Genomic DNA, 144179 nt, shown 5'->3' with positions numbered 1-144179 from the left:
GACCCTAACCTGCTTTCAGGAAGCATGATCCCTGTGATCAGCAATGACAAGGTAAGCTAACGTTTCTATGACTAGTTTGAATTCTTTATCAATTGCAGATTCATCTACTGGTGTCCTTGGTGCTGTGCCCCCTGTTTGCAAGCATTCCTGCTGGGATTCGAACATCATAGACAGTAGCGTTACTTACTGAGCTATCCATCCACATGTTTTGAAATGTATGCACACATGTGTGTACTGCACACGTGCCATTTATGACGAGAGTCTGTATGTAACTCAAAAGTGATACAGGAGTCATGTAACCAGGGTGTAAAATGAACATCCGCCAGGTACCAATGTCGGGTAGAAAATTAGTTTGGCATGTAAAACAAAAACACACACACCCGCTAGTGGCCGACAGAAAATTTTGAATTGCATGTGAGTTTTTGTTTTCATTCATTGGACCATTTATGGCGGATCGCTGTAAGAATGCTTAGAACCTGCAGGTTTCTGACACAGACTCAGACATGTCTGACTCTGAGGCCGATGATGTGGTGATTACCTGAGCCAGAGTCCTGCACCGGGTCGAGTACCTGACGGGTAACCCGCAAAAACATGGTGGGACAGGGAGGCCTGCGCTTGTGTGTACCTCATGCGTCCAGAGTGAAATGAGAGAGAGAGAGGTACTTACAGAGGAACACCCCCCCCCCCCCCCCCCCCGTCAACAAATTTTTCATCCCCCCTCGGTTTTACGATGTAGTCACTCACCGCAAATAGCAATAATAATAAGTAAGGAATTACTGTTAAATAGCAGTAACAAGTAATTTGTAATGTGTTACAGTTTAGAAATGACTTGCACAACACCGCAGTGGAAATGCATGTCTTCTTTTTAAGTACTGTTGAAAAGAGAGTAATCTTGTAATCTTCAGTACAATGTTATTTTGTAAGCATACACCAAGATATGATTCAAAGTTAATCTTCTTTTCTCTTCGGCTCTACTGTGTTTAACTTCAGCTGAATCTCTATGCAAACTTTTCATGCTGTTGTACCCCAATGTCATGATAAATGAGTCTGAAGAAACCTTTTTGCCTATTCCAGATTTTAATTTCATCCTTAAATGCTGTTTAAATTACACACAAAAAGAAACCAGGAGTGAGCAGACCTGAATAAAGAGCAATCAGATCTGACCTGAGCCAAACCCTCAGAAACCTTTAAAGCTTTGGAGACAGAGGAGGATAAAGGAGTGAATATGGGGCAGGATGTGACTGGGAAGAGGAAACAGCTTCGATGCCTGCAATCTCAATCTGGTCAATCTGCAATCAGAGTGCGCTGAAACACTAATGAGGGGTTTCAACACAAGATTCAGCAGCACCGCCGCTGATGCAGATGTGATATGACAGTTAAATCAACTACATGGAGAACATTCCTGTGGCCTGTGAAGAACTCTGGCTGAGTGAACCGTGGAGAAACTGGGATTTGAGGGCCTGTTTCGCAAAAAGAAAATATTCTATTCCTACAGGTATCAGTGAATGATATGAAGAAGGCAGTAGGAGTCAAAGAGCTGAGGAAAAGTGGTGATAATACACAATACAGCTGAGAGGCTTCACATGCATTATTGAAAGATTTGTTTTAATGCCCTCAGTTCAATTACCTTCATCCGCAGACAGTTAACCCATAAAGACCCAAACAGCCACTGGCATACTGGAACCATCCACTGATCTAAACATTTAATACCTGATGATCCACTAATCCTATCAATACATGTGGATAATTGACATTAAATGGAGTTGTTCAACTGTTCATGGTCATCAGATATGACCCATTTGGACGTAGTGACCATGGGGACACCGTCATCTTCTACAACACTGATTCACCAGTAAAACCCATGGAGTTGGATCAATGACAGTAGATGGAAACACTTGTTTTACATTCAGCTATTGATATATTTGCTGAAAAAGTCACTTTTTCTTCAGTTTTCCCCTGTTTTTGATATAATAACCCTCAACCTTTATCTGAGCTTTAATGAACATCTACATGATCAGTGAATTAACCCTTTCATGCATAGTGGTCACTCCAGTGGACAGCTGTTCTCTTGTATATTCATGGATTTTGTTGTTGTAGTTCCATATCAGCGAACATGGTGGACGCTCACACTGTAAAAACCTAAATCTGACCAAGTGTATTTTTCTCATTTCTAGTCCAAATATCTCATCACACTTAAAATAAGACATAATCACCTAAAGAGGAACTTTTCAGTGAGATATAAGAACTGATTTTTAGACAACAGATCTGCAAAATCTTATTTCAACAAATCTTACCAAGATAATTTTCACTTGTTCCATTGGCAGATTTTTTTTGCTTGAATTAAGCAAAAAAAAAGTTATTCTTTAGGTGATTATGTCTTTTTTAAGTGTGATGAGATATTTTGACTAGAAATGAGAAAAATACACTTGGTAAAATTTAGATTTTTGCAGTGCATGCATCATCCCATTCACTGCAATTCATACTGTTACTGTAACTTTACTGTTCTTGATAAATTTGATCTGCACTAACATGTTTGAGTGTAAATCAGTTGCTTGTTATTGTTATTAAACTGTAATTAACAGGTTTTTGTGTTTTTGTTTTTTTTTTGCATATTATCTCCATTGTGAGTAATGACTAGCATTAGTGTATGTTAAAATGTGAGAAAACATCAGATTATCTGCATTAAAAATGTTTTCATTTCATAGTTTTCACGCAGTTTATCAGTAAATACGTTTCTTTGCTTCAAAAATTTAATGCATGGTGTCCAGCTGAGTGGACAGTTTTGCCACTTCATGATAAATGGGTTCATAAAAACTGTTTCAATAGCATTGGTTTTTTTTTTTTAATTCCTCGAGGAATAAAAACACTCAGGAATAAAAATCTTGATTAAGGCTCTTATAATTCATGCATGAAAGGGTTAAATATAGGAGAATAAACAATTTTCACTAAGAAAAAAAAAAGGCAGAGAGGGGGAGAAGGGGTAAGGAGGAATACCCCTTTGCTGGTCATTGGGCTCTGTGTGCTTGGCTCCACCCCCCAGAGCCATATTAATTTAAATAATTCATATAAACTCTAATTGATATGAATTGATATAAATTATTATAAATTTTAAATTATTTAACTCATTTCTTACTGTCATTGTGGCTGCCTCCACCACTACTGCTGCCACAATAATAAGAAATAATACTATTAGTGTTGTTACTATATATTGTTGTGTTGTCGTTATTATCATTATCATAATTACCTCCACCAAGGAGGTTGTGTTTTTGCCGGTGTTGGTTTGTCTGTCTGTCTGTCTGCCTGTCTGTGCGTGTGCAAGATAACTCAAATCTTACAGATGGATTTGGATGAAAATTTCAGGAAATGTTGATACTGGCACAAGGAACAAATGATTAAATTTTGGTGGTAATCAGGGGTAGGGGAGGTGGGGGGGCCATGGGGGCCCACTCATCTGCCTTGGCGGAGGTCTGCGCTAGTTATAATAATTTTCTAGTTATAATAATTATTTGCTCTCTCTCACCCCCCCGCCCCCCCACTTTCATTTACTCTCCCTCCTTCCCTTTTCCCTGTCAGCCCTAATCAGTCCATATTGTTTAGTTGCTCTTTATGTGTATTATCTTTTTTATTGTAATATGATGTTGTCATTGTTGTCGTTTGCCATTGTTTTTTGTTTGTTTGTTTGTTAAGTTGCTTGATTTGTCATTTGTTTATTTGTTGTTTTTTTTTCTTTCCACTATGTCTCGTTAACTGCATCACAAACAACAAAAAAAATGCAAAATACAGTGGCAAATAAAATAAATGGTTAAATAAAAGATTAAATACACAGAAAAATTGATTTGAGAACTGCTGCTAAATTAACACTGGGTCTTCATGGGTTAATAGTCAGGATTTACTATACCTCATCTAACACAGACCTTTTAATACTCTGTATTTCAGCAATATGTTGTAATGTATCAGCAACCCATTATGTCGTTACTTTTAATACAATGAGCGCTTTGTTAAACCAGAGGTTATATCAAACTGTGTGATAAACCCACCAGATGAACCCCCTAGTAACTACCCAGCTGGCTACCATAACATGCCCCTGTGTATAATTGAAGCATGGTGGCATCTGTTTACTTCTGTATTCCTCACTGAGCAAGACTATATTGATGTCTGTGCTTTGGTCCGTGCTTGTGAAACAAATAAAAAGTAAGGTGAATGAACTGGAGAAAAGAAAAAGTACTGACAGAAACAGCCCAACCCTTCCTCCATGCAGACGAAAAGACCAGATAGTGTTTTAATGAAGCCGCCTATTGGGGCAGAACCACCAAGTCTGCAATGTCTGAGAGAAAAGAAAATGGTCTATGGTACCAGCCTGAGCAGTGACTCTAGTCCGAGGGCCGCCTTCACAGCCCAGCCTAATAACACGGACGGTTAAAACCCACTATTGCTCTGCAAATGATGGCATCTGTGCCCAGCAGCTGTCCTCGCTTGTGTTCTCATCTGCTCAGGTCAGATCTCCTACCATGACCTCTTTTTTCTGGCTCGGGGATGAAACATCACTAGGAATGATGCCGCTAGTTGTGTGGCTATGGAGGCAGGTGAAGCGCTCTGGCTGGTTCATCGCTCAACCTGTTTGATACCCGTCATGAGTCCCATGAGCAACAGGCAAAGTTGTGCTCAGATGATTCCAACATGAGCGGCTACATTCTTTCAGGGGTCAAACAGATGGGAACCGTGGATAGAGGCTATATATCAAATTAAGGCAATTTGTCAAACAAGATCAATTATCTTTTTTTTTTTTTTTTTTTTTTTTTGTGGAGTTTTGCCTTTTCTCATTTTAGTTTTGCATCTCAAACTGGGTCTGAATCTCAAAAAACTGTTATTTCATTTCATTCAAGCTGTGTTTCTCCACTCTCTCACTCTTCATATCAGTTGTGTATTAAAGAAAAGTCTCTTTGTGGATCATGTTTACAGTCCAGTTAACAAGGGTACATTTGATGCGAATCATCTTGGACTTATTTCAAGGCCAAGACGCCATGGAGTCTACAACTCTACAAGTGCTCTTTTATCTGTGTTTGAGGATAAACAGCTCGGCCATATTCACAAATTTTGTAATTTCATCAAGTGGTGCATCTTTTGCATAGTTTAGCAAAGTAAATCTTGTCATTTCACGAGGAAAAAGAAAATGAAAACATCCTATTATTGCAGGTTTGAAAAGAAACATGAAATGCTGATTGCCTCAACATCCATTGTGATTGTAATAGACCTTCATGTTGTAAAATTATACAATCCTTACTTTAATGTTTTTTTTTTGTTTTTTTTTTAGTTCTATCCAAAAATACCACCTTTTGATTCCCCTCCTGTGGGTTTACATTGCTTATCCTTTTTTATTGCATGTTGTGAAATGGAAACAAGACAAAATTGAAGCAGCAGTGGATGTCTCTTACAAATAATTGTGTATTATTATTATTCAGAGAAAATAGCGGTTTGAACATAGGAGGCTGCAGTTCCATTTATGATGAGATGAAGACGTCAAACTGGAGAATATTAGTATGCCAGTTCGGACCACTTTATATGCATCTGATAGGAGATGTGTTTGCATTCACATACAGCTACACGCTTAAATTCGTGTGTGAACATGTGTCTGTGATATGAAGTGAAAAGGTTGTGAATCACCAAAGCTAGTGATCATGAAACCTAATTTACTCTTTTAATGAGATATTTGTACCGAGCGACTATTGCAGCAAACCAATCCCAGTATTACACAAATGAAATGTAATTGGCTAATTGTCAAAATGCCACGCAGGCTGTTGGAGCCACATATATGCTATTATTGAGATAGCTGATGTGGTTGTGGTCGCTCTATCTTCCTCGCAGGCCTGCATTAAGAGCTGTCTGTGAGGTCTGATAAGAGACCACACATTAATGACATTTTAATTACTGAGCTATTTGGATTCTGTGCCTTTATTTTACAAAAGGAACAGTAAAATAACCTCCAGGCTGCATCCACCCATTTAACCTCACTGTGATATTCAAGTCAACATTAAAACCTGCAGTGTTGACATTTGATGTTAATATTATTAAAGGAGCTGCATGTAGTGTTTGTACTTTGAAATACAAAAAAGCTCCTGAAATTATGAACATAATGTTTTAAGTAAAGAGCAATGAAATTATGCCAAAGATGAAAACCGGTGAACTGAATGCATTCATACTGACAGTTGAACAGATTTATGTGGCCACTAGAGGGAGTAGTGAGTCACCCTGCTGGTCTCCTACAGTGAGGAAAACTAACACCATGAAACCTTCGACCAAAGACCCAGAAAGTGATTCTGAGTAAAATAACCTCCAGAATGCATCCACCCATTCAACCTCACTGTGATATTACAGTCAACATTAACCCATGAAGACCCAGTGCCATTTTTATGGTAGTTCCTAAATGAATTTTTCTCTCTATTGAACTTTTCTTAAGTGATTTATCACAATTTATTGTAATAATATTTTCTGTATTTTTCATTTTTTTCAGTAAAAATCAGGTATTTTCCTACATATAACCCATAAAGGCCCAGTGTTACGTTTGTGTCAGTTTCCAAATGATTTTTTCTCTCTATTTAATGTTTCTTAAGTGATTTATCAGCATTTATTATAATACAGGGTGTCCCAAAAAACTGACATCATTTGAGATGTCCATTCATTCATTCATTTTCTGAACCCGCTTTATCCTCACTAGGGTCACGGGGGTCGCTTGGAGCCTATCCCAGCTACATAGGGGCGAAGGCGGGTACACCCTGGACAAGTCGCCAGTTCATCGCAGGGCTGACAAATAGAGACAAACAGTCACTCTCACATTCACACCTATGGGCAATTTAGATTAACCAATTAACCTATTAGTGCATGTCTTTGGATGGTGGGAGGAAGCCAGAGTACCCGGAGAGAACCCACGCAGGCATGGGGAGAACATGCAAACTCCACACAGAAAGGTCCCACCCCCCGTCGACTGGTGTTGGAATCGAACCCAGGACCTTCTTGCTGTGAGGCACAAGTGGTAACCACTGCACCACCGTGTCACTAATAGGATTTATTTTGGACATAAAATATTTTATTCTACAAATTTCAAATGAAAAATTCTCAGCAATGGTAATTTTATAATGTTCCAAGGTTATTGCAAATGTTCAGTGTGTGCACCACTTGTGACGTGGAACACATCAAGTCAGTTGCTGAGTTCCTGCCGCACTTGCTGCAGCATGCCATATGTAACATTCTCCAGAGCCTCAGTGATTCTCCTCTTCAGGTCCTCTACATATATGGGAAGTGGTGGGATATAGACCAGTCCTTTCACGTAACCCCACACAAAAAAAAATCGTACGGTGTTAGGTCAGGTAAGTGTGGGGGCCATTTCAGTAGCACGTTGTTGCCATCATTAGCACGTCCAATCCATCTTGCTTTTTTGAGCAAAAAGAGCAAACAAATTTTAAACAAATTATTAGGTGATGAAATCATGTCAAATTTTTCGGGGCACCCTCTATTATCTAGTATTTTGCATTATTTCAGTGAAAATCATGTATTTTCAGATATTTCATTTATTGATCATGGTAATGTTCATAAAGGCTCAGATTAAAGTTGATGGTTATTACATCAAAAACAGAGAAAACTGAAGAAAAAGTTACTTTTTCTGAAAAATCTATCATTAACTGAACATAAACCCAATGTGTCTATCCACTGTCATTGATCAAACTTCATGGGTTTTACTGGTGAATCAGTGCTGTAGAAGATGGCGGTGTTTCCACGGTAACTATGCAGCCTCTGAGCATCCAAATGGATCATATCTGATGACCATGAAAAGATGATAAACTGCATTTTACACCAATTATTTACATGTTTTGATAGGATCAGTGCATCAACAGGTATCAAACAATTTTGATCAGTAGATGCTTTTATTCAATGGTAAATGTTTGGGTCTTTATGAGTTAAAAGATGCAATGTTGACATTTGATGTTAATATTATTGAAGGAGCTGCATGTAGTATTTGGACTTTGAAATACAAACAAACAAACAAACAAACAAATAAATAAATAAGCAAAACTAAAATTATCAATACAGTGCTCAGAGTAATCTCAGAAAACGATTCTGGGACTTTGGTCGAAGGTTTCATGGTGTTAGTTTTCCTCACTGTAGGAGACCAGCAGGGTGACTCACTACTCCCTCTAGTGGTCACATAAATCTGTTTGACTGTCAGTATGAATGCATTCAGTTAATCAGCTTTCATCTTTGGCATAATTTCATTGCTCTTTACTCTAAACATTGTATTCATAATTTGAGGTACTTTTTTGCATTTCAAAGTACAAATGCTACATGCAGCTCCTTTAATAATATTAACATCAAATGTCAACACCGCAGCTTTTCTACACACTTTTTTTTGTGCAATTATTTCACATGCCATTTTTTTTTTTCAAGCAGCTGTTTAAATCCTGACTTTGACACAAGTTGCAAATACTTTGCAAAGAAACAGAGTTTGATTTTTCACACTAAATTTGATTTCATCTGCATTTCACAGCACAAATCAAAAACAGGAAAGTGAAAACAAGGATGACAATGTGTATGAAGTTGCTTTCCTTTAATACCCATGATAAAAATAATATTATCGGTACTTTTTTTTTTTCATTTGTTATGAAGTTTCTCTCACTTGGCTTCACACATCATTCATCTTCACACCTTCACACTTCATCCTCATTTCAAATATACACTCCACATCATTTCTTAAATCACAGTCAACCATCACAAAGATGGAAGCCTTGTTAATTAAAGCATCAGCGGAGAAGTGTTATTTTCATGTCATTTCCTCTTTTTACTAATAAATTTCACTGTGCGATATCTGAGTCTTTATGCAGAAAGTACTCTGTGATTCCACTTGCAAAGCTTGTCTTCTGTAATCTGTGTCAGCACAAAATGGACTCTATAGCTCAAGTGCTTTTGTTTTTTTTTTCATTTTGACCCTAATACTCTGAGAATTCCTTCTTGTTTGTAACTTTAAAAGATCCATTTGCTACAACATTCAAGTTTAGAGCATGATTTTCTTTCCTGCTCATATTTTTCACTGTCCATTACTGTATGAGTACATGCAACAGTATTTTTCAAAATCTTTCTGTTTAACCCATAAAGACCCAAACTAAACGTATTCACTGATCTAAACTGCTTAATACCTGTTCATCCACTAATCCTATTAATACATGTAAATTATTGTGGTAAAATACAGTTTCTCAGCTTTAAATCATAATCAGATATGACCCATTTGGACGTTTAGAGGCTCCGTAGTGAGCGTGGAAACACCGTCATCTTCTACAACATTGATTCACCAGTAAAACCTATGGAGTTGGATCACTGACAGTGGATGGACACACTTGTTTTTTACACTCAGTTATTAATATCTTTGCTGAAAAAAAAAAAATCACTTTTTAATTTTTATCTGTTTCTGATAAAATAATCTTTGAATTTACTTTAAAAGATGAGCATTTATCACCAGGAGTTCATATTGTGACTGTGTAATCTGAGTTAGTACAATTAGTTGTACAGTTTTTCATTTTTGTGTCACTTTTGTGTGTGTTGTTTTACTTCTGACAATGACCACTACAATTACTTCTATAATTATGTCTGCAGTATAACTATATAATTTATCTATGGGTTAGAGGTTTTTTTAATTTATTTTTTATTCAACTTTTATTTAACCAGGAAAAACAGATCTCATTGAGATTAAGAACGTCTTTTTCAAGGGACTCCTGGCAAAGAGGCAGCATGAAATACAACACAGTTACAACATACAAACATTTACAGGACAAGTCAAACTATGAAAAACAGGTGCAAGTTATTGAGTTAGTCTCTAGCACTTTGAGTTTGGATTTAAAAGCATTCAAGGAGATCAATTCAGTCAGTTTCCGGTCTTTTAGCAACATATTCCATGTGCAAAAAGCAGAATAGACAAATGCGCTTTTACCCAGTTCTGTACAGGTGAACGGCACACAGAGGAACAACTGAGCATTTGATCACAGACAATAAGAATCAACACTTCTTTTTTATTTTTATTTTTTTATTAGTGATGGTTAACAAGACTATGTGGACAGAAAAAACAACAACACATAAACAAAGAGAAAATCAAACAAATAAACAAACAAACCAAAAACAACAACAACGACAGAGTATTGACAAACAACGACTACATCATATTACAATGAAAAAGATCATAAATGTAAATAGCAACTAAACAATACAGCTTGGTTAGGGGCGAAAGGGAAAAGGGGAAGAGGGGGGTGTGAATGAAAGTGAGAAAGAGAGGGGGGAGTGAGGGGGAAAATAATTATTTTTGTAATAATACAAAAATATATAATAATACCAGTAGCCTAATTTGCTAGTATTATTGTGGCGGCGGTAGCAGCGGACGCAGTCACAATACAACGAGTTAAATAATTTAATATTTGTAATAATGTATTTTTATCAGTTACTATCTGTTTTGAGTTTATATGAATCAATTTAAATTATCAACACTTCTTTTTGTCATTAACCTGCAAATATAGGAAGGCCATAGTCCAACTATTGCCATGTAAATAAAGCTGTACCAGGGTTAGGGTTATGTATTGAACGATATACTGAACGATCCCTAAATTAGGATTAGTTCCATGACGGGACCCAAACTAAACCCAATTAATAACTCCATATTCATAGTCGTCGTCTTCATCCTCTTATCTGGGTCCATGTGACGGGGGCAGCAGCCTCAGCAAAGAAGCCCAAACAGCCCTCTCCCCAGCCACTTCCACCAGCTCTTCTGGAGGAGTCCTGAGACGTTCCCAGGCCAGCCCAGAAATATAATCCCTCCAGCGTGTCCTGGGTCGGCCCCGAGGTCTCCTCTCGGATGGACATGCCTGAAACACCTCCCCAGGGAGGCGACCAGGAGGCATTATCACTACATGCCTGAACCACCTCAGCTGGATCCTCTGGACATGGAGGAGCAGCGGCTCTACTCTGAGTCCCTCCTGGATATCAAAACTCCTCACCCTATCTCTGAGGCTGAGCCTGGCCACCCTGTGGAGGAAGCTCATTTGTACCCACTTGTACCCACGAACTTGTTCTTTCAGTCATTACCCAGAGCTCATGACCATAGGTGAGGGTTGGAACGTATATCAACTGGTAAATCGAGAGCTTCGTCTTTTGGCTTTGCTCCCTCTTCACCACAATGGACCGGTTTAGCGTTCGTATCAGGGCAGACGCCGCCCCGATCTGCTTGTCGACCTCCTGCTCCAATCTACCCCAACCCTAATCCGAACCCTAACCCTCACTTGTGAATAAGATCCCGAGATACTTGAACTCCTCCACTTGAGGCAGGACTTCCTCCCATATTCCCATAATTCCATATTCATTTAACTCCATTCACTTTTCTCTCATATGTTGTAGAATGGATGAGCAATAGAAGAGTCCTACACATATTTTGTGGGATAGTCTCCTTACATATTAAACTAGAAAAGCACTTGTAGAGCGCAGACCTCCGCCAAGACAGATCAGAGCCCCCCACCCCCACCCCTGCTCAACAGCAAAATTTAATCATTTGTCCCTTGTGCTAGTATCAACATTTCCTGAAATTTTCATCCAAATTCATCCATAACTTTTTGAGTTACCTTGCACAGACAGACAGACAGACAGACAAACCAAAAACATAGTTTCCTTGGCGGAGGTAACAATAGTTGCATACTGTGTTTCTGTCTGTATGTGATGGAGGAACTAACTGAGGGACCTCTGCATGTCGTATTCTTCTGTAAATATACAACGTTGTACCTCTTGAACTGATAATTTAAGAAACAGAACATTTTTCTGACAGGAAGAAATGGCCTCATGTTGTATTTGCTATAATTCTCTCGTTGTGGTGTTACATATTTATGAGGCATCAAACTGGAAAACAGTCTCACCTCTTTCCCTTGCATCATCCAAACTACATTACCCTGAATATGTCCAGCTCTTCTCTGCATCCGAGAAGACAACACTCAGAAGCGGTGAGAAGTGTATTTGGTGATTTTCCTCTTTGTTGCCAGAGAGGGCAACGCTGCCAGCATAACAGACGTTTCATTAGGACATGAGAAAGAAGATGAGGAAAAAAAACACATTTGCATAAAAATAACATTAGTGAAATTGCAATCAGATGTTGCAGGGCCATGCTGGAAGTGTCATCCTCCTGAGACAACACCGGGGCTATATCTTTAATTGAAAAGAGGACAGGGGATAAAACCTTTCGCAGATAAGATGCACAAGCGCTTTCATCTTTTTTTCACTCGGTGTTCTCGTATTGTCTCCCATTCTTGCTGCTGTTTTTCTCTCCACTCACTTCTTCATTACTTATTTATCTCTTGTTTTTTGGCATAGCCTGTTCTGGGATTACTGTGCTGTGAATGGAATGACTATGAGCTTCTATGCAACTATCTGATGCCAAAAGAGATTTTACCAAAACGCTATAGGCTAGCATCAACATGTGAATCATAGCGGGTAGGAATTGGTTCTCACTGGACCGTAAATACACCAGTCTGCACACGGCCCTAGAAATACAATGAATTAATAATTAGATTTAGGCGTGTGATTCAGGGTGTTTGCTCTTTATCCAAATAAAAATTCCTGACTTTTTCCATACATTTTCAAAAGTCGTGTTTTTTTTCCCCAAGACCTTCTTGACTTTATGTACTTTTTATACTTGTGTACCTACTGTTTTGGTTGAGATTGGACCTGTTGTGTGGAGAAGAAAAGTTTGAAGGAATTTGAATGAATGTGTGTATGAATAAATGAATGAATAATTCCCAGTAAATTATGTTTTACTGACAAAACATATGAAAATCACAAAAGTTTCACTAGAATCATTCCAGTACCGACCAGTTAGTGAAATCATATCAAGCTTATTATGTTTTATAAGTGTTATATTTCCTCCCACTCCTTTCCAATTATGTGAATGAAGTCATATTATGTTTTCATATATATGTGTAAGCTTTTCATGTTTTCTTTCAATCTGTTTTATTTCTAAGGGCTAAAGTAGGATTACTTTGTTTTGTTGAATGTTCAAATTATACTGAAACTGAACAGCTAACTAATATGCTTTCCTCATGTATTTCTCATCTTAAAAGATTATGAGCTTTAAAGCATGCGCTAAAATTTAACTGTGAAAGAAACTTCTTTTTCCATACTTTATTAAGACTTTCACACAAAATTTCAGACTGTTTAAATCTGTGTATGACTTTTGTCACCAATTTTTCATCAACTCTGCAAAACCTGTGTCATAGCCTAAGTATGAATTTCCCTTGGGATTAATAAATATTATATATATATATATATATATATATATATATATATATATATATATATATATAATCTATCTATCTATCTATCCATCCATCCATCCATCCATCCATCCATCCATCCATCATGAGTCTTACAGCCGCACTAGCAGCAACAACAAATTTGTCAGCCAAGCGAAAGTGGGTGCGTGGAACTCCCCACAATGCACGTTGTGACGAATTTCCGAAAATGCCCGAGTGACCTATCGGATCTGTTTGTAAAGACATATAGTGTTTATGGTGGAGTACACTTTGAAATTGTTCACCGTGAGGGAAGAGATCCAGGTGTAATCACGGAAAGACTCACAGATTCATAAGACCTAGGCTATGACTCAGGTTTTACAGATTTGATGAAAAATTGTGGACAAAAGTCATACGCAGATTTAAGGTCTGGAAAACAGCATTTCAAAATTCCATACTTTTTCAGACTTTCAAGACCTGTGCAAGAACCCTGGTGATTAGAGGAGTTTAGATATGTTTTTTTTCTATATACTACATTCCAAAAAAAATGAGGACCATGTAAAGCAGATTTTGCTTTAGTGCAGGCTTTATAAAGAAGAGAATAAAACATGAACATCATCTTTGTGTGTTTTTCTGTAAATCCAATGTATGTGCATGTGTAGTTACAGCAGTTTACAATAAATACATCACTTTAGGTCTTGTGGCGTTGAAGAGCACCATTCTTCAGATTTGTAAAATTAATGTTACAGTGTGTCGGATGCCACAGAGGGCAAATATCATTCATCAGAAAAAATGAGTGGAGGGCTAACAAACTAGCCGCGGTCCGCTGCAGTATCGCGTGGGGCCACATGGTCCTGTAATACCGTAATTAGAAGGAATGGCCGAGGCATGAAGAGAAACCAAGTGCTGGGGGTGAAGGCTACTAATTCCCCTCGTCTGGAACCAGAGATAAGAGACAGATTAAGATTAACAATGTCCAGCCTGTTGAAAGACTAATTATGAGGCACTCTGCGCAGTCACCAACTTCTGTAGGTAGCACAGTACAAAGGCAGGCCGGAGTACGTCCACTTGTGGTTTGTGTTTAAGTGCGTATGTGTTTTCTTTCCCTCCCACCGGTTTTCTCTTTGGTCTTCTCTTCAGGGTCCTCCGAGTCTTAGCAAAGCTTTTCTCTTCATAGGTTTCACATGTCAGCTCTTTCCACCCTGCTTGGCTTCACACAGTAACTCAGCTCCTCTCATCCCCTTTTAGTCAGGATAGAACTGTACAGCTGACAGCCCAGTGTCATTATCACTTTATATCTATCAGCTTCCTTTGGCTTTACTTTAAATCGTCCTGGCTGTTCTTTTTTTTAAATACGGTTCTAAAATTGATGTTTACGTAGAATAAAGTTGAAGTTCATGTTAACCTTCAAAGACCCAAACAGCCACTGGCAAACAAAGTCTTCTACTGATCTAAAATACTGAATAACTTCTGAACCACTAAACCTATTAGTACATTGAAATAATTATGTTTTTTCAACTCTCTTCCCTCAAGGTTTTTTAAAATTTAGTTTATTTGTTTTTCTTTTTCTGTGCTACTTTTGTGTTCGTGGTTGCCTTTTGTGCTTGAATATCCACATACTAAATGTACATGTGCACTGTTAGGCTCTTTTTTTTTTCTTTTTCTTTCTTTGTCTTATGATTATGAATGCTACTTTGTGTGTGTACAAACATATGTATTTATGCATAATTTATGTATTTATTTCTTTTTCTTGTATTATTTCCTAGAAGTGTGGTTGGCTATGTGTACAGGCTTGTTAATATCATTATTATTATCCTTTTTTTTTTTTTTTTTTTTTTTTTACATACTTATTTAATTTACTTATATTAACTTTTTTTCTTTCTTCCTTTCAGTGAGCATTATTGCTACCTTTTTTTCCTCTCAAAAAAAATAAAATAAAAAGAGAACAGTGTGCTCTGTATTATTGATGTCCTGTATAATATCTTATGAGACTGTTCTGAATAAACATTTGAATAATAAAAAAAAAAAACTATATACAGTTTGTCGTCTTTTCATGGTCATTAGATATGACCCATCTGGACATTAAGGTGCCCCATAGTGAACATGGAAACACTGTCATCTTCTGCAGCATTGATTCACCAGTAAAACCCATGGAGTTTGATAAATGACATTGGTTATAAACACTTGTTAAAATTATCTTTGCTAACAAAAAAAAATTCAAAAAACGTTTGTTTTTCTTCAGTTTTCTCTGTTTCTGATTTTACAACCCTCAACTTTGATCTGAGCTTTTATGAACATCTACATAATCAGTAAATTAACCCTTTAACCCCTGAGACATTATTTCAGGTAAACGTTCTGCTGTGAATTTGTGTCTTGTTTCAGTGTCATAAAAGCTGCTGTGAGTATGTGCATGTGTTCCTTTTCTTCAGTGGTTTTGTTTTAATGTAAGTTTTGAGGTCAAAACAGGTGGAATAACAGAAAACGACAAAGAGAGGAACTGAGATTTGACAGGTTTTTACTAAATAAGACACTAAGAATGTACATCAATAAGAGATTTAGGAGGTTGAACATGAACTGGAACACACTGAACAACAAGGATTTGAATTTTGGCCCAGTAGTTTTTGTTTCGTGGCTCTTTTTTTTCTTTATCTTTGCCTTTTGGCACCTGGTTGAACTCCAAAAAGCAGTTACACAGTCCAAACTCTGTAAAAACACAGCAAAAAAATAAAGGAAAATCACCACAACACTGCAAACAGCGGTAAATAAATAAATAAGTAAGTAAGTAAGTAAGTAAGTAAGGAAAATGGTGTAAAAAAAAAAACAAAACAAAAAAAACCCCAAACCATCTGTTTTTTTGCAAGTTGATCTCACTCACTCTTCTGTGTTTTGCCCCCATATTCCATAGGTGGTGGAGAGTGCTCAGATGTCTATAGAAGAACAAGGTCTATTCTATCAGCACATTTTGAAATTTGAACTGTTGAGCAAACGGTTGAATTTTTATGAATATTTAACATGAATCATACGGTGACAGATCACCACAGACACATCAGGGGTTAAAGGGTTAAAAAATCTGATTTTCACTGTAAAAATGCAACCTACAGAGGATAATACTATAATAAATGATGATAAATCACTTAAAGGTTGAATAGAGAGACAAATTAATTTGGGAACTGCCACAAAAGTAGCTCTAGGTCTTTAAGGGTTAAAGGTCATCCAGGTCTTAATCATTTATCTTGGATTTATCATTTTCTGCTCTTGTGGAGTTAACTGTTAGGACTCATTGTCAACTTGCAAACATCAAGATGCATTAAAGACGGATTGACCAAATCACCCTAATTTCCATAAAATTAACTTGACACAGAGGAATGTGAAGAAAATCTCTCTGCAAATTAATCTGCATAATTAATCTTCTGTAGCTAATTGGAGACATTATCAACACCTGTACCACTGAGGATAGTTAGCACCCTACACGCAGAATCAATCACCACAACAAAGGAGGACAAACAAGAGCCTGCGAGGTGTTCTCTGTGGGACTCAGCTGGATATTCCGTGCCGCTGCTGACATCAGGTGTGTAATTTTTGATCACTGAAGCGATTTTACTGTAGCGCTCGTTGCCTCACCCAGACAGAACAACAGATGGAGAGGCCTGAGACTTTCCTTTTAAAGCTGTTCTCTGCCGTTGGGCACTAAAGTGCAACCTCAGACTGCCTTCTGAGCCTGAGGGAGGAGAGGCTGCACGACGTCGGCTGTGGTGGGGAGAGGTTGAAGGCTCTTTATACACGTGCCGAAGCTCACAGAAGCATTTTCATGCCCTATATATACAGCACGCCGTACAGAGCTGCGCATTCTCTTATGTTAATGTGTTTGAAACATTCGGCATACTTGTCTAAGTCTATTTAATAAAGTTGCACATGTAGGCAACAGTACAGTGCGCCTCCGTTCAACTGTATGTGTAACTGTGAATATCTAAGTGTTCTTTTTATATCCAACCTTTCCTTCCTTTCCCATGCATTATGCATATCTGTCACCTGTGCTCTGTCTGAGCGACTAACTCTCTGTGAATCAAAGAGTTTCCTGACCTGTAGAGGACTTCTTTTCCAAACTAGTAGTGTAGACACAAGCACACAGATATAGGCCTGAGGATGCCTGCACAATAGAGATGGTGATGACTTCAGTATAAATGTCTATCTTTATTATACATTCACTTGGTTTTCACCATTTTCAGTCTCCTCATAAATGTTCCCTTCAGGTTCCATCCTAATGGTGGACTATATCATCCATTCTTACTTGTACATCACATACAAAGATGAGCAGAATATCACACACATTTGATTACTTCTACTTTCTCAACTGTCTTTCAAACTCTTTTCATATTTTGTAGTTTTGGTCTAATTAAGCCTGTTGTGCTATTTTTACGCTATACGTTATGTTGCACAGGCACCGAGGACTTTGATGTGCTCATTATTTCCATCTTTTTCTACAATAAGGAAGAAATTGTCTCATTATAAGAATGACAGAAATAAATATCTTCATTTCGCAAATGATGTCCTTGCGAGAGAGAAGAAAAAAAATCACAACAATTATAAGAAAACGCAGAAAGTTAAGAGGAAAACTTATGAGAAATTCTCTTATAATGGAGCTGCTGGAGCTGGTTGAGATATGAATGTGAACATTTTCCTAATCGAGTCTTTGAAGTTGGTGAAGTTTTCTGACTTGATGTAGAGCTCATCCAACATCTACAGTGACTCTGGTTAGTTTATGGAATATTTACATACAATGTTGTCACTTTTTGGCAATTTGTCGTCTTGATAAAATAGACAGAATGTTGTTTGATCAAGACTGAATTTGACAAACAAAATTCTCTTGTTAAAGGTGATTTTACAACTTGTACTTGCTCTTCATTCCTGAAATATTTTGAAACAAAACTCAGCACAGATAATTTCTTTTCCCACCAGTATGTATAATTTAGTCTGTTAGAGCCACAATAAATACAAGAATCAGTGTAATAAATTGATAAATTTGAGATTATTTTAATTTATTGACTCCCTTTTTCTTCTAAAATTCATTTAAATTAAAAATTGAAATGACTAAAATATAAAAGGGCCAAGACAATATCAGATATGCCTCTACACCCTCTTGATCAGCCATAAACCAGTGTGTCTCAGTGTGTATTTGTGACACACTGAATATCTAGCACATAGTAATAATCTGTTTAATCAAACTTATTTAAGATTCATGACCTTGTGAAATATTACACCCTGTTAATCCTATTTGAAGCATTTAACAAATCACTACCAAATAACATACAAAGGTTTTTTGCACTTAGAGAGAGTACTTATAGCATAAGAGGCTTTAAAAATTTTACACTTCCTAAGGTCCGAACTACCATGAAGAGCCTTTGTCTGTCTGTATGCAGAGCGGGGCTTATTGTTAATTGCTGGGCCATTCCATCCTTGGCTCTTTCTTACCTTTGTTGGTATGCTGTGGCAGCTGCTCATCTTTCTGAGAGGGGAAGCTCACTGTCGGCTTACGTCAAAAAAAAAAGTCAAGTTATTTAAACATAAATTCAGCCCTCCATTCCTTTTTAAGAAAATGGTCAGTGACCTTATCGTACCAAGTAAACAAGAAAACGCTGAAATTATGTTAAATTGAAACAAGGAAGTACAATGAGTGTATGTTTTATTTACAGTGCAAGAAATGAACAAGTAATTTTGTAGTGGTTTCTCTCTTGATTTCACAACAGAATGCGCGACGGTATTAAACTGAACTCTGTCACATGAGTATGAGTATATCTCAAAATAGCTGTCAATCAAACAGGATTCAGCCTTTCGAGTGATCATCCAATCAGCACATGGAAGCCCAGCGTCCAGCCCAGCCGAGCTCCACCCACAGCTCCATTCACCCCCAGAGACACCGAGCGTCCAGGGGCAGGACAACATCGTGGCATTTATCCAATTACCGTCCAGTTTTGAGGCAATGAAAAAAACTGTTCCACTCAGTCCCATTGAAGTGCATGGACGCTGAGCGTCTACGAGCAAATGCATTGATCATAGATCGTATGAGAAAACAGCGCAACGGGAATGGATGAGAAGCGAGAGAGTGAACAACATCGAGTCCGTTGATTTGTGATAAAGCTGATTCTGAACTAACTCGTCTGTGAGATGAACGTGTTCTAACACATTTGCAGTCAATAAAATGTCGACACAACCGTTCATATTTAACCATTTAATTTTCATAATTTTAGGGGAAGCCAGGCTTCCCTTGCAGTGTATGAAAAGTGCTATATAAATAAAGATTATTATTATTATTATTATTATTATTATTATTATGACAAATCGCCACTGTTGATATGTGCCTGTCGTTGTTTACCTTGTTGGTATGTTCCACTTCCATTACCATTGTGGGTATGTGATTATTGTTGTGATATATTGTATTGTAAGTTATGCAGACTATCATTTAGATAGTTACTAAGTGTAATATACATCTGTTTTCTATCTATTATTTGCATTATTTGGACTCTAAACAGATGTTATGAAAATGTTAAGGAAGAAAAAATAATGTGCTATGTTGTATAAATGTGAGATGGGGTGGGATTTAATACGTTTTCTTCTCCCCACTCCTGTTTGAGCAATACATACTGAATTTATTTTGTTATTACTAGTGTACATGGCAACAGCCATTTGGTCTTGATCATATTTGTTTATTAATGTATTTACTCTCCCATTAGTTCCTTGTACGCAAAAGATGTCTGATTTTTTTCTTCTGCTCAAAACAAATGAATGAATGAATGAATGAAAGATATGAATATCCTGAATGAACTGTTGACAATTTTTTTATTATTATTATTCTAACCTTTATTTAACCAGGGGACAAAAAGCTTGAGATTAAAAACCTCTTTTTCAAGAGTGTCCTGGCCAAGACAGCAGCAACAGCAAAAGTTACACAAAATAGAAATCACAGTCATACATCCATACTAAAAACATACATAAAACACAGTTAGTCAGTTCTAAAACCATACATAAAATACTAAAATAAGATCATATATAGAAAACACCACAATCATTTTAGAATATACAACAATGTTCCTTAAAAACATCTCAAAGCAGAACCCTATTCAATCAATCAGAAAAACATCTACGTCCACATTTATCCTTTTCCCATTCATTTAAAATGACTTTGAATGTATTTAAAACTTGACAGTGAATTGTGATTCCCCATCTCTATTCATTCATTCATTCATTCATTCATTCATTCATCCACTACCACTACCTACCTGCAAACAAGAGACATGTCACTATTGTGTGACTGCTATTCTAACTGCATTTGTTTAAATACAACAGTTTAATCACTTCATTAACTCTGTGTGAAAAGTAACAGCTCTGGTTTCCTGTTCATTTCACCTCCCAATTTCCCACCCTGCAATGAGCTTTAAAAAAAAAAAAAAACAAACTCAGTTGATCGCAGTAGCCCAGCTCACGCACAAAATTAACAAATAGCATCTTTTCCACCACAGAAACTTCACCGGAAAATTTAATTTTACCTGGGATTTTGAAAAACCTCTGCACATTTCTGCCAAAATTACTCAGGAAAAAACTTTTCCTGGAATGAGTACTCAGTACTCGGGATTTTTGGGGGTGTGGGGCTGTGAGCTGAAGGATGCTGATTGGTAGAACACACTTGCAGAGGTCACATGTGTGTTTAAGCCAATGTGCAGCTGCAAACTTGTTTATTCCTTTTTCTAAAGCTACACTTCGTTTGTGTTTGGATCATTTGGAAATGGAGCAAAATATGAGAAGCTATGAGAAGTGGACGGATGATGAGGTCCATTGACAGAATATGCTTTTTTGAGTGTTTAAAGTCACTTTTTTGAGTGTTTTCAGCTCAAACCTACGAGTGCTTTGTAATGATGTGTCTGTCCTTCAGAATACACTGAAGAGTATATTCAGCAAATATCTCCAAAAGAGCATGGATCTTGTCGAGCATATTTGCCAAATACACTCAAAAGAAATTCAGCGGGGCTTCGAGTCTGTGACTGGAAATGATCAAGCATCATTTTCTAGATCTTTGAGGCGTGGTGGAAGCATAAACCACAGACATTACTACGATATTTTTACCCAGGTCAATAACTTCCTGGTAATAAAAGTGGCTTGGAATATTGTTGGAAAAGGTCAGTTTTCTCACTTCCACTCTGGCCACATCACACTCACACTCACTTATTATATTATATAAAATATTCACAATACACATCTGTTTTTCAAAGGTAATCACTGAAAAAAAAAAAAAGGTTGTTCGATGTTTTATTCTGAAGATAAACTATAATTCTAGTTAGTCACTATTAGGCACTATGCAGCTCCACCCTTTCTACATCACATTATGAATTAAAATTAGAAAATAGATTTTTGTCAAACGTAAAAAAAAAAAACAAAAAAAACCAGATTAGCATAAAGAACAAAAAGATTTTTTTTGTTATTATGTTTATTTTATATGTAGTAGATGGGATAACATTCATTCTTTTTCACAGTGAAACAGATCATTTCCCCATTTTATATCTGTGGTTTTAGCAGTATGTGGTGTGTCTCGTGTGTGCATATGGATTTCCATGGATTTCCATACACTCTGGGTGACTCAGTGACTTAAATGACTGGAAAATCCGATCCTCTTTGGTGAGTGACTGGTATAAACGCCAGTCAGTAAGAAGAATTGAGTTTCACATCATTACTGTGTATGAGAAGGAAAGAGAAAAGGTTTTGTAACCACAATCAGAAAGTCCTAAGTTAACCCATAAACACAGTCCTAGTTCAAGTCCATTGGCGTGACTTGCCTGGAACGTTCCAAAGTCGTGAGTCGTGGTTTGAAGTCGTGACTTGCAGGCTTAAAAACCTACCTGGTACGCAGCATAAATCTGGTCCCATCACAGTCATGAATGAACATATGATGCTCTCTATATTAAAGTACCTCTTGAACTCCTCAAACATCAACAAAAGATTCAGGTTTGTGTCAGTTAAAACACTGTCCTTTTACTTTTTGGTCAGTTCTGCAGCTTCACTATAGAGTCTAACAACCCACATTAAATTATAGAAAACAACAGCACTGCAGCCAGAGACATTGTCGGTGCTGTACGTCACTGTGAAATGGAGCCGAGTCAGACATCATTAATATGATTTGGTGGTTTTATAGAACACACTGCTCACTGATTCCCTGCTAACAACAATGCTCGCTGCACTGCAGAAGTTCCTTTTCCAGTCTTAGTTGAGGAACCAGACATTGGTATTAGATCCCAGTCAAACAGCGCTGCTATTGCACACATGGATAATTGGTAAATTCTCCCAGCCTCTGCCCATGCATTCTGTATGTCAACAAATGAGACTCTGAAGACACTGCCTTATCATCGCTTTCACAAACTGCGGCTGTACAAACTCGCTACACATCAAACTCTGTTATTATATGGTTTCAGCTTAGGGGTTTTTTCCATTAAGTCTTATCCAAAGCTTGAAACCTAAAGTTCAGAATTTTACGCTTTAACGCTGTTCAGTTGTTTTCATCGCTCTCTTTGCCAACTTCCTAATTCATCTGTCAAACACTGGAAATACTTTAAATTGAATGATTTCTTTAAACAATGAGAAAATCTGCGGTAGACTCATGGTGTGTGGGAGTCATAAGACTGTGATGAGAGGCTGGAAGATTTTCATTAATATTATTATTATTATTTTAAATAATATATTTATTGACATTTTCTCTTATAAACCCACATAAACTTGTAAATATACGCACAATTATATCAAGTGTGTAGACCTGTGCCTCACTAACAAAGGCACCTGCAGTATTACAAGTGTTGTAAACACATTAAAAAAAACAAAAAATACTGTGGCACCCTTAGAGTGGACCAGTGCAGGTGAGGCACCCACATCTACTAGGTTCAGCAGAGGAGATGATAGGTTGGAATGAATTGCCAAGATTTAAGAAAAATGAATGATGGTGATTTATTACTCCACCACAAGAGAAATACTTTTGAGTACAATGTTATGAAAATAAATATACAACAATAAAACCTCAAAATAAAATAGAGCTCTTTCCCCAAAAAAAGTATTATTTGAATTCAGTTTGGTTGATGAAGTGTCTTTAGTTGTAACCGTTGCTACCCGGGTAGTGTATTATACTGCTGTTGTGTCTTACCTGGATCCAATGGAAATAGTTCAAGTTGAAGTTCTTCTGCGGCAGAGGATTCAGGCTGTCCACACTGTTAACACCCCTCGCAGTCACTATGGGCTGGACTCGCCATCAGATTTCGAAGCTCACTATAAACCAACCTACACAAAGCGTGCAGAAAGTAAACATTTGGTTCTGGCTTTTATAATTATGTTTCTGTCAGAAGTGCATTAAAATTTAACATTCAAATGTCACAATGACAGTTGTATCCAAATGAATGAATCTACATCTCAGTACTCTGGTACTTTAGCTTAGTCAGCTTCCAAGGTTATGATGATTTACCATGTAGTTATAGTAGTAACAGACATTGTGGTATCGAAACAACAATATAATTCCTATTTGTAACAAATAAAACACTGATTAACATGAAATTGTAAATTAACCACATTTCCTTACTCAGAATAAACTATTTATCATTCATTTTAACCTTGTTGGCTTTTAACTGTATTTAACAATAACAATAAAATTAAATTTAACAGTATTAACACAATTTTCATGATTTTACAACCACAACCATCTTCCAAGCGAATGGCTGTATATTTTATCATAAAACTTATTTACAATGCAAAGAGCACGTGCTTCCACGATATAGTAATGCTAATTCAGGCCTAGATGAGAGCATGGACCACGTTAGCGATTAGCATCAGCAGCTAGCGCTAGTGCATTAGCTTATTCTAATCATTACATACAATTTGCAGTGATACAAAATGCACCAGAGCAGGTAAAACATTGGGTAAAACCTTATGACAAGGTCATGTAACTCCCAATTGTTTTTTTTAGAATGATATCTGGTAAGAATGTCAAGTTCATAGCATAACATTAGCTTCCGGCTAATAGCGAACATGTTGTACACTCACCGGGATTTTCACATGTAATTTCTCAAACAGTAGTCACTTCTCACAGCTCAGAGGCATTTGCCAAGGTGTAAAGTCTGTTTACAACAGATTATTAGTACCCATACACCAGTATATTTGATGTTACTTAAGGATTTTCTTACTTACTCACTCTGGTTAGCTCAAGACAACCGTACGGAACGTGCTTTGAAGTGAAATGACTGAACGCACGTGGAGGTTTAGGTTATTCAAAGCGCAACTGCGCCTCCTACTGGACAGTGTGGGTTTTGCACTTAGATGACATACACAACCTTAGTGGGCCACTGTCTCATATGGGTTACAATACAAATAAAAAATATATAAAAACATCAACAACTAAACACTTGTGCTCAATTTAATGCCCTGTTAAAATTACGAGTATTAACCCTGTTGTAAATACAGTCAGCACCGATGTCACAGTCAGGGGCGGGGGAACCCAAGGGCGTCCACTATAATGTAAAAACACGGAGTTACAGCTTGTTTTGCTAATACTAACAAATTGTCATGACATACTTTGAGTTGCTATTGCCTTCTGACTAGGATCAATATATTAAACAAGAAAAGCACTCGGAGAGCATGGACCTCCGCCAAGAGAGATCTGCCCCCCCCCCCATCGCCACCAAAATTCCTCGTGCCGGTATCAACATTTCCTGAAAATTTCATGAAAATCACATTCATCTCACAGATGAGTTCGTTCAGAATCAGCTTTATCACAAATCAACAGACGCGATGTTGTTCACTTCTCATACATTCCCGTTGTGCTGTTTTCTCATACATCTCTGCTCAGTGCATTTGCTCGTAGATGCCGGGCGTCTCTGAGCTTCAATGGGACTGAGTGGAACAGTTTTTGTCATTGCCTCAAAACTGGACGGTAATTGGATAAATGCCACAATGTTGTCCCGCCCCCGGACGCCAGGCGTCTCTGGGGGTGAATGGAGCTGTGGGCGGAGCTCGGCCGGGCAGGACGCCAGAATCCCATGTGCTGATTGGAGGATCAGTCGAAAGGCTGAATCCCGTTTGATTGACAGCTATTTTCAGATCTGCTCCTTCACTGACACAGTTCAGATTAATACCGTCGCACATTCTGCTGTGAATCAAGAGAGAAACCACTACGAAATTACTTGTTCATTTCTTGCACTGTAAATAAAACCCACTCATTGTACTTCCTTGTTTCAATTTAACATAATTTCAGTGTTTTCTTGTTTCGGTTACATAATTTAATCATTTCTTGTTCGAGTTGAATATCGTTTTGTAGATAGTTAAATCAATCAAACTGTCGGCTAGGTCGGAGTGAAAGGAGCATCTGTTGTTTAAAAAGTCTGAAGTCTTACACCCACAACACAATGGGCCAAGGCTGTCTAAGCAGCCCAGCTCTGCTGGACATTGAGAGGACACTGGTCCAGTCCCTGGAAAAGACACCTACTTGGTGCGATGAGGTCACTGAGCATTTTCTTTAAAAGGAACGGAGGGCCGAATGTATGTTTAAATAACTTGACAATTGTTATTTGTTTTTTTTTTTGATGTAAGCCGACAATGAGCTTCCCCTGTCTGAAAGACAAGCAGCCGCCACTGGACTGTTCTATAGGGTCAGCTTCCCCCCTGCTGTTGTCATGTTAATGGTACAGCCCAACAGGTGGTAGGAAGTGTTGCTGTTGTTCTGCAGCCGCTTCTCAATACAGCATATATGACAGACTTGATTCACCTCTGCTGTCCTTTTATTATACACCAACAACTACATCACTTTAGCTATAGATATGATTCATTTCATTTATTTGTTTTGAGCATAAGAAAAAAAGTAATAAATTTTGTACGAGGAACTAATATCAGAGCAAATACATTAATAAATAAAGATGATCAAGACAAAATGGCAACTGCCATGTACACTAGTAATAACAAAATAACTGACTGATTGCTCCGCCTTGGCGGAGGTCTGCGCTCTCCAAGTGCTTTTCTAGTTTGTTTGTTTGTCTGTTAGAAAGATCATTCAAAAAGTTATGGATGAATTTGGATTAAATTTTCAGGAAATGTTGATACTGGCACAAGGAACAAATGATAAAATTTTGGTGGTGATGGGGGGGGTTATCTGCCTTGGCGGAGGTTTGCGCTCACAGAGTGCTTTTCTAGTTGTTGTTAATATTATTATTATTATTATTATTATTATTATTATTATTAATTATAATAATAATAATAATTATATATATACATACATATATACATATATATATATATATATATATATATATATATATATATATATTTTTTTTTTTTTTTTTTTTTTTTTTTTTTTTAATATATTTTTTTTTTTACGTGTGTTTGCTTTTTACTTGGTTTTCACCTCTGCTCTCATCATTTACTTGGTAAATGCAGATGCAGACCAGGCTGTGTATCAGAATAGCTCTCAAAAATAGAGTCAAAGTGAACACATGGATGCTGTTAAAACACCTGGAGGATAGAAACGGGAAAATGAAAAACATAATCCTTACTTCAACTCCAGCTGGTCTTCCACTCACACAGAACAGCTCAGTCAGTGCTGCCACTATCATCGCATGCAGAAATACACCCGCTCACTTATCACACCCACTTTCCAGCTCAGTGTCTCCCAGTATACCACACTAAACCCCTCATCATCTAGTGCATTGGTGTGTGGCAGTGATTGGATAATGACTCATATGTAAATACTTGAAAACTTAGGCAGTTTTTCCATCTCTTTATTGCAGAAGTTAGTTCACTGTCTTCTGCTTTGGCTAAAGTTTCTAAAACAATTTAACACAACGTGACCCATTTTTGTGTCTGTTCTTGAATACAGGCCAGTGGTCCAAGATCTGCAGATGGTAAGGGTTTTTTTCCCAGTTATTTCATGAATGATGCACAGTTCTAAGTAATCTGTTGTGTTGGGGTTTTCATTTGCATTAGTTTGAATCCAAACATTCACTTGACAGAACATAAAACATAGCAAAATATAATGATAATTCTGAAGGGGAAAGGCAAGAAAAGATAACCAAAACAAAAATTCTTTTAGACTGGGAGGAAAATCTAAATCTTACCAAGTGTATTTTTTTTCTCATTTCTTGTCAAAATATCTCTTCACATTAAAAATAAGACATAATCAAGTGAAGAGTAACTTTTCTTTTTGATATAAGAACGTATTTTTAGACAATAGACATTTAAATAAACAAGCAATTAAAAAAAATTTAAAGTCACTATTCAGGCTTTCTTCTTTTTATTTTTGGGAATTCTTTCTATCTCTTTCTTCTTCTCTTTTCTTTTTCACTGTAACTGGATCTGTGTATTGTGATTGCATCCTGAAATTTTTTTTTTTTTTTTTAAGACGACCCCAGAAAGACTAGCCTGGCGTTTGTGCATTGACTAATGGGGATCCTCAATAAAGAATAAACAAAGACCTTGAAAATATTATTAAATCAAAGAGTCTTGAAAACATCTTGTTTTGAGTCATATCTCAAAACCAGGCTTTGTTGCCATGTCATCAGGTTTTTAAGCTGCTTTGCTATTTGTAAAAGATGAATCATATTGTTTCAAGCAATACACTTAGCTTGAATTATAATACATTTTCTTTACTGAAAACTTCATATTAAGAACATGCCATTTTACTATAAATACAGTACAGTGTGGCCATTCTTCCACTTCTATCAAACCAAATCCACGTGATTTACAGAAAAAAGACAGAGGCAAGAGCTGGAAATGTTTCCTTCTCTGTTGTTTTGTACTCTGGACAAACCACACCAATTCATATCAAAAATTTGATGTAAAACTGTCATCAATGACAGTGTTTGCCAATACCTAAAAGTATTCAGCCCAAATATCCACTTTCACTACAGATAACATACTGTTTGTTTTGTGACAACAATCTCTGCTTCAGCTGGTTGTAACAGTTCTTTGAAGGTTTTATCCTGCAAATGGGTGGAAGCAATTTCACTGAGAGGGTCCACAAACTGATTAAATAACCCTATTGCATCACTCTGTGAATGAAGGAAGGTTATAGCCTTTGTTCAGTTTGTCTTCAAGCCTAAATAACAGAACAGGTCCAGTCTCTCCCATATGTCCGAGTACGCACATAACATTTGTGGACATAAAACCCTGGTGATTGCATTAAAAATAATACATATTAATTGTGTTTTTGCAGATTCTCAGCTTTTCAGCAGCGTCAGGTTTTACCCATTTGGACGATCAGAGGCTCTGTAGTGAACATGGAAACGCCATCATCTTTTGCAACATTAATTCCCCAATAAAACCCATATAGTTTGATAAATGACTGGCTTGTTTTTACATTTAGTAAATGCTGAAAAAGCTGTTTTTTCTTAGTTTTATTTTTATCTTTCTGTTTGGATATAATAATCCTCAAACTCATTCTGAGCCGTAATGAATATCCACATGATCAGTTAATAAAATATAAGGAAAAGACCTGCTTTTCACTGAAAAATGCAAAATGCAGAGGCTCATTTACTGTTGCCCATTAATTTTGTTTTCAGGCACATTAATCTTTTTATTCAGTAATCACCTTTGACCAGGTTCAGTTGACTGATTGATTGATTGATTGATTGATTGAAATATTTATTTTGAATATGAATGCAAAAAAAAAGACAAATAAATAAACATGCAAAACATTTAAACATAAAACATAAAATACATGTTCGAAAAGGAGTGAGAACTATAACTTATAAACTCCCAACCCGTTCTCCTTAAATAACTGATAACAATAATAAGCTTCCTAGTTTAAACATATCTATACTCTAACGACTGATACTTATTTTTAAATATTTTTGTGTCTGACTTTATATTATTGCAAAAAAATATAAATATAATTTACATATACCCATAATACAATCAGTGATTACATACTGTGTCTCAGTTACACTTTATCTATCAAGAATGAGTCACAATCATTTCACAAGAAGAGGTAACAAATATTTTACTCTAACTTTATAATGAATGGTGTAATACAATAAATGGTATTAAATAACCTGGGAAAAGTTAATTGTTTAAAAAAATATATTTGGAAGTTGCCACAAAAATAGTAAATAGGTCTTTAAGGGTTAAGGTTAGAGAAGAAGTGTTAGGAAAGTTAGAAAAGTTAGAGAAAAAACTTTTATACATGCACTACCTCATCAAACTGCTAGAGGTCACCAAATGACAGCAAGAGGTAGCGTGTGAAAACGCCCCATTATAAGCCCCCTGACAAATAATATGATGATGTTTTCCTGATGACTTCAGGGCAGTTTTTTTTTTTTGTTTTGTTTTTGTTTTTTTTAATATTGAGACCCCCATACCTCTAAGAGAAGCTGAGTCTCTTAAAACCTGTTCATGTACTTACAAAAAAATAAATAAATAAAGTGGCTTCAAATCCTCAGCAGCAAAATCAATAACAGATTTTTTCCCTTTCCTCTTCTTGTAACACCACTTTAAGGACCAAAATCTTTTTTGATTGTGTTTTATTATGGTCTTATTTACTCACACTCTTACCGCAGAAAAAACATCTTGTGGTCTTGGACCCTGGGATGGAAACCATGGTCATAAAGCTCCTTTATTGGGTTTTATTCTATATTTCTGGCCTTTTTTCCTTTGGAGTGATAAAATTCTGCCCATGTACTGTAAGTCTGTGACCCAGAGTAGGTCAAGCGATTAACTGCTGTGGCAATTCTTGTGATCCTTCTACCAGTGGTTCTTTAGGTACTGGCATCACAACCGAGTGGAAAGTCATGCTCTGGAGAGAACGACTGATGAAGAAAAGAACAGAGAGAAATTAGGCATCTGGAAAGCTACAGTATGACATTAGATGACCTGAGTAGTGGAGATACTGCAGAGCTCTGCCCCTTGCAGGATATTGGATGGTTTGCTCACTCATGTGAAAAAGTGTAGGAGTGCCTCTGGGGTTTAGGAAGAAGGCATTATGACGGTATTAGTAGCTCTTGTCGGTTTATAGTTTAGCTTGGCAGCAGTAACTCGATAGAGCAGGTATGTCTTCTTGAGGGCAAGTGTTGCTGACTCAAAATATCTGACAAGAACATCTATAGAACTGCACGATCTCATGTTTCTTTCATCATCAGAGCCTGTAAAAACAACAGCAACAACAAAAATTGCATTAGGTCTTTAATCTGAGTGTGTTACCTTGCAATTCGTTTTTCCATTAACTCTTGTTGATGGGGATTAGGGCCCCTGAACTCAACATCAATGATGTTTAAAGGCAAACAGGATTGATTCAAATGGTAATGTGTTGCATGTCTCAGAGCAGTCCTGACCCTCATTTAAATACAGCTTGTCCACTACAACTGATCCTGATTCTGTGACTCTGACCTGGTGTGTTGCCTCGTGTCCGTGCTGCAGCGTGTTCAATAATGCAGGGCTACGAGGCAGCAGCGGTGGGGAATGAGCTAAGAGTATTCTTCAATACTGCTTCAGCAAAGAGAGCAAGAGGTGAAGAGATCAGGCAGGAAAGGGAGAGCTTAACAAAAAGACAACATGAGTGCAGATGTTTGGATGCACAAAGATGTGGACAGTATAAAATAAAAAAGAAGAAGAGTATAAAAGTTGACTTAAATGACTAAAAGTGCGTGTTCCTGTGTGTGTGTTTACTCTACAGTTCACCGGAGAGAGTCTGAAAGGGTGGCTTTAAAATCAAACCGACCATGTGCGTTTAATATCATGAAGGAAAAAAAAGTAATTTCCTTTTACCAGACCATCTGAGGTTTAGCTGGAGCTCACTGACCTTGCAACTGGAGTGAGCAGTTCAGGGGAAAAGGGTGAACGCTGAGCATAGCCCACTGCCTCCCAAACCAACTAAAGACCCAGCGGACCTCATCAGTACCATTAAGTGAGATTTTCACAGCAGAAGATCCTCTAATGGAATTTATAATCACCTGGTTGAGATGCCACAGACACAGCTGTTGTTTGGGATAGATTTAACTTTATAATGGGCAAGTGACTATTTTTGATCATTTCTGCATATATTACAAGACAGTCACTGGGTTTCCATCACCCTTAGAAATGCAAAAAATGTAAACTGTGCAATCGAAAACTGATAATGGAAGCAAAAACGCAAAAAAGTTTTTACGCTCTCATGAAACTGTTTTTGAGACATTTCGATATGGAAGTTTTCCGTGAAAGTGTAATGGAAACACATTTTCACTAGTCACTGGCCCGACAAGTCTGGTGCCACAAGAGGTTCAATAACATAACAGCGAGAACTACTACACATTGCGAGACAGGTAGATGGGACTTTACTAGAATCAATGGAAACACCTACAAGTAGCAACTATACTTTGTCGAAATTGTGGAAATATTGTTTTTTTGTTGTTGTTTTTTTTTTTTTGCAGAAAACTGTAATGGAAACCCAGCTATTGACAGCGACAGTTACAGTGAGGACAATGAGACAACAATCTCAGGTCTAATGTGGTCTGCAGGGTCTGTAAGGTCCTCCTCTGCATGAACAGTGAGTGTACCTGCTTTGTTAGGTACCATGAAGTAATGGTACTAATGTAAGGAATGATGATTAAAAGGATAATGTGGATGTGGACAGGGGTCTGGATCAGCACTTATGTTGGTCTAATGTTCTAAAATACATGTTCCTTGTACCTTACATGTGTTTTTCGTGTATGTTTTATATATATACTTCTTGGATATTTTTTTTCCTGCTACTTTTGGGCAAGGAATCAAATATGGTAACGTCACTCACCTTGATTTTCTACATGACAATAAACTATTTAGACAAATTTCACAAAAGTATAAAGTCTTGTCATGTCCTCCAATAACACACTAATGTTCTGAATTTCTGAGTATTTATGTGAGCGCCCTATAAAGGGTTATATCAGATTTGTGCGGTTTATTATCAAGTTTGTTTGGATCCGATTGTTTTGTTTCAGTTTTCCATACATCAGAATCAATGTGTGTCGATGTGGGAGGAAAAAGTGACGCTTCAACCAAAACTCTCAGCAATAACCCCAAGTGAATGCTCAAATCCAGTTTTTCATTCTGTCCAGGATTCAGCCTTTAAGCAACACAGATGATTTTTACTTTTAAATACAGAGAGCTTCTATCCAAAGTCTCTATTCATACTGCTTCGCCTATTCATCCGGTTGCTATTATAAATCCATTTCCATTAAACATATTTTTCCTTTTCAAATAAACTCATTAACTGTATCTTTTGTTGTGTGGTCTTCAGTGAGAGGACATAAAAGCATGGATATAGTTCCAGACAGAAGCGGAGAACATTCAGGACTGCAGAGTGACGCAAAAAATATTTCACTCACCGTTGTGTCACAGAGGCTCTCCAATGAATATCCAAAAATGATCAAACGCAAGAATAAAAAAGCAAACTCAACAGTCAGAGTTCACTACTCCTCATCTGAAAAGACAGAAAAAATACTCGCATATCTGCTGAATGACAGTTAGAAACACCTCCATGCATTCAGTTAAGAGGCATTCCTGTATGATCTATTTATCAACTCTATGACATTTAAAGAGAGAAAAATAGATGAAGACCAAGAGATGTGAAGTCTTATTTATTTTAAAGATTTGATATTTGGATTAAAGAGACTGTATGTGGTATTTCTACTGTCAAATACTAAAAGTGTTTATATTAATGAAATCTGAAGTTCTGCCAAAAGATGCTAATGTATTAGAGAGATAGAAACTGAATATATTTACACTGATGGACCAACAGATTTGCGTGGCCACTAGAGGGAGTAGCGAGTCAGTCTGTCTGTCAGTATCCCATGTTGAGGACAATTAAAGCCACGGGACCTTAGACCAAAGAGTCCGAAAATTACGAAATGTGGCAAGAGCCACTAGTTTCTAATATCTGTCCTGTTTGTGTCCCATCTGTACGGTCTAACTTTTTGAAGTTTCATCTCTTTTGTAAATATGTAGATAGTCTGTATAGTTATTTTTAATTATTATTATTTTTTATTTTCAGCTAAAATTTACTTAGGGGGTCAAATGAGTGGCCATTTTTGTCAAAAAAAAAAAAGTTGTAAGAAATGCATAGAACTGTGTTGAAATAATGCTAATACATTTGTGCACAGATTACTGATATTATTTGACAGTGGAAGCTATATTTTCAGAAATTTTGGATTTGGAATAGCACGTGTATGTGAAAACTTTTGCTGGTGGACGGACGTGACATTACCCATGATGATCTGGTCAGTACCAGTACTTTATTAGTAATAAACTTATATACTAACTATTGCTAATTCTCCTCTTATTCATAAATGTTTGTATTGTGGATCTAAAACAATAACAGCTGACACAAAAACACAAAATGTGGCAGTGGACGGATGTGACATGGTTGTTACAGATCCCATCATACTGATGCTCAGCAGCCATGTCACCGTTTCCACAAATGATCCCTGTGCAAAAACTAGTATCATAATTATTTATAGTATAGTTTATCATCATACTAAAGAGTAAATAACAATATAGAATTGTTATTTCTTTATAAAAATGCTTATTATTAGAAAACTGTTGATTTAAAAAGTGACGTGTAACATTCTTAATGTATGTATTGGTGTAACATAAGCAGGATGGATCAGCACCATACTCCATATTGCAACCTTTAAAAATAAACATGTGATATGTAGGATAGAATCTTGGAAGAAAAACTGGGGAATCTAAAAGAATAGAATATTTGTTTTTCAGGTAAATTCAGGTAAAATATAACTTGGCCATTTGTGACATGAAAATATAGCATTAATTGTGATGAAACTGGACATTTTTGAGCTGAAAACATAGTTCATATGACCATCAACATGTTGCAACAGAACTGAAATCCTGTAAATTTGCATAACTTGCATTTACCAACACAAAGTTCCTTTGGGGATTCACTTATATTGATTTCTTATGCACAAAGACATGAATAAGACCTCTAAGCAAATTTTAGCTGTTTTATATTGTTTGTTTTTTGCACTATCTTTATGCATGTGCACTTTTTTTTCTTGTACTTTATTCTGTTGCCTCCTTGACTGTTGAATTTCCTCATTGTGGGATCCATAAAGTCTAATCGAATGTAATCTAATGTAAGCTAATCTAATCTAATCTAATCTAATCTAATCTAATGGAACAACAAAAGAGACGGAGTGATAAAAGCTAGAAGTAGTTTTTTTGTTTTTTGTTTTACTACTGGACACAACTCTAAATGAAAAGAATGGAGTTTGGTGCTGAAATCACAGTGTTTCTTTTCCACAGGTGAGTTTGATTATGAGGCACTGCTAGCAATTGTGGGCCCCCTGAAAGGTAAACATTGTGGGCTCCTGCTACAACAAAGTATCTGTCTGGGGGTGGGGGTGGGGGTGGGGTAACCGGTTTAAACCGAAAGTGAAACTTAACACGCTTTGGCTGATATACAAACCATGTAAACTCTTTATTTATGTGGATAACGCCTCATGTCTGACTATTAAATGATCTGAGAATATTGGAATGTGCTGACTACAATAGGACTCAGGAACAGGAAATGAATCATCTTTCGGTAGATAGGCAAATATTTAAAAATATGTTTGTAGTTATTTAGAGCAGTGGTTCTCAAATGGGGGATTGGCTTAAAAAATATTTCACAGGGGGTAGATGTACTGAAAAAAGGTTGAGAACCACTGATTTAGAGCATTTAAATTTATTAAAGGGTATAATGTGAATTGTGTCTCTTATCACATGTTTAAGAGCCCCCATTTATAAGCTGAGGACTGCTTCTGGGGTGTCCTATTACGAAATGTATCTTGTAAATGAATTGTTGATCTTAACTGTTTGTAATAATTTTGTAATAAATTGATTGATTGATTGATTGACATTAGACCTCTGGCTTTGATGCCTCTGTTGTACACTGGAGCTTACACAAAATTTTCACAACTTCTAACCTACATCCGCTAATATTTGAACCCTCCGACCCTCCCCTCATAACGTTATTGCTTTGTGTCTGGTCTTGGTCTTGGTTTAGATGGTCTTGCAATACACACCAAGGGCAATACCGCAGTAGTTCAAACTGTATACAGGCTGATATGGTCTTATGTGACCAAACCAGTTAATTTTCTTGCCATAACACTGAAATAAAAGGTAGTGAAACTGGTAAAACTGGTAGATTTATATACACACTGACTGAGTGAACACAGTGTTAGACAACAACAGTTTACTGCCACACTAGTGTTAGACTTGGCAAAACATTACATAGGCCTGTCCAATCTGTAAAAATGTAATTTAGGAACAACAATTTGTCTCCACAAGCCCTGAATTACACACTCTCTCTCAAGGTAAAACTGCAGCAGCTACATCCTTCAGTCTAAGATAGTTACTTTGTGTATATAGTAAATCAAAGCAATTGAAACTATATAAATAGCTATATATATATAACTATCACTATAAAGAGCTGGTTAGTATGTATTGTCGGTATTCAGAAAATGTCTTTGGCTGCAGGGTGAGATGATTTTCTTCACCAGCTAGTGGGAAGGATGAAGTCTGTGCCAAATGAAGAACTGGCAAAAAAAAGTTTTGCACCATTTTTTTTTTTTTTTTTTTTTTTTTTCTTGTCCAGATCACAGTAATGATGTCAACAAATAAATCAGACACTGCTTGGACAATTTAGTGATATTCCTGCAGTCATGGTCTTGGCCAGTGTTGAATCAAAACAAGACTATAAGCACCAAACAACCAAACCAAGACTATAAGCACTTTAATAATATTTATATAGTAAAACATTTTCAGTCTGGTATTGTGTTCCTTGATTATATTTTGTATTTTAAATCATAATTTGCCGAATAACTAGAGAAACATGACTGAAAAAAATATATAATTCAGTAAAAATTATAATCATTTTGACTAGAACTTCAGTGTGTAATCATGTTTGTAAACCCTGTACTTTCCATCACTGGAAAATAGTGTGTTTGTGTGAGAAAAGCACAAAAACAAAATCTGCATTCCTGAGTTTTATTATTCAAGAGCCTGTGCCTCAGCTGAACTCATACAATACAACAAACAAAAATCTGAAGATCTGTTGGAGTGCTTCTTCAGCGTATGCCATCACATTTTAACTTTGTTGCAGCACTGTTACAGCACACATGTGTTTATGTAATGAGTCACCCCGGTGTAACATTATGCAATGCTCCATGTTTTTCTGTACACTGCCTAAGATTAGTATACATCCCCCTCCTCACCCAACACTCTCCTGGGCTTACACTTCTTTGATGTACTGTACATCGCATTCATATGAGAACAGACATGAACTATAGGTATCAAAGGAGCTGTTCGTTATACACATATTTTGTTCAGTGCAACGACAAAATGAGAATTCTAAACAGAAAATGTGTTGTTAAGGTATTAAAGGTCAGGTGAAGCACTGCTGTGCATGTATATACAGAAAGCGGTGATTGCATCCACCTACCCCTTTCAACCCACCTCCTTACCCAAGCTCATTTGTTAAAAAAAAGAAAAGAAAAAAAAAAGGAAAACACTGGAAGCTGAGAATGAAATGTGCAATGGTGCTATCTGCTGTTCACTGTGTCACACTGCACTTAACTATATTGCATTTAGATGAAAAATACCTCTGAGAAAGGAAGGTTGGAAACTATCAGTGAAAAAAAAAAGGAATATAATAAAAGATTAGACTTCGATTTTACATAAGTGCATATGTATGATACTGTTTAGGCAGAGCTACAAGTACAGCAGCCTCTTGAAAAAACACCATTTCAGACATTAATGTGATATTTTTAAAGGCTATAAAACAGACATAAGTGGAATCATATGAAATATATTCTCATGAAAGTAAATATTTGTGATTTTCTTCAGTTTTATTGCTAACTCTGATCAACATTCAGCCTATCTCATCTTAGAAAACTATTCCTGTAAACAACTTCTGCAGTGATAGAGATGCAAAACAGTAAATTCAGGTATGGCAGTCTATTTAAGCACACACTGTTGTCTACTTCATTCCTTTGCTAGGTCCATTAACTGTACAGACAGCTCCACCTGCTGTTTAGACTTTATTTATTATCCAGAGCAGCTCTGTTAAGATGCATGTTGAACAACAAATGGAGCAGAATGGCTGTGTTGTCTTAGATGAACCCATCTATCTTTCATTCAGAGCTTTTAAATGCAACATCCCTTTGGTATATATTCTTCAATAGTGATAATAGTGTGAGTTCAAAGACATCTTACTCAGGAGAAAGCACCAGTTTCTATCATACCACCGGCAGCTCCAGTTTTTTTCTGTTATTTAACCCCTCTCCCTCCCAGCCTTGGTCTCTACGTGTTCTTAATGTTGCTCTGCTTCTCTTCCTCTCACCACCTGAATGTGGGGGTGGTCCATTAACGGCCCCTGAAGAGATGAACAATATCCTTATGGTGATATCCATCAAGGCATTGGCCCTTCAGAGACTAATAAGGGGAAGAAAAAACTGGGGCACCTAGAGGCAGCAGTGATTGATGATATACTGAGGTCAATGTGACCAGCCAATCATAGCTCAATAAGGCCCACAGTAAGCAGGGACGTCTCCCGCCTAGTCCTATGTGGATGAAAACATAGAGGTTGCCAGGGTGTAATAGTTTAATTTGTATGTGGTTATTCGTGTGTTGCGCCCACAGAATGTGAAAATAATGTCACACCAGACCTGAAGATTCATATCTGCAGGAGTCTAGTGCCCTTGGTGGAAAGGAGAAGAGGATAAAAACATGTTTACCTGCATTCACGGCTGTCGCTTTCCTGCTGTTCTGTGGCATGTAACCCTCAGGATGTCTGTGATTTCCTTGTGCTGTCATTTGCATGTTCAAATACACCTATCACAGCCAGAGAGGACCTAATGTTTGCTGTGAGGAACAAGAGTCTACGCCTGTGACAACCTTCTTATCAAAGCAATTCTTGACATCTCAGCGAGTGACACAGATTTATTTTTCTATATAAAAAAAAACATATCAGGTGAATACAGTGGGTTTACTTGGTGCTCCCCCACCCCTACCCCCCACCCCCTCTTACAAAATCTGAAGTTTTCTATACTTCACAAATCATCTGAGTCCTTTCGGCTCCCATTAATACTCTAGGTGATGAAAACTGTCAGCCTTATTGTCTGCCTCAGGTCTCCCAGTGGCAAGAATGTAGGTACTCAGAGAGTCAATGTTGACTTGTGCCTCCTACTTTGTCACAATCACTGAATGATACAGATTGTCTTTGCACTTTGACCCGCCTTAAATTTTGTTGGTCGGATGTAAACTCTGATATCTGTGGAATTTAACTTTCCCTAGAGCTTTGCCTGCAAATCTGCAAATGCCATGAATGAACAGCTGCATACTGTATATATGTCAAGAAAAATGCAAAAAGAACATAATGCGCAAAACAGACAATCTATACATTTGTGGTAATTAGCGGTACATTTATTTTACTAGTAAAAATCCCTGTGTTAGGTTTATTTTTAAAGGTATTGCATGTATATGAGTGACATTTTTAATTTTTATCACATAAATACCTAATTAAATAAATATTCAACAAATCTTTCCACTGCAGATGCTTAAAATAACATGTCTATTAAGAGTAATTGTATTTAATCATTATGTTTATTTCTAAATGTCAAGCGCCTCTTTGCCTGCATTCAGCATTCAACTTCGAAATATTTGTGTTTGACTTTTGACCCTGAGCAAATATGAGTAGAATGGTCTCTTTCATTGAACCTGCCACACATCATAAAGCTGGTGTTTCTCCTCTCACACTGACAGATATAAAATACACAGAACTGCAGACTTAACGGTTGTTAAAAAACAGCTTTAAAGATTTGAACACCAACTCATTTTCAGTTGCTTCTCTGCCCAAAGCATTTCTCCACATGCAAACTATAATTTTCTTTGGTCAGCAGGAACCGTACTCTTTTGCTATATATGTTAATGATTGGGTGGGCGGCGCTGTGTGGAGTTTGCATGAGTTCTCTCCCACCGTCCAAACACACGCACCTCCATAGGTTAACCCTTTATAGGGCACTCATGGAAATACTCTGAAATTCAATGTGTTATTGGAGGACATTACAAGGCTTTATTAGTTTTGTGAACAATTTTCTTTTATTCTCTGCTTATATTTTTGTTGTACTTTGTATATTATTGTTTTATTCCTATTATTTTTCTTTAAGCTAATGCTGTAATGAGGTGATCTCACCTGCATAATTTGTTTCAGGGTCAAAACACACTATTCGAAATCTCTCTAACGGGACATTTTAGAGACAATTTGACAGATTAGTGTTGCTAAATGACTCACATTTTTACTTTTAAATTAATTTTTGTTTTAGTTGGAACATAAGGGATTATCCAAAACAAGGAGCTACTTTATATTGAAATAAATGTTGGAATGGTGATCAATTAAAGTTTGCTCTCAGACTGGACATTACTGTGTTTTGACCATTCTCTGTTTGACCTAATGTTTGATTTGTTGTTTTGCAAAAAAAAAAAAAAGTTCCAAAATGTTTATTGTTATGTAGAAAGTCGAGGTCAATGAAGTTACCATATTTGGTTCTTTACCCGTAAGTGGCAAAAAAATTAAAATCCCAGCAGTAAAAAAACAAATGTAAGGTGAAAGGAACATTTTAGACCTGTTTGGTGTCACTGTCTTGTAATGTATGCGGAAATTACCAAAAATAGTCACTCGCCCAATAAAGGGTTAACTGTTCGATCTAAATCACCTGTAGGTGTGAATGTGAAAGTGAATGGATGTTTGCATTTACATCTCGGAACATGTCTTGGAACACATCCACGGTGTCCTTTTGGTAGCTGGGGTAGGATCCAAAACCCCCACGACCGCTTTGAGGATTAAGCAGTTCCAAAAATGAATGAATGGATGCTCAGGCTCTGATCACAGAAAAAGTAGTGCATGTCATTGTAAGTCTGTGGTAAAAGTAGTGTCAGAGTTAACCCAGTCGGACAAACACTAAGAATATTCTAGCGCTGCTGCCTTTTGTTTTTTATTCCTCTCATGTCCACTAGATTTTCCTTTGCTTTCCAGTGACAGTAGTTCTATATATTTCAGCACAGGGGATTATTGCGGCCTTTGATGATAGCAGACAAAGTATTTTCCATTGCTCTGGGTCCTATCTTAGGAGAAAAAACAAGCTAGTGCTGTTCAATCGACCTGTCAAAAAATAGAAGCATAACCATAGATAATCCTTATGAGAATTCACCCAGAAAAAAGATAGGGCTGGTGTCGTCCCCGTTGCACAGACTTGTGCCGTCGTCTCCCTCCACGTTCCCCCAGCGAAGTCTGAGGAGAGAGAGAGGAGGAGAGGTGGAGGAGCAAAATGAAAACAAAAGACAAGTACGTTTGATATTCATTTTTAAACTAACATACCAGATGTGTGCTCTGTCTCCTTTGCCGAGAGAGAGTTCATTTCACCTTGTAAAGCTGTTTTCAGAAAACTCCAGAGTTCTATAATCCATAAAACTTTTCAAAAACCGGACCTATCATCAGGTGCACACATGGGAAATCAAATGCTACCATCCATTCCAGCTGCTTCCTTCCTCCATTTGAAAAATGTGTGCAGGAGCCTCTCAACAGTGTGAAATTACTCCCCTGGGTGGGCAGAGAAAAGGCAGTCAGCCAAAGAATGTCACCTGGATTCCACTCAATGTCCCCTCATTTGTCATGACTCTACTGCGCAGCGCAGGCACAACTTACAGAAATGTCATTTTTTTTGTGCCGCACTATAAACTGTTGTTGCTGATGCTGTTTTTCGTTGTCACGTTGAGAAACAATCTTGTAGCCTTCGGGGTTGTTTTGCTAAGGATTCATATCCACAGCCTCTTTAGTGGTGTCTAACACTTTTCACAACTTTGTTCTTTAACAGTGGCTTGGAATCAGATTTTTCATCATTTCTTTTTTCTTTTAACTCAAACATGTGCACTGTGTTATAATGAAACCTCAGATTTTTTTTTTGTTAAATAAATGTGGAAATAATTCAAAATAAATGCAAGCCGGAATAGCAGAAACTGGAACAGAAAGCGAGGCTGTATAAGTGTTTTCGTGGCAGACTGAGTCTGATTGGTATGAATGTCACATTGTGCCCGAGGAGTGTGAAAGAGAGTCATTACATCCACAGAGGAAGCAGGGGAGGGTCTCTTTTTGAACTCTGTGCATTTGTTTTGAAGTTTGCTTCCAATTATCATGACTAAGTCACTTCCTCAGGGCAACATTTGGTATTTAATTTGAACATGTCACACACACTTTCAAAGCTGGATCTCATTTGTTGAAGACAGCGTTATGTTATTTTTTTGACTTTTATTTTTTCTTTCAAGCACTCCTTAAAAGCAGTTACATGAAATATGACGCAATATCAAACATGATGAGATTAAAATACCGATACTGGTGTTTAGTTGTTAATCCTTGAAGTTCCTGCCTCCTGCATCTGCTGGGAAAACTGTTGACTGACACTCGCTGATATAGTTTTCAACAATGTCAACAAGACTGAAGCACAGCGACTGAGTTTACACGTTTCTACGAGGTGCATGCCGCTAATAAAACCACACCGTTTCTTTTTGAGTTAGCACACAGCTGAATCCACATGGTGTTTATGAGCTGCGTTTGCGTCATCATTAAACTTAAGTAACATGTCCCCAGTGTGTAAAGATGTTTGTGCAAGGTTGTTGACCCCGGTGTTTATCCTTCAGTTTACGCTGCCTATATGCAGGTATGTTCTGAGATTCAAGGCTGGTATTTGGTATTGTGTATTTTAGTGAGACGTTTGGGAATGACATTTGGATTTAAGCTTATATCCTGGATTAGGTAACAGATTTCCTGGCTGCAGATGCATCCATTACATCAGTGTGTAAGTCTGGTGATAGTGTGGGTATCTTAGACTCACACGTTAAATCCACGCATGAATCTGTCAAGTCGTTCTGCCTTTATGTCAGTGCACTCTGTCTGTGCAGTCGTGGACTCTTGCCGAGGTTTTCTGTGGGTGTTTTGTTGGCTGTCACAGAGGCGATCCATCTTGTCTCCTCACCCAGCTGCTGATTTGCCACAAGCTACGTTGGGAAATCGCTCAAGGAATTACTCCAGGGTTTTATACCGGAATCCGACACAAAAATCCCATATTTCATCTGAGCAACACAATTACCATTTGGTATTTTTGTCATATGAGTACTCTTTCATGAGAAGACAATTCATAAAATATATCGTTGTAGTATGTTAAAGTCAAAATAATGTGCTAGACTGTGAGAATAACTTTCCAAAAAAACTTGTAAGAGACATTTTTTAAATTCATTTTTTATTTATTGCATGCTGAGATTATTTAACTCAAACTTCTGAACAGAAAAAAAAATTCTAGCTATCTTAATCTGTTACAGACAGATAGAGACAAAGCCAGTCCATAAGAAATACTGCCGTGCTAACCATATAAAATCGGTTTTCCCTCCAGTCTGACAAAAGACGTGAAGTCAGCAGTAAATATAAAAGGTCAGTGCAAATGTACAGTGTTGCCATGTGTTGTACATGCCTTTCTACTCCCAAACTGCAGCTTTATTCTCACAAGATGGTGTTTAACGCAGATTTTGCTCCACAGAAACACTAAAAATGTCAGTAGTGCAGGTTTATCACCTTTCAAAGGTCATAAAACTACAGTATCTTCCCTCTGCCTCAAGCTTTGAATGTACTATCTCTTTATGGATCATCACTGCTTCACAAGCGTATATCAGTTTATTATACTCTGCTTCATTATGCATTCACGAAGATTCCACAGCAGAGGAAGGAAATGAACTTTAAGCACAATGTAGGAGTTACTGAATGGGCATGTTCACAACAGAAGACTGGAAAAAATTGCAGCTGCATCTGTGTTACTGCCAGCTGTATAACGCTCTTGTTCTTCAGGGGTTTGCATTGCATCATAGAGACAACTATAGACAGCTCATGCTATGGAAGCTCAGACCAAGAACAATATGTGCTTCAAATTCAATAATTATTTTTTGTATTCAATCATTCATATGTCCTTATTCTTCCAACACTGAATCAAGATAAACAATGCAGATCCCATAGTCAGAATTTAATTTAACATATGCTTCACATCACAAAGTTGACACATACTGGTCTCCAAAGAGAGGCTGCGATTACATTACATTTACCGCATATTGCACCACCTATACTGAGTCATATTTACAGCAGCTCACTGTCCGGAGGTCAGCGCTAATCAGTAGTGCGCTCTATCACCATTGCGCCAGTGTGTATATTGTTATTATAATGACATCAACTGTTTATGCAACATTCAACATCACAGAACACAGCCCCTCTCAGACAGTTGGGAAGAGCACTCAGAGATAGCTTCTATATGTTAATCACGACCTGTGCACATACTCTGTTGTTAGTATAATAATGTGACCATACCTGGATTATGTCTGAGTAGTAACCTTTGCACAAAACACCATGTTTGCAGCTGTGACACTCAAGTTGACCCAGCAGCTCTGGATCATGAGGGCCATTTAGAGTACTACGGTATTTACAGTAGTGACACAAAATAAATAATTCAGGACAATTACCCAACAGGGTCATGGCAATATGTATGAGGAAACTCCCTGAGGACTGATGTTAGAAGCTGCTGAGGGCGACTAAACATTCAGGACAAGTTTATTGCAAGAAGCAGTATATGCTTCATATCAGGCTACATAACTACCCAGATGCAGTTAGACCAGTGTTTTTCAACCTTGGGGTCGCCTGGAATTCAAATGGGGTTGCCTGAAATTTCTACAGGGTGTCCCATAAGTCTCCATACATAGGAGACATAATACATTCCATACATATATGGTTCTAAAATGTATTTCTTTATATTTCTTCTTTATAGTTCTTCAGCAGACACGCATTGAAATGTGTTCCCGATAAAATGGTAGTCATATAGAGCATATTATATAAATAAAAATGGTCTATGTAAAGAAACGTTTATTTTTCCTGTGTATGGAGACTTATGGGACACCCTGTAGTAATTGATAGCATTTTTAAAAAATTACAAATAAAAAATATATGGTGAGTTGAGAGAGACAATCCCAATACATAAAAGGCATGACAAACTGTGAAGCTGAAACTGAAGCACTGTGGTACTGTTTATCTTTCAAATGTTCATTGTGGTCGGTTTCAGATGCTGCAGCTCTTTCATAATTCATAGTTTAAGTTATTGTTAGTTCAGTATTAATTGCAGCCTTGTAAATACAAGCTGGACTGAGGAAAGTAAAATTCTCACCTTGTGCAGTAATCTCAACCTGGGTTTTCTGCCTCCGTTCATAATAATATACATTATGTGGCCTAAATGTTGTCTAAAATTAATGATTTTTTTTTGCAACATAGTATAGCAAACTATTACATGATCAAAAACAAATTCATTTTAGCAAAAAAAATGTCTTGGGTTGCCATAAATTTGTGATATTAAAATGGGATTACGTGGCAAAAAAGGTTTGGAACCACTGAGTTGGACTATGATAGAGCTAATCTGTCATACTCAGTGTAATAATACTTATTTGCTTGTATAATTTGATGTAGGTTGACACCCTAAGTGTAAGATCCACTAATTAAGTGTTGAATATCTGTAGAGGATGAGACACATTAATAGTTTTTGCTGTTACTGAGAGAAATTTAACTAAATGGATCAAAATTATTGTTCATTATGTTGTCATTACACATCAAGTGGTGACATTTTGCAGACAGTGTTGGTAATTTTATATATAGCAGGGTTTTTTTTCATGTTTTTTGATTAATCTGAACTGAAATGTAAACTAGTGCAGTTGGATGTTGGTTGTAATGTTTCCTTTCTGTGTGCACAGTTTTCATGTTCAACCAGTGTTTGCATGAATTTACTTGAAATGATGATTTTCTTCCTGTTCTCCCTTCCAACTGCCGAAGCTCTAAATTAACAGATGGGAAAGTGAGAGTAAATCTTTCTGTCTACATTCTGTCCAAGTTGTATTCCACCTCAGACTGCAACAACATGCGCTCGTATCCTTGTACTTAACAAACTCTGCAACAGTGTGTCTCAACAAAGCCTACAGTGCTTTAGGCTGTCATTAGATAGGCATTATGTGTACTGGACTGGTTTCCCGTACCTGAACAAATCTTTAAAAAGCTCTACATAATTTTGTTCACTGCTCCTGCTGAGGGGAACTGAGTTACAATTTATTTATTTATTCTTTGTGTCACGTGCCAATTATGTGGATTGTCAGCACCACCAAAGGGATGCTGTGAAAAACTGGAATCCTATTATCGACGTTCCAAATTCAATTGCTATTTCCATCAAAAGGGGGTGCCCGCATATAACAGTGCACATAAAAACATTAAAAAGGAAAGCTTTAGATGATCCCAGCACAAATGTAACAAACAATACAATGAGCCTGCACACTAGGACTGTGTAGTTACAGAATCTTGGCTATGGACAGATGCTATCAGTGGCAATCGGCCAGTAAGAGGTGTTGTCACCCATGAATTGCATGATTTCCTGTAACAGGAAAGTACCGTTGCAGATTGTCTGTGTCTTATGCTTGAGAATGAATTGGTAATTTGTTTGTGTTTGGCTGTCTTGCCCTGTTACAAAAGCCTATCAGATAAATATTCTCACAGAGAATTATCAGATAAAGACTAACCTCAGGTGTTCTTTCTTTCAGCCCAAAATGCTTCAGGAAATACACAGGACCTCTCAGAAATAAGTGGTACCAAATGTTTTTTTTCCCCCACGTTTGGAACAATGGGTCAGTGTTGAGCTGAATCATTTGCAGCAGCTCTATACAGCAGAGGTTGTGTCTGAATCTGTGGTCTTTGCCAGCAAATCTTAAAAGCTCAAAGGACCCTCATCAACAATTGTTGGCATCAGTTGGCTTTCAAGACAATTCAGAACATATGCAGGAGAAAATCATTTATTGTGTTCTCCAGGGTTGGTTTGCATTGGGGAAACAGATTCTATTCCAGATCTGCTGATGAATGAAATATTTACTGACACTATCTATCACTTTTTTACATTTCTAACAGCAATTCGATCAAGGTATTAATGCTATAATACCTTCAGTTACAAGCATTTGGTAAAGATTAATATCAGGGATGTTTATATTGCCTGTCCATCTCTGCTTGTAACTGGACACAGATGATCCATATTATAGACTTGCTGATGTGTGCACTAGCTGATAGGACCACTGGGTTACATAATCTTGAGGTCTGTTGGGTTCCACTTGTTTCTGAAAGTGAGTCCAGGCCTCCCTCAAAGCTAACCAGCTCCTGCTGAGAATGACTCAGAATGGGCTGACACAGTTATGACCTTAGACTTATGTCAGCTGCTGCACTAACAGAGTTATTTTCCCTGACTGTGCAGAATAAGAACTTATAGAACAAGCATGATAAAAATGACTAATGAATACATCGTGGAAAGGCTTTAAAAGATGAACAAAGATATGGAAATGCAGAGGAACAGCCATAAAGGATGGTGTGTTGCTTTATTGTTTTATAAACTATGATAGCAGAGGTTTTGTATAGAAGACTTGCTTCTTGTTCCTGTGCATTTGTAAGGGATATGTGTGGAATCAAGGAACATTTCAAGGGTTCAGACTATAGGATATAAGGGCATATAAGGGGACTGAGATGTAGAAATGAAATATGCTGCCCATAATTTTATTATATTTGCATGTTATCACTTGAAAATAAGAACCACTCTATTGTATTACCTCAGAATGAGCAGTTTATATCCAGAGGGAGCAGATTCCATCCATCATGTTGCAACACCATGTTTTATGTTTTATTTCATAATGGAATTCTTTTTAATTTTATATCAGGATGAATCCAGCCTTACGATCCCCTACAATATCTGAGTATCCTCAGAAACACAAAGTTCAGAACAAACAACCAACAAGGGTTTTGTTGTGCCTTTTTAAAGGCCACTGTAGAGGAGGGTGAGACAGGGGTATACAGCTGGTTGCAGTCTGTAACTTCACCACTAGATGTCGCTTCATTTGACATGGTAAAGCTTTGAAGTGTCTATTAGAGAGTCACTAGACACTTTTCCAGAATCATATATGGTTCTTAAAAGGGTTTTTGAGCATGTTTTACCTCCAAGTAAAAGCCTGCCTAAAAAATTACAAGTAAAATATGTCAAATATAAAATATTTTTGCAGCTTTTTCTTGCCATTCTATAGCAACACTGCAGAGACACTGTTGTTGTGTCACTGTGGTGTTTTAATGTGTTTAATGTTAATATGTTTGGAATCAAATCAACAAACAAATGATGAGAAATTATGAGTTTTATGAGGCAACATCTCTCCCCTCATGTGAGTCTGATGGTTTTTGTCACAAAATAAATGAGGTTTGGCAGAAAAAAAAAATTGTCAAACAAAATGGTGAGTTCAGATAAAATGCAGCTTTTTTATGTGGATTGTCACCAGCATTGATACAATTCATTGAAACTGAGCCATATGATTCTGTTTGGAACAAAAAACATGTGTTAGTGTGTAATATCCCTTTAAGAATATTAAAAACTAGACTAGACATGTTTCCAGAATCATATGAGGTTCTTAAACTGGGTTTTGAGCATGTTTGACATCATAATAAAAACCTGCCTAATGCAAAATGTGGAAAATATAAAATATTTTTGCAGCTTTTTCTTGCCATTCTAAAGCAACACTGCAGCAACACTGTTGTTGTGTCACTGTGGTGTTTTAATGTGTTTAATGTTAATATGTTTGGAATCAAATCAAAAAACAAATGATGAGAAATTATGAGTTCTATGAGGCAACATCTCTCCCCTCATATGAGTCCGGTGGTTTTCGTCACAAAATAAATGAGGTTTGGCAGAAAAAAAACTGTCAAACAAAATGGTGAGTTGAGATAAAATGCAGATTTTTTAAATGTGGATTATCACCAGCATTGATACAATTCATTAAAAGTGAGCCATGTGATTCTGTTTAGAACAAAAAAACATGTGTTAGTGTGTAATATCCTTTTAAGAATATCAAAAACCAAAAAGCATTAGTTACGCATCCATTTTCCAGTATGTTTCATGTCTATGGGCAGATATGAGTTTCTACACTTACTGACCAGTTTTCTGAATGATTGTGTGAATGTGAGAAATGATCAAGTAGACGTATATAAAATTATATAGGGTTACCTTTGACATATAGTATATAATGAACAGTTCTCGCCACCCACTTGACGAGCTAAATCAGGAAATTGTGCGTCAGAGTTCCATTATGCTTATGCACTACTGTGGTTTTGAGCACATAGTTCATACATTAGCAGTATTTTATATCATGCTATCCTTATATAGAATTTCTGTGCAATGAAGGGAAATGAACAGCTCTAGTGCTGACAGAGGATATAAAAAAGTAGTATACAGTACATGTGATGTAACCTATGTCATTAATGACTCACTGTGTCACTTAAACATCAGGTGTTTTGACTTGTTATCAACATCAAGTCACTGATGGTAACCAGAGGCCCATTCAGAGTTTCCACATTACATCAGATGACTTTAAAAGAAAGAAAGAAAAAACTCACCCCTATGTTGCTAAGATCTCACTGTTACCAGGAAGTTGCAATAAAACAAGACAGATGACAATACCTTACTCAAATAACTTGCTTTCTCTGTTCTCCACAGATGTTTTTCCTCCCAAACAACTTCATCAATAATGTATTTAAGATTGAGCCTGCACAGGTTTTCCAGGGCTATGGGCTTTTATCACATTACTGCCTGCGAGTGGGAAAGGCAGAGGGATAGATTGAAAACAGCTTGATGTTCAGTAGCCAATGACTTTCATTGCCCAACAGGGAATATAGCGTGCACAGAGTATAAAACGTATAGACCTCTGACAAGAACATAATCATATTAATGTGGAGAATTTAATTTGTTTTTATTAGAGGCAAGTAAACCATAAACATATAGCACATGGGGGATATTTTAATGAATTCCATGAGGTACCTTCATCCTATGGCCTCTTCTATTGTCAGTTTGATAGGTCTCGTTTTCCTCAGCTGCAGCATCTGGATCATTATACAATACAGATGAAAGATTGTTAATATGAGCCGAAAAGCATAACCAATCTCCACCCATCTTTACACACACAAAAAAGTTATGGTTTCGCAGTAAGACTTTGAACTGGAGCTCTAACATCCTGTACAGCAGGCGTGCACAGACCTTCACTATACGGCTCTCCAGGTTTTCCCTCATTCTTCACTTTCATTCCCATGAAAACAGTAGTTGAGGTGAAATGAACTGCTGAGTCTCTGCTGCATGGAGAAAATAGACACACAGAGATTCCCCCAGAGGGCCATGCTGTTCTTATTTTCTTATTTATTTATTTATTTTTGCTAACAAGACTTTTACAATCTAAAACTGAACTGACAGCCATATCTTGAAATGCAATGGTAGTGCAGTAAAGTGTGATTTTTCCACGGCTTTCATGTCTTAAGAAGAAAGAAAGAAATTGTAAAGAGGGTGGTACGTTTCTGTCAACATAATAATATAGAGATGATGTAAGTAGTTAATGTCAGAATTGTATTATAAGAATATACAGATGGATAGAAAACAAGAGACATGCTTTAAGAATTAGAGTAACTTTCAAAGAATATTTTTTCATTTGGTTGGGTTTTTTTTTTTTTTAGAGGTGACTGAAAATTATAGAAGAGAAAGATAAAATATTGCTCATGATGTTTCATGTAGTCAGTGTTTTAGACCCATGGGTGTTTCAAGCTAACTGGGCTGGATGCATACATTGAAAAGATATTCAAGTCACTTTTTTTCTTACTTTAATGTGGTATTTTAATCCATAAAGACCCAGTGCTACTTTTGTACCACTTCCAAAATAGTTTTTTCGCTATATTTGACTTTTCTTAAAGGATATTTTGCTTTTAAAAAAAATGGAATAATGCATTTTAAAACATTTCCCTGTGGTCTACATTAGTGGTCCTCAACCTTTTTTGTACTACAGACTGGCTTTGTGCATGAAAATTTTCCACGGACTGGGTAGAGGTGAGGGGGTTCCAATAACAAATACCTTTGTCAGTTCAGAGCATGTGATCTGAAACACTTAAACTGTATATCTGGCAGTTACAATGATTCTACTGTATAATATCAACTCACCCTAATGCAGAATCAGTCAGAACCCTGGACTTGTTTCCCTGCAGCTAGATGGTCCTATCTGGGGCTGATGGGAGACACACAGTCCAGGTGTGTTCCACAGATACAGTCTACTCTGGATTCCGTTGGAAACGTAAGAAGGACTTTCAGGGTGTTTATGGCGATATCCGCATATTCTGCTTTGACTTTAATCCAGAATGCACAGAGGTTTGAAGTTGTCTCAAACATGGATTGATGTGCTGGAGCAGTTTGGAGGCGCTTGTGTGTCACCTGTTGTGATGAACCTGTAACTTAGGCAGGAATCATGATATTTCCTTCTAAATGCAGCTCTCTGTTTGCAGGCAGTCTGTGACCCTTCTGCAGCACCATCGTTTCCTCGTTTCTTCCTGAAAAAGTTCTCCAGTGAATTTGTTTTTGGCTCATTTCTTTAGCTTGTGTTTCTACTGATTCATGAAATGGCACCAGAGTCAAGAGCGGTTGTGAGGCGAGGGCGGAAACGGTCACTTTTCAAAATAAAATCTCCGTAAGACTAATGGAAAAAATTGCTTTAATATTAACCACATTTTATTTTTCTTTGCAGCCTGGTACCAAATGATCCACAGACCGGTACTGGTCCGGGGACCGGGGGTTGGGGACCACTGGTCTACATAAACTGTAAATGCTATGGTTGGTCTGAATTCTCCATTAATTCAACTCCACAGGCCTATCTTCAACCCTATTTCCAACTAATGACAGGAGAAAGGTTGTTTTGGGCACTGGCCCTTTAAATGCAAATGAGCCACTTCATGCCCCGCCCCCTCCAGGTTGTTAGCTGTGCTGCTCTGTCCCGTTCAACCAACAACTGAAAATTTTAGGAATCTGCTCAAAGTTCAGACATATTCTCAGTATTGACTACAACTGCTCCTGCTGATAAACTGTTTTGTCGTACTCTGAGAAATGTTTGTCGGACCTTATATGTGCAAATGTCATGACATAACTAGTTCTATACATAACAAATTAAGCAGGAATTAAAACAAGTTGTAGAAATCCACTCAATTTTTGCCAAAATGAATATCAAGATAGCTTTGCAGCACCTGGAGGGTTCAAATTCAAACTTTATGATCTATCAGGGTCCAAATACACAAATAAATGAACCAAAGACTGATAAAAGTGGGTTTAGCAAAATATGACCCCTTTAAGTGAAATATTATCCTCTGTATTTTTGCTTTTTCAGTGTAAATCATGTATTTTCCTACATTTAATTCAATGATCATGTAGATGTTCATAAAAGCTCACATTAAAGTTGAGGGTTATCATATCAAAACTAGAGAAACCTGAAGAAGAAGTGACTTTTTCACTAAAATATACCATTAACTAAACATAAACCAAGTGTCTCAATCCACTGTCATTGATCAAACTTCATGGGTTTCACTGGTGAATCAGTGTTGTAAAAGATGACAATGTTTCCATTAGGAGTGTGACAAAATATCAATAGAGTGAAATATCGCGATTATTTAATCTTACAATGGATTATCGATGCGCTCTCACTGCGTATTGTTTCTTTTTAATCATTATCATTGAAATATAGCCACTATAAACTTCTTTCACTTTCACGTCCTCCTTAGTGAGTCGATTCACCGTTTTACATGTCATCCAGGGGGCCCAGCATTCCCAGGGGGCCTATAGAGCAGTGGATACTCAGCTGATATAGGTTAGAAACTGTGAAAAGTTCATGTGAGCTCCGGCGTACAACAGAGACATCGAAGCCGGGAGTTGGACATTCAAAGCATGTTAAGTTTCACTTTCAGTTTACACCAGTTATGGTAGTTGCGGCAGTTACAAAATGCACCCCCATGTATACACCCCTATAAACACATAGATATATTGTAGGTTATTAAGAGCAATATATTGATAATCGCAGCATCCCCACATCGAGATATTATCATTATCATGAGCCATGTGTTGTGTATTGTATCGTATCACATCATAAGGTACCCTGAGATTCCCAGCCCTTGTTTCCACGTTCACTACGGAGCCTCTGAACGTCCAAATGGGTCATATCTGATGACCATGAAAAGATGACAAACTGTATTTTACACCAATTATTTACATGAATTAATAGGATTAGTGGATCAACAGGTATTAAACAGTTACATCAGCAGATGGTTCAGGACACTGGTGGATGTTTTAGTCTTTACAGTTTAATTACAAATGAACATCTTTTATTGCAGATTTTTCTCAATTATGATACAATACATTTTAATGGATTTTTTACAACATTACAGCGCTTCTAGTTCGGAGCAAAAAATGCAGATTTTATATAATTTCTGTGAACTATTCATGCTGACCTTGTATGTCTCTCTGCCTCTTTCCCACTCATCTCTGGGGTCTCCTCTGTTGAAAACATGTGGAAGTTTCACTCATGTTAGCGTTCAGACCCCAGAGCATGGAAGTAGCAGAAGGCAGCTGCACATCCCTGTTAAAAAATCAGTCAGTAAGGCTGATTAAAAACAGAAATTCACCAGAAGAAGTTGTACGATGGTTAGGACAGGATGGGAGTGAATAAAGCATCTGTTACATGCAAGATCTGTGAGTCATTTGTCATCTGGGTGCTTCTATGAAAATGGGTACATTTTGGTACGTGGCACTTTGCCAGTTTTTAGACCCAATAATAAAAGAGAAATTTAGACATATTTCCCCCCAGGATGTACCTACTGATGACCTCAGATTAATGCAAAAAAATTATACTCTTGCTCGAGCCATCCCAAAATTAATGAATTTTTGATAAAATACTGGGGCAAAAAATAGGACCAAAATTGGGACATGAAAAGCTACCTGTGTGTCAGTGCATTTGATCTGGAAAACATGACTTTAAATGGTCTTATATACCACTATAAATAAAGACAATGTTAAATTTGATGATCCTAGTGGTTTTTCTAATCCAGACCTGCAAGTTTTTCATGAATCATCAGTCTCATTCCAGGTTTTGTATGTAACCCATTGTGTCCACTTGCATTACATGCGGAACCTGCCCATTTAAACACATATACATTGTGAATGGTTTTGCAACAGTGGTCATTGTACAACTAAACTAGTTCAATTCCCAAATGTACCTGAGAGAGAATAAAGAGATTAAAAAAAAAAATAGTAGCATGTAATTTTCGTGTCCTTTTGTTACATGCAGATATTTGTATTAAATATAATGTAAAATAATATAACAATGTGTTTTAACTGAAAAAATAGTTTCTCTTTTATCTCATTATGTATTTTTAAAATAGACCCAAAGTGCTTCCAAACTTGCTTCACAACATTAGTTTACATCTAGTTTGAATTTTTAGCCCCCATGTCCTGTTTTTAGGGACCAGTTTTACAGAAGCACCCATCTATGAAGTTTGACTCCTGACTGCTCTGCTTAGTGATATTCACCTAACGGGCAAAAGAGGTGGAGCCCTAAAAAAGGGGGGAGTGTTATGTTTAGCTGTAGTGAAGTAAAGAGGTAGAACGGGCCAAGGGTAGGCAGAAAAAAATAACAAAGAACGGGCATGAAGAGACCCTATACAGTCATGCTCCAAAAGCCAGTCTTTGCCAAAACACACTAATGTTGGAAAGCTGTATCTGAAATCTGAACTTGCTTTGGATGTTACTGTGAAACAGATTGCGGATCGCAGTTCCTGTGTTTCATATTTAATTTTCACATGTCAAAAAGAACATCAGATTCATATGTTACTGGCTTCCACAGAACAGAACAGATAATTGTGACCCATTTTTAAGTTTCTTCAGTTGTTGCACATCCTGATGCCCTCAGTGGAAAACAGGAACAGCTGGCTGCTGTATTGTAACGCTGTCCCTGAACACATTTGTGGTTGAGGGGGATGGCCTTCCTGTCTAAACTAGAGCTTTAGAAATGTAGGGTGGTCTTTAAACCTCGACCCCCTTTGCCCACCCCTGTTCTCCTCTCTTATGTTACTTAAAGGTACTTCTATGGAAATTGTGTTTACATAGCACTAACAAGAGAAAACAAAAGTGAGAGTGTATCCTGTTCTCTAAGTGCACAGATGGAACATTTATGATTACACCCAAGACGAAGGACACACTGAAGTTTATACCCACAGAAAACAGTCAGCTCCACGCCCTTTCTGTTTAGTTATTCATTTAGGGAGGTGGGTGGAGCTGGTTCAGACACCCTTGTAAAAGTTGACAGATTTTTATTTTCTTGGATGTTAATACTTCAAAACTGTTTTTATGGACTGTCGTGATGTGTAAAGTACGTCAAAGTCATAATGAATCATCGCACTTCACCTTGGAGATGATTATAACCAGGCAGATTTGTCTTGTTTGATGCTCTTATGAAAAAAAACCTTGTTTGAAATAAAACAGCAGTAGTTTTGTGTATTAGTAAACTTTGTCTGCTGTTAATTTTCTTTTTGATTTATGATTCATTTTGGATTTCTGTCTTGTGGCTGCCTCTGCCTTGTTCTTGGAAGGAGGACAAGAGGCAAATTATTTTGATAAAGAGGGCACTTTGTGTGATCCAGAGTGTCCTGTAGGCATGCACAGGAATGTAAATCAACATCTGACTGAAGGAGGAGACAGAGGCAGACATATAGAAAGAAACTATGGGAGAGAGAAGCCGTAATTATGTTGAGATTGTTAGAGTTTATAACCACCAGTCCATCCAAGGATTATTTCCTGCCAAACAGGGGTCTGTTCACCACAACTGAGAAGAGAAGACGATGGAACAAATTCATTCTTCTCTCAGTGCTTCTCTTTTTTTCACATTGCTCCCCTATACACAAAGGATCCTCTGTGAGAACATGCAGTGGGGGGGGTCGTTGAGTTCGGGTCAGGGTAAAAGGGGTAAATCCATCAGATTGCGGTGCAGTGTTGGTTAAATGTCACGTATTTTAGCTTCACTGCAAGAAGCACAGACATTTACCTTTTATTGTGATGAATATAAAAAAAAATCACCTTCAGAGTACAAGGTTTTATGCTGATTCAACCCCGAGTTTAGCATGTTTTAGCATTTTAGCGTATAAATGAAATGGAACCTGAACTCAGAATAACCTTCCAACCTACTTCCTTTCTTCACTCAGGTGTGCAGGTAACAAGCAAAACTTTTACCTTACGTACCTAGTTCACTTCCTTTCTTTCACAATATCAGTGCTGCAGCGATAGATTTATGGATACAACACTGAATTCCTTAGATAAATATAATCACCCATCATTGAACAAAGTGGCAGGTCATGAATGTTTTATTAAATGTTATATCAATGTGACATCGATTGATTTAACAGTTTGTTTCCCCAATTGAATTAATTTGCATGTATTTTAGAAAATTACATGTTCTGTGTTATGATCAGTGTTGTGCAAGTTACTTCCAAACTGTAATACATTACAGATTACTTGTCACTGTTATTTCAAAGTAATTCCCCAGATAGCAAATTTGGCCAAAAACTGGCTTGCCATTTTGCCAAGATTCTGGGTTGATTGTATGGTCCCTAAATGGTCCTTATTAAACAAGACAAAATCAAACCAAAAGGGAGCCAAAATTCATCCAAAACTGATTGTGGACTTCCAAAATATAGCTGTAATTGTCCCAGAAAAGAGCCAAATCCCCACAATCCAGCCAAAAAGTAACCAAAACTGACCTAAAGACAGACCAAAAGGAGGCCAAAATTCACCCAAAACTAATTGTGGACTTCCAAAATATAGCCATAATTGTCCCAGAGGAGCCCCAAATCCCCACAATCCAGCCAAAACTGACCTGAAGAGAGGCCATAATGCCAAATGACTGCTCCTGCATCACTTCCAATATTAGTGTCTCAGAATCATAATGTGTTACATGACTCTTGTAATACTTCTGAGTTACATACTGACTTTTGTCATAAATGGCGTACACAGTAGAACCCAACACCCCCCATTCAAGAGACAGGAGAGCCTTGGGACATATAAATTTGCACCCTGAAGTACATGTGGACGGATAGCTCAGTAAGTAACGCTACGGTCCATGTTGGAATCCCAGCAGGACCGCTTACATTTTTTTCACCATTTTACATGTTCGAACAGGTGGTGCAGCACTGAGGATGTTGGTAGAGAAATTTGCAATTGTAATAATTCTAAAAAGTCATAGAAACATTAGCTTGTCATTGCTGATCACAGGGATCATGCTAACTAGCTTCTGTAAAGCAGGGTTAAGGTTAGTAATGAGCATACGTCCATGTGGACAATGGACTGTCTTCTGCTGTGTTCACCTATTGGCTGAACACATTTTTGATTCCTTAAGGCACAGGTGTCAAACATGCGGCCCGGGGGCCAAATCCGGGTCCAGTTCGGCCCTTGGGATGAATTTGTGAAATGCTAAAATTACACTAAGATCTGAACAACCCTTTTAGTTCAGGATCCACATTCAGAACAATTCAATCTCAGGTGGGTCATAATAACCTATAAATACTAACAACTCCAAATTTTTCTCTTTGAAAATGTAAATGTTTTCATGTATTTACCTTAAAACAAAGTATAATATTGCAAAAATATCTGAGTAACTTGAACAAATATGAACAACCTGAAATGTCTTAAGAGAAGTAAGTGCAATTATAGCAATATTCCTCCTGTTACTAAATGTTTTGTGTATTTATAGTTCCGCTGTGATCTGTAAGTTATAATGTACATGTGTAAATGATAAACTAAAGCATACTATTATTAAAATTACAATTTTTTTTCAGCTTGTTCATATTATTCACATTGTTTGAAAGGATAGTTTGTAAATGCAAACATTTTCATAATGTAATTTAACTTTTTTCACTCTAAAACATAGAGAAAAGTTTGGAGGTGACATAATTTATATATTATTATGTTATTATTTTACTGGTTCGGCCCACTGCAGATCAAATTTAGCTGAATGTGGCCCCTGAACTAAAACGAGTTTGACACCCCTGTCTTAAGGTCTCACGGTCTTGCTGTTTTTTTTTTTTGTTTTTTTTTTCTTCATTTGAGCAATTAAATTATGGGCGAAAAGTGTGTTGTAACGCAAGCACTATTGAACATGTACAGAGTAAAATATTACTGAAAATTGATTAGAGATGCCTTACACTACCGCATTACTTTTGTAACCCATTACTCCCAACACTGGTTATGATGGCCGCTGTTTTCCTTTTATTTTGACATTAGTTATTACTGTCAAAGAGGTTAAGTTTTTTAACATCTGTTTGTCTGTTTGTCAGTAGAATTACACAAGGGGGTCAGAGATGAATCCATAAATTTGGGAGTAGATTAAGCGCAGGTGGGTGAACCTGGTTCACTTTTTAACATTTAACCTTTTTCTTAACATTTGTTTGAAGTACTGGCCCATAGAGTCTCATGGGATTATATGGTCTCATATACACTTTAAGTTTTATATAGTTACACTCTGCTTTAGAAGAGTACACGTGAGTTTATGAGCGAACATCCTCTGAGAAGAAGGGGCTTGAGCTCATCAGTTTTTCCTTTGTGTTTGACTCGCATAATGGGCTTTATGTCTGATCGATTATAAATGAAGGAGCTACTCTAGAGTCATTACCGCTCTCTGTTGAACACAAGTCCTGAAACAAATCACACAGTTTATATTGGACTTATTTTTCATCCTGGACCACGTGTGTGATCATTACTTCAGCCTTCACTTGTGAAAATCTTCGTGTGGGCCACATGCCTCCCACAAGCGCTCACCTTCGGCCTCCAGCGCCATATGGTATCTATAACTTTCCTGTATTACTGGCTTGAGAGAAATCTATACTATTTAACTTGCTTTCTCACTCAACTGCAAAGCTTTGCTGTGACAACATTTCTCCTCTCATTGTTCACGGACAGAATTCATCTCCTTACATGAGAGAGTCTTTGAGTCCGTCACGACAGACACTTCACTTTTTTTTATAATTTTTTTAAGTGCCCCTCTTTTTTTTTTTTTAAATGGTTGCATTTGGTTTTGAGGACACCATCTGTATCCAATCTGCAAATAGATGTTAAAAGCCCACTTTTTTTCCAATTGGAAACAGATAGTTTTACAGAATTCTGTGCAACTTTGATCACTTTTGCAAAAAAAAAAAAAAAACCCAAAAAGGCTTGATAAAGCTGCTAAGTTTCAAGTGAAATGTAAACATCATGACAGAGAGCTGATTGAAGTTGATCTCGGTCTTCTATTCACAATGCCAGGTGTCTAAGTCACCCCACCCGTGTCCTTGGCTAGAACTCCAGTTAGGACCCAGAAGTCCAAAAGACATTTTATGGCTGCTTAAATCAATCATGAATAAAAAGCACATGTGGCTGCAATGCTGGCGTTGTCTGGGCTCCTGGGTTATTCATTAAAATTGGTAAGGGTGTAATCATTTGCTGTGAACCCACCCATACTATCTCCCCACCCTCTAAACCTTAATATCTCAATTGTCATTCGATACTGATTTTCCTTTTAGCTAAAGCTGTTTTAAACCACATTCTGGCCTCTAACTTCAGCCTCCGTTAACCCTGCAACTTAACAAAGCATCTCAAGATTCAATGTGTCCCTGTTGTAAATGTCTCTAGATGTGGACTTTCTTAATCAAATGGATGATGATGACAGCAAGCTTTATATATGTACCTATAAAATACTTATGCAGCATCTTAAACAAACAATTCTATTTTGGAAGACTCACTCATGTAATGATTTAAAGAAGCATATTGTGCAAGAGAATACTATTAAAGAAAATAGCCTTAAGGGAGGCATTATGCTGGTGACACACCACATATTATAAACTAAGAAACATAGCGATTTCAAGCACTTTTACCAGAACACAGATTGGTTTCCTATAAATGATGTGTCTACTGAACACTCATTACTCCGGGCAGCTGTAAATTCTCTTACTGTGCCAATGTGATCTGTAAATGCATCCCAGAAAAACCTAAAGAGAAATGTGTCAGCTTTGACAACATACTGTAGTTACATGGTGGTTTCCATGGCGCCCCTTTGTTTAGCTTTACACAGTTCACATCAGTATGGAATTTATAGCTTTCCACTCAAAATATTTACCTACTGTTCCTCGTAGCAGTGGTCACTCCCCTCATTTGGATATCTTAGGCTCATAACGTTGACAAAACAAATACATGACAGTTCATCTTAAAGGTTATATAGTACACACATGTGGTCAAAATTTGTATTTTCAAGTCTGATCAATGTTCGGAATATTAAAACATACTATAAATCTGTTTTGTGTTATGAAATTAGTCATGTCTATGTGTTGCTGTGAATTAGAATCAAAAAAGTATAGCCTTGAAAAACATTGTCGTATAGGAATGAGTGTTCCATTCCGACGTAATGTTTATACTTTTGATGACGACATACTCATCTTTTCCTTTTTCCTAGTTGCTGGAATTGATGCATAGAAATTCTTGCATTTGATGACTGTAACACAGGAAGCCTACAAATATGTTACTCATGCTGCTGTGGCTACCAAAGCTATGCTCACTCACCTCAAACGCAGGTCACATGAATCAGTTGCAGGTTTCCTATGCATCCACACCACGGGCCATTTGTTTTGTGAGGCATGACTCAGATACACAGCATGGAATGAGTCAAGGTACTTTCAGTGCTTTGGATACAGGGTGGGTGTGGGTCTGTTTCAACAACGTGTGGAACAGACTACCTTCACTACCACACATGTCAACTTTTTATAACTGGTGACTTTAGAAGAACTTTTGACCAATTATTTCCATAAAAGCCATCTGCATCATCAACCATCTCAGCCAAGTGGGGGCTCACAAACAGTTTTACAGACATTGGTGCTTTTACTGATAGACTCTAACATGTGTTCTCCATCACAATCGATATTGTTACATTTGTCAGATCTGTGGAAAGTTTTATTGTGGTCGCTGACAGTAAATATTCTCTGCTAATACCGAGGCACCCAATGGTGAACGATCACCCATGATTTAATATTCTGAGCTGATATAACTGCTGTTTTTGCTCAACTTGTGTTCTCCAAAGTTACTGTAGCAACTCTCCCACAGAACTCTGCAGCTGTGGCCATCATGGAGCCATACACCCACGTGCCCCCCAGTGGGAGCTTGGCAGCCCAGTGTATTAGGAAGGCCAGCCGTCAGATGGAGACAGGATAAGAAGGAAACAACACAGAGAAACAGAAACAAATAGCTGCTTGTGATGGCGGTATATAAATATGCATCCAGATTCCTCGTGATGTAAAGTGATCCAAGGTGTATTACACTGTAGGTATTTATACACACCCAGAGATGTGAGTCATCATTCATCACCATATGACTGAAACTGAGGCGGGACAGAAATAACACTTTCTGGAAAAGTTTTCAACAGCGTTACCTACATCTGTTGGTTCAACGTCAGGGCTCATACTACATTAGCTTACTTCAGTTCATAGAGATGTCACATAATATAAAGAAATGAAAACTCTCTGTGTTCTGCAGAGAGACTCAGTCCAAAAAGCAACTTCATTTTCAGAAATAGTGAGAGAAATTATAATGATGATAATGAGTAAATAATAAATAAAGTAGGCAGCAGAAATGACTGTTACTGTTTTTAATGTGTCAACCTTTAAGCAGTATTTTAACCCACAGAGACCCAAACAGCCACCGGTGACACAAACCATCTGTAGATATAAACTATTTAATACCTGTTGATCCACTAATCCTATCAATACATGTAAACAATTGGTGAAAAATGCAGTTTGCCATCTTTTCATGGTCATCAGATATGACCAGAGGCACCGTAGTTACCGTGGAAACACCATCATCTTCTACAACATTGATTCACCAGTAAAACCCATGGAGATGGATCAAAAGTAGCACTGGGTCTTTATGGGTTAATGCTAAAACTGGTTCAACTTGGCCTATTGCTGTATGTTAAGATGATCACAAGACAAATAATGATAACTGGTAACTTTGGCCATTAGACACAGTGACCCTAAAGCAGATGTACTCTTAAAAAAACTACAGTAAAATGTCTTCAAACATATAAGGTTAGTGATCAACATTCATCTTTAAGAAAGAAATGTCATTGAAAAAGAAAAATCTTGAATGATCACGATCAGACATCACTTATATATCCAGTCAAATCAAATCATAAAAAACCCCATCACAACTCAGAACTGTTTAACAGAGATAATACATGCATTTCCACTTGAACAGTCAGAAAAGAACTCAAAGCATTAGAACTAAACAGATGTTTAGTCTTAAGAATAAGTCTTAATAAGACTGATAAAAAAAAAAAAAAGGTCATGTGGTCTGATGAGTCCAGACTGACTCTGTTCCAAAGTGATGGCTACATCAGAGTGAGAAAGGTGAATGAAGTAATTACCCATCATGCCTAGTGCCTACAGAACAAGCCTCTGGAAGCAGTGTTATGGTCTGGGGTTGTTTTAGTCCACTGGATAACATTATGTGTCCAAAAATGACGTGAGTTGACTTCCTGAATATGCTGAATGACCAAGTTTTGGCATTAATGTTTTTTTTTTTTTTCTTCTCTGGAGGCAAAGGTATATTCCAAGATGACAGCACCAACATCCATCAGACTCCGTTAGACTCTTTCATGAGTGGTTCAGGGAGCAAGAGACGTCATTTTCACACATAGATTGGCCTCTGCAGGATCCAGACATGAACCCCATTGAGAATTTTTAGGATGTGCTGGAGAAGAGTTTTACACAGCGTTGCAACTCACACATCATCAATACAAGATCTGGGCCAAAAAGTAATGCAACTATGGACAGAGATAAATTTGACATTTATCATGACATTGCATAAGAATGGTGCAGCTTCAACAATTCCACTGTGGATGTGTCTAGTAGTGAAAACTAAAAAAAGGAGGTCTGCTAAAATATTATGACTTTTTTGGCTAGATGGTGCATAATGTTACATATAAAGTACAGGTGACGGAGTAAACATGTAGTGCATTTAATTTCAAGGGTGGCCATTTACTTTTCACTTTAACTCATAAAGACCCAAACAACCACTGACGACCAACAGCATCTACTGATCTAAACTGTTTAATACCTGTTGATCCACTAATTCTATCACTACATGTAAATGATAGGTGTAAAATACAGTTTGTCATCTTTTCATGGTCATTTGATATGACCCATTTGGACGTTCAGAGGCTCCATAGTTACCGTCGAAACATTGTCATCTTCTACAACATTGATTCACCAGTAAAACCCATGGAGTTGGATCAATGACAGTGGATGGACACACCTGTTTTTACATTCAATTAGCAATATCTTTGCTCAAAAAGTATGTTTTTGTTCATTTTTCTCTATTTTGATATAATTAACTTTGAATTTACTCAGATTTTTCATGAACAGCTACATGATCAGAGAATTAAATATAGGAAAATACATGATTTACACAAAAAATGCAAAATATAGAGGATAATATTCTAAAAAAATTGGTGATAAATCAGTTAAGAAATGTAGAAATAGAGAAAAATGTATTTGAGAACTGCCACAACTGCCAAGCACTGGGTCTTTATGGGTTAATGCTACAACTGGTTGAAATTGGCCTATTTCTGTATGTTAAGATGATCACAAGACAAGTAATAACAACTGGTAACTTTGGCCATCAGACAAAGTGGCCCTAAAGCAGATATACACAGCTCTTAAAAAAAAAAAAAAATCTTCAAACAATTAAGGCTAGTGATCAACGTTCATTTTAAGATGGATGCCAAGAAACAGGAATATAAAGGACACATTTCCAGCACAGTAAGCAAAATGCTTTCTCTCTTACCAAACATGTTTATAAGATTTAAAAGGTTAAATGAATGACACATTTCATAGTGGGTTGTGGTGGATCGTTTGATCTTCACTGAACTGTGATAAATGACTTGAACTTCATTGGCTTCTTCAAGGCAACTTCCATGTGGCTTGTGTGTTTCAATGTCAAAGGAAAGCAAACAGATGGATGACATACCCCAACACCCAAGCACAGTCTGGCCGCTGCCACTGCCAACTTTGACGCTGTTTAGTCCCTGCACAGATGGCACACCGAATGTCCAGAAGAAGCCAAGCGAAGGCCTATGTGTGTGTGGAGCAACCTCTAATCACAATCTGTTGACAGAGTACGCCCAATACAAAATGAAACATGCTGTTTTTTTTTCTCCCTGGTTCCTGTCCATCTGATATGGAACGGATGAAACTATGACACATCAGCTCTGTTGCGTCAGGGCTGCTCTGCTCACGTATGTCCACCGATTCAGCACATTTGCTTTCCCATCCCACCCAGTTTAAACCCTCGTCTTCCACTTCATTGTTTCATTGCTGCTGTACATTACCAGAAGCAATCAGAGAATTACCTCATGTCATCCTCAGAAATGTTTCCAGTTCCACTCACGTGTTGTACTGGCGTGGATAATGAAAAACACATGCTTGGCGGTGGCTAATATGGATGTGGCTAAAATGGGATAACATGCCCTTGTTAAGCTTTGACCTTCTCTGTTCCAGTCTTATGGGGAAGTTTATATAACAGACTCCCAAAGGCCACAACAGTCACTCTTCAAATGCTATGCACCATGCAGACCTGCTGTATGTTAACAGGGAATCATACCACCCAGACAAGGACTGGGAGCTCAGCCTGCAGAGACCCAGCTGTGGATGTGCTCATGGCCATGAGACTTGGCTCTGACGCTGCAGATCCATGAAAGAGTCCCTGGGTGGAACCCAAAGTCCTCACAGTCTCTGGACATTCAATATACATTTATACAGGCTGGAACATTCTGTACTCCCACATTTGTATGCATGCAGAACACTATTGAACATAAAACATCAGTACACAGAGATTTTTTAAATTGATATGTCTTATATAAATATATCTCACTAAAAAAGTGTCTTTCAAGAAGATGCCAAATATGAAACTCAGTTAGGAGATACACCACAGGGAAAATGTGAGGTTTGTTTTCTTTAGCTCTCATCCCTTAGTGCTGGAAATAATTCCATGGTGTGTTAAGATACGTGCAAAATAGATATGTGGAATACGGCTGTATATTTAAATAATATATGTATTAATATATTAAATAAAATTAAGATCCAGTCATTTTGCAATTTACAACATGTACACACCTGTTTTCCATTCGACATTTTGGTTTCAGCCTGGTCTCCTCTGGATAGGTCTGGAGAAGTAATGTTTTCCAGACAACAGATCTATTCTCAATATACAAGTCCATGTCACGATTACACCACATCTATCTATCTATCTATCTATCTATCTATCTATCTATCTATCTATCTATCTATCTATCTATCTATCTATCTATCTATCTATCTATCTATCTATCTATCTATCTATCTGTCTATCTGTCTATCCGTCTCTCCGTCTGTCTGTCTCTTCATTTACCCATATGAATTGTTCCAGCTCCTCACTTGCCAAACAGCCTCCCTTTAAGCCTTAATTACATAAAATTATGTAACATTTCATCACTCATATTTCATCACCAGGGAACTCTGAGGATTTTCACATTGAGCAAAAATACAAGTCATGCAGTTTCTCCAAACCATGGGCTGCTTTCTCCTTCTCATACAAGGCGCCAAAACTCTTTCATATGTAATTATGTGGACCAGCAAATATTTACTGTTTCATAATGTGGCTTTGATATCTATCTGCTCATGGATTGGCAGCCCATGTTAAGCTGAGTAACACATCTTGTTTTATTGTGCTGGTTTCTTTTAGAGCACCATTATGTATGCAAACCTGCGGCAACCTATTCTTCTGAGTCCCTTTTGTCAAACAGGGTTGAATAGGAATATTGTAATACAAAAGTCAGTTCTTTCAGACACATGTTTACCAGGCTATTGTGTTCTCACAAATAACTGGTTGCTGGTTTAGGAGGAAGTGCGTGTGTTTATGCAGTAATCTTACCATTAAGGGGGGGACTCCTACAGTGAACGTTAACATTGCCTTTGATAGGCTTAGCTTTTCCCAGATGCTACCATCATGCAGATGGAGACTGGTTTACACTCGTTGTCTGTGTCAGGATACAGGGGCCCCCACACAGGGGCCCCGTATATTTAGAATTTTACCCTGTGTGCTAGTCCTGTGTTCATCTTACGTAACGTTTCCTTAGTTTTGGGGGGATCCAGGGCTGGAGATGATGTGCCCGGAGTGAGCTGCCACTTTAGAATATACAACTGAGGCCCACTGTTAAGTTTTGTCATCTCTGTGGGGTTTGAAAGATTGACAGAAGGGGAAGAAAAAAAAACAGTTTGGTTTGTTCCCAGCTGTAATAACTCCAGTGATAGAGCGGTGCAGAACAGAATCTGCACAGTACTGCCTCTATTCCAGCCTTGCCATCTCTCAAAGACAATCTGGACAGCTGGGGAAATATTTAGGAGGGACCACACAGCTCCCCTTTGGCTTAGACTGGTCACAAATCCATTCTTAGGGTGTGTTGTTTAGTTTGACACAGTCCTTTATCTCTTCAGTTACAGATATTTATTAAACAACCTTAAGCATCCTGGAACATTTGTAAAAGACAAAACATGTAGCCTTCAATGCATGTACAGAGTGAATGTCACAAGGGAAAGAAAAAGAGTAATAAATTCGAGATGTGAGGGAGGATTAAGGGAGGATTAGTCTGACGTATGACTTCAAGCCAAACATGCGGTGTATATCATTTTTATGGTTCTTTTACCTTTAATGCTGTTGTATCAAACATAAGCCAAAGTGGCCAGATGAGTTTTAATACTGTGTGTGTGTGTGTGTGTGTGTGTGTGTGTGTGTGTGTGTGTGTGTGCAAATGTGTGTCTATATATGCAGAGAGAAATGAAATGTTGAGGCCATTTACAGAGCTCAGCACGATAACAATAATGTTTAACATTACATTACATTTGATTCATGTAATTGAGCCGTAGTTTAAATATGGGAACAGCTACGGAAAAGAAATCATGGCATGAAGCCTCACCAGAGTGAATTAGACATATACAGACACTACTTACAGGTAATCATACAGTAAAATAAAAGAATCACTATAATTTAAGATAATGTGTCACTAATGCCTGTAATTACATAAATATTCCTCAAAGTTGGACAACTTTACAATATTTAAGTAATCTTCAAATACTGGTTCAAATGAAGAACCATTAATTTTGTTTGATATAGCCCTGGGAAACCACCTACAAGTTAACTTTCTAGAGGTTCATTGTATGTTTTCACTCTCCCAAGAGAAAAGGGGAACCAGAGCAGTGCATGGTGATGGGCCAAGGGGAGGGGGAGTGGTCTCAACCATGCTAGGCTTCAATAAAAGGCACTTGTCTGGACGTCTGAGGTGCCTAAACTTTCCAGTAGCACCACAGACAGCCGCTGCACAGGCAGAAGGAAAGAGGGACAGCTAGATAAATTTAAAAAAAAAAAATTAAAGGAGAAAAATTATAGATTAAAATATTTACAGTTTAGATACCTAGTGTGTTTTTTATAATTTCTTTTATATTTATATTCTTATTGAAAAGGGCCCGTTGAGTGAAAAAAAAAAAAAAAATGAAAATGATGAGTCTGCTTTGCTTCACTCTTATCACCATGACCTTGGCTGGCAGTCAGGCAATGAGCACTAACGCAACACCAGGTAAACCTTAAAATGTCTCAAAAAGTTTGAATATTTTGATATGTGCATGCTATATCTGTAGTGTACTTGATAAATGCATGTGAATGTGTTAATGCATGTGTTTGCATGTGTGTGCATGGGGGAGATGAGTGACAGCTGAGCTGTGTGTAAAGTGGTACCCCAGCACCGGCTTATGTAACAACAGGGTCATTGTAGCAGTAGGTAACAGAGTCGTCTCTGGGGTAACACACACACTGTGACTTACCATTAACTCGGTGACTCACTGCATACAAACCACCACAGCACAGGCTGCATAGTGAATAAATCACTCTGTCATGAACTGAGGCTCACTGCCCACACGACTGAATGAGAATTACACCACTAATACTACTGGTTGTCTTCAAATATGTTCCATGTGCTTTGGTGGTTAAAACTGAGCTAAGAAAACTTGTCACTTTTTTTTCAGAAATTTTCACATCATTGTTTTATTAGTATATTTTACATGTGCTATTGTCTTTAAATAACTGGTAGGGGATGAAACTTGAGTAAAATATGTAATGTCATATCTAAAGCACCTGCGCTCCATCAGGGGGTTCTTATAAATCAAATTTACACGTGCCTTCAGAATGATGTTACCTCAGCTGCAATCTGTCTTCTACTTGAATAGATCTACTGTTGTGGTGAAAGAAAAAAACCAGCTTGGAGCCAGTGTCTCATGTTATATATATTGAGTGATATTTAATGCGCTTTCAGCATCCTTGAAAGCTGACTCAGTAGATGTCAAATTAGGGATGCTTCGGTCTCTCTCTCTTCCAAGACGGGAGGAAATGGCTTGTCTGCGGGGAAAACTGTTTCACTCTGGGAGGAGGTGATGCTTTTTATCCAAATACTGAAACTGTTCCCATTGGTTAGTGATGTCACAGCTGTGTGAGTCTATATAGTGTGTATGCATGTTTATACATGACCTCACTGTCTGCCTTGGTAAAAGCTCTGGCTCTGCTCAGGCCGGCTCAGTATCACTGTTCCATACAGCACAGCTTTTTATAAGCCATATGAGCAGTGTATTCTGTCTGGGGCGTTGCCTCTCCTTATACCTACTGACTCACTCTGGCACTGAGAGCTTTTGGAAATCCGCCATGGTAACAGGCAGCGTGACAGGAGCGAAGTTAAGATTAACGATCCGCAGCCAAACGTATAGAGCCCCATGCTGAACAGCGGCCAAATGACTCTGTCTTTCCCTGTGAGGTAATAGTCTGTTAAGTCTAATGCTTACTGTGGTTGTTGGTTACTGAGGCTTGGCCTGGTTGCAAGAGCTGGGTGGGAAAAGGGGCTTGGCTGGAATTGGGCTGAGGCTGGGGACTGAGTTGAAAATCTGTTTAGGCTACCAGATTAGACATATATCGCAGTATTTGGTGCCAATATGTATATTGAATTAAAGTGCAATTTTAAAATGGACTCTGGTGACAGTTTGTTATACTGTGTATCTGATGGTGATGCTAATATATAGGCTACCATCTGCACCACACTCCATGTTTATGCTTGTTATACATGAGAGAGAGAGAGAAAAAAAGAGTTTATTGGAATCAATGTGTAGGAGTTGAGTTGCTGTGCTTGTCCCAGCTGTGCTTGTTAATTCTTTCTCCATATTGACACAAGTGGGCCAGCAGCAGAAGAGAGCAAAGCTGTGGGATGTTGTAAAGCATCTCATGTCCTCGTCGCTCCGTCAAACAAAGAGGGTGTGGCTCTGTACACACTCATATACACATGCAGCATCTGCTCTCAGAATATTTGCATTTTTTTTTCATAGAGATATTAGCCAATTGAGAATGTTCTTTTAATAAATAACAAAAAATAAAAACGATGCTGGGGGTTTTACAGGCATAATTAGACGTAGTAGTTTCAGAATATATAGGTCATGGGCTGGATTTGGAGCGAGGTAATGTTGTTGTTGATTTACAGTTTGGTCTTACAAAGTAGCAGATGGTTCTAATCACTTGCTAATCCACGTTTTTACAGAGTGAGAGAGAATTGTGCTCGGTCATAAAATGGCAGTGCTTCTTGGCTGCAGCTGCAGAGCCTTTTTTATTGTCATGCATGTGTTCATTTATTTCTTCGCTGTGTTTTCATTCCCAGCTCCACTCATCAGCAATCGCATAGAAAGTGTTCAAAATAAATGACTTAACCCATTTTCATGTTATACGTGACATTAGGCACTACTTTTGACCTCACAGTCTTGTATAAATAGGATGTAGTTCGAGGTGTGACAAAGAAAAAGAAAGACTTTCTTCTCTTTCCAGAAGACTAAGTACACACGGCAGGCTGTTACTTTATGAGTCTACTGTGCCCCACATGGTCGGGGCCACATTTTCCTGTGGGATATGTTGCTTCTGGTAAATGCCGACACAGGAAGGAGACTGAAGTCAGTTTCCATATGGTTGCCTCTGTGTCTGCTACTTACTGTTTACAGTTCAGGCAACATTACAGAAAAGGTCGAGCCAGTGTTTATGTCTCAGAGACGATAATCATTTAGTGATTTAAAATATATTAGACCTTTGTTTCATTCCAAGCTCTTTTCAGCATTGTGTTGGCACTGCAATGATTAACCAGCCCCCTCCTCCCATTTGAGATTTCAGCAATTTGGATTCATCTCTGCACAGGACAATGTTTCCATAATATAGTACAATGAACCTCTTTCTACTCTCTCAGGGTAAGATTTCGAAATTTGGAAATATTTAGGTGCAAATGGCATCACATCTGGTGAGTTGGTGTTGACGTCACCATCGCCTTCACCTTTGCCAGGGCCTTTGATGAGCAGTTTACTCATTCTGGATCCTTCAGGTTTCAATCACACGTCATGCAACTGCTACCCATGCAGAGAATTTATGAGGCACAACGTACAATGAGTCACTCACGGAATGAGCAGCATAGACTAAATGTGCTGCTTTCGAGGACTAGCCGCAGCAAAAGGGTGTTTCCTATCTCATAAAATACATAACATCTTGGCTAAACTAAGGAGGAAAAGGGCAAGTTTAAACAGGTAGATTAACCCTTTGAAGACTGCCATTATAATAGGAGTCTTCATATCAGAAAATGTATTTTTTTTTCCAATTCTTTTCCACATTTGTTTTCAAGGATAACTTAACTTTCAATATCTGGCCATTAATTATAATTACTATAAATAATAAATGCTTTAAACAGTGTGTTTCAGTAAAAAAAAAAAAAAAAAAAAAAGACTTGAAGTGCCATTTGAATTTCGTGGATAGTGCAAATGGTTCAAGGCAAGGCAAAACAAATGTATTTGTATAGCACAATTCATACACAGGGCAATTCACAGTGCTTTACAAAAATGGAAAAGAGACAGATTAAAAACACACAGTTATAATTAAAACATAATCAATAAATCATAAATAATTAGGAATTACAGTAATTTGAATGCTGTAAAATGCAAAATGTAGCACCGGAGCAACAGCAGTCGTTAAAGGGTTAAGGCATATCAGAGGAGTTGTATGAAAGACATGTAGGAAAACGAGCAGAACAAGGTGGGACTGAAGACATTCTGCTAATTGAACCCTTGTGTTGGAGAATTCAATACCAATGATCCAAGGAACTATGTTGAGTCGCAGTTACCTCAGTGTCTCTCCTGTGTAAGTGTATTTATTTCAGGGGATGGTTTTAGGTCAATCAGCTCCGACAACAGCGGGCCCTTGGCATCTATGATTGTATTTACCACAATACTCAAGCCATGTGGGAAATATTAAAGCCAGTGACACAGTTTTCGAGACATGACTCTTGTGTAGCTGCCTGAAGTGCGGTGCCTCAGAACAAACGCTGGCATCGTCAGTCAGGAAAGGAGACAGGCTGCTTTAGACCCAGACCCACTTGAGTGAGTGGAAAGAAAATGAAATCAAAAACAGACAGGTCAGAGTCTAAAGTCTGAGTGGATATAAGACATTCAAGAGACTCTGTTAAGCACTGAAATCGGACCTGGCTAAACTGCAGACATTTTATATCAGTCAGTTTATATGCAATAATTTACTCATTTACTCTGAATCCACTTTCAAACACTGGGAAGTGTATCAGACGTAGAGGTCAGGGGTCATGTGGGTCCATTCACCTGATGCTTATTATTGTCTGGCACAGACCACCTCATGCCAGCTAAGGTCTTCTTAACTAAGCAAGCCCTGTGAGGTCCAAACATGGAGGTCAGGGACATTATGGGAACTCATGGAGTTAGAAAAACGACCTGCTGTTTTGAGTTAACGAATGGCCTGATTTGCAGAGAGGAGACAGACACAGAGTAAGGAGGAAATAAAGAATAATGATAACAGCTATGTGTGGGATAACGGTATTAAATTATTTACCAGCTTTTTCTGCCATTGGCTAGGACCCTGACATACAAATCAGATGAACAGATAGAAGATAAACAGTTCATTTTGAGCCGCTGTGCAGAGGAACTAAAGGTTTATATTCTAAGAAGGAAAAGAGGTCTGGCTTCAGGGACCAACCCTTGTTCTAGTCCTGGTCTAATAAACCCTGCAGAATACACTTAGATATTTAGAAAGTTTAATTTTGAGGTAAGGATTTTGACTTTAATGAAACAAATTCCAGTAAGTAGCATGTTGGATTTTTTGTTTTCTTCTTTTGTATTTTGCAGCCAAATGCTGAGACCAGGATTTTGAAATGCAAACTGTGAATTAAATGCATAAGAAATTCCATAGAGTACCCGACTATAAAGGCAGCACGTTTCTGTAGTGATGATGTAACATTGAGAAGCCATGTGAGTTGGCAGCCTTTTACAAATCATGGGTATTCATCCACAGACGTGTTGGAATATGAGTGAACATGTGTCAAGAGTAACAGGAGTCTGGGGTATTTTGAGTAGGAGTGCACTGGGAGTGGCATACGTGTTTGAGTGAGTTGGGCCTTTAAAAGCCAATCATAAAATGCTAATTCAGTTACATTTTCATCGTCTCATGCCTTATGGAGAGTATTTGTGAACAAGCCACTAGCATGTGGGCAGCTGGTTTGACTGTGTAAAATACTGAGACTCTTAAATGTTCATGAACTGAATGGTAAAATCTTGTAAATGACAGAAGTTAAATTTTGACCATAAATCTTTCTGTATTTTTCTTTATGTATCCTCCTCTTTTGTTGTCCCATATATTTTATAAGTGTAGCCCTAGTATAGTAACATAGGCTTGTTTATTGAACAACTATGATGTTCTCTTCTTTTGCAGTTAAGATCTTTGCTGAGCTCGGAGCCAATGTTACCCTACCTTGCCGCCTCATATCTGATGACACCATGTTTTTTGGTAACACTGGTATCCGAGTGAAATGGACCAAGGTCCAAGACGATGAGAGTCTGAATGAAGACGTGCTGGTTTCAATGGGATTCCACAGGAGGACATTCGGAAGCTTTGAGGACCGCACCTTTTTGCAGGAGGCAGACAAGGACGACGCATCCATGATCATAACAGACGTCTCCATGGACGACACAGGAAGATACCGCTGCGAGATCTTCAGTGGGATGGATGACGTTGTACAAGAGATGATCTTGGAGGTGGAGGGCGATTCCACTGATGGTAAATGTCATTTTTATGTCTAAAAACAGTTCAAGTGTAGACCCTATTTTATGGCATTATAAGAGAAAGGCTTCAAACTTAAAGTACATACATTACAGACTGTGAAATTCATAATGGATATAGCGTATTATACATATTTCCCTCCTTGTCAACATGCATCTGTTCTCTATAGTTTTAGATTAACTATCTTCTTCAACATGTTTTTGTTTGTAAGTTACTGAAAACATCCATATCTACTTTTATTGTGGAAAGAAAAAGCAAGGGAAGAGACAGCATGTGTTGATTTATCCAAACCACTGCAATGATTTAGTTATGATTGTATCTGAATACTATTCTGTCTTCTGTAAACAAAAACACATTTTCCTTATCCTAACATCAGACTTACTCATCTGGTTTTATAATCATAACATTGGCTTTATTTTAAAATACTGCAAATAAAGAGGAACTGCTTTTGTGCAAGTTACAATTATTTACATATTTATTCACATATTTCAGAAAGATGTGTGTGATGCATGAAACCAGTGCAGTATGCCAAAGCTTTTATAAACCAAAGGGCAGCTCCTGCCAGCCTTTTTTTTGTTTAATAGTTGTGCACATGTGTGAAGGATCAAAGTGGGTGGAGGCAGGACACGGATATGTAACTTTAGAAAAATGTAGTGTGAACAGTATTGTGTTAACCTTCTGCTACTTTGACATGTGTTTAAATGAAGGTAAATTACATCAGGGTGTGAGAACGTTTAGAGATTAATTCTTTTTAAAATTGGATTATACTAATCTATAGATTACCTTCTAAATGACTATTTAACCTCCCTTCATTGCCAGTTGGATCCGTGCAGCTGAGCAGTTTATGGTACTTTGGTTTGATTTTTAATACAGCAAAACTTAAAACCTAGTTTGCATAAGATGATGTTTTCTTCCACACAAAGGGGCAGACAAGCACAAAATTAATGAGTTTGCAAAGTCAGGCCTCTGGAGACAACTACCGACATTTTGCAAGCTGCTGGACCTGAAAGACTAAGGCCTACATTTACTAACATAAAACTCAACATATTGCATGCCAACTACCATTACTGTGCAGGAGAGACTGCAGGAGACCACACACATTCTTTATTTGCCTACAGGCCTGAATCTGACCTAAATCAGAGTTAATGGACAGAAAATAAAACAAGATTGGTCATAGTAACACTTTACAACAAGGCCGATTGCAATTTAACTTTCCATGAGACATGTTAAAGAAAGATACGACTTTCAATGTCTTGTTTTTCACTGAGAGTAAATCTCCATAATATGTTAATGCCTCTTCTGCCTCACTCAGGTGTTGTGTTCCCATACTCTCCATCTGTGAGTCGCTACACCTTGACTTTTGAGCGCGCCGAGCAGGTCTGTCTGGACCAAGGTGCTACTATAGCCTCACATGATCAGCTCCTGGAGGCTTGGAAGGGAGGTCTGGACTGGTGCAACGCTGGCTGGCTGAGCGACGGTACAGTGCAGTACCCCATCACCAAACCCAGAGCTCCTTGTGGTGGCAGCAACAATGGCCCAGGCCTCAGAAATTATGGCCGTCGTAATAAGAAAGTTGACCAGTTTGATGTGTTCTGCTATGCTACAGCACTGAAAGGTAAGTTTTGTATGTTTTCTAGATTTTGTCTTTCATCATTCTTACTTATTTTGAGCATTTCTGGTGTAGCTTGGTTTATCTTTACATGAAAAACTACTATAATATTTATCAAAAAAGAGTAGCACCATTCTTTTCTCCAGGCTAACTCTTTTCTTTCTTCTGCCAGGCCGTTTCTACTGGTTGGTCCAGCCCAAAAGGCTGACTTTTGATGAAGCTGTACAGGCCTGCTTGGATGATGGTGCAGAAATTGCTAAAGTTGGTCACATTTTTGCTGCCTGGAAGCTCGAGGCCTACGACCGTTGTGATGCAGGTTGGTTGGCTGACGGCAGTGTCCGTTACCCCATCTTCAGGCCACGCAAGAATTGCAGCCCTACAGAGGCCGCAGTGCGCTTTGTTGGATTCCCAGACAAGACGCAGAAGCTTTACGGTGTCTACTGCTACAAGTCAAACTAGTGAAGGCAAAAATATCTATCTATATATGAAAAGGGAAGACATAACCACCAAAGAGCAGCAACAACCACAGCCAATAAAATCAACAACAAAGCAGATAAGCTTTGGATCTTAACTAGTATGAACTCAGTGCCTTTCTGAAACTGTGATAACCATTTTTAATTCCTACAAAAACAAATACTGTAACTCTTATTTCCATGCAGCCATTGTCAAATTATTTTGTACAATCATTCATGTCACACAGAAGGACAATAAAAAATGTTAAAGTGTGAGTGAAGTGACAGATGAGGACGTGATGGTTGAGAAACAAGATCCAAGTTTGATTCAACCTCCAGGGAATGACTACGTGCAGCTGACATTTGTCTCTCATAACAAAACAAAATTGCTATTCTGATGAATTCCATTACCAACATTATAGACAGACCTCAGACTGACTGTAATGTCATGGAGCCAACGATGTAGGTTATGTTACAATAGGTATTTGTCTGCATCACTCTAACCTCAGTGTCAAAAATCCTTTTTCACTTCCTAAATTCCATGGAGGCTTTTCAAACTGGGGATTTGTTCTCAAACCTTCAATTAATACTGTTAAACAAGAAAATGAATGTAAATGTCTAGGACTGTGACCATTGTGTTTTGATAGCTCCCATAGATGAACTACTACAATTATGAAGTCATTTTTACAATTGTAACCTTACACAGTATTTTTTTTTTTAACAAAATTGTGTTCTAATTATGTTTTCACTTTATTTTTTTTATTTTAATTTTTATTTTTTACATGTTTAGGTTCTTAAATAATAGAAATACAGTTGCACACATTGTGTACGTGTATGTGTATGTGTATGTGTATGTGTATGTGTGAGTACATAACAGATTTTAATTGTTTTTTGATGGCATGATATATCTGACACATACACACACACATGAATCACACCCTGACTAATGTCTTTTACAAAATCATACCACTGACTTTCTAACAGTTGGTCATTCATAGCTGAGCTGTAATGAATGAATATCAAGCATTTGAAAGAACAGAAATTGTTTCCTGTGGACCACAGTGAGCATGTTTCAGACATGCACAAATGGGCAAGCCAAATGTGTGCCACAAAGTTCTGCACACTTTTTTGGTGACAATTGCCAAAAATATTTGGATATTTTGTGTTTGCCTTTTGCTACGATACAGTATTTCTTTTTTATTTCCTAACCTTGGGCACTGAATAATGGTACATTACTTCCTGCAGATTGCATGTGGTAGTTTTGCAACATATCATTTGAAAAATCAAAAACTTGTCACTTCTGTGCATCGGCATAGATAAGTGCATGGGAAGTGACAGTATGTTTGTATTACATCACCATGTACCGTTTTCAACAAGACAGCTTGAAATAAAGAATACAATTTAAATACAACTCTGAATCCGCCTCTTTCTTTGGTTACAGTCCATTTAAGATGGAGCCAGTGTATTACAAGAGGTTTAAGCAGAGATTTAGCCAGTATTGTTTTAGCTGCCAAATTAGGGGCCATGTATTTGGCATGAGAACATGTCATTGAGAGGTCTTGTTTTAAGATTAGAGTCTCCTCACATTTATTTATTCTTTGGCATTTTATATTCAGTGCCAGGCTGCCAGCCCACCACTAAGTCAGACAAAAGCAACAATACCCCGCTCTTAAAGGCTGCCTGTGGGAATGCATGGGAATTGGGTCAGATTTAGGTTGATACTGCAGTTAAATGCCAGACAAATGTAAATGTGATGGTGAAATGTCCATTGATAGAGGCTGCCTGCTCTGTGTAGTGACACAGAAGAAAAACGGTTTTGTGCCATTATTTCATGTGATTTTAAGCACAAAAATGCGAATTATATATTAAATCTATACAAACAGAGACATACTGTATATGCAAAAATACAAATTGTGGGATTTTGCAGGAGTAATGCTAGATATTTTATTTGGTTTCTTTCCATTTCAGTTTTCTGATCTGCTAGACAGGTAGAAATCCCAAAAGCATGTAATTATAGTCAGTTATATAGGAGAATAAAGCAGCTGGATAATGACTGAATGAAAGACTCTACATCCATGTAGACAGAGTCTGAGGCGCCTGTCAAGCCTAGGAAACAAGAGACCCGTGAGCATTTACTTTACAAAACAAACCCAGAAAGCCTATTAAATCCAAGAATGACCTGAGCTGAAAGGTCCAGATTTTTCCGCTGATCACGAGACATCTGCAATTCATGAGGCGAGATTGTAGGTTTTACTCTCACTGGGGCATCCAGGAGCAACCTTTAATCACAAGTTAAGTCCTCTCTAATGACAGTGTGGGCAGTCACAGCGGAAACCATAGTGACCCAAACATATACAAAAATTAGATCGACCAACTTGACGTTATTACTTTGGTAATAGTGCTTTGTGCTTATGAGTCTGTGTCAGTGTGAACTTTAAGGGGCTCTTACATGAGGAGGCACTCTGGGAATAGGGCGAAAAAACACCATTGGTACACTCCCATGGGTCCAGAGCTCTTCAGCATGTACATTACCTCCTCTAATCCACTTGGTCTTCCTTACATTTAATATAATTCACATTTCCACTTCACCTTGAATGTATCATCTGCATACCAAGAGCCTGGTGGTGCACGCATTACAGAAGAGATTCAGATAAAAAATGGGACAATGGTATGATGTCCTACAAAGTTAATGCTGAGATTCTCTGATTTCTATATTCAGAGCTCACCTATTGCTGCTATAGGAAATGTTACAAGACATCTCTACCCTGTTCCACAGCCTTCCAAAGCTTGGTCTGACAGCACTACCTGCTGGTGAAACCACTGTACTCCTACAAACATCTCCTCACTCTTGTTTGATAAATCAGATGCTCTCTAAGCACACACAAAAACGATCAATTTTTCTTGTATTTTCTGACAAAAGCTGAAACAAAATTTCATTAGTATATAATATCAATATATTTATTTTATTTCTTTGGTGATTTAAAGCAGAAAAAAAACATTTGGATCTCTTTAGAAAAATTCACAAACATCCCAGACATTCACATTGTAAAATTAAAAAAAAAAGTTATAAATATAAAATGATATTATGTGCACATTAAGGCTGAAACACACATACAGACATTCACAGGCAGACAAAACTTTTTTTTTCATTACAAAATGCTTTAGACTCACACAACCATTCATGTGTACAAATATCTTGAAGATGTTAAAGAACAACATTATTGCAGCCGATGGGGCCTCCCATATATTTGGTCCACTGCTGGCATTAAAGATGTAAAAAGATGCAAACAAAATCAAAATAAAAAACGAAAACAACAAAAAAACATGTTATATTTTTTTAATCTTCAATGCATCCTGTTTTAAACAGTCTGGGATTGTGGCTGGTCTCCTGTTGACTAGAAAATAAAAATATATGACGAGCACTTCAGGGTCATGTGACAACATCGTCATCATTTACCTGTGCGAATAAAACAAGGAGAGCAGCCCGAGCAGCTTGAAAATAAATTATATGCATATTTGCTTTAACAGCCATTACGTTCAAGTCTTTTTGAGTGTTTCACAAAATACATTCTCTCAAAGGCTGATTTAAATTGACCACAATAACAGAAAAGTCAAGCTAGCAGAGCAAAAGCATTACTAGGAAAGCGATCACAGACTATAGCACACATGAAGTCACATGTGAAAGGACAATGCTTTGGTGTGTAACTGCAGAAAAGACAAAACAAAAACCATTACAGTTATTATTGTAAACATGCTGCTGCAACTAACAGCAAGTTATGCAAAGATGAATAGAAAATAAAGGCCACTAGAGCCACTTCCCTTCTTTAATCAAAGTATTTGTGGAAATTAGTTTCCATCAGTGGATCCAGGTTGTTGTTTTTTTTCAATAAGTAAGAACAGAGCAATCTATTATACTAGAATGCAAAGTGTCATACAGAAGAAACACCAGTTTTGAGTAAAAAATAAAAATAAAAAAATAAACATGTTCATCTTGACAAGAGATGGATGGTATCCAGTGAAAGCTAGAGCTAAAGACAGGTGGTAATACTTTAAAAGTTGCCACCATAGAGAAGATCTCCAGCAGTTAACTCAACGATATGGTAAATTTGCCTCAGACTTGCATGAATTAATCGATTAAAAATACATTATGTGCCTTTGTTGGTTATGTTTGATGACAGGACAAAGATTAACTTAAAGGATTTGCATTCCTATGTATGATATACAATGTTATACCAATGCTAGAGTCCTTTGCATGATCAGTCATTGCCAGTGATACCATCATTTGAGCCCTTGAGAAGCCAAAGCTGGACTTCTGGAATACAACAACAGTTATAGTCTGCTTCAAACGCATGAATGAAGTGAAGCCCAACATAAAACAATAACAAAAAGAACTCCTCTACATAATATAAGCGCTATTATTTCACAAAAGCTTGTTTCTATTGATAAGGAACACTTATGGTGATTTTACGTAGCGCAGTCAGTATCAGACAACAGCCACTCATGAATTCATGGCTGTTGGGAGAACAGATAACTTTGGCCGTTTAAAAATGACGCATGTACATTTCGCTTTTCCAGTAGCCAGCTGAAAGTGTGTATCCACATTGGCATTGTTTTATAACAGTGTTCCTTGATAAGAAAAAATCACATAATAACATCTCTTTAGCAGGCACTTCATAAGATTCCACAGTCATTCAAAATGCAAGGAAATTGCAGATTATCCTTTCGGTTTCTTTTATGAGTTTTCTCTTGTGCTTTTCCTTGGGAAAATGTTTTCCTTTTCACGCACGAGTGATGGCCATGTTTTCTTGTCAGATGCTCCATGGCGATCACTGTCCCTTCTGCTTATGTGCAGTCCTGTCTCTTCTCGCCCGATAGCGCTGATGCTGAAAGGGGAAGGCCTCGTCTGGCCATCTTTTAAAGTTATGGATGCTGTACAGACTATTGTGTTGATGTCTTCTAAAAAATGTCCTTTGATAGCTCGATGCTGTGAAAGAAAAATTGTATTTTACTTCCAAAAGTAACGCCTGAGTTTACTATTGTCATGTACTGTGAAAAAGTAAAAAAAAAAACAACACAAAAATGTAATGCAACTCAAAACAATACACCGTTCTTTACTTACGGCTAATGCAGGAAATTTTGGGAGTATCCCATCTTCCATCCCCACGGCATCGGATAGTTGGTACATGCCGCTGAATAAAGCCTGTTCGGCACTGGTATCGCACCAGTGAATTGATCTCATATCTCTCACGCATCTTACCAAAGGTGCGTGCATTCTCCACCATAGGAGGCTGGCTGCAGGCCACTGAGGAACACAAGTGACAATACCATTTACAATGTTGTCAGTCGTTCCCACTTACATTAGTACCTTAAATTCAAAAGTGTAAGAGACTGTAAGTGTCAGCTCAGAAGCCTCTTTACCTGTGCCCTTCTTGCAAGTAAAGGTGAGGTGGTAGTTGCACGGAACATCATTCCATTGGCCGTCCTCGTGCCAAATCATCACAACACAGTCCTCACCAGAAGAGAAGAAGCTGTCCGGCTGGTTGGGCCTCCAGTTTTCATATTGCTGAAATAAGAGGAAAACATTAAGGACATTATTCAGGGGCATTAGTTATTTACTACATTGGATTTTGAGCTGTCTTGGCTACAGCAGCTTCCAGTTTCTAACAACTGCCTGGATTTTTATTAACAGCCACAAGAGGGAGCACAAGGCAGGAGGTCTAGAGGAAGACTGGAGACCAGATTTATGGATTTAGTGAAAGAGGACAAGAAGGTAGATGGTGTGAGAGAAGAGGATGTAGAGGATAGGGTTAAACGAAGGAAGATGATTTGCTGTGGTAACCCCTGAAGGGATCAGCTGAAAGGAGAAGAAGAAGAACAAGAAGACAAAGAAGAAAAAGAGGAAGAAGAAGAAAAAGAAGAAGAGGGAGCACAAGAATGTTTCTAGGAGCTAACTTCATCCGCAGTTTAGTGATCTTTTAGTTAAGTTATCAAGTTATATTTACACACCATGCTCAGGGAACATCAGAATTGTTCTAATATAACCAAATATGTTTAATTGCAGGTGGATTGTAATCATGTTTCTGAAATAAAACGGTCTATAAATATCATTAAATCAGAATGTGACTACAGTGTCCATGTGTTTAGTGTCTAGTATAAGGCCCTCCATTATATCATGTAGTCTATTTTCTGCTTTGTTCCAGTACAGATTCAATATTGTTGACACAAAATTCCACCCTCACAGATGAGCAAGTCCACATTTATGCAGTATACACACAGCTGTAATGGTGCGGGGCCTTCAACCTGGCGTTGATACTATCTGCAGTCTTTCAGCACATTCTAGGTTCAAACAATCTCTTCAAAGCTGTGACCCCCACTCCCCCAATCCAGTCCTAAGGCTCTTTTTCTCTGTCATTATGGTTAACAAAAACACACCAGCTTCCTGCTCAGCTCATTCTAAGTTAACAAATGGTAACCCTTCAACTGCACAGCAGGCATGAATCCTCTTCAAAATAATCAAACCATCTTTGATCACCCACACACACAGCTGAGCTCAAAGATTTCTAACTTGGGGGCTTTAGTGCCCTTCAGTTAATTTTCTTAACTTTCCAAGATTTTCTTCTAAAACTAACTATTGCAGGTGATTTTATTGAATATATATTAAATCTACAGGAGGTGGCCACCCACTCAGACCCCCTTGGTAGCTTCTATCCATTTCTTTCCCCTCTTTCCATAGTCTAGCACAGGTGCTGTCCATCTGTGTGTCGGCCTGCCCGGTGGCCCTTCCCCCAGGATGGCTCCTGCTGGATGGGCCCCCCGATGTGTGTGGGGGTTGAAGGAGGACCATACCTGTCTACGCCTGCCAGTACTCCTCTAAACAGCGTCACTGACACCCTCACCCCTCAATCTGTCAGTTGAGCAGAGGTCCCCATGGGCGGCCTCTGCTTATCTTTAAAGCCCCGAGCTGTCTCTATTGCTGGCCCTATCTCTAGTGTTCGAGGATTATCTTTGAAGTGAGGACATCAATCTGTACAACATGGATGCACATAGTAATTAACCACTTTCCAGGCCAGTGAGGGGGATCTTCAGCAGCTAAACAGTATAGCAAAAACACTACCACTTGTGCTGTTTTATAAACACTGCAGTTGAGGATAGTGCTCATTGCTCCCCCTCGCTGGCCTGTCATCGTCTTGTATTGTTGCATCCATTAATTTTTTCATGATGTGAGATTTTCTTTTTTTTCTTTTTTTTGTTTTTTTTACACCAGAGAACTCACTCACTGGGGTGTAGCGATATGAAGTAGAAGAAAGTACGTCATGAGAAAGTTACCAGTCTCCAAAAAGACTGACTCTTCCTGTGTGACTGTATCTGTCGTTAGCATCACTTCCAAATATTTACACTGTCTCTGTGCCATGTTTGTTAAGACAAAAATGTCTGAGAAAGCAACCTATCTTACCATAGGCCTGCCGTCAGTCCAGCGGAAGTCGTTGTCAAACACCTTATCATTCAGGCCGATCCACTGGTAGTCCTGTCCAAGACCTTCCATACAGGGCAGAGTAAAACAGACGTACTTAGTGTCTTTGTTGCCATATTTCCTTATTAGGCTTGTTCACTCACACAATTTAAGAGCAAAACAGAGACAGCTATGGCATTTTTTATGCCTTAGTCTTCTATTCACTGATTTAAAAGTGCATTTGTGTATTTGCTTTGGCTTTATCTGAGAACTTGTTCTGTTTCAATCTCATCCCATACGGTGTGTTTCAAAAAGCTGTTGAATATATTCCAGTACTGGTGACACATTGGCCTATAACTTCTAACGTTAGCTTACGGTTGACAAATTGTTGCTCCTCATGGGACAAGATGCTGCTGAGGTGAGCCCCCTGCATGCGACACTCTCTCTCTGCGGTGTCCCAGTTTCTTCTGTGGGGGAAGTATTTGTAACAGTGACCCTGGAACTTATGCCAGCCGTAGTCACATGTTTCTGTATCTGATGGGAGAAAAACAAAGAGTTGGACTTTGTGGATCTGCTACAAACATGAAGTGCATCACCACAGTTACAGGGTTAGTGGTCGTCTCCATTCATACATCTGATGAACTTACTGCTTTAATGTTCATGACAATATCTAGTCTGTGGCCTTAACTGTTAATACCTTAGAACAGACCTGTAAGGCTGGTTGTTATCTGTGAATACTCTAAATCTGATAAATATGAAAGAGGCAGACTGCAGTGGAGAAACTGTTAAGGCCTTGTTGTACCAGGAACCAGATTTGTCCTATTTGTGTGTTAAAATACTATTTCCTGTCAAATTGTATTTTAAAATTATCTTTCAACAGTTTATGGGATTGAAGGTAATGAATGTTGAATGTTACCATTGTTATTATTGTTATGAAATTGGAGGTTCATTTTTTAGTTAAATACATTTAGGTTTTTTATCAAACAATCAGTTATCATTAGGTAGCAAGCTAACTGTTAGCTAACTGTTTGCTAACTAGCTAACGGCTAATGGCATTTCTGTCACACTGAGGGGCAATTACAAAATAAAAAAGAATACAATGAAGTGTCAAACATTTATCAAACAGTTAACTATGAAGAACTGGTTTCAAGTGGCTTTGTAATTTACCTCTTGTGAAGCTGCCTGCTGGTGTGCATAAAAAATTCAAAATTTAACAATAATATCACAATTTTTTTTATAACTAAAAAAAAAAGTTTTTCACTATACCATATATTAAAATTAAATACAAAGCAAATCATTAAAAAAAGAGTTCATTTGCACAAAATAAGTGTGTGTTATTAGTGTAAAAGCTCAGGACACTAAATGTTTGTCTTTCTAAAGGTCAAAGAACACAGACAGGATATTTCTTTGTGTTAACTTTTTCTCTTTTCTCCTGGCAAGACTTTCTAGGCAAGCAGCTGTGTCTGAGTACATCATTTGGGTGTGATTCACTGATGAGTGATCCCAGCAATATTTAGGGTGTAGACCCTGGTCAAAAGATTTCAGCACAGGCAGATGATGCCCCAGGTTCAACACACAAGGGATGAAAACAAGCAACTCATGGATAAAGGAAAACTATGAAGTTTGGAAAATTTAGACATAAATTGCATAAATTAGCTTTGTGAAGGCATAGGTACTAAAATACATAAAAAATAATTTATTTTGTAACATTTCTCTTCCTAGTTGGAAATGTCAAGAATGGACTCTGGCAGTGTAGTCTGTTAAAGTCATTAATATGATGAGATAAACATGCTAACTAGTCAGGTGGTTTGAAGAAACAATACTCAACTGATTTTTATGTCTGATTTATATGTGTGAGGGGAGTCATTGACTGTTTTTGTGATATATTACTTAAGAACTGAGTGATTTTATTCAATTTCTGACTAACTGCATTATCAAATGAAAATCCTAACTTTAATATTACAATTCTTTAGTTGGAACATCTGAAATAAAAAGTTTTGTTACTTAAATCTAATTTTTCAAAGAAAATCTCGGTGAGAAAACATAAAATTGACCACACACTTACCCTCCTCACAATACAACCCAGAGTAGCTAGGAAGACACACACATGTGAAGGTAGCCAGCCCATCTACACATGTACCTCCATTGCGGCAAGGATTTGAGTGGCACTCATCAATCTCTACATAGTGAAACATATGAAAAACAAAGTGAGCAAAAACAAATCCTATTACCTACAACTTTACCAACAAAGAGTTTTAGGACACATTTTGATGGGTAAAAGCTACTGTGGGTAGATATAGTTAAAGAAATCCCTGAAAATTGTACCTGTTTCACAGTGAACACCAGTGTAACCAGGAGCACAACTACATGACTCAGTGATACCATTCTTGTAACAAGATCCTCCATTGAGACAAATATTTTGTGCACATGAGTGAATTCCTGTAAGAAATAAAGCAAAATAAAACCTGATGAAAAATATTATAATGGGGAAAAAATGTCGTATTCACAGTAAAGCCAGTAGGAAAACTTTACCTGGGATATCAACAGTCTGTAAGTCGAAATCAGCAACAGTGTACCCCAGTCCTATATCAGGCCAGGCAGTGGTATCTTCTCCTTTTATTGGTGGTTCTCCTTCAGTTAATGAAGGGGGTACAGTTATGTCTCCATCCACTCCCTCAGTCTCATCTGAAAAATATGGAGTGGTGGCCACAGATTCTGCTGATGTTGACTGGCTTTGTACATCTGCTGGTGCCACTGTTGTGAACTCTGAATGGTCTCTAGTCGGTATTGCAGAGTCTCCTTCAGGCTTGCTCTCTACTTCTTTGTTAGAGGTATTATCAACACTGGAGGTGTCTACCTTTGACACAGTAGTAGCTTCTTCTTTGAATATTTTCTGGATTTCATCTGGGGACAAAAAGTGCTGCACCATCTTAGGTTTTTTGGTAGTAGCTAACTGTCCAGATGCACTTTCAGAGGTGAAGGACTCTCTTTTTGCTGTAGGGCTAAGGATAGAGGGTGACATAGTTGTGCCAGTTAAGACCCCAGAGGCGATGATCTGATCGTCATCCCCATCAATCGTAGGGGTTGACACTGTGGTCATGCTTCCCTCTGAACTGCTTCTGTGTTCTGGACTACTTTCAGAACTTGAGGAGGATGCAGCACTTGTGGGAGCTGAGACTGCTGTCTTAACAGCAATAGCTGAAAGTGCTGGTGACTTGGTGGATGTTTCCTCAGAACTGTCAGTACTGCTAACTGAAGCAGCAGCCTGATTTGTAAATGTTTGAGCGACAGAAAGCGGTGTAATATTTGGTGGTGTTGTACTTTTAATGAATTCTGGAACTGATTCAACACGTCCATCTAGTCCCCCATAATCTGGAGCTTCATAATCTGTACCCTCATAAGAACTGAAATCTGGAGTAGGCGTAACTTCAACATCTGTCTTTGGAAATGTTTCTGTGATTGTGTCTCTTGAATCAACAGTGGACACAACTGTCCCATCTTCTAGAGATGATGATAAAGCTTTAGCTAAAGTAGAAGTTGGGGCTTCAGGGCCAGTAGTTGTTTCTGTTCCATGAAATGCAGGACTACTTGTTTTCAGTGATACTTCCTCAGAGGAAAGGTCAGTGTGAGGGTGATGGGTTAGAGCAACCTCTGACCTGGCTTTTTCAAAAGACTCCTGGGGAGTTGTTTGGTCTATTGAAGGAGAGTATGTTGTAGCAAATTGAACCATTACCTCAGGTTGTGGTAATGTTGGCTCAGACAAAAGTTGCTCTAAGGGCATTGTGGTTCCTATCACTTTCATACTTGGGACTGAGATTTCTGGAGAGCTTGTAACTGCAATAGGTTGCTGTGAGCTGGTTTTATTTGTGTGTTGTGTTGACATACTTTCAGAAACAGTTGAGTCTGACTCTGGGGATAGTGATGCCTTTGGTGACTCAACAGTGCTGGTCACAGCAGGAGACTGTGATGAAAATGCAGGGATCAGTGTTTCAGAAGATTCCCTAATTGAAGATTTTTCATATGTAAATGACTCTGGCTTGACCGTTTGAGTGCTTTTCATTATAGACGGTAAAGTGCTGGGAATAATATCAATCTCATCAGTAGTGGATAGGGATGAAGTAGTTGGAGTGACAGAGTCAGAATCAAAGATACTAGTTGTCTTGTCACCTGAAATGTCTTCATCTTCTGTTGAAGTTTCTGTCTCTGGTGAAAGTACAGTTACTTTGCCACTGACATAGTGGGAAGTAATAGTTTGTTTTCTCTGTTCTGTCACAGTTTTGGGTGATGTTATTTTCTCTTCAGTAGCATCTTTTCCAGTTATCTCCAAAATGGAAGGTACTGATGTAGTCTTAGTGCTAATCAGTGAGGACCCAGTTAAGGATGGAACTTTTGCTGTCATTGTTTCATCTGAAGCGTCTTTATCAGTAATCTCTGGAATGGAAGGCACTGATGTAGTCTCTGAGCTGATCAGTGAAGACCCAGTTGAGGATGGAACTTTTGCTGTCGTTGTTTCGTCTGAAGCCTCTTTATCAGTAATCTCTGAAATGGAAGGTACTGTTGGGGTCTCAGAGCTGATCAGTGAAGACCCAGTTGAGGATGGAACTTTTCCTGTCATTGTTTCGTCTGAAGCATCTTTATCAGTAATCTCTAAAATGGAAGGTACTGTTGGGGTCTCAGAGCTGATCAGTGAGGAAATGGTTGAGGATGGAACTTTTGCTGTCATTGTTTCCTCAGAAGCATCTTTATCAGTAATCTCTAAAATGGAAGGCACTGCTGGAGTCTCAGAGCTGATCAGTGAAGACCCAGTTGAGGATGGAACTATTGCTGTCATTGTTTCTTCTGAAGCATCTTTATCAGTAATCTCTGAAATGGAAGGCACTATTGGAGTCTCAGAGCTGATCAGTGAAGACCCAGTTGAGGATGGAACCTTTGCTGTTAGGGCAGGAAAGGAAGAAGCTGTTGTTTCCAGAGTCTGTTCACTTGAACCATCTGTAGCTGTTTGTACTGAGCTAAAGTCTGTGGAGGCTAACGTCTCAGAAGCAGCAGTTTTTTCTTCAGGTCTTACAGACTCATCAGTCAGTGGTTTCGAAGTTGTAGATACATCAGCTGAATCTACTTTTTTATCTGTTGAGGGGGAAATAATTGTAATATCAGTAGATGTTTCCTCTGCTTCAGTACATCGGTTTGTGGTATCTTCAGAATCAGTTGAAACTGCTTCAGTAGTAGATTCTTTGCTTGTTGTCTTATCGTCTCCTAATGTGTGTGCAGTTACAGCACTAACATCAACATGTGGCGTGGACTGCTCACTTGGCAGCATAGGCCTTGTTGTTGAGAGCACACTTTTCTCAGAGGAGACCTCAATAAGAGGATGATGAGTGAACACAATCTCAGACCTGGCTTGTTGGAAGGACACTTCAGGTGGTGTTGTATCTAGCTGTGGAACAAAGGTGGTGACAAACTGAATTTTTACATCTGGCTTTGAAGTGCTTTGTACAGTAGATTCTGTCGTTGTAGAAACCGAATCTAATGTCACTGTATCTGTTGTTGAGGTGCTGTGGTCACGTATTGTTGGGCTTGATGTGGTTCTACTGGTTGAAACTGTCCCTGTTGAAGATGTTTCCTCTAGTGGAGTTACCCCACTTGCATCTGTGTCCTCTTTTTCAGTAATAATGATGGGTTTCTCTGTACTAATCAGAGGTGTTACTGGAGTGGCTTCAGACTTCTCACTCTCAGATGTGACTGTCTTATTTAACACAGTAATTGTTTCTGGGATCTTGTCACCAGCAGTTACAGATGGTTTCGCTGTGCTAGAGAGAGAAGAGGAGGGACTTGCTGGATGTTTGTCATCATCACCAGTGACAGTACCAGGAGATGTTGGTGAGATTTGTCCTGCCTTGACTGTAGTGAATAAGCCTTCGGTGAACATACTCTGAGTCTGGTCATCTGTAGTTTCCTCAACAGTTGTATCCACACCAGGGGCAACTGTTTGTTTTTCAGTGCTGAAGAGGGAAGAGGCTGTGGGTGTTAATGTTTCTTCAGATAATGTCTGTTCAACTTTAGAGGACATTGGACTTGTCTCTGTGGTAGTTTTAGGACTTAATGTGATGTCTTCCATTGCAGAGCCTTCATCAGAGTCATCATCACCTGATGATTCATCATCAGGTACTTTCCTGGTGGATGTCACTGGTTTGTGTGGTGCAGAACTGGTCAAAGGTGCAAGTGTTTGTGTCAGTAAACTTAGGCTTTCATGTGCTGTGCTAAGACTTGGGGCTGCGGTAGACTTGGGCAATGAGGTCATTGGTTCTTCTTGTTCATCTGTGTTGACCACATACTCCTCAGTAGACACTACACTTTTGTCTGTTGTTCCAGTTAAGGTTTGAGAGGGTAAAGTAGAGGAAATAAAAATTTCAGTGACATTAATAGTAATATTTTCAGCAGCACTTGCACGTGACAAATCATCTTCCACTGGCTCAGGAACTGGTATTGTTTGAGAATGAACAGGAGGAATTGTATGTGTTGTGGTTAAATCATCAGTTTCCTCAGAAGATAATCCTGTTGACACAGTGGCAGCTAGGGTAGTGTGAGATGACAATATAGCTTTCTCTTCACTGGATGATTCCATACTAGAAACAGTTTCTGCCGGGGATGGTTTTAAATCTTCAGTAGAACCTAAAACTATTGACGAATCGGTGGTTGATGATACAAGCAAAGGCACTGGTGTAGGAGTGAATAAGCTGGCACCATCTGTTCCAGAACCTTCTGTTTCTTCTGTTATGTCCAGTCTTTGTGTCATTGTAACTGCTGTGATACCTTCAGCTTCTTCTGTCTGGATGGTAGGGTAAAATGGGGAGGAGGGAACGATAGAGATAGTATCTGCATCGATAATAGTGTCATCTTTAGTGACAAGCTCAGGGGAGGGGCTGTTGTCTGTCATGCTCTCAGTAACTGCAGAAAAAAGCTTCTCTTCATCTGTGGCATCCTCTGTAAATATGATGGATGTGCTGGCTGATGGTTTAGACACATGCAAGACCATTGTAGATGTTTGCTCTGATAGGTCAGTCTGTGCTTGGCTGCTACTAGGAGTAATTATCACAACTTGCTGGTCTGTTACACCATGATAAATAATGGTGGGAATAGGGGTGGACAGTGATGCAAATCCATCTTGAATGCTTTCAGTGCCAGAGCTTATTGTGGTAAAGTCACTGGCAATATGATCAGTAACTGGAGTACTGACTGTTTGGGGAGGCATTGTTGTATATGGGAATTTGGTTGTGTGCTCTGGTAGAGTAACTTCATCCTTCCTAGTGCCAAGAATGGGAAAGTCTGTCATGTCAGAGGTGTCAGGAATCTTTGTAACAGAACCAATTTCAGTTTCCTGTGAGGAAACTTGCTCATCTGATGTTGGTGAAACTGAAACAAAAGTTTCAGTTTCACCTGTTGCTTCTCCAAATGTGATGCTCTCCACTGATGGTTTTGAGGGAAAGGTTATTGGGGTTTGGCCACCAGAGCTCTCCTCCTCTTTTGTTGTATCAGTTACAGATGAGGATGTATTAACTGACTCAGCAGATGTTGCAGCATATGTTGTTGTGGGTTTCTCTGTGCTGCAGAGTGAAGAAGGTGTGGCAACACCAGATTTTGAAATATCAGATGTTTCCTCGTCATATGAGGCTGTTGTAGTTTTGGGCTTCTCTGTGCTTAGCATGGAAGAAGCAACACTCTTTGTAACGTAATCAGATAAACCTTCAAGAGATGATGATGTCTTTGTTGGTTCCTTTGTGCTGGTCTCTTCATGCTCTATGCTTTGTACAGTGGACACTGTAACATCCACTTTAGAAAGCACATCAGTGACCTGGTCACCTGGACTATCATCATCTGTATATAATGAGCTTGTTGATCCTATGGTACCAGTAGGGCTCTTAGGTAGCTCAGTTGGTATTTCAATTCCACTTGTAGAAGTAGGAAGTGATTCCACAAGTAAGGGTTGGTGGGTAACTCCATATTCCAAACTATCGGTAATATCCAAAGAAGTTGAAGAAGCCACTGCTGGAGATGTTGTCATATCAATTCCAGGAGACATTACTGTTGGTTTCTCAGTACTGTAAGGGGAAGAGGTGGGTGTGGCCATTGTGCTTTCCTCAGTCACAGTACCAGGTGACAAAATGGTTTGTTTTGTAGGTACAGTGGTAGATATCACAGGAGATTTTGTAACTGGTACGAATGTTGATGACCCCTCAAAAACCTCTACATCCTCAAATGTGGAATGATCTGTGAAGACCCCACTTCCCTGCTCCGTAATTTCAGTTCTCGTCATGTGTGGAGATTGAGTCGATGACACAAATAGCCTCTTAAGATGTGTGCTGGACTGAACAGGTAATGTAACACTTATTGTGGAGGATATGCTTTCACTTTCATCTGTTTCAGTTTCATCAGTGGCCACAGTAAATTCATCCACTGGTTTTATGGTTGTTTCAACAAATACCTCCTCACCAGAACCATCAGAACTTGTCTCAGTATCAATATCTTCAGGCAAGCCACTAGAGCTCTCCATATCAATGTAGGTAGAGGTTTCCTTTGAAGAGATACTGGGGATTGCCATTGGTTGAGAAGTTTTCAGCACATAGGGACTTGTTGTAACAGCTGTAAATGTCCCACTACTGGAGCTTTCATTCCAAAATGTTGCTGTGATTAATGGTCTTGATGTAGATCTTGGCTCAGCCACTGTTGTTTGTTGGGGAGTTTCATCAGTGGATGAAAATGTAGATACAGTTGCTATAACTGGTGTCTGGGTCACTGATGAGCTCTCTGTTTCAGTTAAATCCCCACTTCCTGTGTCAGATGTGCTGGATGACACAAATAATTGGGTAGTATCTGTAGATTTCTGTGTCATTAACAGTAGTGAGAATGTGGTTGATAATTCAGGCATTGTTATGTTTTCATCCATTTCACTTAAACTTGTTGCCACAGAAAACGGGGACATGGTTTGAGATTTGCTGGAAGATGTTGGTGGTAGTGATGTTGTTTTCTCAGTGCTGTACAGAGAAGAGGCTACGGTAATATGGGGTTTTAAGGCATCACTTGTTTTAGTTTCAGGTGATGCTGTTGTCATTATTAGTCTTGCCGTACTAGACATCAAAGACACTGTAGGTGCTGATGCTGTTTCGTTTGTGAAAACCTCTATAGTTGTAAATGATGTTTTATCTGTTGAACTGCTCTTGGTTGTTTCTCCAGTCATTGCCGGTGCCTCCGTACTGAACAATGAAGCCTCTGGAACAGGGGTAATGTCAGTAGAGCCTTCTTCAGTGAATAATAAATCTGATGTAAACTCAGTGGTGGTAGGCTTGGCAGTTGTTCTCAAGACTGGTAAGGATTCTACCAGCGTGAAGCCTGTGCTGATACTGGAGTCTTCTGTCTCATCTAGTGTTACAGAAGTTGTGGAACTTGGGAAATCTGTGCTGACAACAGATGAAGCTGTCCCAGTAAGTGCTGTGGGTTTATCAGTGCTGTACAGAGTTGAAGTAGTATCTGTAGTTGAACTTTGAACTGCAGCACTTGCGTATGAACCAGCTGTCACCACTGGTTTCTCTGTGCTGAATAAAGAAGCTGTTATATCTGAAGTTACTGTGGGCATTACAGGGCTCATTTCCGTGTCAGGTGTCACTGGTGTCTCAATACTGTACATAGAAGATCCAGACGTTACAGTAGATGCTGAGGTATTGCTTGTTGTAACGACATATGAAGCAGATGTTACTATTGGTTTTCCAGTACTAAGCTTTGAAGAGATGGAGACGGATGTCTGAGTACCAACTTTGGTTGAAAAATCCTGCTCTTGATCAACAGTTTCGGTATCATCAATGATAGGAAGAGAGGGCCTCAAAGAAGTAGTAGTTGATTCATCCAGTGAACTGCCAGTAACTGTGGCAGACTGGTTAGTTGGTTCCATTGTTAGTTCTATAGTTGGCAACAAAGTCTGTGCAGATGATTTCTCTGTTAAAATTTCCATTGTTTGACCTGATGAGATGTATCCTTCTGTCAATCCAAGTGCGGAGGTGGCATCAGTACCCTCAATAATTGCAACAGATGATGATATGTACTGGGAATGGGTGGTAGCAGCTATTCCTGGCATTGTGGAGCGAATGGAAAGATCAGTTTGTGACACTATAGCTGTTGGCGATATGTATTCAGTGCTGGACAGTGGTGCATGAGTTGTGTAAATTATTTTGCTGGTCTCTTGTTCCTCAAGGGGTGGCACTGTTGGTTTCTCTGTACTGAACAGTGATGAGGCTGGAGAAGCTGTAGTCTGTTTACTGGTAATCTCTCTTGTTGGTTCAGCTGAACTCTCATCATCTGTAACTGAAACATTCGTATCTGGTGTTACTGTCTTCTCAGTTTGAGTGGGCATTAGAGTGTCTTGCGTTTCAGAAGACAGTAATGTTGGTTTCTCAGTAGTGTCGAGTGATGATGAAGCAGCTAGAGTTGTCACTGAAATGCCACTTATGTCCATTCTGTATGTTGCTGTTGGAGTCTGTGCATCAAACAATGGGGAGAAAGTGGCTGCTGAAATGTATTCCTCAGTGCCGTCACCAGAACTCTCACCTTCAGTGTTACTAAACAATGGGGAGGATGGTGATTCAGGTTTCATGGTAGATGTGCTGATGGATAAACTGTACTCTTCCAAGGTAGACTCACTGCTAATAACTTTGTCTTGGTCTGAAACTGTTGATGTTATTACTGGAGCAAGAGTTTCAGAAACTGTTGCACCAGAGGATGGAGAAATTGTTTGTATAAGTATCGGTGATGGTGTCTTTGACTTATCTGTTGTGGGAATTTCTGTTGTTTGAGCTGACATCACTGCAGATGCTGTGTCAGACCTTGAAGAACCTGTTAGATCTGCTAAAGATACAGAAGAAGTTGCAGTGAACATGTCAGGTCTTTGGTCACCTGAACCATAATCCTCTGATGCAGTGACTTTTTCTTCTGTTGTATCAGTAAAAGGAGAAACTGAGGTCTTTCCTGTCTGTTCTGTGGCATCTGTGACATGTTCCTCAATGGGCAGAGCTGTTGGTTTCTTTGTACTAAACAATGATGAGCCTGTAGGAGCTGCAGTGATTTTGCTGGAAATCTCACTTGCTGATGTCTCCTCTGCTGATGTTGGGAGAGAAACACTTGTATCTGGAGTTCCTGATGCCTTTTCAGTCTGACTGGGGGTCACAGTCTCATCTGATTCTGGAGAAAATGATGCTGGTTTCTCAGTGGTGTACAGTGATGATGCAGAAGTTCCAGCTGTCTTTGAAATGTCACTGGTTTGAGTTTCATGTTTTGCTGTTACTGATGGAGTCTCTGTAGTAAAGAATGATGAAATAGTTCCAGCTGAAATTAAATCCTCGGTGCTATCTCCAGAACTCTCAGTTTCAGTTGTAGTGAATGATGGAAAGGATATTTCAGGTTTCATGGTAGATTCACTGACGGAAGGACTAGACTCCACCATTGTAGTCTCATGACTGATAACATCATCTTCTGTGTCTGAAACACTTGATGACATAACAGACACCAAATGTGAAGATGTTGACATGTCAAAACTTGGGGAAATTGTTGATTCTGCTGAAGATATTGTGGTTTTAGTCATGTCAGTTGAAAGAATTTCCACAGTGGTAGGTGACATCACTGAAGGTGTCTCAGTGCTATAAAGTGAGGATGCACTTATGACAGAAGAGGTTGCACTGAACATATCAGGTGTTTGGTCACCTGAACCATAATCCTCTGATGCAGTGACTTTTTCTTCTGTTGTATCAGTAAAAGGAGAAACTGAGGTCTTTCCTGTCTGTTGTGTGAAATCTGTGACATGTTCCTCAATGGGCAGAGCTGTTGGTTTCTTTGTACTAAACAATGATGAGCCTGTGGGAGCCACAGTGACTTTGCTAGATATCTCAGTGGTTTCTTCACCTGAACTCTCATCTGCTGATGTTGGGAGAGAAACACTTATGTCTGGAGTTACTGATGCCTTTTCAGTCTGACTGGGGGTCACAGTCTCATCTGATTCTGGAGAAAATGATGTTGGTTTCTCAGTGGTGTACAGTGATGATGTAGCAGTTCCTGCTGTCTTTGAAATGTCACTGGTTTGAGTTTCATCTCTTGCTGTTACTGATGGAGTCTCTGTAGTAAAGAATGATGAAATAGTTGCAGCGGAAATTAAATCCTCAGTGCTGTCTCCAGAACTCTCAATTTCAGGGGTAGTGAAAGATGAGAAAGATGATGTTTCAGGTTTCATGGTAGATCCACTGATGGAAGGACTAGACTCCGCCATTGTAGTCTCAAGACTGATAACATCATCTTCTGTGTCTGAAACAGTTGATGACATAACAGATGCCAGAGGTGAAGATGTTGTCATGTCAGACCTTGGGGAAATTTTTGATTCTTCAGAAGATGTGGTTTTAGTCATGTCAGTTGAAAGAATTTCTACAGTGGTAGTTGACATCACTGAAGGTGTCTCAGTGCTATAAAGTGAGGATGCACTTATGACAGAAGAGGTTGCAGTCAACATGTCAGGTGTTTGGTCACCTGAACCATAATCCTCTGATGCAGTGAATTTTTCTTCTGTTGTACCAGTAAAAGGAGAAGCTGAGGGTTTTCCTGTCTGTTGTGTGACATCTGTGACATGTTCTTCAATGGGCAGAGCTGTTGGTTTCTTTGTACTAAACAATGATGAGCCTGTTGGAGCTCCAGTGACTTTGCTGGAAATCTCAATTGTTGATGTCTTCTCTGCTGATGTTGGGAGAGAAACACTTGTGTCTGGAGTTCCTGATGCCTTTTCAGTCTGACTGGGGGTCACAGTCTCATGTGATTCTGGAGAAAATGATGCTGGTTTCTCAGTGGTGTACAGTGATGATGTAGCAGTTCCAGCTGTCTTTGAAATATCACTGGTTTGAGTTTCATGTGTTGCTGTTACTGATGGAGTCTCTGTAGTAAAGAATGATGAAATAGTTCCAGCTGAAATTAAATCCTCAGTGCTATCTCCAGAACTCTCAGTTTCAGTTGTAGTGAATGACGGAAAGGATATTTCAGGTTTCATGGTAGATCCACTGACGGAAGGATAAGACTCCACCATTGTAGACTCAAGACTGACAACATCATCTTCTGTGTCTGAAAAAGTTGATGATATAACAGACACCAAATGTGAAGATGTTGACATGTCAAAACTTGGGGAAATTGTTGATTTTGCTGATGATATTGTGGTTTTAGTCAAGTCAGTTGGAAGAATTTCCACAGTGGTAGTTGACATCACTGAAGGTGTCTCAGTGCTATAAAGTGAGGATGCACTTATGACAGAAGAGGTTGCACTGAACATATCAGGTGTTTTGTCACCTGAACCATAATCCTCTGATGCAGTGACACTTTCTTCTGTTGTACCGGTAAAAGGAGAATCTGAAGTCTTTCCTGTCTGTTCTGTGACATCTGTGACATGTTCCTCAATGGGCAGAGCTGTTGGTTTCTTTGTACTAAACAATGATGAGCCTGTAGGAGCTGAAGTGACTTTGCTTGAAATTTCACTTGTTGATCTCTCCTCTGCTGATGTTGGGAGAGAAACACTTGTGTCTGGAGTTCCTGATGCCTTTTCAGTCTGACTGTGGGTCACAGTCTCATCTGATGCTGGAGAAAATGATGTTGGTTTCTCAGTGGTGTACAGTGATGATGTAGCAGTTCCAGCTGTCTTTGAAATGTCACTGGTTTGAGTTTCATGTGTTGCTGTTACTGATGGAGTCTCTGTAGTAAAGAATGATGAAATAGTTCCAGCTGAAATTAAATCCTCAGTGCTGTCTCCAGAACTTTCAATTTCAGGGGTAGTGAAAGATGAAAAAGATGCTGTTTCAGGTTTCATGGTAGATCCACTGATGGAAGGACTAGACTCCACCATTGTAGTCTCATGACTGAAAACATCGTTGTCTGTGTCCGAAACAGCTGATGACATAACAGACACCAGAGGTGAAGATGTTGTCATGTCAGACCTTGGGGAAATTGTTGATTCTTCTGGAGATATTGTGGTTTTAGTCATGTCAGTTGAAAGAATTTCCAAAGTGGTAGTTGACATCACTGAAGGTGTCTCAGTGCTATAAAGTGAGGATGCACTTATGACAGAAGAGGCTGCAGTGAACATATCAGGTGTTTGGTCACCTGAACCATAATCCTGTGATGCAGTGACACTTTCTTCTGTTGTACCAGTAAAAGGAGAAACTGAGGTCTTTCCTGTCTGTTCTGTGACATCTTTGACATGTTCCTCAACGGGCAGAGCTGTTGGTTTCTTTGTACTAAACAATGATGAGCCTGTGGGAGCTGCAGTGACTTTGCTGGATATCTCAGTAGTTTCTTCACCTGAACTCTCCTCTGCTGATGTTGGGAGAGAAACACTTGTGTCTGGAGTTCCTGATGCCTTTTCAGTCTGACTGGAGGTCACAGTCTCATCTGATTCTGGAGAAAATGATGTTGGTTTCTCAGTGGTGTACAGTGATGATGCAGCAGTTCCAGCTGTCTTTGAAATGTCACTGGTTTGAGTTTCATCTCTTGCTGTTACTGATGGAGTCTCTGTAGTAAAGAATGATGAAATAGTTGCAGCTGAAATTAAATCCTCAGTGCTGTCTCCAGAACTCTCAGTTTCAGGGGTAGTGAAAAATGAATGAGATACTGTTTGGGGTTTCATGGTAGATCCACTGATGGAAGGACTAGACTCCACTATTGTAGTCTCAAGACTGATAACATCTTTGTCTGTGTCTAAAACAGTTGATGACATGACAGATGCCAGAGGTGAAGATGTTGTCATGTCAGACCTTGGGGAAATTGTTGATTCTGCTGAAGATATTGTGGTTTTAGTCATGTCAGCTGAAAGAATTTCCACAGTGGTAGGTGACATCACTGAAGGTGTCTCAGTGCTATAAAGTGAGGATGCACTTTTGACAGAAGAGGCTGCAGTGAACATATCAGGTGTTTGGTCACCTGAACCATAGTCCTCTGATGCAGTGACACTTTCTTCTGTTGTACCAGTAAAAGGAGAAACTGAGGTCTTTCCTGTCTGTTGTGTGACATCTGTGACATGTTCCTCAATGGGCAGAGCTGTTGGTTTCTTTGTACTAAACAATGATGAGCCTGTTGGAGCTGCAGTGACTTTGCTGGAAATCTCACTTGTTGATATCTCCTCTGCTGATGTTGGGAGAGAAACACTTGTGTCTGGAGTTCCTGATGCCTTTTCAGTCTGACTGGGGGTCACAGTCTCATCTGATTCTGGAGAAAATGATGTTGGTTTCTCAGTGGTGTACAGTGATGATGCAGCAGTTCCAGCTGTCTTTGAAATGTCACTGGTTTGAGTTTCATGTGTTGCTGTTACTGATGGAGTCTCTGTAGTAAAGAATGATGAAATAGTTGCAGCTGAAATTAAATCCTCAGTGCTGTCTCCAGAACTCTCAGTTTCAGGGGTAGTGAAAGATGAAAAAGATGCTGTTTCAGGTTTCATGGTAGATCCACTGATGGAAGGACTAGACTCCACCACTGTAGTCTCATGACTGAAAACATCTTTGTCTTTGTCTGAAACAGTTGATGACATAACAGACACCAGAGGTGAAGATGTTGTCATGTCAGATATTTGAGAAACTGTTGAATCAGCTGGAGATATTGTGGTTTTAGTCATGTCAGTTGATAGAATTTCCACAGTCGTAGCTGATATCACTGAAGGTGTCTCAGTGCTATAAAGTGAGGATGCACTTATGACAGAAGAGGTTGCAGTGAACATATCAGGTGTTTGGTCACCTGAACCATAATCCTGTGATGCAGTGACACTTTCTTCTGTTGTACCAGTAAAAGGAGAAACTGAGGTCTTTCCTGTCTGTTCTGTGACATCTTTGACATGTTCCTCAACGGGCAGAGCTGTTGGTTTCTTTGTACTAAACAATGATGAGCCTGTGGGAGCTGCAGTGACTTTGCTGGATATCTCAGTAGTTTCTTCACCTGAACTCTCCTCTGCTGATGTTGGGAGAGAAACACTTGTGTCTGGAGTTCCTGATGCCTTTTCAGTCTGACTGGGGGTCACAGTCTCATCTGATTCTGGAGAAAATGATGTTGGTTTCTCAGTGGTGTACAGTGATGATGCAGCAGTTCCAGCTGTCTTTGAAATGTCACTGGTTTGAGTTTCATCTCTTGCTGTTACTGATGGAGTCTCTGTAGTAAAGAATGATGAAATAGTTGCAGCTGAAATTAAATCCTCAGTGCTGTCTCCAGAACTCTCAGTTTCAGGGGTAGTGAAAAATGAATGAGATACTGTTTGGGGTTTCATGGTAGATCCACTGATGGAAGGACTAGACTCCACTATTGTAGTCTCAAGACTGAAAACATCTTTGTCTGTGTCTAAAACAGTTGATGACATGACAGATGCCAGAGGTGAAGATGTTGTCATGTCAGACCTTGGGGAAATTGTTGATTCTGCTGAAGATATTGTGGTTTTAGTCATGTCAGCTGAAAGAATTTCCACAGTGGTAGGTGACATCACTGAAGGTGTCTCAGTGCTATAAAGTGAGGATGCACTTTTGACAGAAGAGGCTGCAGTGAACATATCAGGTGTTTGGTCACCTGAACCATAGTCCTCTGATGCAGTGACACTTTCTTCTGTTGTACCAGTAAAAGGAGAAACTGAGGTCTTTCCTGTCTGTTGTGTGACATCTGTGACATGTTCCTCAATGGGCAGAGCTGTTGGTTTCTTTGTACTAAACAATGATGAGCCTGTTGGAGCTCCAGTGACTTTGCTGGAAATCTCACTTGTTGATATCTCCTCTGCTGATGTTGGGAGAGAAACACTTGTGTCTGGAGTTCCTGATGCCTTTTCAGTCTGACTGGGGGTCACAGTTTCATCTGATTCTGGAGAAAATGATGTTGGTTTCTCAGTGGTGTACAGTGATGATGCAGCAGTTCCAGCTGTCTTTGAAATGTCACTGGTTTGAGTTTCATCTGTTGCTGTTACTGATGGAGTCTCTGTAGTAAAGAATGATGAAATAGTTGCAGCTGAAATTAAATCCTCAGTGCTGTCTCCAGAACTCTCAGTTTCAGGGGTAGTGAAAAATGAATGAGATACTGTTTGGGGTTTCATGGTAGATCCACTGATGGAAGGACTAGACTCCACTATTGTAGTCTCAAGACTGAAAACATCTTTGTCTGTGTCTAAAACAGTTGATGACATGACAGATGCCAGAGGTGAAGATGTTGTCATGTCAGACCTTGGGGAAATTGTTGATTCTGCTGAAGATATTGTGGTTTTAGTCATGTCAGCTGAAAGAATTTCCACAGTGGTAGGTGACATCACTGAAGGTGTCTCAGTGCTATAAAGTGAGGATGCACTTTTGACAGAAGAGGCTGCAGTGAACATATCAGGTGTTTGGTCACCTGAACCATAGTCCTCTGATGCAGTGACACTTTCTTCTGTTGTACCAGTAAAAGGAGAAACTGAGGTCTTTCCTGTCTGTTGTGTGACATCTGTGACATGTTCCTCAATGGGCAGAGCTGTTGGTTTCTTTGTACTAAACAATGATGAGCCTGTTGGAGCTGCAGTGACTTTGCTGGAAATCTCACTTGTTGATATCTCCTCTGCTGATGTTGGGAGAGAAACACTTGTGTCTGGAGTTCCTGATGCCTTTTCAGTCTGACTGGGGGTCACAGTCTCATCTGATTCTGGAGAAAATGATGTTGGTTTCTCAGTGGTGTACAGTGATGATGCAGCAGTTCCAGCTGTCTTTGAAATGTCACTGGTTTGAGTTTCATGTGTTGCTGTTACTGATGGAGTCTCTGTAGTAAAGAATGATGAAATAGTTGCAGCTGAAATTAAATCCTCAGTGCTGTCTCCAGAACTCTCAGTTTCAGGGGTAGTGAAAGATGAAAAGATGCTGTTTCAGGTTTCATGGTAGATCCACTGATGGAAGGACTAGACTCCACCACTGTAGTCTCATGACTGAAAACATCTTTGTCTTTGTCTGAAACAGTTGATGACATAACAGACACCAGAGGTGAAGATGTTGTCATGTCAGATATTTGAGAAACTGTTGAATCAGCTGGAGATATTGTGGTTTTAGTCATGTCAGTTGATAGAATTTCCACAGTCGTAGCTGATATCACTGAAGGTGTCTCAGTGCTATAAAGTGAGGATGCACTTATGACAGAAGAGGTTGCAGTGAACATATCAGGTGTTTGGTCACCTGAACCATAATCCTGTGATGCAGTGACACTTTCTTCTGTTGTACCAGTAAAAGGAGAAACTGAGGTCTTTCCTGTCTGTTCTGTGACATCTTTGACATGTTCCTCAACGGGCAGAGCTGTTGGTTTCTTTGTACTAAACAATGATGAGCCTGTGGGAGCTGCAGTGACTTTGCTGGATATCTCAGTAGTTTCTTCACCTGAACTCTCCTCTGCTGATGTTGGGAGAGAAACACTTGTGTCTGGAGTTCCTGATGCCTTTTCAGTCTGACTGGGGGTCACAGTCTCATCTGATTCTGGAGAAAATGATGTTGGTTTCTCAGTGGTGTACAGTGATGATGCAGCAGTTCCAGCTGTCTTTGAAATGTCACTGGTTTGAGTTTCATCTGTTGCTGTTACTGATGGAGTCTCTGTAGTAAAGAATGATGAAATAGTTGCAGCTGAAATTAAATCCTCAGTGCTGTCTCCAGAACTCTCAGTTTCAGGGGTAGTGAAAATGAATGAGATACTGTTTGGGGTTTCATGGTAGATCCACTGATGGAAGGACTAGACTCCACTACTGTAGTCTCAAGACTGAAAACATCTTTGTCTGTGTCTAAACAGTTGATGACATGACAGATGCCAGAGGTGAAGATGTTGTCATGTCAGACCTTGGGGAAATTGTTGATTCTGCTGAAGATATTGTGGTTTTAGTCATGTCAGCTGAAAGAATTTCCACAGTGGTAGGTGACATCACTGAAGGTGTCTCAGTGCTATAAAGTGAGGATGCACTTTTGACAGAAGAGGCTGCAGTGAACATATCAGGTGTTTGGTCACCTGAACCATAGTCCTCTGATGCAGTGACACTTTCTTCTGTTGTACCAGTAAAAGGAGAAACTGAGGTCTTTCCTGTCTGTTGTGTGACATCTGTGACATGTTCCTCAATGGGCAGAGCTGTTGGTTTCTTTGTACTAAACAATGATGAGCCTGTTGGAGCTCCAGTGACTTTGCTGGAAATCTCACTTGTTGATATCTCCTCTGCTGATGTTGGGAGAGAAACACTTGTGTCTGGAGTTCCTGATGCCTTTTCAGTCTGACTGGGGGTCACAGTCTCATCTGATTCTGGAGAAAATGATGTTGGTTTCTCAGTGGTGTACAGTGATGATGCAGCAGTTCCAGCTGTCTTTGAAATGTCACTGGTTTGAGTTTCATCTGTTGCTGTTACTGATGGAGTCTCTGTAGTAAAGAATGATGAAATAGTTGCAGCTGAAATTAAATCCTCAGTGCTATCTCCAGAACTCTCAGTTTCAGTTGTAGTGAATGATGGAAAGGATATTTCAGGTTTCATGGTAGATTCACTGACGGAAGGACTAGACTCCACCATTGTAGACTCATAACTGACAACATCATCTTCTGTGTCTGAAACAGTTGATGATATAACAGACACCAAATGTGAAGATGTTGACATGTCAAAACTTGGGGAAATTGTTGATTTTGCTGAAGATATTGTGGTTTTAGTCAAGTCAGTTGGAAGAATTTCCACAGTGGTAGTTGACATCACTGAAGGTGTCTCAGAGCTATAAAGTGAGGATGCACTTATGACAGAAGTGGTTGCAGTGAACATGTCAGGTGTTTGGTCACCTGAACCATAATCCTCTGATGCAGTGACATTTTCTTCTGTTGTACCAGGAAAAGGAGAATCTGAGGTCTTTCCTGTCTGTTCTGTGACATCTGTGACATGTTCCTCAATGGGCAGAGCTGTTGGTTTCTTTGTACTAAACAATGATGAGCCTGTAGGAGCTGAAGTGACTTTGCTTGAAATCTCACTTGTTGATATCTCCTCTGCTGATGTTGGGAGAGAAACACTTGTGTCTGAAGTTCCTGATGCCTTTTCAGTCTGACTGGGGGTCACAGTCTCATCTGATTCTGGAGAAAATGATGTTGGTTTCTCAGTGGTGTACAGTGATGATGCAGCAGTTCCAGCTGTCTTTGAAATGTCACTGGTTTGAGTTTCATGTGTTGCTGTTACTGATGGAGTCTCTGTAGTAAAGAATGATGAAATAGTTCCAGCTGAAATTAAATCCTCAGTGCTGTCTCCAGAACTCTCAGTTTCAGGGGTAGTGAAAGATGAAAAAGATGCTGTTTCAGGTTTCATGGTAGATCCACTGATGGAAGGACTAGACTCCACCACTGTAGTCTCATGACTGAAAACATCTTTGTCTTTGTCTGAAACAGTTGATGACATAACAGACACCAGAGGTGAAGATGTTGTCATGTCAGATATTTGAGAAACTGTTGAATCAGCTGGAGATATTGTGGTTTTAGTCATGTCAGTTGATAGAATTTCCACAGTCGTAGCTGATATCACTGAAGGTGTCTCAGTGCTATAAAGTGAGGATGCACTTATGACAGAAGAGGTTGCAGTGAACATATCAGGTGTTTGGTCACCTGAACCATAATCCTGTGATGCAGTGACACTTTCTTCTGTTGTACCAGTAAAAGGAGAAACTGAGGTCTTTCCTGTCTGTTCTGTGACATCTGTGACATGTTCCTCAATGGGCAGAGCTGTTGGTTTCTTTGTACTAAACAATGATGAGCCTGTGGGTGCTGCAGTGACTTTGCTGGATATCTCAGTAGTTTCTTCACCTGAACTCTCCTCTGCTGATGTTGGGAGAGAAACACTTGTGTCTGGAGTTCCTGATGCCTTTTCAGTCTGACTGGAGGTCACAGTCTCATCTGATTCTGGAGAAAAGGATGTTGGTTTCTCAGTGGTGTACAGTGATGATGCAGCAGTTCCAGCTGTCTTTGAAATGTCACTGGTTTGAGTTTCATCTCTTGCTGTTACTGATGGAGTCTCTGTAGTAAAGAATGATGAAATAGTTGCAGCTGAAATTAAATCCTCAGTGCTGTCTCCAGAACTCTCAGTTTCAGGGGTAGTGAAAAATGAATGAGATACTGTTTGGGGTTTCATGGTAGATCCACTGATGGAAGGACTAGACTCCATCATTGTAGTCTCATGGCTGATAACATCATCTTCTGTGTCTGAAACAGTTGATGACATAACAGATACCAGAGGTGAAGATGTTGTCATGTCAGATATTTGAGAAACTGTTGAATCAGCTGGAGATATTGTGGTTTTAGTCATGTCGGCTGAAAGAATTTCCACAGTCGTAGCTGATATCACTGAAGGTGTCTCAGTGCTATAAAGTGAGGATGCACTTATGACAGAAGAGGTTGCAGTCAGCATGTCAGGTGTTTGGTCACCTGAACCATAATCCTCTGATGCAGTGAGTTTTTCTTCTGTTGTACCAGTAAAAGGAGAAACTGAGGTCTTTCCTGTCTGTTCTGTGACATCTGTGACATGTTCCTCAATGGGCAGAGCTGTTGGTGTCTTTGTACTAAACAATGATGAGCCTGTAGGAGCTGCAGTGACTTTGCTGGAAATCTCACTTGTTGATCTCTCCTCTGCTGATGGTGGGAGAGAAACACTTGTGTCTGGAGTTCCTGAGGCCTTTTCAGTCTGACTGGGGGTCACAGTCTCATGTGATTCTGGAGAAAATGATGTTGGTTTCTCAGTGGTGTACAGTGATGATGCAGCAGTTCCAGCTGTCTTTGAAATGTCACTGGTTTGAGTTTCATGTGTTGCTGTTACTGATGGAGTCTCTGTAGTAAAGAATGATGAAATAGTTCCAGCTGAAATTAAATCCTCAGTGCTGTCTCCAGAACTTTCAATTTCAGGGGTAGTGAAAGATGAATGAGATACTGTTTTGGGTTTCATGGTAGATCCACTGACGGAAGGACTAGACTCCACCATTGTAGTCTCATGACTGATAACATCATCTTCTGTGTCTGAAACAGTTGATGACATAACAGATGCCAGAGGTGAAGATGTTGTCATGTCAGACCTTGGGGAAATTTTTGATTCTTCAGAAGCTGTTGTTTTAATCATGTCAGTTGAGAAAATTTCTACAGTTGTAGCTGACATCACTGAAGGTGTCTCAGTGCTATAAAGTGAGGATGCACTTATGACAGAAGAGGTTGCAGTGAACATGTCAGGTGTTTGGTCACCTGAACCATAATCCTCTGATGCAGTGACACTTTCTTCTGTTGTACCAGTAAAATGAGAAACTGAGGGTTTTCCTGTCTTTTCTGTGACATCTGTGACATGTTCTTCAATGGGCAGAGCTGTTGGTTTGTTTGTACTAAACAATGATGAGCCTGTAGGAGCTGCAGTGACTTTGCTTGAAATCTCACTTGTTGATGTCTCTTCTGCTGATGTTGGGAGAGAAACACTTGTGTCTGGAGTTCCTGATGCCTTTTCAGTCTGACTGGGGGTCACAGTCTCATCTGATTCTGGAGAAAATGATGTTGGTTTCTCAGTGGTGTACAGTGATGATGCAGCAGTTCCAGCTGTCTTTGAAATGTCACTGGTTTGAGTTTCATGTGTTGCTGTTACTGATGGAGTCTCTGTAGTAAAGAATGATGAAATAGTTCCAGCTGAAATTAAATCCTCAGTGCTGTCTCCAGAACTCTCAATGTCAGAGGTAGTGAAAGATGAGAAAGATGATGTTTCAGGTTTCATGGTAGATCCACTGATGGAAGGACTAGACTCCACCATTGTAGTCTCATGACTGATAACATCATCTTGTGTGTCTGAAACAGTTGATGACATAACAGACACCAAATGTGAAGATGCTGACATGTCAAAACTTGGGGAAATTGTTGATTCTACTGAAGATATTGTGGTTTTAGTCATGTCAGTTGAAAGAATTTCCACAGTGGTAGCTGACATCACTGAAGGTGTCTCAGTGCTATAAAGTGAGGATGCACTTATGACAGAAGAGGTTGCAGTGAACATATCAGGTGTTTGGTCACCTGAACCATAATCCTCTGGTGCAGTGACTTTTTCTTCTGTTGTGTCAGTAAAAGGAGAAACTGAGGGTTTTCCTGTCTGTTCTGTGGCATCTGTGACATGTTCCTCAATGGGCAGAGCTGTTGGTTTCTTTGTACTAAACAATGATGAGCCTGTTGGAGCTGAAGTGACTTTGCTTGAAATCTCACTTGTTGATCCCTCCTCTGCTGATGTTGGGAGAGAAACACTTGTGTCTGGAGTTCCTGATGCCTTTTCAGTCTGACTGGGGGTCACAGTCTCATCTGATTCTGGAGAAAATGATGCTGGTTTCTCAGTGGTGTACGGTGATGATGCAGCAGTTCCAGCTGTCTTTGAAATGACACTGGTTTGAGTTTCATGTGTTGCTGTTACTGATGGAGTCTCTGTAGTAAAGAATGATGAAATAGTTGCAGCTGAAATTAAATCCTCAGTGCTATCTCCAGAACTCTCAGTTTCAGTTGTAGTGAATGATGGAAAGGATATTTCAGGTTTCATTGTAGATCCACTGATGGAAGGACTAGACTCCACCATTGTAGTCTCATGACTGAAAACATCTTTGTCTGTGTCTGAAACAGTTGATGACATAACAGACGCCAGAGGTGAAGATGTTGTCATGTCAGATATTTCAGAAACTGTTGAATCAGCTGGAGATATTTTGGTTTTAGTCATGTCGGCTGAAAGAATTTCCACAGTCGTAGCTGATATCACTGAAGGTGTGTCAGTGCTATAAAGTGAGGATGCACTTATGACAGAAGAGGTTGCAGTGAACATGTCAGGTGTTTCGTCACCTGGACCATAATCCTCTGATGCAGTGACATTTTCTTTTGTTGTACCAGTAAAAGGAGAAACTGAGGGTTTTCCTGTCTGTTGTGTGACATCTGTGACATGTTCCTCAATGGGCAGAGCTGTTGGTTTCTTTGTACTAAACAATGATGAGCCTGTAGGAGCTGCAGTGACTTTGCTGGAAATCTTACTTGTTGATGTCTCCTCTGCTGATGTTGGGAGAGAAACACTTGTGTCTGGAGTTTGTGATGCCTTTTCAGTCTGACTGGAGGTCACAGTCTCATGTGATTCTGGAGAAAATGATGTTGGTTTCTCAGTCGTGTACAGTGATGATGTAGCAGTTCCAGCTGTCTTTGAAATGTCACTGGTCTGAGTTTCAAGTCTTGGTGTAACTGATGGAGACACTGTACTAGATACTGAGGAAACACTGGTTGCTGATATGAAATCCTCAGTACTGTCCACAGCACTCTCAATTTTAGTGGTACTAAAAAAGGGCAAAGCTCCTGCTTCAGGTTCTATTGTTGTTTCACTGAAAGAAGGACTAGACTCCACAACAGATATTTCACTGCTAATACCTTCATCAGTGTCTAAAACTGTAGAAATCAATAGTGATGCTATACTCGGAGACACTGTTGTATCAGACACAAAAGAAACTGTTAATTGGCTTGTAGGTGATGATATTTGTATGTTATCTGTTGAACTTTCTGTTGTTTTGGCTGAAATTACTGAAGGTGTCTCAGTGCTATAAAGTGAGGATGCACTTATGACAGAAGAGGTTGCAGTGAACATGTAAGGTGTTTGGTCACCTGACCCATAATCCTCTGATGCAGTGACACTTTCTTCTGTTGTATCAGTAAAAGGAGAAACTGAGGTCTTTCCTGTCTTTTCTGTGACATCTGTGACATGTTCCTCAATGGGCAGAGCTGTTGGTTTCTTTGTACTAAACAATGATGAGCCTGTTGGAGCTGCAGTGACTTTGCTGGAAAAGTCACTTGTTGATCTCTCCTCTGCTGACGTTGGGAGAGAAAAACTTGTGTCTGGAGTTCTTGAGGCCTTTTCAGTCTGACTGGGGGTCACAGTCTCATGTGATTCTGGAGAAAATGATGCTGGTTTCTCAGTGGTGTACAGTGATGATGCAGCAGTTCCAGCTGTCTTTGAAATGTCACTGGTTTGAGTTTCATCTGTTTTTATTACTGATGGAGACTGTGTACTAGATATTGAAGAAACTGTGGTTGCTGAAATTAAATCCTCAGTGCTGTCTCCAGAACTCTCAATGTCAGGGGTAGTGAAAGATGAAAAAGAAGCTGTTTCAGGTTTCATGGTAGATTCACTGACGGAAGGACTAGACTCCACTATTGTAGTCTCAAGACTGATAACATCATCTTCTGTGTCTGAAACAGTTGATGACTTAATAGATGCCAGAGGTGAAGATGTTGTCATGTCAGACCTTGGGGAAATTGTTGATTCTTCTGGAGATATTGTGGTTTTAGTCATGTCAGTTGAAAGAATTTCCACAGTGGTAGTTGACATCACTGAAGGTGTCTCAGTGCTATAAAGTGAGGATGCACTTATGACAGAAGAGGTTGCAGTGAACATATCAGGTGTTTGGTCACCTGAACCATAATCCTGTGATGCAGTGACACTTTCTTCTGTTGTATCAGTAAAAGGAGAAACTGAGGTCTTTCCTGTCTGTTCTGTGACATCTTTGACATGTTCCTCAACGGGCAGAGCTGTTGGTTTCTTTGTACTAAACAATGATGAGCCTGTGGGAGCTGCAGTGACTTTGCTGGATATCTCAGTAGTTTCTTCACCTGAACTCTCCTCTGCTGATGTTGGGAGAGAAACACTTGTGTCTGGAGTTCCTGATGCCTTTTCAGTCTGACTGGGGGTCACAGTCTCATCTGATTCTGGAGAAAATGATGTTGGTTTCTCAGTGGTGTACAGTGATGATGCAGCAGTTCCAGCTGTCTTTGAAATGTCACTGGTTTGAGTTTCATCTCTTGCTGTTACTGATGGAGTCTCTGTAGTAAAAAATGATGAAATAGTTGCAGCTGAAATTAAATCCTCAGTGCTGTCTCCAGAACTCTCAGTTTCAGGGGTAGTGAAAAATGAATGAGATACTGTTTGGGGTTTCATGGTAGATCCACTGATGGAAGGACTAGACTCCACCACTGTAGTCTCAAGACTGATAACATCTTTGTCTGTGTCTAAAACAGTTGATGACATGACAGATGCCAGAGGTGAAGATGTTGTCATGTCAGACCTTGGGGAAATTGTTGATTCTGCTGAAGATATTGTGGTTTTAGTCATGTCAGCTGAAAGAATTTCCGCAGTGGTAGTTGACATCACTGAAGGTGTCTCAGTGCTATAAAGTGAGGATGCACTTTTGACAGAAGAGGCTGCAGTGAACATATCAGGTGTTTGGTCACCTGAACCATAATCCTGTGATGCAGTGACACTTTCTTCTGTTGAATCAGTAAAAGAAGAAACTGAGATCTTTCCTGTCTGTTGTGTGACATTTGTGACATGTTCCTCAATGGGCAGAGCTGTTGGTTTGTTTGTACTAAACAATGATGAGCCTGTAGGAGCTGCAGTGACTTTGGTGGAAATCTCACTTGTTGATATCTCCTCTGCTGATGTTGGGAGAGAAACACTTGTGTCTGGAGTTCCTGATTCCTTTTCAGTCTGACTGGGGGTCACAGTCTCATCTGATTCTGGAGAAAATGATGCTGGTTTCTCAGTGGTGTACAGTGATGATGCAGCAGTTCCAGCTGTCTTTGAAATGTCACTGGTTTGAGTTTCATCTCTTGCTGTTACTGATGGAGTCTCTGTAGTAAAGAATGATGAAATAGTTCGAGCTGAAATTAAATCCTCAGTGCTGTCTCCAGAACTCTCAATCTCAGGGGTAGTGAAAGATGAATAAGATGCTGTTTCAGGTTTCATTTTAGATCCACTGATGGAAGGACTAGACTCCACCATTGTAGTCTCATGACTGATAACATCATCTTCTGTGTGTGGAACAATTGTTGATGTAACAGAAGTCAGATATGAAGATGTTGTTATGTCAGACCTTGGGGAAACTGTTGATTCTACTGGAGATATTGTGGTTTTAGTCATTTCAGTTGAAAGAATTTCCACAGTGGTAGTTGACATCACTGAAGGTTTCTCAGTGCTATAAAGTGAGGATGCACTTATGACAGAAGAGGTTTCACTGAACATATCAGGTGTTTGGTCACCTGAACCATAATCCTCTGATGCAGTGACACTTTCTTCTGTTGTATCAGTAAAAGAAGAAACTGAGATCTTTCCTGTCTGTTGTGTGACATTTGTGACATGTTCCTCAATGGGCAGAGCTGTTGGTTTGTTTGTACTAAACAATGATGAGCCTGTAGGAGCTGCAGTGACTTTGGTGGAAATCTCACTTGTTGATGTTTCATCTTCTGATGTTGGGAGAAAAACACTTGTGTCTGGAGTTCCTGATGCCTTTTCAGTCTGACTGGGGGTCACAGTCTCATCTGATTCTGGAGAAAATGATGTTGGTTTCTCAGTGGTGTACAGTGATGATGCAGCAGTTCCAGCTGTCTTTGAAATGTCACTGGTTTGAGTTTCATCTCTTGCTGTTACTGATGGAGTCTCTGGAGTAAAGAATGATGAAATAGTTCCAGCTGAAATTAAATCCTCAGTGCTGTCTCCAGAACTCTCAATGTCAGGGGTAGTGAAAGATGAAAAAGAAGCTTTTTCAGGTTTCATGGTAGATTCACTGACGGAAGGACTAGACTCTACCATTGTAGTCTCAAGACTGATAACATCATCTTCTGTGTCTGAAACAGTTGATGACATAACAGATGCCAGAGGTGAAGATGTTGTAATGTCAGACCTTGGGGAAATTGTTGATTCTTCTGGAGATATTGTGGTTTTAGTCATGTCAGTTGAAAGAATTTCCACAGTGGTAGTTGACATCACTGAAGGTGTCTCAGTGCTATAAAGTGAGGATGCACTTATGACAGAAGAGGTTGCAGTGAACATATCAGGTGTTTGGTCACCTGAACCATAATCCTGTGATGCAGTGACACTTTCTTCTGTTGTACCAGTAAAAGGAGAAACTGAGGTCTTTCCTGTCTGTTCTGTGACATCTTTGACATGTTCCTCAACGGGCAGAGCTGTTGGTTTCTTTGTACTAAACAATGATGAGCCTGTGGGAGCTGCAGTGACTTTACTGGATATCTCAGTAGTTTCTTCACCTGAACTCTCCTCTGCTGATGTTGGGAGAGAAACACTTGTGTCTGGAGTTACTGATGCCTTTTCAGTCTGACTGGGGGTCACAGTCTCATCTGATTCTGGAGAAAATGATGTTGGTTTCTCAGTCGAGTACAGTGATGATGTAGCAGTTCCAGCTGTCTTTGAAATTTCACTGGTTTGAGTTTCATCTGTTTTTATTACTGATGGAGACTGCGTGCTAGATATTGAAGACACTGTGGTTGCTGAAATTAAATCCTCAGTGATTTCTCCCGAACTCTCAATGTCAGGGGTAGTGAAAGATGAAAAAGATGCTGTTTCGGGTTTCATGGTAGATCCACTGATGGAAGGACTATACTCCACCATTGTAGTCTCCTGACTAATAACATCATCTTTTGTGTCTGAAACAGTTGATGACATAACAGATGCTAGAGGTGAAGATGTTGTTATGTCAGACCTTGGGGAAATTTTTGATTCTTCAGAAGATGTGGTTTCAGTCATGTCAGTTGAAAGAATTTCCACAGTGGTAGTTGACAGCACTGATGGTGTCTCAGTGCTATAAAGTGAGGATGCACTTATGACAGAAGAGGTTGCAGTCAACATATCAGGTGTTTGGTCACCTGAACCATAATCCTCTGATGCAGTGACACTTTCTTCTGTTGTACCAGTAAAAGGAGAAACTGAGGTCTTTCCTGTCTGTTCTGTGACATCTTTGACATGTTCCTCAATGGGCAGAGCTGTTGGTTTCTTTGTACTAAACAATGATGAACCTGTAGAAGCTGAAGTGACTTTGCTTGAAATCTCACTTGTTGATATCTCCTCTGCTGATGTTGGGAGAGAAACACTTGTGTCTGGAGTTCCTGATGTCTTTTCAGTCTGACTGGGGGTCACAGTCTCATCTGATTCTGGAGAAAATGATGCTGGTTTCTCAGTGGTGTACAGTGATGATGCAGCAGTTCCAGCTGTCTTTGAAATGTCACTGGTTTGAGTTTCATGTATTGCTGTTACTGATGGAGTCTCTGGAGTAAAGAATGATGAAATAGTTCCAGCTGAAATTAAATCCTCAGTGCTATCTCCAGAACTCTCAATGGCAGGGGTAGTGAAAGATGAAAAAGATGCTGTTTCAGGTTTCATGGTAGATCCACTGACGGAAGGACTAGACTCCACCATTGTAGTCTCAAGACTGATAACATCATCTTCTGTGTCTGAAACAGTTGATGACATACCAGATGCCAGAGGTGAAGATGTTGTCATGTCAGAACTTGGGGAAATTTTTGATTCTGCAGAAGATGTGGTTTTAGTCATGTCGGTTGAAAGAATTTCCACAGTTGTAGCTGACATCACTGAAGGTGTCTCAGTGCTATAAAGTGAGGATGCACTTATGACAGAAGAGGTTGCAGTCAACATATCAGGTGTTTGGTCACCTGAACCATAATCCTCTGATGCAGTGACACTTTCTTCTGTTGTATCAGTAAAAGGAGAAACTGAGGTCTTTCCTGTCTTTTCTGTGACATCTGTGACATGTTCCTCAATGGGCAGAGCTGTTGGTTTCTTTGTACTAAACAATGATGAGCCTGTTGGAGCTGCAGTGACTTTGCTGGAAATCTCACTTGTTGATGTCTCCTCTGCTGATGTTGGGAGTGAAACACTTGTGTCTTGAGTTCCTGATGCCTTTTCAGTCTGACTGGGGGTCACAGTCTCATCTGATTCTGGAGAAAATGATGTTGGTTTCTCAGTGGTGTACAGTGATGATGCAGCAGTTCCAGCTGTCTTTGAAATATCAGTGGTTTGAGTTTCATCTGTTGCTGTTACTGATGGAGTCTCTTTAGTGAAGAATGATGAAATAGTTCCAACTGAAATTAAATCCTCAGTGCTGTCTGCAGAACTCACAGTTTCAGTTGTAGTGAACGATGGATAGGATGACATTTCAGGTTTCATGGTAGATCCACTGATGGAAGGACTAGACTCCATGGTCGTAGTCTCACTGCTGCTAATTTCATCTATTGTCCCTGAAACTGTAGACATTATTATTGAAGCCAGACTTGGAGGAACTGTTGCATCAGTGATTAAAGAAGCTGTTGTTTCACTTGTAATCGATGGTAATTTTGTCTTTTCTGTTGAAAGTTTTTCAGTTGTTTTACCTGACATCACTGTGGTTGTGTCAGTGCTATAAGGTGAAGATGTACTTTGGGTAGAAGTTCCGAGGAAGATATCAGTGGTTTGGTCTCCTGAACCAATTTCTTCTACCACAGTGATTCCAGACATTTCTTTTATTGTATCAGTAAAAGGAGAAACTGAAGGCTTCTCCGTTTGTCCTGTGACATCACTGGCACGTTCTTCAATGGGCAGAGCTGTTGGTTTCTTTGTACTAAACAATGATGACCCTGTAGGAGCTGCAGTGACTTTGCTTGAAATCTCACTTGTTGATCTCTCCTCTGCTGATGTTGGGAGAGAAACACTTGTGTCTGGAGTTCCTGATGCCTTTTCAGTCTGACTGGGGGTCACAGTTTCATCTGATTCTGGAGAAACTGATGTTGGTTTCTCAGTGGTGTACGGTGATGATGTAGCAGTTCCAGCTGTCTTTAAAATGTCACTGGTTTGAGTTTCATCTCTTGCTGTTACTGATGGAGTCTCTGTGGTAAAAAATAATGAAATAGTTCCAGATGAAATTAAATCTTCAGTGCTATCTCCAGAACTCTGAGTTTCAGCTGTACTGAATGATGGAAAATATATTTCAGGTTTCATGGTAGATCCACTGATGGAAGGACTAGACTCCACCATTGTAGTCTCATGACTGATAACATCATCTTCTGTGTCTGAAACAGTTGATGACATAACAGACACCAGAGGTGAAGATGTTGTCATGTCAGATATTTGAGAAACTGTTGATTCCGCTGGAGATATTGTGGTTTTAGTCATGTCAGTTGAAAGAATTTCCACAGTCGTAGCTGACATCACTGAAGGTGTCTCAGTGCTATAAAGTGAGGACGCACTTATGACAGAAGAGGTTGCAGTGAACATGTCAGGTGTTTGGTCACCTGAACCATAATCCTCTGATGCAGTGACTTTTTCTTTTGTTGTACCAGTAAAAGGAGAAACTGAGGGTTTTCCTGTCTGTTGTGTGACATCTGTGACATGTTCCTCAATGGGCAGAGCTTTTGGTTTCTTTGTACTAAACAATGATGAGCCTGTAGGAGCTGCAGTGACTTTGCTGGAAATCTCACTTGTTGATCTCTCCTCTGCTGATGTTGGGAGAGAAAAACTTGTGTCTGGAGTTCCTGATGCCTTTTCAGTCTGACTGGGGGTCACAGTCTCATCTGATTCTGGAGAAAATGATGCTGGTTTCTCAGTCGTATACAGTGATGATGTAGCAGTTCTAGCTGTCTTTGAAATGTCACTGGTTTGAGTTTCATCGGTTTTTGTTACTGATGGAGACTGTGTACTTGACAATGAAGAAACTGCAGTTGTTGAAATGAAATCCTCATTGCTGTCTCCAGAACTCACAGTTTCAGTTTTAGTGAATGATGGATAGGATGACATTTCAGGTTTCATGGTAGATCCACTGATGGAAGGACTAGACTCCATGGTCATAGTCTCACTACTGCTAATTTCATCTATTGTCACTGGAACTGTAGACATTGTTATTGAAGCCAGACTTGGAGGAACTGTTGCATCAGAGATTAAAGACAGTGTTGTTTCACTTGTAATCACTGGTAATTTTGTCTTTTCTGTTGAAGGTATTTCTTTTTTTTTACCTGACATCACTGTGGTTGTGTCAGTGCTATAAGGTGAAGATGTACTCCCGGTAGACGTTCCAAGGAAGACTTCAGTGGTTTGGTCACCTGAACCAATTTCTTCTACCACAGTGATTCCAGACATTTCTTTTATTGTATCAGTAAAAGGAGAAACTGAAGGCTTCTCCGTTTGTCCTTTGACATCTGTGATATGTTCTTCAATGGGCAGAGCTGTTGGTTTCTTTGTACTAAACAATGATGAGCCTGTAGGAGCTGCAGTGACTTTGCTGGAAATCTCACTTGTTGATGTCTCCTCTGCTGATGTTGGGAGTGAAACACTTGTGTCTGGAGTTCCTGATGCCTTTTCAGTCTGACTGGGGGTCACAGTCTCATCTGATTCTGGAGAAAATGATGTTGGTTTCTCAGTGGTGTACAGTGATGATGTAGCAGTTCCAGCTGTCTTTGAAATGTCACTGGTTTGAGTTTCATCTCTTGCTTTTACTGATGGAGTCTTTGTAGTAAAAAATGATGAAATAGTTCCAGCTGAAATTAAATCCTCAATGCTGTCTCCAGAACTCTCAGTTTCAGTTGTACTGAATGATGGAAAAGATATTTCAGGTTTCATGGTAGATCCACTGATGGAAGGACTAGACTCCCCCATTGTAGTCTCATGACTGATAACATCATCTTCTGTGTCTGAAACAATTGATGACATGACAGACACCAGCGGTGAAGATGTTGTCATGTCAGATTTTTGAGAAACTGTTGAATCAGCTGGAGATATTGTGGTTTTAGTCATGTCAGTTGAAAGAATTTCCACAGTCGTAGCTGACATCACTGAAGGTGTCTCAGTGCTATAAAGTGAGGACGCACTTATGACAGAAGAGGTTGCAGTGAACATGTCAGGTGTTTGGTCACCTGAACCATAATCCTCTGATGCAGTGACTTTTTCTTCTGTTGTATCAGTAAAAGGAGAAACTGAGGGTTTTCCTGTCTGTTGTGTGAAATCTGTGACATGTTCCTCAATGGGCAGAGCTGTTGGTTTCTTTGTACTAAACAATGATGAGCCTGTAGGAGCTGCAGTGACTTTGCCAGTGACCTCAGTAGTTTCTTCACCTGAACTCTCCTCTGCTGATTTTGGGAGAGAAACACTTGTGTCTGGAGTCACTGATGCCTTTTCAGTCTGACTGGGGGTCACAGTTTCATGTGATTCAGGAGAAAATGATGTTGGTTTCTCAGTGGTGTACAGTGGTGATGCAGCAGTTCCAGCTGTCTTTGAAATGTCACTGGTTTGAGTTTCATCTGTTGCTGTTACTGCTGGAGTCTTTGTAGTAAAGAATGATGAAATAGTTCCAGCTGAAATTAAATCCTCAGTGCTGTCTCCAGAACTCTCAGTTTCAGTTGTAGTGAACGATGGAAAGGATGACATTACAGGTTTCATGGTAGATCCACTGATGGAAGGACTAGACTCCGTGGTCGTAGTCTCACTGCTGCTAATTTCATCTTTTGGCCCTGAAACTGTAGACATTATTACTGACGCCAGACTTGGAGGAACTGTTGCATCAGTGATTAAAGAAACTGTTGTTTCACTTGTAATCGATGGTAATTTTGTCTTTTCTATTGAAGGTTTTCAGTTGTTTTACCTGACATCACTGTGGTTGTGTCAGTGCTATAAGGTGAAGATGTACTCCTGGTAGAAGTTCCAAAGATGCCAGTGGTTTGATCACCTGAACCAATTTCTTCTACCACAGTGATTCCAGATGTTTCTTTTATTGTATCAGTAAAAGGAGAAACTGAAGGCTTCTCCGTCTGTCCTGTGACATCACTATCATGTTCCTCAATGGGCAGAGCTGTTGGTTTCTTTGTACTAAACAATGATGAGCCTGTAGGAGCTGCAGACTGCTTAATTGAAATCTCAGTTGTCAATTCACCTGAACTCTCCTCTGCTGATGTTGCGAGAGAAACACTCGTGCCCGGTGGTACTGATGTTTTCTCTGTCTGAGTAGTGGTTACTTCACTTGCAGGAGATGTTGAGGGTATCTCAGTGCTAGACAGAGATGAACTAGTGACAGATGAGGTTGCAATGAGCATGTGAGTTGTTTGGTCACCTGAACCATATTCCGCTGATGCAGTGACACTTTTTTCTGTTTTTTCAGTAAAAGGAGAAACTGAGGTCTTTCCTGTCTGTCCTGTGACATCTGTGACATGTTCCTCAAAGGGCAGAGCTGTGGGTTTCTTTGTACTAAACAATGATGAGCCTGTAGGAGCTGCAGTGACTTTGCTGGAAATTTCAGTTATCTCCTCACCTGAACTGACCTCTTTTGTCATTGGGAGTGAGGAACTTGTAGTTGATGTTACTGATACCATTTTAGTTTGACTTGGGGTCACAGTCCCATCTGTTTCAGGAGACAAGGAGGCTGGTTTCTCACTTGTATACGGTAATGATGAAGCCGTTACAGCTGTTTTTACAGTTCCACTCTTTTCAGTTTCAGGTGTTTCTGTTATTGAGAGAGACAGTGTACTTGACATTGAGGAAGCTTTGGTTGCCGATAAAAAATCCTCAGTGGTGTCTCCAGAACTCTCGGTTTCAGTGGTAGTAAAAGATGGAATGAATGATATTTCAGGTTTCGTGGTCGACCCACTGATGGAGGGAGTAGACTCTATTATTGCAGTGTCACTGCCCATCGCTTCATGCTCTGTTCCGGTAACAGAAAGCTGGGTTGGAAACATTGTCACATCAGACACTGGAGAGACTGACGGCTGCCCTGTAGGTGATGGTATCTCTGTTTTGTCTGATAAAAGAATTTCTGTTGTTTTAGCTGACATTACTAACGGTGTCTCAGTGCTATAAGGTGAAGATGTACTTGTGACAGAAGAAGTTGCAGGGAACATTTCAGGGGGTGCACCAGACTGCTCTGAAGTGCTAAGACCAGAAGTTTCTGCTGTTGCATCAGCAGCAGGGGAAACTGAGGACTCCTCTGTCTGACCTGTGACAGAACTAATATGTTCCTCAATGGGCAGAGCTGTTGGTGCCTCTGTACTGAACAATGAGGAGGCTTTGCTGAAAGTCTCAATTGTTTGCTCTCCTGAGCTCTCTTCTGTTGTTGGTAGTGAAATACTTAAGTCTAGTGATATTGATGTTGTCTCAGTCTGACTTGTGGTTCCAGTCTCTTTCACTTCAGATGATGTTGGTTTCTCAGTAGTGTAGAGTGAAGTTGCTTCACTTACACTTGTTTTTGAAATGTCACTGACTTCTATTCTCAGTGTTGCTGTCACTGATTGAGTTTCAGCACTAGAAACTGAGGACACTGTAGTTGCTGGAATCAAATCCTTAGAACTGTCTCCACTAGTCTCACTTTCACTGGTACTGGAGAATGGTAAGGATGTTATTTCAGGTATCACTGTGGATCCAGTAACTGATGGAAAAGACGCATCCATTTTGGTCTCAGTAGAAGATACAATAGAAGGTAGCTCAGATGAAATTGTCACAGAAGACATAGGAGAAATTGTTGGTTGTCCTGTGTGTGTTTCTGTCATTTTAACTGATGTTGTTTCAGTTTCCATAAGGTGAAATGTACTTACAACAGAGGAGGTTCCTGTGACCATGTCAGTGGTTTGGTCACCTGAGCCAAATACCTCCACTGTAGTGACTCCAGATATTGTTTTTGTGGTATCAGCAAAAGGAGAACTGATGGCTTCACTGTCTGAATTGTGACAGCACTGATATCTTCCTCAATGTGCTGTAAAGTTGACTTTTCTGTACTAAACAATGAAGGGGCTGTAGGAGCTGTAGTGTCTTGACTGAATACTCAGTTGTCTGGTCCCCTGAGATTTCCTCATCGTTGTTGTGAAAGAAGTAGAGATTGAAGTTTTGGTGTAGCTGACATTGCCTCTGTTTCACTTGTCACTGTTTTTGTGATATTGATGTTTCCTTCATAGTAGTGTAAAGGGACGGACCTGTATAACAGTGGCCTGTGGAGTTACACATGTTGCAGTTTCATGTGTTGTTGTCATTTCTAGTGTTGTTCCAGGTCTTTCTGTATCTGTGAAGGTAACGTGCGATGTTTCAGGTGCACTACTACTTGGAGACACTGTTGCTGAACTTTGAACTGTCACATCTGATGTCTGAGAAACCAGTGGTTCTCCTGAGGGGGACATTGTTTTGTTTTGCATGTTACAGCACTTTCTATTGCTTAGATGGCATTGCTGTTGGTGTTTCAGTACTGTACAGTGAAGATGTGTCAGGGACAAGGATCGTCTGAGTAGACATGTCTGTGATTTTTCACACTGATCCATCTTCATATGCTGTAGCTGAAACATAACTTTCTGTTGTCAGTAACACCAGTTACTGAAGGCTTTTTCTGTCTGCCCTGTGACAGTACTGTCTTCCTCAGATGACGGTGCTGATGTCTTCTCAGTGCTAATTAATGAAGAGGCTGTTGTTACAGACTTGATGTAGAAGTGGACTGTGTACTAATATCTGCATCAGTGATACCACTGGATACTGGTTCCTGTGAACTGGATAATTTTTCTGTGGGTTCCCTTGTCACGTCACTGCCTGTGCTGAAAGTAGATGAAGACGTTGGGGTTGCAGTAATGTCCAAAGAAACAGTAGTTACAGATGTCACTGCTGGTTCTGATAGTTTTCCTGTTTCTTTTGTAACACCACTCTCTGATGGTTCCTGTGACATTGTTTGAACTGCTGAACTGACCTCACTTTCTTTAGAAGTATCTACTACTGTTTCAGAACTTGTTATTTCTGTCGTTTCTTTTGATGCGGTTGTTGTTATCAGTGTACTGAAAACAGACTGAGATGCAGTATCATCTTGACTGTAGCACCAGGTGAAGTGAGCTCACTAGTCCCCACTGTTTGTGTTGAGTACTGGCTAAAAAAATCAGTAAATGATGTCATTGTTGTTCGTATAATTTCAATAGCACTGTATAAAGGGGACGCAGTGGTTGGAATATTAGGCTCATGAGAGGGAGGAATGGTTTTCTCATCTTTTATCTTTTCCTCATGTGGAGTAGTGGGCCCTTTGGTTTCCAAATGATCTGTGGCAGGACTGGATGTTTTCTCTGTACCTGCTGTTTGCAGTGACTGCTGTGTTACTTCAATCCTCTGAGAGTCTCAGAGGGACTAGGTGCTATGGATGATAATGATTCCCTGGTGCTTTGATCAACAGCTTGTGTGACATTGGGTGCTGAACTTGTCGATACTGACATAGAAACTGTGCTGGATGTCAGTTCTGTCAGGCTTTGGACATCTGTCATTTCCTCCACAACTTGAGTGGATGTGTATGAGTCACCAACTGTTGATGTTGGTGTTTTCCCATCAGCGTCATCAGAAGAGGGTGTGTACACTGTCTGTAAAGTAGATTGTGTGGCGTCTACGGCAGCTGGACTGACAGATGTGGTCTTTGTAGCCGCTGTGATTTTGACTGTATCTCCAGCTGTGTGAAGTTCACTTGCAGAAGTAACAGGGGACTGGTCCTCAGACATCTCAGTCTGAGTCACCTCTGAGTCAGGTTTTGCATACGTGGGCGTCCTCCCTGCCTCGTCTACCTCTTCTTGTACAGATGTGGTGATGACAGTGGTAGTTTCCTTATCGGTCGTCACTGTTTGGGCTGTGGCAGTGTGTTCTTCAGCCGGTGTTAACGTGGACGCAAAATCAGCAGAGGTAGCTGTAACATCACTCATTTCCTTTGCGGCATCTGTGACAGCTTCGGTTTTCTGTGTAGTTTCTGGTGGAGGTGTGCTCTCCACTGATGAAGCTGTGTGAATGTCATCTACAGGGGTTATATCAGAGTCATATTCATCAATAGTTGGGATGTGTGTAGAGGTCAGGGTTGAAGATGAAAAAGGCTCCTCTGTTGATTCAGTGAAGCTATCAACAGAGAGGTCAGTCCAACTAGAATCAATCACAGTGGTTACTTCATCACTCGCTCCTAGAGCTGTCACATTTGTCACAATCTGGGTACCTTTGGCTTCTTTTTCTCCTGGGCTCTGTGGCTCTAGTGTAATCTCTTGCTTGCCATTTATAAAGCTTACGGTTGGAGTGATGGTGGCAGCAGTTTGGGAGAAGAGATCTGGCTTTCCGCTCTCCAGGATGGGTTCACCATCAGCTATGGAGGGAGTGGGATGGTCTGGCACCACTGGTATCTCAGGAGAGTGGGGCTGCAGGGTCTGGTCAACTGAAAATATAATAGAAAAATGTTAAGCAAATCGACTCCAGTGCTTAGAAGGTAACACATATCATAATTACAGGAGAATTCTGGATGAAAGACAATACAAGCAATACAGTTAAGATAATTTCACATGGATAAAGTAGACTAAATGTAGTTTCAACATCAGATAATTATGCCACCACACTTGTATTAAAATAGCTACAATGCCATAGACATAGTATATAATGTGTTTTGCTTTGTATTTTCCCCTCTTTATGCACCTTAAAAGTAGGTGAAGCTGTGCCAGAAACTTCTGTGTTCCTACTGCAATACTTTGACATTTTCACAGTCATTTGCCTAAATGATTATTTTAGACCTATAAAAGTTCACTGCAAATACAGTAAATCTCTTCCTAACATATTTCTAATCCTTGGCTGGTTTGAACTTTATCCAAATCATAATTCAAAGATTTATATACCATGCTGATGTGAAAAGGAAATCTTAAGAGCCCACTTCAACACAGACATTACAGAGTCAGTCAATGAGAAGATGGTCTGTTAACTTAGTACAGACCTACTAAAGATACTGACAGCAACACTTGGGGTATTTAATTTAAAACTAATACTAATAACAACAAAATATGATTCATAGGATCAGTATACCAACAATATTAGGACAAGAAAATGTTCAAAGTAAATGTTTATGTGACTGTTAATGCAAACTTCTTAACACAAACTCCCAGCACAGTTTTTTTTTTAATAATTTTATTTTTATCAGGGAGGTCATACATAGTCCTGCATTTTACAAGATCCCTGTGATACACACTAGAAATAAAAACAACAACAAAAAAAAAAAAAACACAAGACATGTTTCAACAGCGATGATCTTCCAACCCCTGCTCTCCCTTACATTTTGCACCATATTTTAAACAGGTTTATATACTACTGAACAGTTGAACAATGGCTGTCATTTCCACTCATCCATCCTTAAAGATCCACACACAATACAATCCACATGATATTTCACTAAGTTATTAGCAAATCTAGTCTCCTGGGTCTAATGTATAATCCATTTAGCCCACAGTCTCAAAAACTTTCTATTTGCATTTTTAATGAGAATGTTAGTCTTTCCATAAAATAAATATATATAATTTTATACCAATCATCCAATGTTGGAGCATCTGGTTTTAACCATTTCCTGGTCAGGGCCCTCTTCCCTCCGACCAGTTATATTCTCATTAGATATTTGTCTTCTTCACTTTGACCATTCATTCCCATCCCCAAGTACATTGTCAAAAATTCAAATGATACATTGGTATGAAAAATAGTTTCTAACCTCTTATGAATTTCTTGCCAAAAAAATATTATTTTGGGGCAGCTCCAGAATACATGGTGATGATTGGCTATAGTTGAACCACATGACCTCCAACAATTCGCCCCCACACCTTGATGTTTTTTTTGAACAGGGGTAATAAAAAATCTCATTATACTTTTCCACCCAAATTCCCTCCAGCTGTGTGAATATGTTGTTTTCCATTGTATTGTACAGATATTCTCCCAGTCTTCATCAGATACCACCATTCCTCCTCTTTCCCATTTATTTTAATATGTAGGGTGTTTGAATTTTGGGAGTCTTGGAAATTTTTATATAATCTAGATATCAACCCACGTCCACTTCCTGATTTATAAGCTGTCACAAAGGCCTTCAGTATCCCACTGTCCTGTTTTCCCGATCCCTCAGCCATAATCACATTAACTCGATGTCGTACCTGTAAATATCTAAAAAAGTCTTGATTCTCCAATCCATATTCTCGCTTACAACTTTCAAAGCTCTTAAAGATTCCATTGTGTATAAGGCAACAGTATGCCATTATCACTTTACCCTTCCATGTTTTAAATCTAGAATCTGTCCTATTTGGAAAAAAGTCTACATCATATGCACACCACCGCAATATTTCCCCATCCTTCAGGTTATATTTTTTAACTAGCTTTTGCCAGATTTTTAGAGTTACTTTTATCTAAGGGTTGTTTCTGTCTAGAAGGTTGTCTCTCAGTTTACTATCAGCTATTGTCCCAGCAGAGTTTTTACTTCACAAGTAAAGCACTTCACACTTTTTTAAATCTTGTTACCTATCTTGTTATTTGTTATTTATTTTTGTTATTTACTTATCCTGCTGCAGCACTTTGTGCTGTTTGTACTCTATTGTATTTGTTATGCCCCTCTGGCACAATAATTTCCTTTACTCTATTGTATTTGTTATGCCCCTCTGGCACAATAATTTCCTTCAGAATGAGTAAAGTTCTATCTTATCTTATCTTATCTTATCTTATATATTACATGTCAGGTATAAAGTATAACAACTCATTTATTTAAGAACACCATAACAATCGAATGCCTACAATATAGTATATGGTCAGAACACTATTAATTTGGAGAGCAATGCATTATATAAATGTTCACGTTACTGTGTCTGCTTGAGTTCCATTGAATAAACGTCAGCAGATGTCTGGTCTTCATGTAGAGTGTGACTCAGACAGAAGCAACCTTCACTTCCCTTCACAACAAACAATGCCGTCATCATCTACCTAAGCATCTAAGCTATGTTGCTTTATGAATTGATCTAAATTTAAAAGTATGTCTCTAGATTAAAATTACACACCTCTTTTAAGAGACAGTAGCATTTAACAACACTAAGCTGCACTACCCAGATATAAAATCATGTTATATTACATAGCAGTGTAGTAAACTAACCTTTGAAGCCATAAAAAAGTTCACAACACAAGAAAAACAGGAATTAGTGTGAGGGGTAAAACCCTGTTGGAAAATTACTGGATAGCTAGAACATTTGACTGTAAAAAAGTAATACAAGATCAAATCACATAAAGAATGGCCCATACAACATATTTATCTCTAGTTACATCTATGAAAGAAAAGGCATTTTTTCTTTAAATGAATAAAAAGCCAATGTCTATGATGCTCTTGACCAAAGTCTGGGGCAAATGGGAAAAAAACAAGGGGTGTGGTGCATTCTAAAATGAACAGTCTGGTTCTGGTCTGATTTGTTTACTAATGTTTGCATGATGTTGTACAAGCAAATCAGCAGAAAAGATGATTCACAGACAAAAACAGGGAATCCTTTGGTATACAAATGTTATTATTCTGTTATTCCTCTCTTTCCACCCCTCCTCTCCCACCACTCTCTGTTTCCCACAAATGGTTATCCAGACAGATTATTGGTTGTAACCATGAACACCTGCAACAGCTCACCTCAGCAGTAAGACACCTGTTTAAAACCCAGACCTGTCCTGGGAACCAAAGCAATAGAACACACACCCCTCATACACTCTCTCTTTATTTTCTCTCTCTCTCTAGTCAATGACAACTGATCAACAGTTTCACATATCATACAAACCACTGACTCTAACAATCCAGCAGCAGCAAAAAACAATAAATCCAACTGAGTTCAGCAGATGCGTAAGCAACCCTCCACCTTATCCACCACAATCATTCAGTATGGTTGTTTTGCACATATTTATAAAATGGTCAGCCAAGTGACCCCACATCAATCATATTAAATCATGCAAAGAATTTATTTGCTTGGTTTTTGACACCCTAAAAAATGTATTTGCCACACCATTTCCCATGACTGCGTATGTGAAAAATGCTTCTTGGGCAAGTGTCCACTATGTAAATTGTGGTAGCACAGTTAGTCATTAAACCAAAAACTTCATTTTTACTCTTACATGCTTTGTTGGCATAATATTACTGCTGAATATTTGCTGAGCCCTCATGAACTGAGAGTTAAAAAGGTCTTTTATTATAATACACAATGTTATAATACACAAAACAATGCACAGCTGGGGTTCTGTGCATTGTTTGTGACCTGAAAACAAAAAAGGGGGGTGGGCAGCCATGGCCTAGATGGCTGGAGAGTCGGCTTGTGACAGAAGGATTTGATTCCCTGGACTGGTGGAGAGTTGTTGGCGGATGTGCCCTTGAGCAAGGCACTTAACCTCCCCCATTTGCCACCTGACATGGCATGTGACTGCTCCTAGCATGCAGTGTGTGTATCTAGTGATGGGTTAAAGGCAGAAGGCAATTTCAGTGTGTGGTGCATGTTTACATGTGACAAACGACTGACAAAATAAAGATTCTATCCTAAAAAGATTCTATTCTATAGTAGTGGCTGACACCCCAGTTCTTGGTAAACATGAACTTTATTTATTTTCAATCAGTCACAAACAAATTACCCCACAGATGTTTCACATATGACCATAATTTAAAAAGTTTTGACCTCGACTTAATATTAATTTGTTGTTTTTTTTTAACCTTCTGATATTATTGTGCCCTATGGTCCCATGCAGGCACATTTCTCTCTGTGTCACAATATTTTCCACAAACTTTTCCCACACAAACTGGGAGGGCAAAAAGAGACTTTAAGTGTTTAAGCCGAACCACATCTCATGATGTAGCAGTAAAAGGAGCTGGTAATCACCCACTTTAGTCAGCAGCGTGCAGCTGTCCCTACAGAGTGGAGAGACTTTGCGTTAGCAATGACATCACCATCTAGAGGTGGTGTAAGGTCTGTGCTGAAGAAAGGCATCTGTGCTTACTCAGGTTGACTGCCAACAGGCCTAGGTCTGTGCCAGGCTGCCTGTCAGTAAGCTGGTACATGCACACAGAAGGGGAGAAATACTGCAAACACATACCAGTTTAGAGCGCAAATACACCAAACCCATACACACTGATTTTTAACACCTTACATTTACCACATGCACACATAAACATATAGTTATCCAATGTGCACTCTTGGCAATCAAACGGACCACACTAGTGCTGAAATGTTTCATTTCGTAGAGTAGCAGTTTGAGTATATAATGACCACAGATTGCTATCCTCCCTGAAGCTTTTGCACCTACCGCTAAGCCAGACCAAAAAAAAAAACAAAAAACAGCCAAAGAACCAAGTCGTTCACTGTATCTTTTCCAAATGACCAGATCCCTTTTCTCCAACATGAGCTGCTCTTCAGGAACAGAAATGATCATTATGGTAATGTGCGCAGCTCCGAGGGACAGCAAATTAAAAGAGTGAAAAATGATGCAGCTGCTGTTTGTGCATGAGATCATGTGCTGTTCAATTAACATTATGGCCTGAATGTGTACCTGTTTACAAGTGTGCAGTTTGCTGTAACCTAATTTCCTCTATTTTTTTTATTTATTTTTTTTATCTTACCTCTAATAGTAAACTAGTAAAATATTTCAAGTAAGCCAGAATGGAACATACTGTCATGCCTCACTGAAACTTAACAAGTGCAGCAGAAACACATTGAAAAAATAAATGACACAATATATTTAAACATAACAGGTTATAGTCAAATGTTCAGTTTCCAAAAGGTTGGAAGAACAGGGTTCAACATGTCAAAGACATAGATCTTATCTTACATCCTTGGTTTGTTTTAAACCAGACATTTCACTAATCATAAAATATTAGGTTTATATTACTCCTTGTGTCTTTTGGATACTGTATTTAATAATTGATCCAGACTCCTCTCTACAGTTACTTTTTTTATATCTATCATCCTCTCTTCCCGATTTTCTCTCACTCTAATTTTGAAGACATCTGCTCAGCTGGACTGACTGAAAAGGTCCTAAGGCTAAGCAGTCTTTCAGCAGTGGTCCACAGATGGAATCACACACAAACATGAGCCCAGAGGGAACCGGAACCCAAAACACATCTTAGTTATTTGGAGAAGACGCTACATGCAGAAAAACTCATGCAATCACATCACTACTGTTGAGTGGGCTGTAGTAAAGTATACCGTCTTGTGTTTTTGTTGAGACTTTTTCAAGAGAAGCACATTAGGAAAAACTTTTCTTTCATCTATAGATTATGCATCAAATGAATCTTGGTTTAAGAGTTAATAATTATTGTGTGTAGCTCTTACTTGTTTCGTTCACTGGGGCCACTTGGGTCGACAATCCATGAGCTGCTACTGTCGCTGGAGTCGTGGTCTGGTCATGAGACAATGTGATATACTCTGCATCAATGTCTGTTACTGTGTCATTCTGTGTCATGGTTTCAGCACTGGGCTCCAGGACATGAGTGGTGGACTCATCAATGACATGGGACACTCGATGTAATGTCTTCAACTGAGGTTCCACCGTCAATGAGGACGGGAGCAGCTGTGATCAAAGTCTTAGCGTCCTGTGTTCGAGCTGGAGGTGTTGTTTGTGTGGCAGAACTGGTAGTCTTTGGTGGTGTTGTGCTGTCGATCACTTCACTGCCGGGTTGTGTAGAAGAGGTGTCAGTGGGAAAGGCTGAAGTTGTTTTTCTTATTCCTTCAGTGCTGCTAGTACTGTCTGATGGCCTAGATGTGAGATGCTGCTGTGATGGCTGAGTCGGAGGTAGACCCTCTACTGGAAATTGAGTCTCAAGCTCATCGAGATCATAATCTATGAGTTCGGTTATCTCTGTAGCGTTGGCAACATCCAAAATAGTTTCCTCCGTCTTACCCTCAACAAACATTGGCTCTGTACTGAGAGAAGAATCTGGTATGGGGACATCAGGTTGGATTGTGCTGATCTCTATCACTGAGTGGTCATCTGGTTCATCCGTGGACTCTGTGATTTGCGTTGTGTTTTCAGAAGCTGGGAATGTGTCACCGCGATGAGGAATAGATTCGACATATGGTCCAACTTCATAGTCATCAATGTTGAAGTCAGGTGTCACCATCTCATCAATGTCCTCAGGTTCTTCTGTAATGGTGGGGGCAGTGGTGGTGAACAACTGGTCTTCGTCGTCTGGAGTACGAACAGTTGGAGCCATACTGGTGGAGAACATGGACGGTGCACTTGTAGGTCCTGGAGATTCTGGAGATTCAGTTTCTGCCTCAGTTTCTGGGGCTAAGGTAGTTGTGCTACTCTCCAGCAAAGGAATGGAGGTGGTGGAGGTGATGGGGGTGGTGGCGGTGGTGGTGACGATAAACACATCCACAAAGGAAGTCTGATTGATCGTGTCTCCCCGTCCTACAGTAAAACAAAAAGAGAGGCAAAGGCAATCTTTGGATTAATTCACTCTTGCATAAATTAGATCAATAATCCCAAAAAATATTACATTTTTACATTAAGGTTTATAAAAATGTAACTTTTGAATGGAAATCTATATTATTAACCACGAAAAAATGATAGTTAGCACCATCTAAAATCTATCAGTTCTATTCTACACCATAAAAGTTCAGGAATCTCAGAGTTTAGATGCAAATAAACTGCCATATTATTCTGTGAGAAAGTCTGCACCAGAAAATTATGATTTTATACACAGCACAGATTAAATAAAGAAGTTTTCCTAGAAATCATTGTGTGAAGAACTTCCACCACTGATGTCGTTTCATTAAATGTTCTCAAGAAACAAAGGACCAACGCTAAGTTAAGGGCAAATTTTATGTGTTTTGGAATGTTTGGCAAAAATATATGAATGTATCATTATTATTCTTTTGTTTTCCCTTTTATCATCTTTCCTTGACTGTAATGAAATTGGATAGTTTGTCATCAGCTCATGATAGATTAGGTAATTTCCAAAGTATTTTGTGCAAAAAAGCACTTTGAATGTTTCTCTAAACATTTCCCGATCTGTCTGTAAGGATTCAAAGGACTTCTAGAGAAGATATAAACTTCTACAAACATTTAGGAACCTGGTGTGAGGGTTTCGTTTCAGTTGTCCTTAGTTTTCTGCTCTGTTTACATGCATTTTGTCCTGTAAGAAACACAGAGATTCACAATGATCCTATATTCGCTACTGATATTTAAGGATTATTGACAAGCCTTTCTGTAGATTGCCGCATTATACTACATGACTCTGTCCGCTTATGCTCTCTCATTTATTCTCACTCATAAAAAGTAGAGTAACAGCCCACGAAAGTTTCCTCGGTTACACAGATGGATTGCGTAAAGCCAGCTGACCATTACGCACTAGCCCTCTTTACTTAAAAAACTATCTCTGATGTAAGGTGTGAGACATGTTTTTCCTTAACAGGAAAAACGGAGCCTGTTCTCAGAAGGAGGACATTATCTCACTGATGCATTTGAGCTGTTGCTGTTACTGAGGCTTTGTTTTCTTCTGGTCAATCCAGAAAAGAATCAAAGACCAATTATCCCTCTTTACTCTCTGCACCTACCTCCGTTCTCACAGTCTTTCTGTGTAGTCTAACTGGCAGTAGTTACAAATATTTTCTTTTTGAGATATTAATGGAAGTGGAAAGGCAGGAAATGATGGAATAAGTCCCACTAAAGGAGGGTACTTGTAAAGCACTTAGATATGGGTGTAAATACAACACAACCAAAGGGGGCTGACATGGAATACACAGAGCAGGAGGGAAGGGTGGCCTGTTTGTGTGCCCTCTGAACTCCGTGGGGACTTATCACCACCAGAGTTAGCATGGCTCAGGGGCAGTAAATGCAGGGGAAGGGGACGGCTTATCTGCTCAACCTCTCATTTGTAAAGATGGAAAGACCGGGTCAAGGGTCACCGAGGATGACTGAATTTAGAAGTCCAGCAGTAGCTTGCCCATTATCCAAACGTCTGCTCTGATAAGTACAAGTGAGAATGACAGAGGGCAAACTCTGACAGCGGAAATTAGAGGAGAAAGGCAAAAAGGGAGTAAGATAATGAAACTAAGAGGAATGATAGGTATGGTATTATTGGTTTTATGCTGCTTTAAATGGCATCTGTCATGTGGGATTTGTTTTGGGTCCCCCCTCCTGAGTCTATGCTTATTGTGAACACCTTCCTCTTTCTTAAGATCACACAAACAACATGCAGTTAAGTATATTCTACAAACAAAAATGTTATTATAGCAATGGAAATAATTTGGATTTATGTATGATTGTATATAAATGTAAATGTGTAAATTTGCATGTAATCAACTGTAAGGTCATATGAGGACACATCTTAAGAGGATTTACAGCTGGAAGTAATAGAGGTTAAAAAAAAGAAAAGAAAAGAAAAGAAAAGAAAAGAAAAGAAAAGAAAAGAAAAGAAAAGAAAAGAAAAGAAAAAGAAAGATACACAGACCAAACACTTAAGCAAACTATGGTCATTAATCCTCCCATAATAATAGAACTGGTCTGTCTTTTGCTAACAGAGAAAGCAGATGTCATCACCATGACTTTATGCTAGTTTTGGATATTTGTTGCCGCAAAAATGGGCAGGAATCTAAAATGTAAGACAAAGTCATAATGTGCAAACCTGGCACTAATCTAACACTAGTTTTCTCTGCTTTCTGTGTGCTATTATATGTAAGTATACAATCATACCAATAAACAAACACAAAAAATAAAGTCAAACTATTGAGAAAAGATGAGACAGGCTGTAAACACTTAAAATGTTGGGTTATTTGAAGTGGGAATGTGAACTGTGTTGCAAAGAAGCACAAAATCAAAGGGTGGGGGAGCAGAGGCACATAGGAGATGAGATCATCGCTTGTCACAGTCCAGGCCTGGTTTTGACAGAAAATGGTCTATTCCTTAAATGACTGCATATTATAAACTATTATCTGTTAAAAACATAAACATGTACACTGTATGAGCTACTCTGTGCAGGTGTAACTTTCTTCCATGACAGACTGTAAATATTTGACATGAGTCACCGCTTTGCAGAGTCCAGTGGTTACCTTTAAAACAGTATGCTCCAAGCTTAGTAGTAGATTCTGGGAAACCAGTCTGGTTCCTGTAGCGATACATGGTCCTGACACCGAGCAGGCCACCCCCACACTGAATTCTGGGTACAGCAACAGGATACCGCACGCTTCCATCAGAGAGCCAGCCATAGTCACAGCGGTCCAGACCTTGCCGCCACGCAGCGTGGAGCTGACCAGGCGATGCCAGAACTGAATTCCTCTGCCTACACTCTTCATTGGCTTCTTCAAAGTCATCTTACGGGTCACAGGAGCATAGAAAACCTCACCTGGGATGAAGACGGAAAAATGCAATTCAGACTTAAAGGAACAAAAAGAAAAAACTGAACTAAATAATCAGAATTCAAAGCAACAAAATGTTTTTTACAAACTCACCTAAACATAATGACTTTTAATGATTCACGGGGCATATTTTTGAGGATGTTGACCTTTTTAGAAAAGACATAGCCCAAAACAGCAGAAAAAGTTACAGCTGTACAGCTGTACACTGGCCCAAAATATCTCCCACCAATAATATTTAGGACAACAGTAGTTCATTCATAATAATATTCTGAGGTGGGATAGCAATGCTGACAATGTGCCTGGTCTGTCAATGAACGTGTCTGTGCTTCAGGACATGAGGTTTCCCCTCAGTGGGAGCGTGAACTAGCTTACACCCTCTATGTTTCCTTCCTTAATGATGTCCACCAAAAGGTCTAACCTTTAGGTAAGTGACCTGACCATTATGAATATATGTGTTTACAATTTAATATAAATGGAAGAAAACAGACAGACAAGATCTTAATTGAAACCAAACAATGTTACAAGAGAGGATGACTAACTACATGTTTTCAGTTAGTCTTGGGCGTAACGTTTCGAATATCCCATGTTGGTTTTATTTCATTGATTTACTATGGCACTGAGATTAGGGGATGCTTTCCACCCAGAAATGTCTTCCCTCTTTAAATGAGAAATGAAAAACCTTAAACAAACCAATCTTCACTATTTAATTATATTTATTGGTATTGGAGATCTTTTTCACTTTATCTACATATACACTGCATTTAAAACTATTCTAAAAAGATGATTTTTACATAAAGTTGCTTAAAGAATTATTTGTAAAGTACTATATACACCAATTTCACTAATCTTTTCCCAGGACATATAAAAGAGGAGTAAACTGAAGCATCATTAGTCAGCATAAATACAAATGACTATGCAGGCTGCTGTGGTCTACCATCAGTCTAAAACACATACCAGTGGAACCACTGTGTCCCCAACTCATTTCCAGTCAAAGCCTTTATTGCATGTCATCTCTCTGTATCTATATTCAACGCTTTCTGTCAGGCTCTATCTCTAACTACCTCAGAAAGAAGAAACAAAACAGGCGGAACGTCTGTTGGGCTTCTTTGTACATACATTAATTCAATCCAATAATGATTAAATCTCACAACATCGAGTCAAAGCTGAATCAGAACACATGTCTTTGTCATGTGGAGCCAGACCAGAGTGATGTGAGGCCAAAGGTGTACAGTTTTTATGGTGGGATTTAAAGGCGTAAGATGTATGTGCATGTCTCTAGTGGTTATGGGGAGGGGTGGTGGTCTCTGGCTGACACTGCAGTCTACAGCTGTTCATAACACTAGCAATACAAATGTCACAATAGTGAATGATGGCTTCATAACTAATCAGCCAAGTAACTTAAATGTATCTACATTAGCAGAGGGTGGACTAAACAAATCACAATTCAAAGAGATTATACATTTTGCTGTGTGTGTTTCCAGTTGGATATTGCTTTCATCGATTCGGTGTCTTCCTCTGTGAGTGGACTTAGGTCCATCAGCAGCCACAGGCAGAGTAATGAACAGATGGAAAAATATACTGGCTGTGAAGTGAAGACTTCCTTTAAGCAGTGCCAGAGACAATTGGAGCCCCCATTATCACATTTTTGTTGGTGATGTTCTGAAAAACCACTATGGTGGAGAAAGAATTTAGATTTCTCCTTCAGAGTTAAACAATTCGGTGCTTGTCTCTGGTTATCTACTACATCTACTATTGATATTAAAATTACTGGCATATTGTAATTGTCTGATAATGGTCACACAGAAGTTTATCTCTTACTGCTGGAGAGTGTGTCCGAAGAGAAAGAAGAAGAAAGTCTGATTTTATTACCATTGAGTTTATCCACGTAACAGTAAACGTCATATGTTTCTGTAGGTTTCCGTAGTCCATACGACCGAACTCCAGGTTTTGTGAGTAGATTGCCATAGCAGCCCTTCCTTGGCCGTAAAATTGGGTACCTGTATTGACAAAAATGAATAAATAAACAGACAAACAGGTTGGATGGATGGATGGATGGATGGATGGATGGATGGATGGATGGATGGATGGATGGATGGATGGATGGATGGATGGATGGATGGATGGATGGATGGATGGATAGATAGATAGATAGATAGATAGATAGATAGATAGATAGATAGATAGATAGATAGATAGATAGATAGATAGATAGATAGATAGATAGATAGATAGATAGATAGATAGTGTAACACATGTATTTTTGCCTTAACTGAGCCCCAAGCAAAACATTTTAGGGTTAGTGTTATATGAAAAGAATGAATATTAATGGAAAGTTCAAATGATACGACAGAGAAGAACACAGAAGTAAAATGTCAGAGACCTGACTGTCTGATCAGCAATCCATCCAGCATCACACTGGTCGAAGCCATCTTCATAAGCTGCTTTTAACTGGTCGTATGTAGCGATTGTTGCTCCAATATTCTGGCAGGCCTGAACAGCTTTGTGGTAGTCCAAAGTGTACCTGCTGGTGTTCGCCCGGTAGTGAAAGACAACACCTGGCAACAGTGACAAAACGAACACCGAAAAACATAGTAAGGGCTTGTGTAGAAATGTGAAAATACCATGATCTGGAATTCATTAGCATTGATTTTCAGTGGTGTAAATTATGGCAAATGTTTTATTCAACACACACCACGAGTGAAATAACTGAGTTTCTCAGTTTATTTGGAAAGGGAAAACTTTGCAATAAAAAAAAAAAGGAGGATAAGTGAAATACTCCACAGTTCACCACAAATGAATAAGATAACTGCAGATGATGCCATTGCCGTGAAATCCCCATATTTGTGGACAGGCGACAGACGTAGAAAATATGATTGATGAGCCTAATTAACATTGCAGATAGTTGGAACGAGGTTGTGCGCATTCAATTTGTTAACCAGCGGAAACCAAAACTATCCCAGTCTCCCCTCACCCCACCCATGTTTTTTACATCCCCACAACATGAATTATATCTCGCAGAACACTTCTCCATTGAGAGTGTGTAGAATGCATATAGTGGCACGAGGTAATACCCCCAAGGAGACTATAATTTTTCAATCTGAGATATTGCAATAATCCTGCAATAATATTGCATTATAATATACAACATTTGACCCATGTGTAAAATGATGAGTATATTAGAGGAAAACATCTGCTCAGTGAAGGCACACAGCATGGTAACATCCAGTAAAGGCCCCGTTGAGACAAAACAAGGTGGTGACCAATATGATTCATGACAGTCTTTCTCAAATGGGGGTACATGTACCCTCAGGGGTACTTGGAAGATGCCCAGGGGGTTCTTGAAATTGTTTGGGAAAAATACATTGAATAAGTCATCATGTACTGAATACAAAATGGATAATGAAAATTAATGCTGAAATATAAGACACAATAAACATGTTCATATAATAAGATTCACACTCCTGACCTTATTTCATTGCAGTATTTTTAAAAACTCCAAGCCCTAAGTTTTGGTAACATTTTAAGGACAGTCCTATTTTATATTATTCAAGATGGGTTTATTTGAGTAATTAAGTACTTAGTTTTTATTGATGAAAGGTTCATTAACTCATTAAAGACTAATTCATTTATTTTTCGTATCAATGAAAGAGGGCACTTTTCAGTGTATATTTTGCATGAAAAATGTACTTGTGTTATTTTTAATATATTACAAGTTAACATATGTTGTTTGTTTACAAAGTTTTGAGAATAAATACAGACACCTTTAACACAGGAACAAATTTTGCCCCATTTTTTTTTTCAATCAAAGATGCCGAAGCAAGAGTTGGGGGTACTTGGCTTAAAAATACATATATTTCAGGGGGTACTCCACTGTAAAAAGTTTGAGAACCCCTGATTCATGAGGTTATACCACCTTTTGCTGTTGGTCCATACCAACACTATGCACATCTGAGCTCTAATTGTGTTGGCTGAAAAGAAACACGGGTTTGAACACTGCACTAGTTGGTATGGACAGGGTCTGATCTGACTTTTTTCAAGAAAGCATCAGCTCTAAAATAAGAACAACTGAAAACGGTGGTTACTCTGTAACTACTGGGTAGCTGCTACTATCAAATCAAGCAGAAGGGCGCCCGAGGTTCTCTTGTAACGTTTACATTTCTATCACCACTTGTATTGCATTTCACTATTATTAAACCCTTGCAGAAACCTCCTACATGTAGGGAGTATCTAGAAGGAACTGTTTCAAAGCCCTTTTTCTGATTTGAGAGTGATTCATGAACATGAGCTTCTTACCATTGACGTCAAGGTTAACTGTGTCCTGGGTGTCTTCGATGCCGTACATGACCTCACAGCGGTAAGTGCCCGCATCGCTAGCGCGCAGCTTCACCATCGTCAGCGAGGCATCACCAACGTCCTCAGGGTGACTAGGCACTGATACGCGGCTCCTGTAGCTGGAGCCTATCTTGATGACCCCATTTTGTGCCACTAGCACTGTGGATTCTATGTCTCTGTCTATTCTGGTCCATTTGATACGCAGGTAGTCTCTGCTATAAATGGTTGTTCCATTGGGACTGATGACAGGTGCTGAGGTTGGGATGGTAGAAAAGAAGCAGGGAAGAGTGACCTTCCCCGACAGCGACCCAGTGACCGGTCGGATAATCGATAATGTATTGGAGGCTGGAAGGCAAAAACAAGTGGGTTAAATGTATATCACAGAGTTACAAATCTGTGCGATCTACTTTCACCTCCTATTTGCGATAAATTTGTCTTCATTTTCAGTTATTGTCAGTTCACTCTCTCAACAGATCCAAGTAAATGAACTGCCCAATTCATTTACATTGACAGGGTGGGACAACTACACCCAGACTAATAAAAAAAAACATGCATCATGGCCTGAATATGACTCCTGGAAAGTCAAACCTCATCCTTAAAATGATGGGTGTGGGAACATATTTAACACTGACTTTGCTGTATGTGTGACTTGTTTGCATGAAGTTAAAGGTAATTGGGGAGTCGCTGCTGCATCGCCTCATATTAGAAAAGACTGGAGTTCTGTACATGTTGGTTTTCTTACGCAAATAATCATCTGTTCGCTGGTAAGAGGTCTAATTCCTGTTGGCATGTAGACATGTAGAAATTGGTCATCGACTTTGCTGACCACCAGACATGACCACCTACTCCCAGCTGAAAGTTACAGTCGTGCTACATCAGACGAGGTTAACTATATGATGAATTCCTGTGGTCTAACTAGTGACGGCATCTTGAAACTCACTCAATTTCTACGTGATGACAAAAGTAAAGGGATGTCAGACAAGAGGCCAGACACAGATGAATGGCAACAGGATGAATCACTCTTAGTCCTGCAGGGAGGAAGATTTACCTTTGTTTTTTCTTTTAGTAGGGGGTTGGGGAGCATTCACAGAGAACAATGTGGGGAATGCTCTGGATGCAGTGGTGGGACAGCCCCAGAGGCATTGGCTGTGTGTTTTAACTGAGGGCCTTATTAGGATAAGGGGTGAAACCAGCTGTTATTTCCAGGCTGTGAGCACTGCCTAATTGAAAGGTGTCAATCTATACCCTGAGACAGACCCAGGAACTATAGGAGCCAGAAAAGCCGGGGGGCCACAGGGTCCCGGGGATGCAAAGCACAATGGTAAAAGTCATGTCAACCTCACCTCTGAGTATAAACTCTCAGGAAAACAAAAACACTGAAAATAGCTTCAAGGGGTCATATTTTGCTAAACCCACTTTTTTAAATCTTTGGTTCATTTATTTGTGTATTTGGACCCTAATAGTTCCAAAAGTTTGAATTTGAACCCTCCAGGTGCTGCAAAGCTATGTTTATATTCATTTTGGCAAAAATCAAGTGGATTTCTACAACCCGTTTTAATTCCTGCTTAATTTGTTGCATCACGACATTTGTCCATATAAGGTCAAGACTTTTGACAAACATTTCTCCGAGTACGACATAATTGTTTGTCAGCAGCAGTGGTTGTAGTAAAAACTGAAAATATGTCCAAACTTTGAGCCAATTACCTAAAATGTTCAGTTGTGGGTTGTATTAACGAACACAAGTGACTGAAAGGGACAGAGCAGCAGTCAACAACCTGGAGGGGGCGGGGCATGAAGTTGCTCATTTGCATTTAAAGGGCCAGCACTCAAAACAACCTTTCTGGTGTCATTACTCAGAAATAGAGTTGAAGATGGACCTGTGGAGTTGAATTAATGAAGAATTCAGACCCAAGCATTGCATTTACAGTGTATGAAGACCACAGGGGAATATTTTAAAATGCATACTTCCATTTAACCCTTTCATGCATGGTGGTCACTACAGTGGACAGTTATTCTACAGCTGTTCTCTTGTATATTCATGGGTTTTGTTGTTTTAGTTCCATATCAGCCAACACAGTGCACATATATATATCAGCTCATCCACTGCAAATCATACCATTAGTGTAACTTTGCTGTTCTTGATAAATCTGATCTGCAGTAACATGTTCTAGTGTAAATCAACTGTTATTTGTTAGACAAAAAGTTTTTTTTTGTTTTGCATGTTATCTCCATGAAGTGAGTAATAGCATTAGAATATGTTAAAATGTGAGAAAACATCAGATTAGCAGCATTAAAAATGTTTTTACTTCATTGTTTTTATATCGCTTTCTGATATTGGGTTTTAAACACGTTTCTTTACTTCAAAAATGAAATGCATGGACATTTTTGTAACTCCATGAAAAACCCCCCAACTTGATCGCATTGTTTTTTCAAGCCTAAGGAGGAATAAAAACACTCAAGAAAAAAACTCTTGACTGAGGTTCTCATAATCCATGCATGAAAGGGTTAAAACAACAAAATATCACACCTTTAATGCTTTGAGACTCACAGGGAAATCCAACAGTTAACAACAGATAAGCAAAATAAATTGAACGACTAAAACAATGCACTTAATGTATGATGGAGCACAGATGAAGTTACAGGGAAAGAGAGTGAGGGAGTGATGTGAAGAGGAGGAGGGAGGCAGGGAGGAGTTACTGCTAAAAAAGAAACAGCACAGAAGGATATTTTCCCCATTCGGATCTTACCTGTTGCAGATGCAGCTTCACAGAGACAATATAACCACAGGATATGCTTTATATTTAGTAACATCTGTTGGCAGAATCAGAAAAATGAAAGGCTTAACAATAAATTAACTATTTGATGAAATCTGAGACACACCGTTGCCCATAAAGTTGGAATAATCTAGTTTTCAGACACATTATTCCTATTTATACACATCAGTTACAACTTATCTATCAAGAATAAATCACATTGTTACAAACATTTCATGAGAAGAGAACTGTAGATTATCAACCACTAAATTAAAATGTACAACACAATTTTATTTTTTTTTTCTGCATAACTGCAACTACATATTATTCTAAAAATGAAAAAGAAACCCCAACCAGTCAAATAATGCACTTTTTTACTGCATCTTTCTGATTAAAAAAAAAAAAGTCACAATATTCTTGCAATAATTCAGATTGTAAAGCCTAAAATTACAATGATCTGTGTGTGTGTGTGTATTTTCAGTGGATTTGTGGGTGGCTGGGGATAAGACACAAAGCCTCCTGGGGGGTCGAGGGGGGGGGGGGGGGGTACACGGAGCAGCAAGCAAGCCCCCCCAACCCTCATTTGCACCCCACTATATAAACACAAGTGGAGGGTCGCAGCAGTAGTCGCAATATATCCCATATGAAAACAAAACACTGTAAATCCAATTCTATGCAGGCTTTACATAGGCCTATTGGAAATGAACAATAACAAAAATATGATCTAAACAGTTTCAGGGTGGGTATAGTCTGTGATTATGACTTAATGCCAGCACTCCCACATGTCTATCCAAGTCAGCAGACCCACCCTAATGGAAACTCAATGAAACGAGACTTCAGGGAGACCAGTCAAATAATATTAAATGTGTAATTCCGATTTGGAATAGGTGTTAAATTCTAAAAAAAAAAAAAAAAACTGTGCAGAATGACGCGTTAGTTACAGATTTTCTACTAAACAAAATAAATAAATAAATTAATAAATCAGAAGATCAGTAGTTCAGCATCACACAGGCGTGTAATTGGTTGCAGATTTTTTGGAGTCAACAGCCTTTTATGAGCTGTTCAGAGATGCTCCCTGATGTGACATACAAATATGTGTTGATCAGAGCATAAGTATTTACACAGTCACAAGGAAATGATCGATCAGGAATTGATTTATTACATTTAGTTTTATTTCTCTCTCTCTTTTTTTTTTCCAGTCACAGAAACACCTGTTGCGTTTGTTGCGCATCAGATAATTATAGGATGTCTTGAGGTTGATATTGTCATTTTAAGATGTGGGAAATGTAGAAATAATAATGCACTAAAGTTAGATTTAAGCGCAAATGTAAATCCATGTGCCATACTCAGTACCGGGACGCATCAGTATAGGTTATCTGAGGACAACGTCGCATCACTGACATAGTCCACAGTGCTTTATCCCGTCGTGAAAGTCATTAAAAAAGAAGTTCAAAAGCTTTTACATAATTTGATAAAAATGTATCGGTGAAAAATTTGCTCAATATATTAAAAAAAATTAAAGATGGGGAAAAAAACGAATGGAAATGCGGTTTTTCTTGCTTTTAATAAGATATTCAGAATTCAGTTAAGATATAAAATGTAGAAAAATACTCACCTTGAAATGTTTTTTAGTCCATAAAACGCACAAATAACAACCTGTATCCTTAAATCCAGTTAGTCCCAGTGCGTAACATGCGTGCGTAAAAAGTTTCCCAGTATGTCCACTCCAAATCGGCGCACTCCACGTCTGTCCCTGGTGCGCCTCTGGCTTCTCCTTGATGTTTCCAGAATTGCAGGGTCCCACACTGAATGAGTCCTGAACGCAGCGGCAGAAACCGTGAAGTGCTGGCAAGCAACAAGTTCAATTTTGTCTAAGGCACTCTGTTATTTCGTCAGTGTTGGAGAGGAGGGACACAGTACCCATCTGATAAGTGAACCAGACACCTTGGGGAGGAGAAACAAACTTCATCTGAATCTGTGCCTGAAAGGTGCATCCACATCCAATCACAGCTTTCGAGGGTTCAGAGCCTGTCATTTGGCAGAAATATGCAAGTAAGCGCTAGAAATTGCGTCGAATGTGTGTCAAATGTGATCCACTGTCAAATAAAAGTAATCAGATGTCAATTAAATGCTACTATTATATCATTACATTTCCCATTAACACATTTATAATATGGGTAAGGCTGTGTTGCTTATACAGAGTGGGGAAGCAAAATTTACAATATTTTGAGGCAGGGATTGAAAGACAGTGTATGACCAATTAGTTTATTGAAAGTCATGAGAATTTATTTGCCACAAGAAAATTTACATAATAGAAAATGTTTTTATTCTATATGTCCTTCTTTCTCAATAACTGCCTTCACACACTTCCCGAAACTTGTGCAAGTGTTCCTCAAATATTCAGGTGACAACTTCTCCCATTCTTCTTTAATAGTATCTTCCAGACTTTCTCGTAATAGTTTTGCTCATAGTCATTCTCTTCTTTCCATTATAAACAGTCTTTATGGACACTCCAACTATTTTTGAAATCTCCTTTGGTGTGACGAGTGCATTCAGCAAATCACACACTCTTTGACGTTTGCTTTCCTGATTACTCATATGGGCAAAAGTTTCTGAAAAGGTATGGATAATAGTGTTAGGTATGATTATGACATCAGTATATGTTTGGTTTCAAAACATAGTGCCTGCTGAGAAAAAACAACTAAATGTTTATTGTAAATTTTGCTTCCCCACCCTGTATACTGAATATAATTTACTTTTGATAACACAGTTTCATATTAAAACCTATGGAGCTAAATCATGTCCAAGAGTGTGTCTTGGAAACTGGGTGGTGCAGACATGACTGGTAGAATTTGAGTCAGAAGTTGTTTCCAATAACCAGTGTCTGTCAGTATAGTGAAAAATGAGACATTATCTCATGATTTACTTCAGTGTACTTCACATTAGATTGTTTTAACAGACTGGTATCTGTGTGTTTACATGAATAAATGCAAGGTGTGCTCAAGATTCTACAATCATGGAAAGTCTGATCCACATGAGAGGAGCAGTGGAGCAGCTCTAACCCCTGGGCTGAGCCACACTTTATCATCTCTTGCCTAATGATCATTATGATTGGCTACTGCTACAAAGGTAGGAGGGCTCAGCAGTGAGGATTACTGAGTATGTGTGTGTGTGTGTGTGTGTGTGTGTGTGTGTGTGTGTGTGTGTGTGTGTGTGTGTGTGTGTGTATGGGGTAGGTAATCAGTGTGATAGTGATTATCCCTCCCAACAATGTGGGATAAACCAAGCTTTTTCTGCATTGTCTTAATAGTGGAGCATCTCAGAGCAAGGTTATGATAGTTTTGGATTTTTCATTATAGTTTAGTTTTATTTAGTTTTGACTTTTTTTTCTCTAATTCAGTTAGTTTTAATTACTTTTTAGAGCAGGTTTGCTAGTTTTTCTTAGTTTTCATTATTTTCTAAATGCTTAGTTTCAGTTTAATTTTAGTTTTTTTATATCTTTTCTCTTCTTCTCTGTCGTCGTATTCAAATAAATCCCAGACAGGACTCTGCTGCTTTCTCCCAACTTTAGTCTCCATGTTTCCAGGTAGAGTGGGAACCAGAAGATGACCGGAAACCACAAGTGATGAGAAGTGACAGACAGTTAAATATCATATGGTGCCAACAGCTAAAATTGCTTGTGGGAAATAAATCAATTTCATATCAATCTGTCTTTGACAAAGACGAAAACGAAGGGAATTTTATCCATAATTTTTTATACGTTTTAGTTAGTTTTGTGAGCACACAGTACAGTTTCAGTTAGTTATCGTTTTTTTCTTTTAATTATAGTTTTTATTTATTTCAGTAAACGAAAATGTTTTTACAATTCTAGTTTTTGTCATTTTGTTAGTTTTCGTTAACGATAATAACCTTGTCTCAGAGTAAATAAAAAAACAAAAACTGTACTGTGTAAAGCTTGTTTCTGGATGAACTGCACTGTAATCTATATAATTAACATATTTGTGAAATCCCTGGAAATCCATTTAACTGGACAAACCAGTGAAACTTTCTCTACACACACACAGTTTTTCCTGTCCTCTGCTGTCTCTGATGACACTTTTCAATATTGTTATGAAGATATGCCCTGTAATAAATTACTGTATATTTAAAGAAGTGATATTTCGCCTTTTTAAGTGGAATTAGGCATTTAAAAAAAACATTTCCCAGTGGTCTACATAAACTGTAAATGCTATGCTTGGGTCTGAATTCTTCATTAATTCAACTCCACAGGTCCATCTTCTACCCTGTTTTTGAGTAATGATACAAGACAGGACATTTTGAGCGCTGGCCCTTTAAATACAAATTACCCCTCCCCCTCCAGGTTACCGACCATGCTGCTCTGTCCTGTTCAGCCACTTGAGTTCCTTAATGCGACCGACAGCTGAACATTTTAGGCAATCGGCTCAAAGTTTGGACAGATTTTCAGTTTTTACTACAACCGCTGCTGCTGACAAACAATTATGGCGTACTCAGAGAAATGTTCACTGGAAGTCGTGACCTTACATGTGCAAATGTCGTAACACAACAAATTAAGCAGGGATTAAAAGGAGTTGTAGAAATCCACTTGATTTTTGCCAAAATGAATATAAAGCTATCTTTGCAGCACCTGGAGGGTTCAAATTCAAACTTTATGAACTATTAGGGTCCAAATACACAAATAAATGTACCAAAGACTAATAAAAGTGGGTTTAGCAAAATATAACCAATTTAAGTGTTCTTACTAGCTATACATTTCCTATGTTTTTCTGCATTATGCAATTTGTGTAGTAACTTCAAGATGTGCCAGGGTAATTTTTTCTTGCATAAACTTCTCTTCAGTGGAGCTATTTTTAACAGAACCTCTCATATAATATACTTGACACAGGAGGCTACAAATCAGTAGAATTTCAAGGAAAAGTATCCTAATAATAGTGTTCGTCAAAGAGTGCCTGTGAGACATATTCAGGGTCTGCACGTGAAGAAAAACTGACTTGCATGCTTGGCTGTTGACGTCCACTGACCGACTTATTGTCCAAAATCACAGTGCTGTCTTCTGAGACCACTTACACCAGCTGAGACGGGGAGCAGAGGTGATACGCCTCTGACAGGGAAGATTACCCCTCAAGCCTGAGGGCGCTTGTAAAAAGTCATAGGTGTCTTTTCCATACCTGTCTGCATTGTAATCATCTCAGGGCTCAGCACCAGTTCCCCACACTACATCTTTCCTCTGCAAGGCCGGACTGGTCTGGACAGAAGGACGAGGGAAGCACTGGGTGAGAAAGACAGATGACGGATGTCAATTTATGACTAAATTCCTCCCTCATTTGTAAACTGACAAGGATAGATTGCAATCTGATCACTATGCACACACACGCAGCTCCAGGAAACCCTTTGCCTCACCTAACCTGATTGTTCTACGAAGCTGAAACTGACCTATTTCTGTTTGGAATTTACCAGGTGACCCCAACATAATTATCAGTTGTAGACTTACGGGAATCAATTAATCATTTTACTGCTTTACCCTCTTAAATGAGTCATCGTTAAGTTAAAAGATGCTGGTTACTGCCATGTAAAATGTCTCTACGGTAGCTGTGTGTAACCATGAACTCCTGTTGCCTTTCACTTCCTATAAATCAGTGACTAAAGGAGTCAATCAAAGAGCGTTTGATCCTGGTGAGGTGCTGTGTGGGCCCCAAGATGACCCTCATATCACATGACCTATAAAGGTGTACTACCTCCGGCCCCATGCCACCTCAGACAACATAAAAAAGGGCCTTAAATTTCTTTGACTCCTACGGATCCATTCGAAACAAAATCTTGAGACCAGCGTCCCGCTCAGATAAGAGTTTTCTTGGAGCTTCTGTAAAACAAAAACATCCAGCCTCTCTAAGCAAAAGCTCAATCAAGGACAATCTGGAATCACAGCAAAGTCACCTGATATGTCTGACGATATGTTTGCTCCTGTATAAACAAACTAAACACAAATACGCAACAACTGGCAAACATCAAGATTACAAAATTACTCCTCTAAGCATTGCCAGAGGAAAAATGATAAAAACAAATAATTCTGTGAAACAAGCCATGCAATTTAAGTGTCAAACAAAACCTAAACCTGGGTTAAGGGGAGAGAAACAGTAGTTTGCTGTGATTCTCAGGGTATAGGGAACAGGTTTGACTGTGTGTGTGTTTTGTGAGCAAACCCCCTGTTTAAAGCAGAAAATATGTGAAAATGAAGTTGCCCCTGGACAGACGTGAACCCTGATCCTTTGGAGCCAAGTGTGGAGGCCCAGACCACTGATGGTTATCCCTGCAGCTTTAGACAGAGGCCATGAGAGGTGGGCCGCCACACGAGAACTGACATCAATCATGTTCCTTTACAACAAAATTAGGTCAACGCATGTTACGGATACAGCCTAAAGAGAACTATCTAAACATGTTATTGTCAAGACCTAGTGCAATACTTTTAGTTTTTTTTATTCTACTTTACTTCATGCAAACATGTCTGGTTAACAATGACCCTTTAAGTTCTAACCAGACCCCAGTCTCTCTTGTGAGATGGTCATTTACTTGAACTTGTCTGTGACTCTGACAGTTGTCTTTGTTAATCCTCTGTCCCGAAACAGTGCATCCAGGTCACTGGTCTAGACATATATGAAATAAATACAGTAGTTGCTCCTAGTTTGACTCATATTGGTTATGGTCTAATTGAAATCACCCAGCTTAACCTGCCTAACCTCAGAGGTAGTGTTGGAACTTCAAAGACTGACTCATAAGCAGTGGTGGAGGAACTACTGAAAATTACTACTTAAGTAAAAGTACAAATATCCTGCAAAACATATACTCAAGTAAAGGTAGAAGTAGTACATCAACAATCTTACTTAAGTAAAAGTACTGAGTATTTACTTTTAAATTTACTTTAAAGTATTTTTTTTAAGCAAAAGTACTCACACAATGGGTTGTCTCAATGGCTGGGCTGTGGCATTTTGATAAAAAATATACATATACTGACTTATGTCATAACAGGTCAGTAACTGACTTAAATACACAAATGTCAGGA

The 144179-nt window shown here is 39.0% G+C and overlaps 2 protein-coding genes across 2 annotated transcripts; one reads left to right on the top strand and one right to left on the bottom strand.

The window, feature by feature from the left end:
• Positions 1–66686: 66686 nt before the first annotated feature.
• Positions 66687–76004, top strand: hapln1a (hyaluronan and proteoglycan link protein 1a). The gene is made up of 4 exons (XM_030144360.1): positions 66687–66968; positions 72185–72529; positions 73845–74147; positions 74314–76004. Exons 1-4 carry the CDS (start codon positions 66884–66886, stop codon positions 74598–74600), a joined length of 1020 nt encoding a protein of 339 aa, XP_030000220.1. The 5' UTR covers positions 66687–66883; the 3' UTR covers positions 74601–76004.
• Positions 76005–77570: 1566 nt separating this feature from the next.
• vcana (versican a) lies at positions 77571–137241 on the bottom strand. The gene is given in 14 exon segments (XM_030144216.1): positions 77571–79577; positions 79713–79895; positions 80012–80156; positions 82047–82129; positions 82419–82577; positions 84109–84222; positions 84369–84482; positions 129714–129971; positions 129974–130006; positions 131889–132016; positions 132400–132574; positions 134313–134696; positions 137099–137113; positions 137232–137241. Coding segments are annotated over 14 exon segments (1959 nt in total). The 3' UTR covers positions 77571–79419.
• Between the last annotated feature and the right edge of the window lie 6938 nt (positions 137242–144179).

Source organism: Sphaeramia orbicularis, chromosome 9 (assembly GCF_902148855.1).
Source record: "Sphaeramia orbicularis chromosome 9, fSphaOr1.1, whole genome shotgun sequence".
NCBI classification, from domain to species: Eukaryota; Metazoa; Chordata; class Actinopteri; order Kurtiformes; family Apogonidae; genus Sphaeramia; species Sphaeramia orbicularis.
This window is presented reverse-complemented; position numbering and strand designations above follow the sequence as displayed.

Excerpts from the sequence above, each read along its gene's own strand:
- hapln1a (XM_030144360.1), top strand. The coding sequence starts at position 66,884 with ATGAAAATGATGAGTCTGCTTTGCTTCACTCTTATCACCATGACCTTG. Across the intron at positions 66,969-72,184 it reads GAGCACTAACGCAACACCAG|TTAAGATCTTTGCTGAGCTC; the intron begins GTAAACCTTAAA and ends CTTCTTTTGCAG. Across the intron at positions 72,530-73,844 it reads GGAGGGCGATTCCACTGATG|GTGTTGTGTTCCCATACTCT; the intron begins GTAAATGTCATT and ends TGCCTCACTCAG.